This window comes from Macaca nemestrina, chromosome 3, assembly GCF_043159975.1.
Source record: "Macaca nemestrina isolate mMacNem1 chromosome 3, mMacNem.hap1, whole genome shotgun sequence".
Taxonomy (NCBI): Eukaryota; Metazoa; Chordata; class Mammalia; order Primates; family Cercopithecidae; genus Macaca; species Macaca nemestrina.
The window spans coordinates 118,787,158-118,909,053 of NC_092127.1; the positions used below are offsets into that span (position 1 = coordinate 118,787,158).

Consider the following 121,896-nt stretch of genomic DNA (forward strand, 5'->3'; position numbering starts at 1 on the left):
TTGAACCCCAGAGGCAGAGGTTGCAGTGAGCCAAGATGGTGCCACTGCATTCCAGCCTGGGCAACAGAGCAAGACTGTCTGAAACAAAAGAAAAAAAAAGAAAGAAAGAAAAGTAAAATACAGCTCCTGCCCTAAAGAAGTTTACAATTCAGTATTTCTTCATGCGTTCAACAGTTATGAAACACTATCTGTCAGGCACTGTGCTAGGAGCTGAGAATACAGTGATGTCTAAAGTATGATTCCTTTATTCAAAGAGATTACAGTCTGTACAGCGATAAGACAGCAGTGCAGATAACTAGGACAGGAGGCAGAGTGTACAATAGGGAGATGAAACTAATCAGTTAAAGAAACAGAGGACGTGCACTGAGTTGAGAGGGTCAGGAGAGGCTTTGTAGATCTGGAGTCATTTGAACTGACTATGGACAAAAACTTAATGAAGGAAAGACAAAGGGAGTAATTTAAAAAAAAACGAGCTTCCTGAAAGCTTAGAGGCCAGGCATGGTGGCTCATATGTGTAATCCTAGTGCTTTGCGAGGCTGAGGTGGGAGGATCACTTGAGGCCAGGAGTTCAAGATGAGCCTGGGCAATATTGCAAGACCCTTTCTCTATAATTTTTTTTTTAATTAGCCAGGCATGGTGGCATGTATCTTTGTAGTCCTAGCTATTCAGAAGGCTGAGGCAGGAGGATCACTTGAGCCCAGGAGTTTGAGGTTATGGTGGGCCAAGATTGTGCCACTGTATTCCAGCTTGGGCAACAGAGCAAGACTCTATCTAAAAAAAAAAAAAAAAAAAAAGTCCTGAAGTGGAGTGGAGTTACTGGAAATTAGAAAGAAGAAATGAATATAAGTGATACTAGATGAACAGTGCTCAAAAATCCATATGGGGCAATTATACTAACAAATGAGTTACTGTTGAGGATATAGTAATGGGTAAGGCAGATGTGGTCGGTTTTCAACAAGCTTTTGATTAGTTGACGCTACAAAAAAGTTTTAGTTTCCTTAGTATGGTCTGTTTTAAAATATAGTGTATTGATAGAAAATTTGAAGTTCCATAAGGCCAACAGATCGGGAGTCTATTGCCAGTGAAAAGATGGCTTCATTTTACTCACAAATCCCAGGAGGAAGGGGCACACCGTGTCACACAATGGAGTCAGGGGACACACAGGGAAGCACCAGGGTTGGTCAGGAGGTAGAGGGAGGGGGAAATTGTGAGCAACAGCTTTTATTATGGTTTCCACAGTTAGGAACAGATGACACAGGGTTACCAGGTTTAGGATTGGCTAGTTTGAATAATTTCAGCGGGCTCTGGAGCATAGAGACTGGCCTAATTGTCTAGCACTTGGCTCTGGGGTGATTGGGGCAGATGGCCAGGAGTATGAGATAAAGAAGGTGGAGGGGTATGGGATCTGGATTGGTTGGTTTGCAGCTGAAAGTTATACTCACAGGTGAGGTTTTTACTATCTCTAGAAATTAACTAACTCTGGGAGAGGACATCCCTTCAGGGTCAGCAAGGCCCCAGATATCAAAGCATCAGATTACAGAAAATAGATAGTTAACACAGCCTCCTTAAAATAGGGGAGCATATTCAACTTTGTATCCCTAGCATCCACCATAATACTTTGCACATGAGGAAAGTACACAGTGTTTGTTGGATAATCAGATTAATAACTCCCCTCCTTGACTCTTTAACTCTGTTAGAGCTTGACAACTCTGACCCATCCTTCAGTTCTCAGCCAGGTGGTCACTTTTTTAGGGAGACCCTTTCTAATTCCTTAGACAAAGCAAGTTATCACTGTGGTGGACACGTCAATGCACCCCCTTCAGTGAAGGAGGGCTGACAGATAGCTTTCAGTAGGTTACTCATGAAAGCTAAGGAAGCAATCCTTTTAAAAATTAAAGGTACTTTTAAAACAGAAAATGAAAGGTGAATAAGTGGTTATTTCCTTTGTGGCAAGGCTACTTTATATCATAATTAGTATTCTTTCAACTTCAAGAGACAGAAATCCAACTTAAACTTACTTAAGAAAAAGAAAAAGAATGTATTGGTTTATATGACTGGAGAGCTATCTTCAGGCATGGCTGGATCCAAGGAGTCAAATGATGACATCAGAATTCTCTCTATCCTCATTTATCTCACATCTATTTCTCTCTCTGTGCATGACCTCATCTTTTTCTTTTTTTAACTGAAAATAGCCTCCCTCTCTGTCACTGGGGACAATGGTATCAAGCAGCTTCTGTTTACCTTATACTTACAGCTCCCAATCCAGTAAGAAGATAAAGATCATCATTTTTTTCACAGAACCTGTATAAAATTTCAGAGGACATTTATATCAGTCAGGATCCATTCTGGACACAGAAACCACACTGGTTATCTGAACAGGAAAAATTTAACAAAACAAGTTTTAACCAGAGCAGTAGAAGGTGGTTCAGTAAAAGTTAACATTCCCTGCAACTTTTTAAAATAAATGACCAAAACAGCACACACACACAACGATGCTATTGAGTCCAGAAATAGCAGGTACAAAAGAGCAGCTACTAATTGTAGGCTCAGGATGAATTAACAATAAAGGAACCAACGACTAAAGGAGCCCTCTCCTGTTGAAGGATGAGGCTGAGACCTCTTTGAAAATGATGTGGCTAATGCAGGAACAAGAAGCCTGCTGGTGGTAAGTCAATTCGCCATAGGGCACAGACCACAGCCAGCCTAGAGAAGCAGCTTGCAATTGAAAGAGGGTGTGGATAGGCTGCAACTGGTCTGTTGAAGCAGCCCACTGCTGCCTGAGGGTGCGGCTGAGCATAGCTACTGAAAAGTAGCTGCAGATGGGGAGCACATTGCCTAAGGATACAACCAGAGCTCCCTGGTGCAGCCCCTGGGCTCCCACCCTAATTAATAAGAACAATAATGATAAGTTATGTATTTAATATGCAGCATATTGTATACATATATATAATAATAATGTAGGACCAGGACCTGGAAGGGAAGATTCTTCTGCTGCTATTGCCTTGCAGGGACACTCCATTGTTCTCGATTGGTGCAGTTTAACATTCCACTAACAAGCATACGAAAAATGTTTACAGGGCTCAGTTCCAAGATCCCAAAGCAAGGAAAAGAAGGATGGGTTTGAAGCTGGGAGACGGTAAGTTAGGCACAATCCTGCTTGGGTCATATGCACAGCCCTGAACCAATCACTGTGACTAGGGGAAGGAGGACTCTGAGTAACAAAATCGAGGCCAGATTCATGAGTAAGCAAGGGGCAGGAGGAACAGCTCCACCTCTACAAGTGGAATGGCTTCGTCATTGAAAAGATGGATTCTTGGCCAGGCGCGGTGGCTCACGCCTGTAATCCCAGCACTTTGGGGGGCCGAGGAGGGCAGATCACGAGGTCAGGAGTTCAAGACCAGCCTGGCCAATATGGTGAAACCCTGTCTCTACTAAAAATACAAAAATTAGCCAGGCATGGTGACATGCACCAGTAGTCCCAGTTACTTGGGAGGTTGAGGCAGAAGAATCACTTGAACCCAGGAGGCAGAGGTTGCAGTGAGCCAAGATCATACCATTGCACTCCAGCCTGGGCAACAAAGCAAGACTCTATGTCAAAAAGAAAAAAAGAAAAGAAAAGAAAATTGTACCTTTATTTAATGATTAAAATGTCCAGAGAAATATGTGTACAGTTTTTTTGGCAACCTTTTTTCTTTTCGTCAATGTTTAGGTTCAAGGGTACATGTGCAGGTTGTACAGGTTTGTTACATAGATAAACATGCATCATGGTGGTCTGCTGCACAGATCATCCCATCACCTAGGTAATAAGCCAAGCACCTATTAGTTATTCTTCCTGATGCGCCGCCCAACCCCCAACCTCCGAAAGGCCCCAGTGTGTGTTGTTTCCCTCCATGTGTCCATGTATTCTCATCATTCTGCTCCCACTTATAAGTGAGAACATGCAGTGTTTGATTTTCTGTTCCTGTGTTAGTTTGCTGAAGATAATGGCTTCCAGCTACATCCATGTCCCTGCAAAGAACATGATCTTGTTCCTTTTTATGGATGCATAGTATTCCATGGTGTATGTGTACCATATTTTCTTTATCCAGTCTATCATTGATGGGCATTTAGGTTGATTCCATGTCTTTACTACTGTGAATAGTGCTGCAGTGGACATACACGTGCATATATCTTTATAATAGAATGATTTATATCCTTCTGGGTATATACCCAGTAATGGAATTGCTGGGTCTAATGGTATTTCTCCCTCTAGGTCTTTGAGGAATCACCACACTGTCTTCCACAATGGTTGAACTAATTTACACTCCAACCAACAGTGTAAAAGCATTCCTTTTTCTCCACAACCTCACCACCATCTGTTGTTTTTTAACTTTTTACTAATAGCCATTCTGACTGGTGTGAGGTGGTATCTCATTGTGGTTTTGATTTGCATTTCTCTCATGATCAGTGATGTTGAACTTTTTCACATCTGTTGGCAGCATGTATGCCTTCTTTTGAGAAGTGTCTGCTCATGTCCTTTGCCCACTCTTTAATGGGGTTGTTTGTTTTTTTCTTGTAAATTTGTTTAAATTCCTTGTAGATTCTGCATATTTGACCTTATCAGATGAATAGATTACAAAAATTTTCTCCCATTCTGTAGGTTGTCTCTGATGACAGTTTCTTTTACTGTGCAGGAGCTCTTAAGTTTAATTAGATCCAGTTTGTCAGTTTTTGCTTATGTTGCAATTGCTCTTGGTGTTTTCATCATGAAATCTTTGCCCAACGTGTACAATTTTTTTGAGATGGAGTCTTGCTCTGTCGCTTAGGCTGGAATGCAGTGGCTCCACCTCTGCTCACTGCAAGCTCCACCTCCCGGGTTCATGCCATTCTTCTGCCTCAGCCTCCCCAGTAGCTGGGACTACAGGTGCCTGCCACCATGCCCCGCTAATTTTTTTTTTTTTTTTTTTTTTTTTTTAGTAGAGACGGGTTTCACCATGTTGGCCAGGATGGTCTCAATCTCCTGACCTCATGATCTACCCGCCTCAGCCTCCCAAAGTGCTGGGATTACAGGTGTGAGTCACTGCGCCCTGCCAATGTGTACAATTTTTTTAGCAAAGTTTTTAACTACTACTTATGGTCAAATTGGAACAAACCAGTAGATATAGTAGTAAAGAGCACAAACTATAGCACAACACTGCCTGCATTCAAATCAGCTCTACTAAAATGTGACATTGGACAAGATATAACTGGTAATTTGTGTCTAAGTTTCCTCATATGTAAAGTTTGAACAATAATACCTGTTTCATTGGACTGTTTAAAAGATTAAATAAAATAACATCTGTAAAGCTCTTAGAACAGTGGCAAGTAGTTAGCACTATATGACTGTAAGGATCATTATGAATTGGTTGTTATAGCTATTATTATTATGAATTGGTTATTATTAGTTGGATATCAAGTAATATAATTTTCACTCCATTTGCTAATTTGAAATCCCCTTATCTCCAAAATTAGGAAAAAACTTATTTTAAAAACATCTAACTGCTATATATGTGTTGGCACCCACAAAACAGGACTTTTTTAATATATCCTATAGGAATAATTTTATTCTTTTCATTACCTTATGATATTGAAGTAGCCTCTTCATAAACATAAATCATATTTCACATAACCAAAAAACAAAAAACTTGTTACTGGTATTATCCTGTAGAATACCGAGGAAAATACAAGTCTTTTCTTTATAAGCTTTATTTAAATATTCATAGACTTGTATGAAAAGACCATCTTCCTGAAAATCTATTTGTGTATATATTTTGTCAGAAGAATGTGGTGTTTTTTTTCGTGAAGTACTTTTAGGATTTCTTTTATTTTTCTCACTTAAAAGGAAACTGCCTCTGTAAAACCAATGTTTTAAAATCACACCAGAACATTCTGAGCAAGAGATGTACTCCAGCTCTGGCTGAGTCAGAGAAACCCCTAATGAGGACTCTGGCACTGACTATGAACCTCTGAGGCCTTCCTACTGTGACACATTCTGCAATATTAGTGATAAACTGATGTCTGAGGTATCAGGCATCTCAGCAAGTCCTCATCAGTGAATGTTACAACGTCAGGGAAGAGTGATCACAAAAAGAAGCAACTATATTTCTTTTCCTTTCAGAAATAGGATTGATTCTTTATTAACTCTTACAATAGAGTTGTGGGATTACAAACATCCATAACCAAATGGAAACAAGAGAAAACACCTCACAAAATATATCCACTTGAAACCCACCCTTGATCATCATAGTGTGCACAAACTGGCACACACATATACACATACTCACATCCATATACACACACTCACAAAATGTTCGTAAACTACAGTCACCAAAGAAGTATGAGATTAAGTAAAACTCAGATGATACAATAATAGAATTTTTGTATGTAATAGAAGATTAAATATTTGGATAACAACACTATCCTGATTCCTACAAATAAATTTAAGCAATACAATATAGAACTGGTATTTTCCAATCTGGTATATAATCACACATAAAAAGATATCAAGTTCAAGACTCTATTAATGAAGAAATTTTAGTTACAGCAATTTTTATTACTAAATATTGATTTAATAATAGTTAGCTTTAATTCCTGAGCTTGTGATTTCAATGTTACTTAAGACATTATTACCAAGGGTGGAAGCAACAAATGTGGATCAGAGATGTATTATTTTCCTTGTCAGGCTTTAAGGAGGGCTACCATGTTGCCATGGAAAGCTCTGTTTCCTCAAGACAACCCACAGAGTAGGAGAAAATCTTCACAATCTATACATCTGACAAAGGACTAATATCCAGAATCTACAAGGAATTCAAACAAATCAGCAAGAAAAAAAACAAACAATCCCATCAAAAAGTGGGCTAAGGACATAATTGGACAATTCTGAAAAGAAGATATACAAATGACCAACAAACGTATGAAAAAATGCTCAACATCACTAATGATCAGAGAAATGCAAATCAAAACCGCAATGTGATATCACCTTATTCCTGCAAGAATGACCGTAAGCAAAAAATCAAAAAATAATAGATATTGGTGTGGATGTGGTGAAAGGGTAACACACTGTTGGTGTGAGTGTAAACTAGTACAACCACTATGGAAAACAGTGTGAGATTTCTTAAAGAATTAAAAGTAGAACCGCCATTTCATCCAGCAATCCCACTCCTGGGTTTCTACCCAGAGGGAAAGAAGTCCTTATACGAAGAAGACTCTTGGCCATGCATGTTTACAGCAGCACAATTTGCAATTGCAAAAATATGGAACCAGCCTAAATGTTCATCAATCAATGAGTGGATAAAGAAATAATGGTATATATATACCATGGAATACTACTCAGCCATATAAAGGAATGAAATAATGTCATTCGCAGCAACCTAGATGGAATTGAAGACTGTTATTCTAAGTGAAGTGAATATTCTGAGTGAACTAAGGAATGAGAAACCAAACATCGTATCTTCTCCCTCATAAGTTGGAGCTAAGCTGTGATGATGCAAAGGCATAAAAATGAGACAATGGACTTCAGGGACTCAGGGAAATGGTGGGAGGGGAGTGAGGGATAAAAGACTACACATTGGGTACACTACAGTGTATACTGCTCAGGTGATGGGTGCATCAAAATTTCAAACATCATCACCAAAGAACTTATTCATGTAACCAAACACCACCTGTTCCTCAAAAACCTACTGAAACAAAATAATAGTAATAATAATTTAAAAAGAAAACTCTGTTTTCTCATAGATAAAATGAGGATGATGATATCTACCTCTTAGCTTTGTTGGAACATTAAATGGAACAATGTATATTTCAGAGGCCAACACACACAGCCTGTCATCGATTAGTGCTGGTAAATAGTATTTCTCCTCCTGTCCTAGAGGTCACTCAAGGACTTAGTGATGTGAGGCCATACATAACCGCCTAAGCCAAAAAGGCTTTAGAATGTGGGTCTAAAAGAAGACACGGAAGTTGGGGCCCAGCCCTTATTTGCATAGTATTTTCTATTACATACTTATGCACCCGAAGAGCAGCGCTGGGAAGAACTTAGGTTTAGCAAACTCCCAACAAGGCCAACTCTGTAATTCCAGAAGAGCAATTAACTACCTTAGCTATGAACTCTGTACGAACGTATCATTCGAGTACTTTGTGAATGTGCAAAGGGGATTCCTATTATCATTTGCTCACATGATGATCCTATTACTTATGTACAGGTAGGGGACTTCCAGATTTCTTAAGCAAATAAATAATTCTACGGTTGCAAAAAATGTGAAAATTTTAAAGACTAGTTTGGGAAATGATTAATGCAAGATTCCAAAACTGAAAATTAAAAGAAAAATTATTCTTTATCTCTGAAAACAAAATTAAGGATAAAATAGGTCTGGACTAATTTTAGACTTAAAAATGATAGTTGACTCCTTTAATTGTGGATATTTTAGAACCCAGGCTTCAGTTTCTCAACTAACTCGAAGTTTAATCTATAGATCTTATATGCAAGGAGGTTTTTTCTTCTAAGTAACTAACCTTCCTCTATACCATCAGGGCTACATCCACATAAACTGAGGCCTCCCCAGCCATGCTTCATCACTTAATCAGATGGTGAACTAGCTGAGCCTCACTAGTGCAACAATAGGTATTAAAAAGTCCTTTCTTATAGGAAATACACTTGGGGGACATTGGGGTTCTTAAAATGAGTCTTTCCAGAAACATACCATTTTGCCACCGTTTCCTCTTTATCACCACTGACAATTCTATGAATTTCAGAAAATAAATTTATAGACTAGAATAATCTTTAACTGTGAGGAAAAAATATTTTAATAGCTCTATTAAATATCTTACTGAACATTTTTTGGATATATTTGTCACTTTTCAATAACCTCTTGTCTTGAGGTTAGTTTTCAAAGATCTGATATTGTATTCCTCCTAATTAACAAAGAAATCAACGTCTCTAAAAATTTTCCTTATTTTCACTTCTGGTGAATTGTCTTTCGTACTCCTTTTAAAGTTGAATCCTTTGAATTATTTAACTTAGGTAATGTTTTGATAGATTGTAGAATTATTTAGAACCTTAAGAAAGACATTTATTAGCATTTTAACATGACTCTCTTACTTTTCCCTTTGACCCTTATGGTTTGGGTCTGTGCCTCCACCAAATCTCATGTAAAGTTGTAATCCCCATGTGTTGAAAGTGGGGCCTGGTGGGAGGTGATTGGATCATGGGGGTGGTTTCTAATGATTTAGCACTCTCTCCCTAGTGCTGTATCATGATAGAGTTCTCAAGATACCGGATTGTTTAAAAGTGTGTAGCACCTCCCACTTGTTGTACTCTCTCTCTCTCTCTTTCTCTCACCATGTAAGACGTGCCTTGCTTCCCCTTTGGCTTTCACCGTGATTGTAAGTTTTGTGAGGCCTCCCCAGCCACACAGAACTGTGGGTCAATTAAACCTCTCTTCTTTGTAAATTACCCTGTCTCAGATAGTTCTTTATAGCACTGTGAAAATGTACTAACACAACTGTCAAACAAATAGATATGAGAACATTCAAACCAATGGCATATAGTTTCTGAACACACTTACTTGATGGCACACATTTCATTTTGGAACAACAAAGTCACTAGGTCAGTTCCTGAACTTCTGATTTCAATGTTACTTAAGACAATACTGGAATACATACACATTCTTTTCTTAAGAACTTAAAGAGAAAGTTGCAGTAGTTTCTCCAGAAGTGCATCTGAGACTCACAACTAAAGACCATTTTCCCTCCATCTGTAAGGATATAGCACTACAAAATCGGCTATGCAAAGAATTTCTAAAAATTCATTACAAGATTTTTTGATTTACTTATTTGTTCTTTAGTAAACATTTACAAATAAATTAATAAATGAACACAAGAATGCCCATTATATGTAAGACACTACAGCCCACCTATCTTGGATATGTAGTAAGAGAAAAAGCATGGTTTCTGCTCTCATAAAACTTGTAGTCTAGGAGGTAACAAAACATGATACAAAGAATCATGAAAATAATTATCTAATTACAATTTCAATAACAATATTGTTGATGAGTTGCTGAGTCGTATGATTTTTTTTCTCCATATGAAGATGAAAACATATAAGACATACCTTTTTTGTTTGTTTCTCTGTCGCCCATGCTGGAGTGCAATGGTCCGATCTCAGCTCACTGCGACCTCCACCTCCCAAGTTCAAGCGATTCTCCTGCCTCAGCCTCCCAAGTAGCTGGGACTGCAGGCACGTGCCACCACACCCGGCTAATTTTTTGTATTTTTAGTAGAGACGAGTTTTCACTGTGTTAGCCAGGATGGCCTCGATCTCCTGACCTCATGATCTGCCCACCTCAGCCTCCCAAAGTGCTGGGATTACAGGCATTAGCCACTGTGCCAGGCTGGAAATACTTTTTTAAGTGTAAAATCTGAAAAATAATTTCTCCTCAAAAACCTATCTCCCATGACGGGAAGTCATTTACTCATTCCCTAGGTGGAAGTAGAAAGCAGTTGTGTCATATTGACTTCACTTTCCATCTTTCACATTCAACTTTGTGCTACTGCTTACTGATTTTATTATCAGATGTATCTCATATTCATCCTCCTTTCTCCATTTCCATATCCAAACATAGTACTAGTTGATATGGTTTAGATTTGTGTTCTGACCCAAATCACATGTTGAATTGTAATCCCTAATGAAGGAGGAGGGACCTGGTGGGAAGTGATTGGATCATGGGGGCGGATTTCACCCTTGCTGTTCTCACGATAGTGAGTTCTCATGAGATCTGGTTGTTTAAAAGTGTGTTGTACTTCCTCCTTCTCTCTCTTCCTCCTGCTCCGGTCATGTAAGACTGTGGATCCTTCCTCTTCGCTTTCTGCTATGATTGTAAGTTTCCTGAGGCCTCTCCAACCAAGCTTCCTGTGCAGCCTGTGTAACTGTGAATTGATTAAACCTCTTTTCTTTATAAATTACCCAGTCTCAGGTATTCCTTTACAGCAAGATGAGAATGGACTAATACACTAGTCCTTTGATCATCTTGCTCAAATTGTTTTCATAGAGTCCCAGAATCACAGACAAAATAGGAGGATATTAAAAGTTGGAAAAGATCCTAGAGAACTTTCTTCAGATGAGGAAATTGAGGCTCAGAAAGGCAAATATCTCACCCAGTACTTCACAATTCAGCCTAGCTACAGGCATGTCATTTTTTTCTTTAGAGCAGCCATGGTAGACACTGTTGGTTATCTGCTCATAGACATTCCCATCCCTTTCTTCTTTGTTAGAAAATCCCACCTCCCATAATAGCAGTCAAAAAAGACAAATACCATTATGCATTAATGATGGGTTTATCTTCTGAGAAATGCACCATTAGGCAATTTTATCACTGTGCCCACATAATAAAGAGTACTACACAAACCTAGACAGCACAGTCTACTACACACCTAGGTGGGCTATATGGTATAGCCTATGGCTTATAGGCTGCTACAAACCTGTGCAGCATGTACCATAGTGAATAGTGTGGGCAGTTGTAACACATGCTTAGTATTTGTGTAGCTAAACATATCTAAACATAGAAAAGGTATTGAGTTGACATCGTGGGGTCTATGACGTCACTGGATCACAGGAATTTTTCAGCTTCATTTGAGATGATGGGATCACCATCCTGTATGCAGTCTATTGTTGACTCAAATCTTGTTATGCAGCATAGGACTATACTAGCTTTCCTAGGGATGCCATGCGATCCATTTATGGCCACTGAAATGTAAAGGAAAGTGTGCGTGATGGTTTTTGAAAAAGATTTTGCTTCCTCATGAAAAGAAACAAAAAAGAGCCACCTCTCCTACTTTCTGTCTTTGGATCTGAACCACGCAGCCTCAGGACAAAAAAGCCAACATCTGAGGAAGGTAGATCGGAAGAATGGGAAGCATTTGGGATCCTTATCTATGAGCCCTGAGCTAACTCTTGGGACTACCTACCTGCAGACCTTCTATTACATGAGATTATTTATATCTTTATGTCATATATTCTGTTACTTGCAGCTGAGTGCACCCTGGATGTACTACTGCTTTATTTCTTCGTTTTCTATCTACTGCATTGAGCTCCATAGAGCAAGGAATTGGCCTATTTTTTCATTGCCATATCACCAGTTCTTAGAACAGAGCCTGGTACATAGTCGATTCTTAATAAATTTCTGTTGAATGAATAAATGAATGAAAGAATGCATGTCAATAACCTTAATTGGCCCTCTACTTCTATAGAATAAAGTCCAAAGGCTTAGCTGGTATTTAAGGCCCTTCATGATCTGGCCCCAATCTATCTTTGCAGGCTAATCTTTTACCTTCACATACCGTACAACTCAGGAAAGCTGGGCTACTTCCTGTCCTCCCAAATATCCTGTCTTAGTCCTTCTGTGCCGCTTTTACAAAATACCACAGACTGGGTCATTTATAAGAAACAGAAATGTATTTCTTACAGTTCTCCAGGCTGGCAAGTTCAAGATCAATGCACTGGCAAGTTCAGCAATCCGGTGAGGGCTGCCTCCTCCAGATGGGAAGAATGTTGTGTCTTCACATAGCAGAAGGCAGAAGCACAAGCCAGCCAAACCCATGTGAAGCCTCTTTTATAAGGGCCTTAGTCCCATTCAGGATGGAGTAGCCCTCATGGCCTACTCACTTTTTTTTAAGGGCCCCACCTCTCAATACTGTCACATTGACAACACCTGAGTTTTAGAGGGGACCCATTCAAGCCATAGCACAGCCCTCATGCTTTTTTGATGCAGGACTTTGACTCCCTGGACTGACATATGCTCCTCCTCCTCCACCTCTCCACTTTTCTCTCATTCTTCAAGCTCCAGATCTTCTCCCATAGCCCTTTCTCCAATACCTGCCAGGTATAAATGTCTTTTCTATTCTGTGTTTCCTTCTTCTTTGTGCCTTTATCACTCTTACACATTTATGATAACTGTTTGGTGTACTCATTTCTATTAGATTAGAAGTTCCTTGAGGCTAAGAAATTCACCCTTCTAAGAAAAATACAATGTTTTACCCTAGTAGGTGGCTAACACATTTTTGTGAGTGGAGGCATAAATAGTATTAAAGTGAACACATGAAAAATTTCCATTTTAAAAATAATTTAGACCCAGGAATTGGTGCAGACTGTCATGGAAGCAAAGATCAGGAGGGGAAGGAAGGGAGGGAAAGAGACTTGTTGGAAGTGTTAGGAGCAAGCACAAATGTCTTTTCTCTTGCCGATGATAGCAAAGTTCTTAATGGAAGATGATCCCAATCAATAGAGCCAGACAGTTGATTTATATAATGGCATCAAGCTGAAATCGTGGTCTTCGCATAGTGTTGTGAAAGGGGAAAAGGCTACCAAGACTGGAACAGCCAGGGGACTCCACAAGTAGATCTGTGAGTATCAGTCGGTGGTCATAAATATGTTTCCCCACCAGCAAGCCATGGAAGAGTTCAGAGAGCAGCCTGCTGGAGGCTGGTCGCGGAAGACTGACGGTGGGGCTAGTGAGGCTGCTGTATTTTGGCTGCCGCCGCCGCTGCTGCCACTGGGCAGATACCGCAGTGAGGGGTCTGACCGCGCTGAGTGCTCTCGGGAATCTGGGCTCTGGCTAGGAATGAGAAGTTAAGAGAGGGAGGGCTGGAAGGTGGGCAGGGCTCACCAAGGAGCTGCAAACCCAAACGAGAAATCTAGGGAGCAAAAGGAGAGGAAAGAGTGAGCTTGAGCCAAGACATCAGGCCAAGTGGAACTGGAGGAAATGTCATCATTGGTAAAGGAGGACTTGGAGAAGAAACTGTTTAAGCCACTCTCGCAGAATCTGTACGAGTTTATTGAAATAGAGTTCTCCGTCCAGGACAGGTATTACCTCTGTGTGTCAGGTAATCTGTTCCTTCTGTTATCATTTCAAAAAGCAAGTCACCCAAAGATGCTTGGATGATAGAGGGAATTTTTTTTTTGTATTTATTTTCCTATACAGCACTTGCACCTTCTTCTGATGAGAACTTAACTATGCCAGGTTTAAGAATTTGGGTTCTACAGAATTTTTTTAAAGTGTTAAAAATGAAAGAACAAAACATTGTATTAGAACATTTTGGTTAATTGTGGAGAAATGAAACTGATATGTACTTCTCCTGATTTGATTATTTTGTCTCCAATCGTTTGTTTAATTCATTTGCATGGCATGGAATTTTATCGTGTAAGAGCTCATTTTAAAAAATGCAACAGAGAGCTGTCCGTATACTTTTAAATACGTTGGAGAATAGAGTTATACAGCACCATTTGCAACCAGTCTGGACAACCGGCATTATCCCTTTTCATTCTAGGAAAAAAACAAAGCCTTAGATTTTCTTCTGAGGGCTTTAGACTTCCTGGTGGTTTATTTGAAGAGAGAAATTATATTTTAAAACTTCTTTATCTTATAGGAAGTGTGCTCACAAAAACAGTACCTTAATGGTGAAACTAGTTTATGAAAATGGAACTTTAAGGATTAGAGCATGTTCTCCAAACTATTTAACTAAAATAAAGATTTTACCCTCATGTTTCTAAAATTCATGAAAATTGTCCAAAGCTAGAAAAAGGATTTTACACTTAATTAAGATTTGCCTAAACTGTGATTTCTGTGCTGAATTTAGACAGGAATGCTCATGCCACTATTGAACAGAATATACAGCACTCCCTTTTCTTGGTCCATGCCTTTTAATACTTTTCAGGGGCTTAGGAGAAAAGAGCTTAGAAGCTTCGTGTTCATTGTGGACTTGCCTATCTAAGGCACACACCCATTTTCAGAAAACAACTTCTTATAATTCCCTTTCTGATAATTGACTTAGAAGGCCTTTTCAAAGTTGCCAGGAGGGAGTGCTGTAAGGGAAATAGAATGTCTTTAAAGAAAGTGCCAAGAATTTTTTTAAATTCTGTCATTTCTAATAAATATAGTAATATTTACCCAATAATGGCATTAGAAATATTTATCTGACACTTTAGCATATTTTGCTATATAACTACAAAGTATAGAGGGTATTCTAGTGACATAAAAAAATTAATTGACCCAGGAAAAAGAAATTAAATATTTTAAAAAGTCAATTTAAAACAATTTAAGAAACTATACTGTATCCTAGCCATCACATCACTGTATCTTAAAATATTTTTACTGAATATATTAGAGACGATGCTTATTCCAACATTAAAATGTAATAATTGTGTACTTGTTGTAATTTCCACTTTATAAAGTTGATTTCTCACTGGTAACATTAGTATACACATATTTTTAAAGAAAAACATGAAAAATTAAATAATCACAATAATTTATATATCTAACTTACCAAATACATCTTAGTTTCTCCCTCCAAATTATGTAATTAACTAGACTTGTTCTATCTGACATGAAAAAAAAGTCTCCTAGATTTAAATGTTTGGAAATAATTCAATAATTCTGTCATGTAAGAAGCAAGGAAAAAACAAGATCTTCTCAGAGATGAAGAAAAGAAGACCATATTGTGCTATTCTAGATACAAGTTAACTTTATAAGCCCTATCAGTTCACTAACTTCACTCTCTTCTACATCACATCCATCAATTTGAGAGCACTTTCTCTAAATGTAACACTTTTTTATGGCAATTAAAAATACATTTTGCTGGAACAGTAATTTAAAATAAGTCAGTGTGTTGCTTGAATAGTCTTGGCTTTGACCATGCTGGACTCAGACAATTTCCTTTGGTAACGAATCAAACAGATCACATCACAATTGTTGAGACGCGGAACTCCGTACTTTGAACGATGCCACCTTCATGGAGTAGAGTCATATTATGATTTCCTCTTCATTCCCTACAAGCTAGCACTTCTAAATTTGTGAGACTCACGAGTCCAGTGTAGTCAAATTCCATCATGTATTTTTTCAATTAATGAAAATATGTTTAAATATGGTTAAGCTTTCTATTTATCTGACCAGAGTCTCTATTGCAGGGGTCTCGCAGTCAAAGGATTGTGACTTACCATTAAATCTTGATGCTTACCTGGTTGATGTTAAAACTAGATGTCAAAAACTCAAATTTCCCTTTCTGGTTTGCTAGGATGTACATGGGGGATTTCCTGGGACCTCAGCCCACTCCCACCTTAGGGTTTGCATAGTCATTTCTCCCTGGGACTAGCTTCCCCTACCTAGAACATTATCACTGGAAGTTAAGAGCAGCATCTTCTTATAAAGGAGGAAGGAGCTCTGTTATGTGCTGGCACTAGAAAGGGATAAGTCACATGTGCAATGAAGAGAGTGCACGTGAATTAAAGAAACGCTGAAGGACTTGACACAGCGTATTAAAGCATTAGCCAAACCTGGATGGAAAGTAACAGGGCATAGTGGAACAGACCTTCACACACTTGGAATCAGGCAAACTTGGTGTGAAACCTGGTGCTGCTTTGCCACCCACCAGCTGTGAAATTTAGGGCAAGATAATTAGGCTCTCTGGCCTCAGTGGTGACATCTCTGAAACGGAAATAAAAACACTTATATCTGCCCACAGTGCTCCCCTGTTAAATTCTTACTAGGATAAAACCAAATGTGATACATTATATTCTAAATAAATAAAATTAAATTAAAGTTATAATTTTCAGATATACAGAAAAAATAATTTGCCATTAAAAATATGCTGAAATATATGTTTATATATGTATATATTATAAATACATATTTGTAGTAAAAACAAAATAGTAAACACGTATGTATATTTAATATAAAATGAAAAATTAATATATTTTATATTATATTAATTTAAAATTGTATGTATATTCAGATGTTGATTATTTTTCAGTATTCTCATACCTCTAGAAAAATATCTTCCATTCATAGATGTTAATCTGAAAATAAATGGCATTTTCTAGAATTATAAAAATAATATGCATAAATTCTCTATACATATTGTTTTTTAAGCCGTACCAGAACTTCTCTGTGAACCAAAAAATTTAATAATTTTGTCAAATCATTTACAATAAGAATGTTAATAAGATTGTTAAATAAGAACAAGTTAACGAGAAAAGGAGGTTGCTAAAAACAATTTTAAAGACTTCATTTGGTACCACTGCTGCTATATTTGCGAATTCCCAACATCTTAACAACAGAGCACAATCTAAAGAATTTCTTTCTTTAAGTTGTCATTTCAGGAGATAACAGTATTGTCTGGAAGAGGTTAGTTTAATTTTTCAACTGTGAATTGAGAACAAATTATCCTGATACATAGTGTTTTGAAGAATTAAACATGGACTAAGGCTTTAAAAAGTTTTCGTATAATTAACGATGTTGTTAGCAGTAGTAGAATAACAATTACGCAGGCCAAAATATATCCAAACAGCTATACGTATGTTCTGATTATAGAGCCAAACATAGTTTATGTGTATATTCTTTTTTATTTTTCAAGTTGCAGGTTTACTCAAGGCTGTTTTTTGTTTTGTTTTGTTTTGTTTTGTTTTGTTTTTTGAGACAGAGTCTTGCTCTGTCACCCAGGCTGGAGTGCAGTGGCGCGATCTCGGCTCACTGCTGTCTCCACCTCCTGGGTTCAAGCGATTCTCCTGTCAAGGTTGTTTTGCTACACAATAATTTAATATCTTCCCTTTCATGACCTATAATACCTCCTTTAATAAATATGAATAGATTTGGTTCTGTGACAAGACAGAAATCTCGTGCTCAAAAGGAGATCACACTTGAAGAAATTCTAATTTGACGGTGTTTATTATCCTCTATGTTAAAAAATTCTGAAAAGAAGAAAGGTAGGATTGATTTCCAAGAGATACATTTTATTAAAAAATAAAATACATATATCATAAAATTCACAAAACTTACTAATTGTTACTCATTGTAACAATTAGTTACAATCAGAATTGTCAAATGGGGAACAGGCCTTGAATAAAAAGGTAGGTTTTATACTTTAAAATTCTTGCTCTTTGTCTTCTAAAGGTAGAAAAAAAACACTTTATTATTCTTGTTCAAGACTCTATATATATTTTGTTCAGGTCTCTCTCTTTCTCTCTCTCACACACACACACATACACACACACACAAACACAAAATGCATTTGTGGAATATCACTAAATGTCTCTATGGAGGAATTTATTTTAATTTAATTTAATTTATTTTGTTTTTTTGAGACAGGGTCTCACTTTGACACCCAGGCTGGAGTGCAGTGACCTGATCTTGGCTCACTGCAGCCTCAACCTCCAGGGCTTAGGTGATTCTCCCACCTCAGCCTGCTGAGTAGCTGGGACTATAGTCATGTGCTACTATGCCTGGCTAATTTATTAGTCTTTTTTGTAGAGACGGGGTCTCACTATATTGCCCAGGCTGGTCTAGAACTCCTGGCCTCAAGTCATCCTGCTTCAGCCTCCCAAAGTGCTGGGATTACAAGCATGAGCCACTGCACCCAGCCCTGTGGAGGAATTTAAATAAAATATTCTGACTCTCCAAATCAGGGTAATTGTAGGTGAAGGTTACAGTATGGAAATGATGAAGCTCCCATTTGAGTCCTCTTGTTACCTTGCATTTATTGTGAGTTAGTGTTTGGTTCTAAAAGGGCCAGTGGCTTGGATTTTAGAGTGGGGATATTATCATTATCTCTAAAATGAACAACCCACATCACCATCATCAGTTAGTAACTTATGAGACAGATTCTCCCAGTGGCTAATCTATTACCTTGGAGATCTAAATATGGAAAGATCTAAATATGGCTAATCTATTACCTGGGAGATCTAAACTCCAAGCCATTTGCCTCATTTGTAGAGTGAATAGAAACTTGATTTCAGAGCTTTGAAGGGGAGAAATATTTAAAATATTTCATTATTAGTATGGCATTATTGATGATGCAATAAAAGGGATAGCCTATCATGTAAAGGCATGCCTGCTGAGTGCCAGGCACACATCCATTTAGTACCATTTATATTAATCTTCACAACCACCTTATGTGATAGACAAAATTCCTGTTTTACAGATGAGGAAACCATAGGTCACAAGAAGTTAAATACATAGTCCAAGGCCCACAGGTCATAAATCTAAATCTAAAACCCAAGTTTTTTCCACTTTACCACATTGCTTCTAACCAGTAAGAGTAGATGCTTTCCTTAACACATTTGCCAGGCACTATGGTAAGTCCTTCACATATTTTATCCTATTTGCCACATCTATGCATGATAAAACTGAAGTACACAGTAGCTAAATAACTTGCCCAAGATAATCAGCTCATAAGTGACTAATGGAGGCTTTAAATGCAGGTCCACTTGTGCCAAATTACTATGCAATATTACTTTTAGTAGGGGCACTGAGTAATGCTAGATTGGAGCTCATAAAGCCAAACCTTGCATATGCCACGTTGGATGTCCCTTTTCTCTTGGTGCTTCTATTCCCACAAAATCACTTTCCTTCTCTTTCATTCTATCTCCCATTCTGTAAAAATATCAGCAACTCATGTCCTTACTTGCTTATACCCCATCTTTTTCATTTTAAAGACACTCAGTGCAGCACAAAATTTGATTTTAAAAAATATTTCTAAAGAAAAATGTTACATGAAAACTACTCTTTTGGCCAGGCATGGTGGCTCACACTTCTAATCCCAGCACTTTGGGAGGCCAAGGTGGGCATCTGGATCACCTGAGGTCAGGAGTTTGAGACCAGCCTGGCCAATATGGTGAAACTCTGTCTCTACTAAAAATGCAAAAATTAGCTGGGTGTGGTGGTGGGTGCCTGTAATCCCAGCTACTCAGGAGGCTGAGGCAGGAGAATCGCTTGAACCCAGGAGGTAGAGGTTGCCATGAGTCGAGATTGTGCTGTTTCACTCCAGCCTGGGCGACAAGTGTGAAACTCCATCTCAAAAAACAAAAAAGAAAGAAAGAAAGAAAATTACTCTTTTGATGAAAGCAATGATAGCCTTCTCAGTGAACCCAGACAGCACCACATATAACATTTCACTATTGCTGCTTTTCTGCAATATCTCATAGTAATTTCTCTCCATCATTTAACTTAAATGATGAAAACAATTGTATAACAATACAACATAAAAGAAGAGTTGTTTCTTTAAAGCATTCTGTGCAACTTACTTGTGAGCTACTGTTTTCTTCTATTCTGCCAAATTATATTGGATCAATTGGGCAATGTTCCTTCCATTTAGCCTCATGAATAATAGTGACTATTTTATCATGGTAACAGAGGCATTTATTAATGACAAAGTTTATTTTAAAATTTAAAGTGAAAATAAAGTGATTGGCATGAAGTTAAAATTATAATTCTGAAAATGCTGATTAAAATTAAAACTAGAGCAGATTAACTCTGAAGTTCCCTTACTCTGTAGATATTATTCACTAAATCATAATTCAATAACGGAAACTCTGATGTAACCGAAAACAACTCTCTAACATTTTGATTATATAAACACATTTCTGTTTTAAGACAATGTGATAGGTTTCCACTTTGCCACTGCATTAATGTGGATACGGCCATTTAATTTTAGTTGGCAGCAAAGCTCAAGTGTGGAAATTAGGGATTGGGTTGACTCCAGGCTGAGTAGACTTCGTTGGCTTGTGGCTAAAGACAATTCTTGGAGCCTCCTTAGCTACAAAGGAAGCTGTTTTGTCAAAAGGTTAACTTTTAAAGAATGCTTTTTTATTTTCTTAGTTTGGTGTTAATGGGACACTGACCATTAATATAAGAAAATGTGATGACTTGTAGGACTCACCTTCACATCTCTTCTCTCCATTCCCCACCTCCAACCTATCCTTTATGGAAGATCCCAAAAGAAATTTCTGAAATTTAAAAGCTCAGTCTGTCCATTCACTTTAAATCCTTCAGTGACAACTTTTCTCTCTTACACAGATAAATGCATGGCTTTCAGAATAACCTTTGATGTTCTCAGCCTGATATTCTAGACTCCTCAGGGACTAGTCTTGCCTAACTTGCTCCCTTCCACCTGTCCACCCTCAAACCTCATGCCAGCAGTACCAGATGCTTTTAATGACTTTAAAATGTCAAGTATTTCATGCCTTTGTATGAATGCTTTTCTAGAACTACCTTTACCGCATCTTCATTCTGCTAACTTCTACTGCCCTTTACAACTCAGGTTACCTCTCTCAGGAAGCTCTCCCGGACCCCCACTTGGATGAAGACATCCTTCCTCCACGTTCCTTAATTACTTTGTCTATTTCTTCTTTGCAGAACTGTGAGCACGGGTTTTCTTTCTGAAGACTCCACTCCCTACAGTCTCAGCGACAGCAGGAATGATGCCTTATGAGAATTAATGTTTTCAATTCCTAACACAGTGCTTGGTATAAAAAGGGCACTCAAATATTTATCAATTTAATGAGATGAATGAGTGGCCTACAGATGACCATAACATGCTTATCATAACACGTAGACGAGGCAGTGGAATTTGCTCAGTGAAAATACGTTTTCCATACCTCCCCAACCCCATTCTCTCCCACCCGCTAAGCAGCATGTGAGACAGCGAGCTCGAGCAAGAACATAGTCCTTTGGTTATGGGGTACAGCTTCTTTCTGGGCATACAACTGCCTCCTGGTGGAGGAGAATGTCTCCAAGATCTTGTCCTTAGTAAGCATGATAGATTCAAGTGTGCCTCCACTTCACCACCTCTGCCTAATAGCTTTACTTTTAATCCTTTCATCTTCCCAAGGCTAGCATCTACATCAGTGGAGATAGAACCTTTTTAGTGCTAGAGAAGGATAGATGGACAGAAGCCCACCAACTTTGGCACACTGTCAGGGGGATCACAGACTCTAAACTAGCTCATTGACCCCAAGCTAAGATATTCTGCTTGAGGTCCTCTCCAGAAGGTGTGCCTTAGTCACTTCCTCTGCCTCCAAAATGTACAATCCCTCCTTTTCCAAACTCCTGGAATATGTGATCTCAATCATAGCCTTTAGTCTTCATTCCTATTATCTTTGTAAATCCTACCTAACCTTGAGGCTGGCACACAGTGTGCACTCAAATAGTGTTGGTGCATGAAGGAGTCCTCTGCAGAAGGAGTCTTCTGCCCTCAGCATTCTAGAGAAACTGCCCTCATGGAGGAAATTCATGATCTTCTTCCAAGTCAGATTCAGTGCTAGGGCTGAACTCTGCCTTACCTAGCAAAGGGACTTCATGGGATAGTCTCCAAACCTTTAAACTTCACTATTCTCTTGATTCCCATAGCATTACACACCTGGGCCTGTCTCTCAGACGTCTTTCTTGGCATCTATTCTTCTTCTCACTTTCTCTCACCTCTTTCCTCTGCTCTTTTCTCTACAAATTTGGTTTGGGAGCCAGGCATGGTGATTCTCACCTATAATCCCAACACTTTGAGAGGCTGAGGCAGGAGCATAGCTTGAGGCCAGGAGTTTGAGACCACTATCACTATCACTATACAGTGAGACCCATCTCTACAGAAAAAGATAAAAAATTAGCCAGGCATAGTGGTGCATTCCTGTAGTCCCAGCTACTCAGGAGACTGAGGTGGAAGTATGCTTGAGCCCAGGAGGTTGAGGCTGCGGTGAGCCATTATCATGCCACTATACTCCAGCTTGGGTAACAGAGTGAGACCCTCTCTCAAAATGAAAAACAAACAAACAACAACAACAACAAAAAACTGCCCTTGGAAACTTTTCCACACGCAAAAAAAAAACCCAAGTCTGTATCTCCATTCGTAAACTACAAAACTTCCATCTCATCCTCTTTTGAGATAATTTGTGGCTACTTCATCTGTGTGTCAAAAACAAAACTCATTTTTCCACCCAACCAACTCACCCTCTCTACTTTCCTATTTGGGTTTGTGTCTAGTGTTTGGTTTTCATCCAGTGTTATTTCCATCCAGTGTTATTTAAAATCTTACTTGGATTTTTCACTTCTATATCCATGACCCACATCCCATGCCCAGGTTACTACAACAGCCTCTTAAACAAAACAAAACATTTTTAACAGTTACTGTAAACCAGGCACTATCTTAAGTTCTTTATATATTTTGTCTACTTTAATCTTTACACCCTATTAATTTGTATCATTCTGATGTCTGTTTTACAACATAAGAAAACTGAGGTTTAAACTCTTTAGAGATTAAATCATTTACTCAGACCATGCTGTTCAGAGGTGGTGTCGTGATTTAACTCCAGAATGTCTAGTGCCAGAACTCACTAAGATGCACTGTATTTTCCAGGGTCCTCCAGTTCCTCTTTCATTTCTTCTCCCAGGTATTCTGTACATCACTGCTGCCAGAAAAAAATCCTCTTTAATAGGGCACCATTTTATTAGCCTTTTGCTACAGAAGGAGGGAGACTTAACAAACAGGTATTGCTACATGAGCTTTCACTGACCACCCAACACAGTGCCTTCTTCTGAGATTTGTCAGACTGCTCCCACTCCTTCTTCTGAGGACTGAGCTCCATCATCAACTCTCAGCTCAACTGGCTGCCTTGATTTCAGTATCACTAGCACCTTCAGGCAATGGATGCTCCCTTTGCTAGACCCAATTCTAGAGCCCTTACTATAATAGGTCAGCCTCACATCACTTCATCCAGAAAAGAGAATTCAGACACAGGTCCAAAGTGCTTTCTGTTGCATTTCAAATCCAGAGTCTTTCAAAACATTTTCACAACCTTCTGTAACTAGTGAATCCTATTGCCCACAGATCTTAACATCAACCAACCCATGCAGTGCACTTTCTTTAATTCTACCTGGTGACGTTAACTTCTGTTGCTGATGCATTTCCACATGCTGTCCTTCACCTAGAAATGTCTGCAGTATGACCCTTGTCTTTTCAAAATTTAAGCCTTATCTCAAATTCTATTTCATTTGTAATTCCTGCCTTAACTACTCCAATCCTTTCCCTTCTCAGAACTCATTGAACATTTGGTCTGCTCCACATTACTTATCTTTCACTACGATTATACTGTGATGTATTGTTTCATGTCTACAGAGCTGGGAGAGCATGTCAAAGTGATGCTTTCCAGAACCAAGACAGAGTCTTCCCCGCCCCCCAAGAAAAAATTCCAGAGTCACTCTTAGAAGACAGAACCAGCTTCCAACTCTCTAAGTAACATTACTCATCTTGAAGGGAAATCCTAGGCATTCAATCCCCACCTGCCACCTCTTTATAATATGCTATTGTATGTGACATGTGTGTTAGCCTTGTCTCACCAATGAAACCATAAATTTTTAGAGGGCAGGGACCATGTCTTTTACTTGTATCCCCTGTGGCATCTATTACAGTTCTATCACGTGAGTAGCAAATACTCAGTAAACACTCCTTTATTATAATAACTCATTGATAATTTTCAACTTAAGATCTCTATGCTCAAATATTGATTCTTCTGATGTGTATATATAAGACCAAATAATTTTAAAACCAAAAAAAGCATTTCCCTCATTTTGTTCCCACAAAATAAGCAAAAATATTCCCATATCTTTCAAAGTATAGTACTAAAACCTTTTGTGCAAGTGGCACATTTTGAATACTAGAATTTGAGAGACATACTTGAGAGGATTAAAATCTCAAGCAATACCAAGCAGGTTAACAGTAGCTGTGATGCAAGCATTTCTACATTGTAAGTCTCAGAGCGAATTTAAAGGCAAGTGTCCATAGTTACTGCAGTATTTGCTTGGTCACTCACTATTCAACACTGTGTTGCTGTAAAGCAGTACTGTTTACTTCCATGACCTCACTTTCTTACATTGTCATAAATTAAAATTCCAACCTGTTCTGATAAACACTTGGCACTGAATGTATGCTAAGGCTAAGCCTCTTATTTCCTGCCCCAAGGTGAACACTATTCTCTACCACAATGCTCAGAGCTCAAAGCACACAGCTCAATGTTCTATTTAACAGACATTACTGTGGCAGTATGTAACCACAACTGTAGCAAAAATAAAGTTAATACGTTGAGCAAATTTGGGTGCATACTGTGAGGATTCAGATACATCAGGGCTCACAATTGAGGTGCAGCTGTAATACAGGTTCAAGGTCATTTTATTAAAAGGGGATACATAAATACCAAAAAGTATAACTTGAATAATTTATTAGCTTCTAAGAATTTATGTAAACTAAGTATTTTTCTGTCCTACAGTGACCAAAAAGGAAGAAGTAAAAATAATCATGGTGAAACACTACAGGATAGGTTTAGATGAAAAATATGAAGTAACAAAAAAGTGGTCTTTGAATGATCTGAAGATGATTGATGGAAAAGAAGCAGATACTGTAAGTGTTACATTTTATAAGAGATGTGGAATCAATATGCTGGAGATCTTTATGTTCAATATCCTGCTTCATATATTCGTGGCATGTACTAAGTGTTACGGTGACATTATATTGTTCATAAGTGGAATGGTTTAATCTACTGGGATGATGTACCGGTTTTTTGGTTCTGTTTTTATGAGTTTCAAGTGGAATTTTGTCTATTAAATTTAAAAGCACCTTTCCCAAGGGCCTCTTAACAGGTTAAACACAATCTACCAGTCAATCCTGAAAATTTAAATGCCATTTTTCCAGATATATGATGCTTCTACCATCACTTTCTCCCCACCACAATTTCCTCTATAAATTTAGGGGATTTCTTCCCTCATCCTCACATTTTACCGTCAGCAAGCCCACTTCATCCTCTAGAAGGATGGAAATCCTGTAATCTTAGAGTTGAAAGGCGAGAAAGACTAGATACTCCAATCTCTCCACTTGAGCCCTGGCAAGTGATTTTCACAGTGTGTTCTTGAACTCTGATGTTGATGGGGAACCCTTCCCCTTTGAACCTTCTACATCCACAGTGCTTACGTACTGACTCCTGAGGCTTCAAATGTCCAATTACCTTTAACTGCTACCCAGATTTCCCATTGAGTAAAGTCCTATTGACTCTCCGCCCTCCACTCATTATGGCGTGGGTGGAAATGTATTATAACCGTAATCCTACAAGCTGCAATTGTCGGGTTACTCTGTATTCCCTCTAGATGGAAAGCTCCTTAAAAATTAGGACCATGGTTTTCATCCTTTATCGTAGCCTGATAGATGATAGGCATTCACTAAATCTTTGTGGTATTATTGTTGAATGAATTAGAACTTTAAGCTCATTTATTTTTAATCTTAATAAATGCCATATTCTTCACTTGGCCTGTTATTCCAACCTTTAAAATCTTCTAATATCATTATTTTTTAGTATTACTATAGTATGATTCAGATTTAATGAACACAACATTTAGGACTTCATCCAAGTCAATAATAAAATTGATGAGGCAGGCAGGGCCAAGTATGTACCTCTAAATCATTGATGGTTACTGTTACTGCTGCTAGTAGTACTGTTACTTGCTGCTACCAATATTCAGTAAACTTTTATAGGTGCCAGGAGCCAAGCTAAGCTCCTTTCATGTATATTTTTACATAATCATCATAAAACCTCATGATTTAGATTCCATTATTCCATTTTACAGATGAAGAAAATGAGACTTAAAGAGATTGACTTGCCCAAGGTGACACAGCTATTAAGTGGTAGAGCTAGACTTTACCCAGAAATCTATTAATTTGCCTTCTTCAGATTGGTTGCTGAAAGTCTATACAAATTTATATATTCATTTATTCCTTCATTAATTTATTGAGAATTTATTGTATACCAGGCATTGCTAGGCTCTGAGGATACAGTAGAGAATTAGCCAAAAGCACTTATTTCTGCCTTAATTATTCATCTAACCTGAATATCTAAAATTTGTCGTTTACTAAAATCAACATATACTATCTACTGTTACCTTGACTTACCACCTTACAAACCTTTTTTTAAAAATTGGTGTGTTTGACATGACTTCTTGGCAAAAGAATGCTGGATTTCATTGCTGTGTTTCCTAAATATTCATGTAACACTTTTCTGACAATATGTTCTACCTAAATGTTTGATGCTTAGGAAATGGTTAAATATATCATTACGTATTTATATGATAGAATGTTATACAACCGTTATAAAATAGGCTTCCAAAAGAATATCTCAGAACACAATTGTTCAGCCACTTAACAAGTTTTCTAAAAATCAGCTAAATATAAAACTTTTCTAAAATATTATCTCAATTTTGCATATTTAGTTTGTCATGTTATTGAAATATGAATCTTAATATTTTTACAAAAAATATATGTCAGTATATGTATATGTGTATATATGTATATGTAAAACAAACCAGTACTTTAATAAGTTATCTCAGTGATAAGATTACACATTTTTTAACTATGATTTTATTTTTTATATTTTTCTGTACTTGTCAAATTTCTATAATACTGCATTTAATTTGATCAGAAGTGCATGTCAAGTTCACTAAGCTGTAGTTTCAGGAACTATCTCCACAAATTAACTATCCTCACCAATCTTTGGCCCATTTTCCTTGTCTTTTTTCTTCAGCTCTCAAATATTACCGATGTTATCATTGGTTTTTACAAGTTTGTTCAACGCCCAAGATTGTATTCACCAGGACTGTCAATTTAGACTTATTTCAGATCACCTAACTGTGGTCTATTTTTTCCTCACTTTTCATGGCCTTTAATTCCATCCCAACATTGTTGATTCTTCCCTTTCCAATTTGAAGATCATTATCTTTCATAGTAAACAAGATACAAAAGATAAGCTGAGTATTTCTGGTTTTCTCGTCACTTTAGGACTTAAAATACTAAATTGCCAGAAGAAAAACCATAATATCCAAAGAATAGTTCTTTGCCAGATTTATTTTCTATGGATGAAGTAAAAATATTCTGACTGTTCTAGGAATTTCTATTTCTCTTTTTTGGAATCAAATCCTTGGGGGTCAGCACTTATTACATTTTTTACACTTACATGATTGCATTTAATTTATAATAAATTTACATTATTTACATTATTACATTATTTACATTATGACATTATTTACATTATTACATTTACATATCAATAGCAATGATACAGTTTTATAGAGAGCAATTTTGAGCCAAAAAGTTGTCAACTTTAAAATGGAATGGACTTGATATTGAAGTCAATTTATAAAGCAGAAATCAAAATGACTGGGGATTTGGAGACTGACTGGTGCAGCAGGAGACAGGATGATGTAGCAAAAACTGAGCTTGTGCTGATTGAGAGCTTGGGTTTTGTCCTGGCTCTGCCAATAACTAAATGTGTGACCTGGACTTCATATCTCTGGAAACTACTGTGTAATCCCAGCTAAAAACAGGAGATCAATAAATGATTCCTGAGATCCCTTTTAGTTCTAGCATTCTATCAAAAGAGAGAGAGACAGAGACAGGCAGATTTGTATCCTATGTGCATGCATACTCAGGCTCCAATTATTAGGCTAAAGGAAAATATTACTCTTCTGCAAGTATCTCAAAGGCATGAGGGGTATTTTCTATCTGATGAGGAGCAAATGTTTGCAAGAGAAAACTCCCTAAGGAGCTTGATTGGTATCTGGTGATGCAATGGATGTGATTTCTCTTTATGGACATTCTTGGCAGAATTGTCTTTCAAGCTGTAGTTATGAGCACCAGAAAAAAAAATTTTTTTTGAATGTGACTATAAAAGTGCTGCACTTAAAATCACACCACCTTTATACATTGTTTTTTAAGCATGATTATGGTTTTTTAATTTTTATTTTATTTATTTCTTTTTATTTCAATAGGTTTTTGAGAAGCAGGTGGTATCTGGTTACATGAATAAGTTCTTTAGTGGTGATTTCTGAGATTTTGATGCACCCATCACCCAAGCAGTGTAACTATATCCAGTGTGTAGTCTTTTATCCCTCACCACTCCTCCCACCCTTTTTCCCTGAGTCTCCAAAGTCCATTGTGTCATTCTTATGCTTTTGCATACTCATAACTTAGCTCCCACTTATGAGTGAGAATATACGATGTTTGGTTTTCCATTCCTGAGTTACTTCTCTTAGAATAATGGTCTCCAATTCCATCTAGGTTGCTGTAAATTACATTATTTCTTTCCTTTTATGGCTGAGTAGTATTCCACGGTATGTCTATGTATATATATAATATTAATTATATATATATATAATTATTTCTTTATCCACTGGTTGATTGATGGGCATTTGGGCTGGTTCCATATTTTTGCAATTGCAAATTGTGCTGCTATAAACATTCATGTGTAAGTATCTTTTTCATATAACGACTTCTTTCCATCTGGGTAGAAACCCAGGAGTGGGACTGCTAGATCAAATGGTAGTTCTACTTTTAGTTCTTTAAGGAATCGCCCCCTTCTTTTCCATAGTGGTTGTACTAGTTTACATTCCCACCAGCAGTGTAAAAGTGTTCCCTTTTCACCACATCCATGCCAACATCTATTATTTTTTGATTTTTTGATTATGGCCCTTTTAGCAGGAGTAAGGTGGTATCACATTGTGGTTTTTATTTGCATTCCTCTGATCATTAGTGATATTGAACATTTTTTCATGTTTATTGGCCATTTGTATATCTTCTTTTGAGAATTGCCTATTTATATCCTTTGCCCACTTTTTGATGGAATTGTTTGTTTTTTTCTTGATGATTTGTTTGAGTTCGTTGTAGATTCTGGATATTAGTCCTTCGTGGGATGTATACATTGCAAAGATTTTCTCCCGTGGGTTGTCTGTTTGTTCTGCTGATTATTTCTTTTGCTATGCAGAAGTAAAAGCATGATTATGTTTTGTTTTTAACTTTTTTAAATGGTAATATCACAATCTTTAGGAACTATCATTTATTAAGCTCCACACTCGTTTATATGATCATTCTCATGTAAATTTCACAACAGCACTATCTAAAATAAGGAGAAAAATGAGAGTCAGATCAAACAAGCATTTTGCCCATGGAACAGTCAAAATAGTTGTCTAACTTTAAAATTCATGCTCTATTTACTACCTCCTGCAAGAATTTTCCTATTTAAAAATCAAATTGCAAATATGTAAGTTGCTTGTATATGATGTTACATACTACATGACGGTGAATTATTAATACTCTGGTTTGGTTTAGTCCTTCTCTGCCTATTTGCTATTTGGGGCAATGTTTGCCTCCACTTCTCCTTTCTTAGGACTACTTCAGGTCAGTTCAACACATACTTGTTGAGAAATTAGTAGTCATCATGCATAAGTACTAAGAACATGATGATAAATAATGCAAAATCTCTGTCTTAAAGGAGAGTTAGGAATTAGGCAGATAATGAATGTGAAAGCATTTTGTAAACTTTATAAATGCAAGGCATCGTTGTTACTGCTATTAACAGTAGCAGTTATTATTTTAACATGTAGGACCTAGATCAGGTTTGGTTTCCACTTTTTCTTGAAATATTTCTGCTACAGATATAGCAAGAGCCCAGAGGCAGTCTTTAGTAAATTTGTCAGTTTCAGTCGAATGATTCAATGGTCCTTACTATTACCTTCAAAAGTAATTCCTTGCTGTAAAACTTCAAAGACAGAAAATTGGTGATCTATAACATGCCAATAGCTAGCTATTGTGTATTTCTTCCTTCTGCCTTTGAAATAGCACAAGGAACCAACCTCCTACTAAAAAGGGAGAGAAACCTTTTCTATTTTCCAGAAGTCTGTGAGTTTATTCTCTGCTTTATTTATTCCCTACTCATCCTCTCCAATTCATTACATTGAGAAGACTTAATAACCACACAGTCTGAGGCACATTTTATTTGTATACTTGAAAAAACATAGATGCTTCAAAAATAACCTTTCTTATTGTTGATTTTTAGAAGCAATTACTTTGAAGTAAGTAGCTTTGGAAAGCCCATTTGTAGATTTTAGAAATATGTTTGATACTGATACTTTACAATCAATAAACATATCCAAAAGAATGTGAGAGAATCCAGGAAACCTAGCTACTTTCTTGGCTACAAACTAAATCATGTCTCTCATTCTCTTCCAGGACAATCCATTTTTTGATCTGCACTTCAAGAAAGTGTACAGTTTGGAAGCATATAGCTGTGCTTCTAAATATGCCTTTGCTCGAACGGTAAATAAGCTGAATCATGCATATCTTAAGAAGGACTTACAGATTGTGAACTTTGATTCTACATACATTAACGATGATTCCATTTGGTCTTCCAACAATAAGGATTGTTTGGTCCTTATGAGAATATGCTTTTATGCTTTCAATCTTGTGTGCTTGTCCCTATGTCCCTTGCCACTCTGAAGCTGTGTACCACGTTCCTTCATCAGTGACCTATGAAAATGGTTTCCCAAGTAAATACTGATTGTCATAATTTTGTTTTTCCCTTCATCAGTGATTACTATAATTTAAATAAAAATAAAGTAATGCTTGTGAATTGCAGTGAAATATATTTTAATGTAATCATTCAACATTCAAGACTTCTTGCCAATGTGATCCTTGGTAACTTTGGAAGGAGCTGTGCGGTTTTGACTAAATTAGTATTCTCCTAAAGAGTGTGAAGAAAAACCCTAAAAGACCTAAGTATGTGGAAAAAGACCTTGCGTTCATGGATAAGAAGACTTAATATCATCAAGATGTCAATACTACTAAAAGTGATCTGCAGATTCAATGCAATTCCTATCAAATTTCCAATAGCCTTTGTTGCAGAAATGGAAAAGTTGATCCTCCAAATTCATATGGAATTTCATGGGGTCCCAAATAGATAAAGAAAAAGTACAAGAAAAAAAGTACAAAGTTGAAGAACTCACACTTCTTGATTTCAAAACTTATTATTAAAGCTATAGTAATCAAAACAGTGTGGTACCTATATAAGGACAAACCTATAAACCAATGAAATAGAATTGAGAGTTCAGAAATAAACTCATACATTTATGGTCAACTGATTTTTGACAAGGGTGCCAAGTCCATTCAAAAGAGAAAGAATAATCTTTTCAACAAATTGTCCTGGGATGACTGTATGTCTACATATAAAAGAATTAAGCTGGACCCCTACTTCACACCATATACAAAAATTAACTAAAAACATAAAACAAGAACAAAATATAGAGGTAAATCTATAGGACCTTGCATTTGGCAATGGGATTTTGTGACATCAAAAGCATGAGCCAAAAAAAAAAAAAAAAGATAAATTGGACTTTATTAAAATGAAAATCTTTTTGCATCAAAGGACGTTATCAAAAAAGTGAAAAACCTACAAAATGGGAGAAAATATTTACAAATCATGTATTTTATAAAGGTTTAATATCCAAACTATATAAATACATTCTACAACTCAATAAGAAAAAGACAAGCAATGCAACTTAAAAATGGGCAAGAGCTTGAATAGACATTTCTACAAAGAAGATAGACAAATGGCCAATAAGCACAGGAAAAGATGTTTAATATCATTAGTCAAGAGAAAAATGCAAATCAGAACTGCAAAGAGATACCATATCACTGACAATACCACTTAGATACCACTAAGGATGACTATTGTTTTTAAAATGGCAGGGGTGGGAGGGGATAAGTGTTGACAAGAGTGTGGAGAATTGGAACCATCATACATTTCTGATGGGAATGTAAAATGGTGCAGCCACTATGGAAAACAGTTTGGCAGTTTCTCAAAAAGCTAACAGAGAATTAATATATGACCCAGCAATTCCACTCCTAGGTATACATACACACAAAAAAATGGAAACAGGGATTTGAATAGCTATCTGTACACCAGTGTACACTGTGGCATTATTTACAACAGCCAAAAGCTGGAAACGACTCAAGTGTCCATCGAAAGATGAATGAATAGACAAAAAGTGGTCCAACCAAACAATGGAATATTATTCTGCCTCAAAAAGAAACGAACTTCTGATACTTACTACAGTACGGATGAACCTTGAACATGTTATTCTAGGTGAAATAAGCCAGACACAACAGGATATATATTGTATGACTCTCCTTATGTGAAATATCTAGAATATACAAATTCAGAGACAGAAGTAGATTAAAGATTTACAGGAACTGGGAGGACAGAAGAATGGAGAGTTATTGCTTATCAGTTACAGAGTTATTGTTTATCAGTTTCTGTTTGGGGTGATGAAACAGTTTTGAAAATGGTGATGGTTATACAACCTTGTGAATGTAATTAATCCCACTGAATTGTGCATTTAAAATGGTAAAATAGCGAATTTAATGTTATATATAACCACGAGTTTTAAAAAAAATGTAATAAGCCAAAAACCATTGAACTGTATACTTTACATGGGTAAATTTGTATGATATGTGAATTATATCAGTATCTACATAATTATATAACCTAGATCTATAATCTATAATTATATCTAAGCCTATTAAAAAGGGAAAAAGTGGTCTTTAAAAAGAAGAAAATGTTGTCATTTGTGACAATATGGATAACCCTGGGAGACGTTATATGAAGTGAAATAAGCCAGGTCCGGAAAGATAAATACCATATGATCTCATTTATACGTGGAATCCAAAAAATCAGATTTCATAGGTGAGTAGAGTAGTGGTTACCAGCAGCTAGAGGGTTGGGAGGGTTAGAGGGATTAGGGAGATACTGTTCAAAGGATATGAAATGTCAGTTAGACAGGTGAAACAAGTTCAAGAGATCTATTGTATTATATATTATGGTAACTACTGTTAATAATTACATATTGTTTACTTGAAATTTGCTTAAGAGAATGGATTTAGCTTGATTTACCCATTGTTCAATATATACATATTTCAAAATATCATGTTGTACACCATAAATATATACAATTTTGGCCAGTGCTTTGGAAAGCCGCAGTGGGAAGATTGCTTGAGACCCAGGAAATTCAAGACCAGCCTGGGCAACATGGCAAGACACTGACTCTAGAAAAAAATTAAAAATTAGACAGGCACAGTGACATGCTCCTGTAATCCCCATTACTCAGGAGGCTGAGGCAGGAGCCCAGGAAGTCAAGGGTGCAGTGAGCTATGATCGCACCACTGCACTCCAGCCTGGGCAACAGAGTGAGACTCTGTCTCTAAAATAAATAAATAAATAAATAAATAAACAAACATAGGAGTAATTGCTGCAGACATGACCAACAAATTAATGCTTAAACTAGTGGGTAAAAGTTTAGGTAGAGATGGGATATTTTAATAGCCTCAAAGTGTCCCCCCTAACATATTTGTTGACTAAAAATGAAAAAAATATAGTAAGTTTGCAATGTAGACACCTGCTAGACATCATCTTAACCAGGGATCAAGGATAGCATTCCAGTATGGGGACATATCTATATTGCATGCCACTGGATATGAGGCACTAAGAAAGGCACATCACCTCTGATATTCCTCCCAAATCCATAACCCTAGTTTAGCCATGAGACAATATCAGGCATACCCAAATTCAGGGACATTCTACAAGGTACCACTCTTCGAAAGTGTCAAGGTCAGGAAAGACAAAGAAGAACTGAGTGTATTTGTTTGCTAGGGCTGCCATAACCAACTATCACAAATCGAGTGACTTAAACAACAGAAATTTCTTGTCTCACAGTTCTGGAGTCCAGAAGCCCAAAATTAAGGGGCTGCAGGGCTCGTTCCTTGTGAGAACTGTGAGGGGAGGATCTGCTCCTGGCCTCTCTCCCTCGGGCTTGTAGATGGCCATCATCTCCTTGTCTTCACTTCATCTTCATTCATGTCTTTGTACAAATTTCCCCTTTTTATGAGGATACCAGTCATATTGGATTAGTATTGGATTACCACTCTATTGATATCGTTTTAACTTGATTACCTGTATAAAGATAGTATCTCCAATTAAGGTCACATTCTGAGGCACTGGAGGGTAGGACTTCCACATATGAATTGGATGTAAGTAAACACAATTCAATCCATAACCCTGATGAACAGATTGGAGGGAAGTTTAAGGAGACATGAAAATGATGTACAATGTAGATTGCTAGAATGGATCCTGGAGCTGAAAAAAAATATTGGTGAAGAAGCTGGCGAAATCTGATAAGGTCTATAATTTAGTTAGTGGTATTATGCTAAGGTTAATTTCTTAGTTTTGATCATTGTACCATGGTTATGTGAGATGTGTTAGCTGTGGGGGAAGCTGGGTGATGAGTGTGTAGGAATTCTCTGTACTATCTTTGCAATTGTTCTGTAAGGCTTTTTTTTTTTTTTCAAAATAAAAAAGTAAAGATCTATTCAAGTTTATTTCCCATGAAGGAGCTAAAATATAAAGGCCATCATTTTACAGACAGCATCAAAATGTGGAAAAATTAGTTAGTTTAATCTTATTCCCTGAAAACAAGCCATCTAGTATCTAGTTGTGTTGAGAATTGTCCATATTGTTGAGAGTTAACAAAGAGGGCAAGAGGTAAAAACAACTTTTGATCAAAGCAGAGAGTGAAAATGATGATGTGCTTAAAAAAACTCATATATCCTATGCCAAGTCTTGCATTGCCCTCTCCAATGAATAAAAACCCATCTATATAGTTCATGTGTTTGATTCTTGGGGGAAAAGTTCAGACTGTGGTTAACAAAAGTGACCACTTCCTATATTAGAGTGATGTCTTTCTAAAGAGAATAAAGAGAGTATCTCATTCACCTTTGGATTATATACAGGAGGCACTCAAGATATATGTATTTAATTTTTGACATATAATTTTTATAAAGGAAATATGACTTTTGAGGTATTTGTTGAAAACCTAATCACATTAGCACTACTTCCTCTTATGTTTCTTTTCTCTCCCCTTTGCATTCTCTGTCTTCTTTTCTCCCCCCACTCTTTCTGTTTAATTCCTCTGTAAGCCAAAATATCTTTATTTATCTACACTCTATCCTTATATATTTTTTCTTTTACTCCTTTTTTGCTGTAACCATTGCAAGCAGTTTGAAACCCCTAGAGCCTAGGCACCAAGAGTGACAGAGTCACCCATACTGGCATTCAGGTTGTACACCACACCTAAAGGAGAATCAGTCCTATCATAGATGTAAATTAACTCAGATGACAAAGTACAAGTGAGCTCTACAATTTTAGGCCACCCAGCTGAGTTCTGGAGCAGTGGACAAGAGCTGCCTCCTTCATAAACCCTCATCAGCACACACAGAGAATACCCATAAACGTCCTCACTGGCACACACTCCAGCAATTGTCTGCACTCTCTTTCTCCCTCTCTTTTTTTTTTTTTTTTTAAGAAACAGAGCCTTGCTAATGCCCAGGCTGGAGTGCAGTGGTGCAATCATAGCTCACTGCAGCCTCAAACTCCTGAGCTCAAGTGATTCTCTCACCGGTAGCTGGCACTATAGGCACATTCCACCACACCTGGCAAATTTTTTTTTTAAATTTTTTTTTAGATACTGGGTCTCACTGTGTTGCCCAGGCTGATCTTGAATTCCTGGCCTCAAGCAATTCTCCTGCCTTGGCCTGCTAAAGTGCTAAGGTTACAGGCATGAGCTATTGCACCTGGCCTGCATCCTCTCTCGGCCACATTCTGAGCATCTCTTTGTATTAGCTTGTAACTGAACCCAGGTTCAGCTGCTTGCCACTTGAAAGCCTAACACAAGAAGTGAGGTTTGGTGGGAGAAAAAGCAGATTTTCACTGGAAAGCCTGCAAACCGAGAAGATGGTGAACTAGCATTCTAAGGTACCGTCTGAAGTTTTAAAACTTACTATAGGATTTTTAAAGGGAAACTTGGTATGGGAGACATGGGAGTGGTGCAGGCTGCAGGGTCTGTATGTCTTGTTCCAATGGCTGCCTTGGGTAATTGCCCATCTGGAGGTCTGGTTGGTGTTATCTTGAGTTCAACCAGATGATGGCAGACTAATTGTTCACAACTCCCCCTAAGCAGGAGGATTCTGTAGGGGCTTCATGCCTGGGTTGTTTCAAAATTAGCCCCTGAAATTTTAAACAAGCATATAGTTAGAGAAGCATGCATGGTGCAAGGGAGAGAAACAGAGTTTCAAAGTACATTTCAAGGTCATATTTTAAGACCCAAGAAAAAAGTGTTAAAATGCATTCCAAAGCTGAGATGCTTGGTTACAATCTGGTTATTTTCCCAATAATGCTATGTGACAAACAGTCATAAACTGAGAGGCTTAAAAACAAGCAGTTAGCTCTTGTTCATGCATCTGTAGGTTGACTGCAATATGGTTGATCCAGGCTGGATTAGGCTGTACTGGACTGGACTGGACTGGGCTGGGCTCCAAGCTTCAGGTTAGGTTCAGGTTTGCTCCGCATCTCCTTTCCTCCTGCTACCGACAACTACCCGAAACATTTTTTTTTTTTTTTTTTTTTTGAGATGTAGTCTTGCTCTGTTGCCCAGGCTGGAGTGCAATGGTGCCATCTTGACTCACTCTAACCTCCACCTCCCGGGTTCAAGTGATTTTCCTGTCTCAGCCTCCCAAGTAGCTGGGACTACAGGCGCATGCCACCACGCCTGGCTAATTTTTTTTTTTTTTTTTTTGAGATGGAGTCTGCCACCCTGTCACCCAGGGTGGAGTGCAGTGGCGTGATCTCGGCTCACTGCAACTTCCGCCTCCCAGGTTCAAGTGATTCTTGTGTCTCAGCCTCCCAAGAAGCTGAGATTACAGGCGTGTGCCACCATGCCTGGCTATTTTTTTGTATTTTTAATAGAGACGGGGTTTCGCTGTTGGCCAGGCTGGTCTCAGACTCCTGATCTCAGATGATCCACCCACCTCGGCCTCCCAAAGTCCTGGGATTACAAGTGAGAGCCACCACGCCCGGCCAATTTTTGCATTATTTTTGTAGAGAAAGGGCTTCACTATGTTGGCCAGGCTGGACTCAAACTCCTGACCTCACGTGATCTGCCCCCCTCGGCCTCCCAAAGTGCTGGGATTACAGGCGTGAGCCACCATGCCCAGTGCAAAGCCTTTTTTTCTTATGGTCAAAGACAGAAACACAAAAGTCAAGTTCAAGTATACAAGCACATTTCAAGCTTTTACTTACATTATGTCTGCTAGTAATCCATTGTTCAAAGCAAGTCACTACACCAAGTCCAAAGTTAAAGAACAGGGAACTACCGTGAGGTCATATCAAGGATTTGAATGAATAGTAGGAACAAAGGGGGATAATAAGGACTAATAATTCAAACTACAGACCCCTCATGTTGCTTCTCTTGCTCACATGCTACTCTCAGAAGCCTGAGCCCTACCTGCTGTTGTCTCCTCACCTAGGTGGGGATTGGGAGGAAGGCTGGTTACACAGAAGGCATTCTGCCTGCCTAGGTTCTGGAAATCCCTTGCATAATTCAAGCTATTCAAGAACATACTGCTTACATTATTATTATTATTTTTACTTTTAAAAAGCATAACATATGCTTCACTAAATTCACACCAAGGTATTTCATGGGCAAGGAAGTGGTAGCCCTACAGAGTGAATATAGCCAAGGTCATCAGTTTTCCGTCCAAGATTCTTGAAGGCACATTGAAAACTGGTTCATCTTTGGGCTCTTTATGGCACATAATATACTGTCTGCCCCAATACATGTCTTATGTATTCATTGCTTGAAATAAGTGAGATTTGGAAAATCTGAATTTTTTTTTTTTTTTGTGACAAGGAGACCTAAATTTTAAAGGTATTTCGTTGATTGATATTTGCCATAGTTCCCATTTGCAACATATACACTTTTTATCCTTACTCAAGCAGCAAATGGGTCTATGATTCTGCAAATCCATTGACTATGTTTTTTTAACTACAAAAAAGTTCCCCTTGAAGTCTGGTTGTGGGAGAAGCTTGAAAACTTTCAGTTCTTGCCTAAAGTGAAGTCAAGCCCTGATAAAAGAGAACTGATGGATCTGTGACCATTTGCTTAGATAACCTCTAAGAATAGCTTATTCATGATGTGAGAACAGTCATTTGCCCCTTCGTGGGGAAGTTTCAGTCAAGAAATTATGAATTAACATAATTATTTCCCAGAGATTGTAGAAGTGCTTAAAGAGACAAATATTTGTTTATCTTACACAGTATTTTAAAATCATCTAATTCTCTACTAAAAAATTCTATTAAAAGAAAATAACACTAAATAGAACAGTGGTTAGCAGGGGTTGAGGGGAGGGGAAAGGGGACTTACTGCTTAATGGCTATAGAGTTTCAGTTTTCAAGATGAAAAGTGTTCCGGAAATGGATGGTTGTAAAGGTTAGACATTATGAATGTACTTAACACCATTGAACTGTACACTTAAAATGATTAAAATGGTAAACTTTATGTTATGTGTTTTAACACAATGAAAATTTTAAAAAGAAAATATCACTGAAAATATTAAGAAAATAAACAATTTCCTGTGCTTTCAAAAAATTTTCCCACCCTTAGGGAGAGCATTAGGTCAAATGTGACCTAATGCGTGAGGGGCTTAAAACCTAGATGACAGGTTGATAAGTGCAGCAAACTACCATAGTACATGTATACCTATGTAACAGCCCTGCATGTTCTGCACATGTATCCCAGAATTTAAAGTAAAAAATAATAACAATAAAAATCCCACCCTTACACACACACACACACACAAAAAAAAAGAAAAAAAATACCCTCTCCTAAAAGTTACCACTGGGACTAATAATTCAATCTACAGACGCTTCATGTTGCTTCTCTTGATTACACGCTATTCTCAGAAGCCTGAGCCCTGCCTGCTATTGTCTCCTCACCTAATAGGGATTGAAGGATGACTGGTCACACAGAAGGCATTCTGCCTGCCTAGGCTCTGGAAATCCCTCTCAGTTGGGATAGTTTCAGTGCATAGTTTAAGTGCTACTTATCAGAAAGTTACTACTATTTAAACACTTACTACTTAATACATGTGAAAATATATCTTCTTATTGAATTTAATCCATACAAATGCTGAGCAATTTAATAACTCTTTGGGATAAAGGAGGGGTATAAGTTTAAAGCAGAGTATTCAACATTGAATCTGATTTTTAATAAAAATGAATATGGTCAAGCCTGTGTAGTCAATTACGTTTATATTGGTTTGCTTACACTTTTAGAGTGCAGGTCTAGGCTTGCTAGTGGCAAAGCTCCTGAAGTGCCCAAGTACAGAAAAGAGAAATTCCTGTGTCCAGTGCTTAACCTAAGTGTATTAACAAAGTCACACTGAAAATCATTAACTTCCACTTAAAGCCAAAATATGCATATGATATCTATAGTGACCAATTCCTAGAAGAGATGCAGAATGAATTAGGTAAGAGATGATCTCTGCACTTCTGAGAGAATCTCCTGGAATGTGTGTAAGGAGTTCAGCACTGTGCATTTGTAATGACTGCTCTTTATTGTAATATCACTCTACAATATGTATATTAAATAAGGCAGCTGCGTAAGAAAAGCATTGAGACACATTGTGATTCTGCAAGCCAATCTTTGCCTTCCTTATATTTATTTGTATGTCACATTATATTACTTTATCATAATGATGTCAAATGTGCATCTACCATATAACTAATATTTATTTATAATATTTACTTAATTAGTATTGATACAGATAATTACCATCCTCATTTAGTGACTCCTTGACTTCCTCCCATAAAGCTATGAAGAAATGGAAAGTATCTTCGTAAATGGGGATATTTACATCTATTTCTAACAAAACCTAAAACAAACACCAATTGCTTTATGTATTTAACAGTAGAGACATTTCTTCTTTGCTGCAATTGTTAAAGATATTTAGAAAATAAAGAATCTGGTGAAAGGCCAAGGTGGGCAGATCACTTGAGCTCAGGAGTTCGAGACCAGCCTGGGCAGCAAAGCAAAACCCCATCTCTACTAAACCCTGTCTCTACTAAAAATACAAAAGATCAGCTGGGCAGAGTGGCACGTGCCTGTAGTCCTAGCTACTTAGGAGGCTGAGGCAGGAGAATCGCTTGAACCTGGGAGACAAAGGTTGCAGTGAGCTAACGCCATTGCACTCCAGCCTGGGTGACAGAGTGAGACTCTGTCCAAAAAAAAAAAAAAAAAGAAAAGAGTGAAAAAGAAGATAAAGAAATAAAGAATCTGGAGAGTGCAGCACTTTAACTCTCATTGTCCACCCCCCACCCCCACAAAGAGTTACTTGGTGTTCTTTGTGTTGATACTAATAGTCTTACATCTCTGAAAAAAAGTTCTTTCTTAAACAGGAACATGCATCATTAATTAAATTATAAGAAAACAGTGCTAAGTAATAGAGAAGAGAAAAATCAAAGTAAATGTCATAATAAATGTCAAATGTTTAAAATGTCAAATTTCAAAATGAAATTATATAAATCTACATTAAACATTTGAACATTTTAAACATTTGAAGATCCCTTAGCTTTATACCCAAATTAAAATTAATCAGACTGATATCAAAGGACAGTTTGGATGACAGTAAAAGAGGCATCCAAATATGAAATATGAAAGTCCACTTCCATAAAATCTATGAGTTTTCTCACTAAACAACGTCCTCAAAGCCAGTGGAGCTACCACCAATGGATGTGTCATCAGAGACAGCCCTAGAGGGAGTGGGGCGCCTTTGCCCTTCCTCCTTCAGGGGTTCAAGCTGAGGAAAAGGATTGTCTCCTTCCCGCTTCAAAAGGTGCAAAATGGATTCAGGTCTTGAGAAGAACATGAAGTCTTGACAGTCTTCAAGCCTCTGCTTTACCGGTGCACAGTAACAAAAGTGAGTTCTCTGAGGGAACAATTAACTTCTATAAATCATCAATATTTACTACTCTTCACCATTTAGAAGAGGCTTTTCCCTTGGAGCTTACTAACAATGGAAAAGTTATTTCATGCTATGTAAATATGAGATTCCCTCATATGTGATATATGGTAATATATGCATCCTTCTTTCTATGTAAAGGAAGCAGGACCTCCGAACCTCCTTGGGCAGAGAACTGGGTGACTATTATATGTTTTACAAGAAGGTAAATCTGCCCAATTTAGTCTACTAAACCAATCTGCATGTAATAACAGCTACCATTTATTGAATGCTTACACTTGTGCCAAGCAATGTGACAAGTGCTTTACAAGAAACATCTTAGCAAATCTTCCCAAGATGGGATTACTGTTTTTTATTTACAGATGAGAAAATTGAGGCTATGAAGAGTTAAGTAACTTGCCCTGTGGTCATTGACCCAGTAAAGGGTAAAGACCAGATTTGAACCCCTGGTCCGTGTGATTCTGAAACAGGAAAAGTTCCCTCATCCCCCTCGCAGGGCATGCGATGGGGGTGTCACTCAATTCCTCAGTGCCCCACTGCTCAAACCTCTAGGGGGAGCATGCAGAAGGGCAGGTTGTGGGGCTCTGACCCCACGGCAGCATATAGGGGTGAATGTTTCCAGCTCCTAAAGGCCCACTTGGCGTTGTTACAGGGTGATCTTTTAGTTTATGTACGGCTTGTGTTAGCTAGCTCAATTAGACCTCCTGCCTTATCGCAAGGAGAGGGCTTTCTGTATCCTGAGGTTTCTTGCCTTGGTGTACCAGAAGAATCGGATCCCACGTGGGCTTGGAGAATGAGTGCAAGGTTTTATTGAGTGGAAGTAGCTCTCAGCAGACGGGGACGCCAGAAGGGAGATGGAGTGGCAAGGTGGTTTTTCCCTGGAGTCCAGCTGCTTAGCAGCCCAGATCTCCCCTGACCACCTGGGGCCAAAATCTGCATCATTCCACTGGTGGATGGCCTGCTGGTTGATAGCCTGCCTGCATCTGTTGGTGTGCTCTTCCCCTGGCATACTTCTATGCGCATCCAGTTGCTTGTGTATTCCTCTCAACACCCGCCAACGTGTTCCTCTCAATGCCCAGCTGCTTGTGTCTCTGCCTGGTCTCAGGGTTTTTATAGGCACAAGACAGGGGTGTGGTGGGCCAGGGTGGTCTTGGAAAATGGAACATTTGGACCGGAAGGCAGGAGTGCCTATCCTCACCTAGGTCCGTGGGCACAGGCCCAGGGGTGGAGCACTAGCCAGGAACCACACCTTTCCCTTCCCAGCACTTCCCTGCCCCACTCCCATGTCAATTCCAGTAATGATATACTTTTCATTATTTCAGGTTGCTTCTTAAGTCTACTTTATGCAGTGGGCTGTGGTGACATAAAGATATTCATTGAGAGACTACCATGGTATACCATGTGTCCTAGGACTAGACAATTTGTTCCTCAGTTTTCTGATTTTAAAATGAGGATATAAAGATTCCTTCCTCACAGGGTAGTTGTGATTATTAAATTAATTAATACATGAAAAATGCTTAGAATAGTACATAGCACATAATAAATGCTATATAATTGTTAGATATTATTCTGAGTTCCAGGAATCAGAGATATATCAGTGAACAAAACAGATAAAAATCTTTGCTTTTATAAAACTTCATTCCAGAGAAACAGCAAATGAACAAACAAACAGCATATACAGTATGTCAAAATGTAGCAAGAACCATGAAGAACAAAAGCAAAAAAGGAAGATTAAAAAATGCCGGGAGGAGGGTGGTTGGGGAACTGTTTTACACAGGATTATCTTGGAAGGCCTCAGTGAGGTAATATTTGAGCAAAGACTTGGAAGCGACATGGTAGTAAGCCACGCAGATATTTAATGGCAAATCATTCCAGGTGGAGGGAATAGCAAGTGCAAAAGTCCTGAGGCAGTTTGCCTGGACTTTTGAAGAACCAACAATGGGTACAGCAGGGGGGCGTGGGTCAAAGGAACTGGAGTAGACCAATCAAAAGGGGGTAGTAGAAGATCAAGTCCCAGTGGCTGGGGAAAGAGGACTTGTAGTTCTCACAGGTAACTGTAAGGATTTTTGCTTTTACTCTGAAGCTATTGGAGGGTTCTGAGCAAAGAGTAACCATGATTTGACTCATGCTTTTAAAAAGATCATGCTGACAGTTGTGTTCAGACTAATCTGTAGACAGATAAGCATGTGGTACTTTATAGGCTCATGCCTATAATCCCAGCATTTTGGGAGGCCGAGGTGGGAGGATTGCTTAAGCCTGGGAGTGCAAGACCAGCTTGGGCAACATAGGGAGACCTTGTCTACACACACACACACAAACACACACACACGAATTTTTTAATTAGCTAGGTGTGGTAGTGTGCACCTTTAGTCCCAACTATTCTGGAGGAGAATTGCTTGAGCCAGCCTGGGCAACAGAGCAAAAGACAAAGAGAAAGAGAGTGTCCCTAAAAAGAGAAAGAGAGTGGGAGAGAGAGAGAGGGAGAGAGAGAGAGCACAAACAGTATAGGAGGCTTTGCAATAATTCAGGAGAGACATGATGTTGGCAATAATCCAGGAAAGAGAAGCAGTGAAGATAGTGAGAAGTGGTCTAGATATATTTTGAAGTCAGAATCTACAAGATTTTTTGAATGATTGGATATAAAGTATGAGAGAAAAATAGTAGTCGAAGCCAGGCATGGTGGTGCACACCTACAGCCTCAAGTGCTTGGGAGGCTGAGGTGAGAGAACCCCTTGAGCCCAAGAATTTGAGGCCAGCCTGGGCAAGGCAGCAAGACATCATCTCTTAAAAAAAGCAGAGGTGTCAAAGACTGGTCTGAGTATCTGTAAAGATGGAGATGACATTAACTGAAACAGAGAAAACTGGGGCATGAGCAGTATTTGAACATCTCCCATTTAGCATTTTAAATCCTCCTAGCCTCACTCCTTATTCTAGGTGTTGCTGCAGTGATGAATGCTGTGCAGGCATTAACTGCCCTCTGTCAAAGGCCATGTAACAGCACCTTGCCTGTCTCACCCCCATCCATGACATAGGATACTGCATCTCATGCCATAGTATGGAATACCTGCAGAAGTCAACCCTACATGTATATATGCAACTAGAAGAAGTATGTGGTGAAAACTTTGACCAATGACAGACAGGAGCCAATGGATAAACGTTTTCCTCTTTCTTCACTCCAGTGCAGAGTTCTGAGACACATTTCATAAGGCACACATTTCAGTAGGCACTACAGGATTTATCAACTAATTGCCCTTGGTGGGAGTCAATTCAATAATGTACCCTTGACTTGGCTTTTCCTTCTTTTCTGTTTTATTTCCTCTGAATTCCAATCTAGTCAATGAATTCATATTCTCAAGCAAACTACCAGCACATTAGCCTGTGTCTTAGGCTCTGCTTTCAGGTGAATCCAGGCACCAAAACTGACTGTAATAAGCAAATCTTCAGTGTGGAATTTTGGAATCTGACCCTACAAAACTGATCACAAGACAATAAGGAACCCTGCTGGTGGTAAGTGGTGAGTGGTAAACTGTAAGTGATGGCAACCTCTGGCATGCAATAGAGTCACAATTACTCAGACACTCAACAGTAGTAGAATGGAATGAGATACAAGCAGAAGATGAGGCATTCGATTATATGGTGGATATGGTACTTGACCATTATGGAAGCAACTATAACTATGAAGCAAGCTGACTTCTGTGAACCGCTTTGGAGATCTTAACAAAAGAAAATGACAGGCTCAGTCCACCCAACTATCTAATCAGGAAACACTATGAAAGCCTTGAAGGCAATGTAGCCACTGAGCAGATTGTACTGAAAATCATCTCCAGGATCTAATCATAAGGGTTATGCTTATACTCAATTCCAACCATAGCTGCAAATGCACAGCCTGTAAACATCATTCATGCTAAATCAGGTCCCTAATAGAAAAATAATAGACCTTTGAGATCTGGAATGGGGGCATTTGTGTGGGCCTTTAATCTTAAATTCCCAGATTTTCTTTTTTCCACTATACCAAGTCTTCTTAGAAAAAACAAAACAAAACAAAACAACAACAACAACAACAACAAAAACCAGCCTGCCTTCTGCCTTCTCTGGAAATGCTGCAATATGGCCTCATTTTCCACAATACCCCTTTTACCACCCCCTTGCCACATACACACAGTGTCTCAAGCCTATAACTGGTGTCAGATTTCAACACAACCTATGTGGGGAATTGCAATCTCTGATCAGGGAGAGCTAGAAAAGGGTTTCCAAATCTTGGTACTAGAGACATTTGGGCCAAATAACTCTTTGTGGTGGAAGGATATCTTATGTATTACAGAGTGTTTTGAAGTATCTCTGGTATCTACCCACTAGATGATAGTAGAACTCTCTCAGTAATGACAACCAAAAATGTCTCCATACATTGCCAAACACCCCCTGGGGGTAAAAAATCATCCCCATTTGAAATTTGCTGAATTAGATGAACTCAAAAGGAACTTCAAAATGGGCTAGCATATATTAGTAGGAACAAGGGAGACATGAGTGAGAATTAATACTTAGAATGTTAGAGCACAAGAATCAGATTGTAAGGCTGGACAAGGGACATTTTAGATGTGGCGCCATGCACCTATGATTATGGATTTAGTGTTTTAGTCCTAGTAGACAACTTTGGGGTCTCCTTAAATATTGGGCATAATGATGGCCTGTGCTAAATGAGGTTGAGATGCTAGAACAATCTTGAATGAGTATTGAGAAGGAATTCAGAAGACTCAAAGAATCAGGAATGTTAGAACGAATTTATTATGTGTGAGTGAAGAATCACCACCAGACAGTTTCCCAGGAGTAAAAATATTAGAATAAACTTAACTGTGAAACTAAAATACCCACCACTTGGATATATTGCCCAGAAGGGTTGAGATGCAAAGTTGTCCTAATGTTCAGGCCATTTGTTGCAGCAGATCTGATGGCGCTAGAAGGATCTGTTATGAATAAGAGTACTTTATGAAATTCCTGGAAAGCTCCAGCAAGAGCATTGCAGCACAGTTCCCTAGAGGTCTACAGGACCATGCCTTCCAAGGCAGAGAACTATTCTCCATTGGGAAAACTAGGGCTGGATATTAACAGTCAAACCAAATCATAAGTACAGAAACAGTCTACTGAAGTATGGAAATCATATAGATTCTAGTCTAAGTAGGTCCAGAAGACACAAGTAAATTACATGAATGTGTGACTCAGAATCCCCTGGCACGTACTTTTATAGCATTGACATCTCTTCCTCAATTCACTCCTATGGCCTCTCGGGAGTTCTTTATGAAAACCTCACACAGAATTAAACATTTGAGCCTGGTTCACAGACAGGTTGGCACATTATCTTGGTGGGTAGGTAAAAGTGAACTGCTACACTTTAGACCTACTCAGGAATGACTCTAAGAATGGTAGCCTGTGGCTAGGTGCAGTGGCTCAAGCCTGTAATCCCAGCACTTCGGGAGGCCAAGGTGGGTGGATCACGAGGTCAGGAGATTGAGACCATCCTGGATAACATGGTGAAACCCTGACTCTACTAAAAATACAAAAAATTAGCCAGGCATGATGGTGGGTGCCTGTAGTCCCAGCTACGCAGGAGGCTGAGGCAGGAGAATGGTGTGAACCCAGGAGGCAAAGCTTGCAGTGAGCTGAGATGGCGCCACTGCACTCCAGCCTGGGCAACAGAGCAAGACGCCATCTCAAAAAAAAAAAAAAGAAAAGAAAAAAATGAATGGTAGCCTGTAGGAATACTTTTCCAGTTGGCAAAGCTTAGAGCAGCACACTTTGTTGTTCACTTTATATAGAAGGATAAGTGGCCTGAAGCAAAAATATTTACAGACTTCTAGATTTTCCTTTCTTGCCTACAGTGATTCTGCCAACATCTATAATCACCAGAGCTACTTCATTCTTCATCAACATTACCTCAACCAAGGAATCCACTTTATAGTCCCCCAAAAGTAACAATGTACACATTGAATATACCATAGAATCCACGGATATTCACGTATCTTGCCATATCCCTCATCTCTCAGACTCAGCTAGCTTTAAGAAATGGTGGAATGGCCTGTTACAGGCTCAGCTAACATGTTTTCTTGGGATTGGGGTGTTGTCCTACAGGAGGTGGTAAATGCACTGAATTGACTAATAAAGTGTGCCCCTAACAGCTAAAGACATGGCTCCAGAAACCCAGGAATGGGAGAAGGATTAGTCCTTATTATCATTCCCAGTGACCCACTTACAGAATTTGTGTTTCTTGCCTCTCAAATTTAGGATTTGGGCTGGGCAACGTGGCTCACGTCTGTAATCCCAGCACTTTGAGAGGCCAAGGAAGTGGGCGAATCACCTGATGTCGGGAGTTCGAGACCAACCTGGCCAACATGATGAAACCACGTCTCTACTAAAAAAATACAAAAGTTAGCCGGGTGTGGTGGCACACGCCTGTAATTCTAGCTACTTGGGAGACTGAGGCACGAGAATTGCTTAAACCCAGGAGGTAGGAGGTTGCAGTGAGCTGAGATCATGTAAGTGCACTCCAGCCTGGGTGACAGAGCGAGACTCTGACTCAAAAAAAAAAAAAAAAAAAAATTAGAATTTGCTGGATTGCAATAATTGGTTCTTCAGGAGTTGAGTGGGGAATGCTGCCACCAGGATAAACACTATGGAATTCATTGCACTTAAAACTTTTACTTGATTACTTTGTGCTTCTTATGGAAGTGGACAAGCTGACAAAGAAAGGAATTACTATGCTTGTGGGAGTAATCAACTGTGATTAGCAAAAGGATGTGGGATTGTTGCTCCATGATAGCACTAGGGAGGAATTTGGAATCCAAAGAATTCGCTGGGGCTTATTTGGTGTTTCTGTACCCAGGGATAATTTGAACAGACAATTACAGCAATCATGGCTTAACCAGAGAAAGGAAAATAAAAGCTGAAGTGGGGGTCATCTCACCGGAAAAACAACCTAGACCAGCTGATGTGCTGGCCAATGGTGAGGGAAAATTAGAATGGGTAGTGGAAGAGGGAGTTAATATAAGTATGATCCTGACATCGGTGCAGCAGTAAAAACTGAAGCTTATTCTGTTAACTCTCTTATATCAAGGCTTTGCTGAGATTGTGGCTGGCCATCACCTTGAAGAGACCTCTGTGAAGGACTGAACATAACAGAGGGCACAAGCAGATCAGAGCGCTGCAAGGTATGGACACCTTCTACGTCCTTCTGTGCAACTTAGGCCACGACTTCAAATCCCTTCAGTCTATTATTCTAACCACTGCTGCAGCAACCTGCTCGGAGCAGGTTTGATGAACTTTGAACAAATGCGAAATAACAGCACCTCTCCTCTCACTTCCTGCCCCAGCGTGTCTCTGATGTGGGAGTCAGCTTGGCATTCATAGCTGTGCGATTTGGAAGTGTGGAGTAGTTAATGCCCTCTTCCATCAAAGAGGACAGGAGCCGACATAAAAATGCTTCCTCCATTCTTTCCTTTAATGAACAGTTCTGAGACTCATTTCATAAAGCTTCTTAGAAGGTCCTAAGGGACTGAGAAAACATTCAAATATGGTGATGACCAATTCAGTAACACATTCTTATACTGCATCTCCCTCTTCTTTGTTTTGTCTTCTTCCTCTTCCCTCATTTTGCTCCCTGGGATCAAACTTCCAAATAAACTATTGCACATAAGTGTCACTTTGCAGGGAATCCAAGAGGAGAGAGGATAATTTAATTTTTGGACACACAAGTTTGAGGTGTCTATAAGACATCCAAGTGGAAATGTCAGGCGATGGGCAGTATATACACAAATCTTGAGGTTCAAGAAAGAGATCTAGGCTTCTGAAAGGCTATAAACATACAGGTAAATAAAAGAAAGATAATAGGACTAAAAAACACATGCAATTGTCATAGAAAGAGTGTCCACAGTAAGCATTCTGGTGCCAAGCAGGAAAGGGTCTTTGTAAAGATATAACCAGATCCTGCTCATAGAAGGGAAGTCATGTGATGAAAGTGAAAAGTATTCTAACTACTGTTTGCTCCTTTACATTTCTAGCACACTTATCTGATCTACGCCTTTCTTTGGTCACTTATTTTGTGTCCTATTTTATATATATTTGTATTTACACCTTGTCTAGTCCTACCACACTGTGAACTCCTTTAGGGTAAGATTCATGCCTGAATCACCTCTGTAGCTGGAATCAAAGTGCCTAGCATTAAAAAAAGGTGCCAGGATTATGGAATAAATAAAACACCTACCTCGCAAAAAGCAACATTGGCATCATTTATTGATGTTTGGCATGGCCAAACTTAAACATGCATAAGCATCATCTTGCTAAGATGCAGATTCAGTAGATCTGAAGTGAGCCAGAGAGACTGCATTTCCTAAAAAGCCCCCAGACGATGCCCAAGCAGCTGATCCACGGACCACACTTTGAGTATCAAGGTCATGAGGACAATGGTTCTTGACGTTAGCTGCATATGAGAATCATCTGGGAAGATATTAAAAGTACTGATGTCTGGGTCCCACCCGCAGAGATTCTGATTTAACTCATTTAAGCTCTCCAAAGTTTAAGTAGCTAGAGTTAATAGAGCTTTACATATGAAAAAAGAAAACATTTAATCAAATTTCTTCTTAAATGAATTGCTGCAAACATCTGAATAAATAACTATTTTGGAGAAAGTAAATACCACACAGCATCTAATCCCCAACTCGCAAATCAGCTTCTGTGCCACAAAGGCCCCGCCCCTTCCCTTCCCTGACACGCCCCTCCAGTGAGGCCTAGCCCACGCCCATCGGTTGGCGCCGCGTCCCCCGTGTCTATTGGCCACGCCCTTTTTCCCTTATAGCTTCTTCTTCCTTTTCTACGGGGTCAACTTCCGGCGCGGAGTTTATCACGTGCCCGGAAATAGGAAGTGTTGGGGGAACGGCCGCTTCCGGTTCAACGCTTTATTGAGGGGCGCATCCAAGTGACCCCCATCCGGTCTCCGTTTTGGAAGACCCGCCTCGGCACAGCCGGGCCCAGTCCTTGCGGTAAGCCTTCGGCCGCGGCTGCCCGGTAGTCCTGGCGGGGGCGGACAGAAGAGCTGACAGACAGGCACCAGGGTCTAAGGCGGCTCCTCAATCCGGCTGCTGTCTCCACGCCTGGGGTCGGGCACCGCTCCCTCTGACCTTCCTTTCCCCGTTTGTCCTGGTAAGACGCAAAGGCTGGTCAGAGCATTCTCCAACCCCTCGTCCTCGGGTCTAGCAGAATGCGGAGCTGGGAGGGCAGCCCTCACGCGCCCCGTTACGGTTCCGCCCATCAGAACCAGATTTTATTTGTGCAAAATGACCCTGATCGTAAGCTCTTTGGTGTGAACCAGGAGAGGAGAGCGTGACAGTGCCTTCCTTCTTCTTCAAGTTCACATCCCGGCCCCCCACCCCCCGCCAAATCTCTTAAGTGTTTTTCTCTATTTCCGTGCACAGTTTTATCTTCTGGATGACAATGCTTCATGCACTAATATGTCTCAGCAGCATACAGGGCCCATCGCACACGGGCACTCACACTGACCAGCTATTTGTCACACAGTGTAGTGGTCCAACTGAGCTTAAGGAAATTCAACCAGTACAGAGTAAGCAGTGGCTGGCTGCCTTTGGTCAGACATGGGTTCTCAGACCTGGAAAACAATTTTAGAGGACCTCTAGGGATTTATTTACTGACTTTCAGAAAAGTACCGTAAAGACTGAAGAGTTAATCACTCGACTCTCAGGGTGTAAATGCCATAGAAGCACGCGGCTTCAGGTCTTCATAAACTTATCTGTCATGTTGACTGCTATAACCTAGAATAGCGTCTGGCACCTAATAAGCATCAGTATTTGCTGAATGAGTGAAGAGTCACATAGTGCTTTTCATTATGCCTAACTCCTTTATGATGTATGCCCAATCCTGCCTTGTTTGCCAACAACACTCAGTTGTTGCTTGTAGCCAGAGAGGGAGTATGTGGTAAATGTTGGTCCCTATTATTCGTTTGACCAGTTTTTACTATTCAGTTCTAATTACCTTAAGAGATATTTAAGTATCCACTAAACACAAAACTATGATGAATATCCCTCCCTTCTTTCTCTTTAAAAGAATTCTTGATATACAGAAGCTTATGATTTAATGAGCCCATTAGACGGCAGATGCTTGATTTGTTTAGCTAATGCGGCAAGAGCTGTAGAAATTTAGAGGAGAGATCACTTTGGATTAAGATCTTCATTGAATCAACTTCATGTAAATTATGAAGTGTAATTAGGGTTTGGATAGGGCGGAGATGATCTTCCTTACATGGAAAGTACCAAAGTAAAGATTTGACGTCAAAAATGAACAAGAGTGCTTGGAGTGCAATGTTTTGAGACCATTAGGAAAACGTTGAGTAAGAGTGTGATGTGATACAAACTGTCTTTTAAAATTATCTTGTTGTTCAGGGTTGTGGGACCTTGCGAAGAGATAACCAGATTTTGTAGAGTTAAGTAAAGTTGATGTGAACCTGGGTTAGTATATTTGCAGTGGGAAAAGAAAGGAATAAATTACATGTGGATGGGGTGAAATCGCAGAATGTGGTAGCAGATTTCATGTTGACAAGGGAATAGGGAAGCATATATGGTGGATTTTGAACCTGGACATTTGCTTATAGATATGAAAATTAGAAAAGGGGAATCTTGGAGGAGCTATACTGTCATGTTAGTTAATTTAGGCATTTATTAAATGCCTAGTTTGCCAAGTTCTAGAAATACAAAGATGATTAAGACATGGTCCTACTTTTAATAGGAGATAAAATACAGCTAGCTAGAAAATACAGTTCATAAATGCCATATTATCAGAATAGAAGGGAAATATTAGGGAGGTAGAAATTACTCTTTGCGCGGGGTGGCGGCAGGGAGGGGGCTGCTTTACAGAAGAGATGACATTTTAGCACAATCTTGAGGGATGAATTATAATTTCCTAGGGAGAAGAGAATTCTAGGAAAAGAAAATTGTTTAACAAAAGCCCAGAGATGGAAAAGTAAACTGGCCAGTGCCAATGTGGCTTGGGTTTAGGAAGAAATATAACGTAGTGTCTGGGCCCTACCACATATTAAGGGATTAGCAGCATGGACACTCTATAATAGGCAAAAAGGAGGATAGGTTGAGTGAAGGTGTGGAGAGATGGAGAAGCGAGCAATTGGGGAAAATTGCATTTCATCGCTTTTATATTCTCTGCAAGGTAGGTTGTTAAGTCATTTGCAGAGACGGAGAAGGCTAACCTCTAGAGCTGGGAACTGAAGGAGAGTAATAAGGATTTGCAACAACAGTCATGGGGAATGGAAAAAGGAATCATCAAATGAGGGATTAATTGCTGAGCAGCATTGAAAGTCTATCTTTCACTGGATGTAGATATTTGTAATGCATGCAATGAGCATGGATATGTGGCTTTTGAAAGCGGCATCTGGTAGTCCAAGAGAAGTGAAGAAAAGAATACAGTTTATGGAGATTGATAAAAACAAGATCAACTGGTCTACAAACAGGGTGAAATAATCGTAGGGGATAGTTTAGGTATAGGGAAATGAGCACTGTCTCCAGGCTAGGTTGGAAAAGAAGTAAACTTGGAGAGGCCAGATTAAGAGAACAGAAAGGAGGGCAGTGTCAGAAGACTAGAGGCTGAGATGAAGTGGAAGTGGGAAGATGTGAATTTTATGAGAAAAGCAATTTTTGAAATTGGAGCAGATATAGAAGTTTTACAGATTGAGTAAAATATTGGAAAGACCTGGTTTACAAAGTAGTCATTGTGCTATAAAAATGCACTGTAAATCATTTATTTAAAAATCATAATTTCTTCATTTTCCAATAGAAAGAAATAGTGTTTTAGAAGTTAGTGTCCTAGGCAAGCTCACATGTATGAAATACTACACATTTGCGTTGAAAAAATAGTAATATATATCCACACAAATATGTATATGAAAAATAAAATAGAGATTAAAAATTATTTTAACTTAAGTTGATGTTTGAAAAGATGCTGAGTTAGGTAAGATAAAGGAGATAAGTGGAAACCTATTTTTATAACAATTTTATTGAGATTACATATGATAAAGTTCACCCTTTTCAGTTATATAATATAGCGATTTTTGGCATATTCACAAGGTTGTACAACCATCATTACTATCTAGTTGAAAAGCATTGTCATCACCCCAAAAAAGAAACTCCATACCCATTAGCAGTCAATCCTCCTTTCCACCTTCCTCTCTAGCTCCTGAAAACCACTTATATTTCTGTATCTATGGATTTTCCTATTCTGGATATTTCATATAAATGGAATCATACAATACGTGGTCTTTTGTTTGCTTAGCATAATCTTATCAAGATTCATCAATACTGTAGCATGTTTCATTACTTCATTTCCTTTTTTTTTTTTTTTTTTTTGTAGCCGAATAATCCATTGTGTGGCTATTCCACATTTTACTTATATATCATTTGATGGACATTTCTGTTATTTCCATTTTTTGGCCATTGCAAATAGTGCTACCATGAACATTCATGTACAAATTTTTGTGTGGACTTATGTTTTCAGTTCTCCTGGGAGTGGAATTGTTGGATTGTAGGGTAGCCCATGTTTAACTTTATGAGGAGCCACTAAGCTGTTTTCCAAAGTGGCTGCACCATTTTACAATCCTGCCAGCAACGTACAAGAGTTCTGTTTCTTCTCATCTTCACCAACACTTATTATTTTCTATCATTTTTATTTTAACCACCCTTGTGAGTATAAAGTGGTTGACACCTCATTGTGGTTTTGATTTGCATTTCCTAGTGGCCAGTGATGTTAAGCATGTTTTCATGTGCTTATTGTCCATTTGTATATCTTTGGAAAAATGTCTATTCAGGTATTTTTTTCAATTTTTAATTGGGTTATTTGTCTTTTTATTGTTGAGTTGTAAGGGTTCTTTATGTAGAAAACTATTTAAAGATTGAGCAGGGAGTTGAAGATTTTTTTCTTAAATCTTGTGTGTGGGGGGGGTGTGTGTGTGTATACTCGGTGAGCATTTCCAAACATTTTAGATTTTGATAACACTGGTTCTCTAATTTTATTTCCAAACTTCCAGCTTTATATTTTTGTGATATAGGTGTATTCATATAGTAAATCGTTTTTCCTAGGCTTGTTAATCAAAAATCATTTTCAAATCATAAATTCAGAAGTATAAGGTGGAATGATGTTGAGAGTGAGCTTAATATCTATACTCCAAATTTTTCAGCTGAGAAAAGATGACAGCGATCAAGCATGCGTTACAAAGAGACATTTTTACACCAAATGATGAACGCCTGCTGAGCATTGTGAATGTCTGCAAAGCAGGAAAAAAGAAAAAGAACTGTTTTTTATGTGCCACAGGTGGGTATTTAGTAAGAAAGAGTACTTCTTTTGTATCCTTTTGTTATTTAGGAGATATTTCCTTTTGTTTTGAATATCCCAGTTGTCTCTATAATTGAACAAACTGTTGGGTCAACAAATTCCCACTTGGCTTTGACAGGCTGTTAATTGTTGCCAATCTGGTGGTAGTGAAATAGTATCTCATTGTGGTTTTAAATTGTATTTCCCTATAATGATGAGATTGAGCATCTTTTCATGAATTTCTTGGTCATTGCATTCTCTTGTCTATGAAATTTACCTGTTTAAGCCTTTTACTCACTTTTCTATTGTGTTGCTTGTCCTTTTACTGATTTGTACAAGTTCTTTCTATAATCTTTCTACAGTCTTTTGTTGGTTGTATGCATCCCAGGTAGTGGCTTGTCTTTTCACTTTTTATGATGCCTTTTAATGAAATTTATAATTTAAACTAAATGAAATTAATTAATCCTTTATGGCTTTCCCTTTTGGTGTCTTAAAGATCCTTCCCGGATATCTTTTGTACAGTCATAAAAATATTTTCCTAAATTCTAAAAGTTTTATAATTTTGTCTTTTACATTTTAGTCTTAGTTCACCTGTGTCGACATCTGTCGTGGTGTGTGTGAGCATTTCTGGTTATCATCTTATATCTTATTTTTATTTTGTTTTTGTTCTTTATTCCACCTAAATTTTAGAAACAACTTGTCAAGTTTCAGACTTTGTTGGGATTTTGATTGGAATTGTTTTGAACCTATAGTTCAATTTGGAGAGAACTTACATTTTTATTGTATTGAATCTTTTGTGTCGATGAACATGGTATACAGTTCTCTGTTTAGGCGTTTTATAACTTTTATGAGTTTCATCATTTTCTCTAAAGGTTTGGCATGTATATTGTTGGATTTATTCCTGGGTATTGATTTATTCTTAGATTTTATTTGATAGTCATGAAAGCTCTTTTTAACATTAATACATTTTAAAATCATATATTGTTAGAATTCTACAATGAATTGTTGGTGTTTTATATGGATATCTATCAATCTTGCCAAACTTTCTTATTAATTCCAATTATTTATAGACTCTTTGAAGGTAGTGATATTTTTCTTCCTTCCTTTATAGTCTTTATATCTTTTATTTATTTTTGTTGGTTTAGTTTCCTAGTTAGGACTATCCATCCAGGCTCCATCTCAAAGAGAATGACTTCATTTTTAAGCATGATATTTGGTAGAGGGTTTTTATAGCTATCCTTTACAGTATTAAGTAAGTTCCCTTCTATTCCTGATTTCTTCCAATTTTTTTAAAAAATCATGAATGGGTGTTGAATTTTATCAACTGCTTTTTATATCATTGATAGTATCATAAAATTTTCTCCCTTGTTAGTGTAGTGTATAATTGTACTTGGTTTTTCAAATGATAAATTGACTTTTTAGAATGACCTCACTCAATTATAATGTATCTGTATTAGGCCATTCTTGCATTGCTATAAAGAAATTATTAGGCCAGGAGTAGTGGCTCATTCCTGTAATTCCAGCACTGAGGGAAGCTGAGGTGGGCAGATGGCTGGAGCCCAGGAGTTTAAGACCAGCCTGGGCAACATAGTAAGACCTTTATATGTAAATATATTGTTGCTCTTTGAAATGCTATTTTGCTCTTTCAAGCCTCGCAGACTTTACATATGTCAATCATTCTTTAGATTTTTACCTCATACTTTTCTTTAAAACTGGTCTGAATTAATGTGTTATTAATATATCATTCCTTTATTTCTCAAGGAGTCTACTCTGATCCTCTAGTCTGACTGAGATGCTTCTATTAGGATTCTGTGCTTTCCTCAGTCAAAGCCCTTGTTGCAAAGTATTACACCTCTTTTAGTATCAGCTACTAGGCACCTGAAAGCTATACTTGCAAGGAGCAAAAGAAGAATGAGTGAAAGGAGTAATATTTCTAATAAAAGTGTGTGTTTTACTTAACAGTGACAACTGAACGCCCTGTGCAGGTTAAGGTGGTCAAAGTCAAGAAATCCGATAAGGGAGATTTCTACAAAAGGCAGATTGCATGGGCCCTTCGAGACCTTGCTGTGGTAGATGCCAAAGATGCTATCAAAGTAGGTTTTTCTCAGTTCTTTGACCTGTGTTCAGAAAGCATCTTGCATTTTATAACATGGTATTACGTATTCTAAGATGATCTAAAAACAAATTAATGTATATGTTTGTTTTCTTATTTTTTTGCTTTTTTTAAGCTATAATTATGTTTGTGCACAAGCTACATAAACTAGAGCAAAATAACCTTGACTGTATACATTTCTGTGTTTAGATTAAGTATAATTTGTATAAAATCTATACGTAGTATGGATTGTAAAGTGGTGTGTCATGAGTCTTTTTGCTTGTTTGTTTTTTTAGTCAAAATCATGTAACCAAAGTAATCCTTCCTTAGTCTTCATGAGTAAACATAGAATCACCAGCTGGGGCAGCCAGACTGGCCTTTCGAGGCCACCATGGCTTTGATGTTTGTGGATCAACAAAAAAACAGAAGTGATAGTGGGTTACATACCTTATTTTAAGGAATGTAAATAATAAGATCTATAAAGATATAAATCTTACACTTTATACATAAACCACACTCAAACTCCAAGAAAGTTGAATAATGTGATAATCACATTAAAGGACCACCTATATTCCTGACAGTTCAAGGCTTTTCACAGCAATACCCTTTTTTCAAAGCAATCAAGTAGGCCTCCTCTGATTAAATTAGGTGCTTCCTCCCCCCTCACCCTCTCTCACTCTGCCCTTCATCTTTCTCTGCAGCCCTAACACACCTACAGAGCACCAGGGAATACTTTGTACCACAACTGCTTGTACTGTCGGTGGGACTAATGTAATAGCAAGGCTTAACACTAGTGAAACTACAGGCGCTCTTTAGCTCTACAAATCTCATACATTTACTAAAAAGGCATAAAGTAAAAACAACAAAAACAAAAAAATTGCCTGTGTAAAGCAATCTGGTAAAATAAAATTCTGATTTTACCCTTACTTTGGTACAGACCTCCAAGGATCAAAACTCTGGACAAAATGACAGGTAGTTGAGTTGGGTGCAGAAAAATGAAGTAAGAACAATTTGAGGAGAGCCCTCTATATCTGTATAATTCAGATTTCTTCCAAATGTAAATCATGCCTTTTCTTTAAGTATTCTAGGCTTACTGGCCCTTTGCTTTATCCCTAAGGAGCACTCAGTGCTTACAAAAATGTGAAATGTATAAACAGGATTTGACAGAAATTTAGAAAGATGGAGATTGGAAGGAAAATTATAATGAGATGTTTAAAAAACAATTTAGTCCAGGCGTGGTGGCTCATGCCTGTAATCCTAACACTTTGGGAGGCTGAGGCTGGTGGATTGCCTGAGCTCAGGAGTTCAGGACCAGCCTGGGTAACACGTTGAAACCCTGTCTCTACTAAAATACAAAAAATTAGCCGGGCGTGGCAGCATGTGCCTGTAGTCCCAGCTACTTGGGAGGCTGAGGCAGGAGAATTGCTTGGACCTGGGAGGCAGAGGTTGCAGTGAGCCGAGATCGTGCCGCTGCACTCCAGCCTGGGCAACAGAGCGAGACTCCATCTCCACAAAAAAAAAAAAAAAAAAAAAAAAAAAAAGCACATTTTAATAAGTAATTTTTATTACCATGGGGAGGGATCAAGAGTGGAAACTTTTCTGGTTGGTTCTGTTTAAGACAAAACACCTTAAGGGCTTTTAAAAACTGCACCTTTATTAAGAACCATTTTTCCCTTCAGTAGTTTTGCACTTCATAACCCTGTTGACTTGCATAATTCAGTAACATTGCTGAATGCTTGTTTGAATGCATTTTCACAGCTGACGCCTCTTGCCAACTTGCTTAATGGATTTTTTTTTTTCATTTTATGTACGCACCTTGGTGTGTGTACACTATATATGGATATAAAACATAAAATTTTTATACATAACTTAACATTAGCCATTTTGTATCACACATTGATTTGTGTGAGTGTTGCCACTAGCGCACTCAGCTTCTTTTATGGTATTATGGGAAATATTCCCAGGGAAGAGATTATTTCCCATCAAGTTTCATATTAGTTGCCAATATTCCTATTGTATTTTTTTAAGTAATAATGCAATTACCTTTTCATTGTAAATGCAGGTTTTAAATTTTTGACGCTTTAATTCTGTTTATTAAACTATACGTTGAACTAATTAGTAGTTCCATGCTGCTGTAATATGATTGTTGTACCAAAGGTCAAGTCCTGATTCCTAAGAGATTCCAATTCTTCACAGTAAAAATCTGATTTAACTTCCCTTATTTTAATGTATTTATATTTCCCCCAAATAACACTTTAAATGAATCAAATATATTATTATTCTTTTATCCTGTAGAACATTAAGAATATTTTAGCCTATTTTTTAATTCCTTGGATGTGAAGTATACATCCATAAGTTTGTTTGTTTGTTTGCTTGTTTGTTTTGAGACAGGGTCTCACACTGCCACCCAGGCTGGAGTGCGGTGGCACAATCTTGGCTCACTGCAGCCTCCACCTTCCAGGCTCAAGCCATCCTCCCACCTCAGCCTCCCAAGTAGCTGGGACTACAGGTACATGCCACTACACCTGGCTAATTTTTGTGTTTTTTGTAGAGAAGGGCTTTGCCATGTTGCCCAGGTTGGTCTCAAATTCCTGGGTTCAAGCAATCTACCCACCTCGGCCTCCCAAAGTGCTAGGATTACAGGTGTGAGCCACCAAGCCCAACCTGGTTTTTTATATAATAGTCAAGTAGTTCTGTTCATTCAAGGGAGAAATATTAGCCTGGCGTGGATTATTGCTGTAACGTGGCTTAAGAGACTTGTAGAAAGTATAGTGTAATTCTCTCAGATTGGTTGAGCTTCTTTGTCGCATGAAAGAACTTTCAGCCAGGAACAGGGCTCATGCCTGTAATGCCAGCACTTTGGGAGGCCGAAGCAGGAGGATCAACTGGGTAACATGGGGATATCTTGTCTCTACACAAAAATTTTAAAAATTAGGCATGCTGGTATGTGTCTATGGGCCCAGCTACTCAGGAGGCTGAGGCGGGAGGTTTGCCTGAGCCCAGGAGGTCGAGGCTGCAGTGAACCATGACTGCACCACTGCATTGTAGCCTTGGCAACAAAATGAGACCCTGTCTCAAAAAAATAAACTTTAAGACCAGCAGCACTTTTAGCTTTTGAGATATCTTTGATCATTCCTTATTTTCTAAATAGTAAATAATTAGGAGCAATCTCTGCTTTTCACCTCACTTGTTCTTAGAAAGTACACCGTACACCAGGATATACACTGCATTTTTCTCAAGTTTTATGCTTAGAAAATATAGTCCTTATTAGGGAGTTAATGTCCAATTACGGTTTTGAATAGTAGTACATTATTAAAGAAAATTTATAACTAAAACTCAGTAGGCAATTTAAAAAGAAAAATTAGATCCATGTCAAAGCTAAAGACCATTGTAGTCTTACTGATGAGGAAGCTAAGCCACAAAGCCATCAATACATCATCCTATACTTCTGCTCATAGACCTAAAGGGCATAGGAAGAAAATGACCACAACAGTATGTTGTTTTTTCATCCAGCTTCTATGGGGTGGTCAACTTTTTGCTATAAATTGAATTCTCCAAACCCTTTTCTTCCAGTTGCTTAGCTGATTTTTAATACCCTTTATTTTCCAAAAACAGCAGAAATTCCTTTTTTTAATGTAGATTTTACATTAACAATGTAAAAGGATGTGATCAAAAATAATATCTTTTGTGTATTTTTATTTTAGGAAAATCCTGAATTTGATTTACACTTTGAAAAAATATATAAATGGGTTGCCAGCAGCACTGCTGAAAAGAATGCATTTATTTCATGCATTTGGAAGTTGAATCAGCGATATCTCCGGAAGAAAATTGATTTTGTCAATGTTAGCTCACAGCTTTTGGAAGGTAAAGTTAAATAAAAATGTATATGTAAAAATCAATTATATCTTTAAGTGAATATATAATTTGACATCATTCAAGTTAATTAAAATACTGAATTATCTTATTGTAAAAGAACTTTAAAATAATTTCTCTTATTGCAGAAATTATGCTTTATTGTAGAATCTTAATACATTATGATAAATAAATAAAAACCACTTATTCTTCAGCGATAACTACTATTAGCACTTTGTTAGATATTCGTCTAGTCTTTTTCCTGTGCATAAACACCTTTTTAAGATAAAGAAATTTACATTACATTTTTTAACATACTTTTCCACGTATGCATCATGAACATTTTTCATGTTACTGAATACTTACCCCAACATTATTTTCAGTGGCACCACAGTATCTTATTATATGGATATACCATGTTATTTAACTAATCATTTATTTTTAATTTTCCAATCGTTGCTTCTTTTAAACAGCTCTGGGACAAATATCCTTGTAGCAGTAATTTTTGTACAGAGGGTAGATGTAGTGGTTAAGAACATAGCTCTGGAGTCAGACTTCTTGGGTTCAAATCCTGGCTTTGCCATTAACTAGCTGTATGACTTTGCATTGATACTTACTCTCTATGTTTCGGTTTCCCTTATCTCAGAACTAGAGATAATAATAGTATCTACCTCATAGGCTTGTTATGAGGATTAAATTACTTAATATATGAACATAGTAAGAACAGTGCCAGGTACATAGTAAGTGCTCAGTAAATATTAGCTATTATTATGTTACCAGTATAAAATCCTTAGACATGAAGTTTATTAGAATATTTTTGATCAGTATATCTTCAGGAATGTTACTGTGCATCGTTTTGTGTTATAAGACAAAAACTCTGCCGTTAATTAGTGAAAATATACAATGAGATTTTCTCTACTTTTAAAATTTCTTTCCTAAAGATATAAACATTGTAAGATAGCACTTAGTAATTAGTGAGTCTGCTGCTGATTTTAGGCTTAATGCTTGGCACTGGCAGAGACAAGTCACATCTGTCAGGCACCAGTAGTGCTGGTCTTATGTAGGAATCCCCAGGGTTGCCATCTGACCTGCACTAGTCCCCAACATCTTGGTAATTGAGTGTGTTGAGGGAATGACCTTCAAGAAATTTATGGTAACTTTTCATGCCTTGAATTGTGGTTTAATTTGCTTTGAATGGCTTTTATTTTTTTTTTTACCATTTCAGGGTTGAACATTCTGATGAGTCAGTGATTCAGTGATTCACAAGCTTGCTGTTCTGTCTTCAAATATTATGCATTTCCAGATGTTATTTATTGTGTAAGATGATTTGAAACCAGTTTATTTTAGGACAATCATATAGAAAAATACATAACCTACCTGGATCTGTCTCATTAAGAAATATTACCAAAATCAGTGAGAAGAGTAGTACTGTTTTTGAAAATGAAGTGTCTAACATAAAAAAAAAAAGGTATTTAATTTTTTAGGCCCTAAAACAAGAGTATAGACATGTTCGTGTTTGCAAACATTAACCATAATTGAGATTGATTTTAAGAATACTGAGAAGATCCTTAAGGATCTCATTTTGAAAATCACTTGCTATCCATCAATAACTCTTGCTTTGGTTTAGTGGAGTTCAGGGAATAGCTTTATTAATGTCTACAAACTTGTTTTATGAGCCTTGAAATCACAGCCTTTAATTCCCATTAAAAAAAAAATGTCTCTAAGTTTTGGGTAATGTTAGAAAAGAAATAAAAAATTATTACCATCCCCATTTAAGAGCTCAATAGTTAAGTAAGACTGTTTTGATTATAAATGCTAGCAGTGGCAACTTGGTAGTTTTTATTGTTGACAATTGAATATGTAAGTTAAATAATGGGGCTCCTCAGCAGAATAAGGTTTGTAAAAGAGGACTTTTCAGCAGTTGAAGTAGAGTGAAGCTTTTATTTGGCTGCCTTTTTCATTCTTTTACTTGCAACCAGCTTTAAAAAAAAAAAATCTTTGACTTGAATCCTTAAATGCCAGCTTGAACTGTTATTTTGTGTGATTTTTTACTTGCCTCAATCTTGTCCTTTCTTACCGTGTTTTGTGACTAATCCTTTGTGAGGGAGTGTCTGGGTGAAGCTTTCAGGCCTTGAGTAATATAACTAGACTAAATGCATGAGTCACAACTGACCTAAATATAATCCCCAGGAAATGATTAGTTTCCCAGGTTTCTCCTCTAAGGATTAGTTAGTACTGTTTCTTAAAAGACTAAGAGAAAATAGAAAGATAAATATATTTGTAGTCACTATCAGAAAGTGAGTAAGAAGAATGAACACTGCAAATTTAACTTCTTATGAATCTTTCCACTTTGTAGTTGATTTGGCTGTCTTTTGAACTTTAATTTAACATGAAGTTCAAATGAGATACGGGTAGTATTTTAAAATTTAAGCCTGTTTACTTTTCTACCCAGCTAATATTCTTTGCTTACTTTCCTCTGCTTTTTTCATACCTTTTTACTCTCCAGAACTGCCTAAAGTTACAGAAGGTGCGTAACACCTTTTCTTCTTCTATTCCATATGTTTTTATTAGTTGCCATTGTTGTACACCGTTGGTTGTATATTTTATGAAATTATGTACTGGGACAAATTTATTTTAAAAATCTACATAGTAATAAAATTAATGATAGTGTTTATTATTGGTTTTCAAAGGACATATCATTAGAAAATACTTCTGAAGCAGTTAATTATAATCATGTAAAGTATTTGTTTAAGTCTACTTGTTTAAGGACCTGTACAGAATGATTTGGGCAGTCCCTGCCCCCTAGTTGCTAATAAGCGGTCACACGTGACAGTGGAACTTTTTCCGCAGTGAACTAAATGGACTCATTGAAAGTACAAGGAGTTCGGTAATATCTCTCTAAGAAACTTATATACTGAAATCTGTAATTGCCTGTACCAAAAGTTTTAGTCTTCTTTTTTTTATGGGATGTTATCTAAATCTGCCTAATTTATTACCATTCTTAAGAGTAAATCTTGTGTTACTTCAAATTAGCTGGTTTTTGTTCTGGGACAAATTAACGTGTTTCAGGTTATGCTGAATGTAAATATTCATTTTCCTATAAAATAATGAATACTAAAAGCATCCAGAGTTTGTAATTTAAATCATGCCCCATTAAGTCTATGAAATTGCCAACTTTATTTAGAGTGGTAAAATAACATCTTAGGAGTTAAAAATTATTTCTTTCATTTTACCTCTCTTAACCTCAAGCTTTATATACAGGGTTCACATGCTAGTGTATTTCCTCCAAAAAAAAAATGAACCGAAACATCTAGAAAGCATTTCAAATTTGACCTCTTGGTCTTTTGTTATAAAGCTTGAAGCCTGTTTAACTTTTTATAATTTCAAACAGCCATGTTGTTGTTGCTCTTACATTAGAGTTATTGAGAAAGCTTCTGTAACTTATCTTTAGAAATGTTATCAATGCCTGTGAAATTTTTTTAAACAAAGAAATGGAAAATTCAGTTAATATTCTAGTGACCAAAATAAATTATAGATTATAGATGCATTTTTCATTTTAATTAAAAATTATTTGGCAAAAATATACATACCGAAGATGAAAGTAACAAAAGTAACAAAAGAAAAATTTCACCTGGGAATAAAAGGAAAGAAAATTGTTTTTGTGTGTACTGAATTCATAGTCATTGTTTTGTTAGAGCAACAGCCACATCAGGTACGAAAAAATGTTTAGGTTTGTTTCCACCGGTTTTTGTGTTTTGTTTTTACATTTTAGCTTAATTGTATTTTGGGAAATTGTGGTGAAAGCCTGTTGTAACACTTGTAAGTTAGTGCATTACACTGCATGCTTTTTATTTATTTTTTAAGACTTTATTTCATTAACATATGAAATTTATAAAAATAAAGTTTGATTTTTTCATATGGTTTGAATCATTCTTTCCTCTTTTTCAGCTGCTAAATGTGACCTGTGTTTATAACTATACCTAGCTATATGTATTATGTTACAGTCTTTTCTACTTTTTTGACTATTTTACTTTGAATTTTTACGCTCTTTAAGAATCTGTTCCAAGTGGAGAAAATCAGAGTGTGACAGGAGGTGATGAAGAAGTAGTAGATGAATACCAAGAGTTAAATGCAAGAGAAGAACAGGATATTGAAATAATGATGGAAGGCTGTGAATATGCAATCTCGAATGCAGAAGCCTTTGCAGAAAAATTGTCCAGAGAGCTGCAGGTGCTAGATGGGGTAAGACTTTCTTGAAATCTATGAATAAGTGATGTATAGTGGATTGAGAAGGCTAATGATGTTCATACTGTGCTACCTCAGCATTTAAGCCTTTATAGTGTGTTATTGCCATCTTTATCTATAAGCACGTTACCAGCTACCATCAGTCTTTTACTGTTCTTGTTCAAAAGATGAACTATTCCTATTAAGCCAATGAAGACAGTTGGCTGAGATGCTGGATTTGGAGAGGTTCTTGATATGAGGTGATGAAGTAAAACGTAGGCCAGAGAACATCTTGGAAGTTGATTCACTCAGCCTCTGAAACATGTCGGAATAGTTCAGTGCCAAAGAATAGCATTTGTGTGTGTGTGTGTGTGTGTGTGTGGTTTGAAAAAAATAGGGATGAAGTATGAAAAGAGAAATGTGGCTAAAATATGTGAAACATTTACCAAAGAAGAGTGGAGGGAGTGTGGTGAAAACAGGAGAGCCAGAGAAAGAGATCTGTGACTTCTCTGCTAAAATGTTTTAGAATAGAGCTTTTTGTTTTGTATGCAGTTTTTGAGTGTAATTCAAATGCACAGCACCTGCTGGGTGCAGTGATTCACAGCTGTAATCTCAACACTTTGGGAGTCTGAGGTGAGCAGATCACCTGAGGTCAGGAATTTGAGACGAGCCTGGCCAACATGGCAAAACCCCATCTCTACTTAAAAAAAAAAAAAAAAAAATTAGCCAGACATGGTGGCATGTTGCTGTGGTCCCAGCTACTCGGGAGGCTGAGGCACAAGAATCGCTTGAACCTGGAAGACCGAGGTTGCCGTGAACTGAGATCGTGCCACTGCACTCCAGCCTGGGTGACAGAGTGACACTGTCTCAAAACAAAACAAAACAGAACAAAACAAAAAAATCAAATGCACAGCATCTCTTATGCTAGAATAGTCTAAAATCATTTGGGTTTGTTCTGGTTTTAAGAAAAGGTAAGCATTTAAGAAATCCCTCAGAGGATAAGGAACATTTTAAAGACTTAAATTTTAGTGTTATATACGTGAAAGGTACAGAAGTTATGGGGTCTGACTCAGGCCCAGAGAGATTATATAAATAGTCCAAGCTTACAAGTTTACAGAGCTCACTGAAAGCAAAGCCTAGAAATGATTTTAAGATGTTAAGAAAGAAATTATCCTGGGCAGATTCAAACGCCAGCTCTGTTAAGAGATGTCAGTGTGTCAGTGGCTTCTGAGCCCTGCTGACTCTTAAAGTTGTATTGCACTTATATTTTATTTACTGTGAATAGTGTATAAATAACGTGTGAAACCACAGCATCAGCTGTACAATGATATTCTTTAAATTTCTGGTCCAGGTTTTTCATCATACCATGTTACTTGCCTTTTTAATATGGCTTAGTGATTTATATTTTTTGTTCTAATTAATATTGTATATATGTTCCAAGTCAGCATATTGCTTTGCAGTTTAATTTTGGATTTGGCAGTTTCCTTATTTCAGGGAATTCAGAATCAATAGTTAGAATCATTTAGAAAATAGTGATGAGGGGATGATGGTTTGTTACTGCTTTGCCTGGGGAAGAAGAAAAACAGAGTTGCAAATGAAAGAGAAAAGAAAAAAGATGATAGAAGGAGCTATCTATCAGCCATATGCTCTTCTACGTCCTGTTACTAGTTCCCTTCATACTACAGTTATAAATTAGTTTCATGTGTCCTTCGGAGTCTGGTATACCACCGCTGCTTTCTCAACTAAGATATCACATAGGTGATTATGCTCTTATTTAGTGTTTCACATAGATGTTAAGAAAATTTCTAACTGGTAGAATTGGAGGAAATGTTAGAGATAACATGGCCTAATGCCTCCTAAATGTATAGAAATGAGAATGTGCCATTACTGATGATACATTCTGGCACTGTACTTGTGCATTCTGGAACCTTACTTGTGCAGTCTGTGGAAGTATAAAATCCTAAGGCATGTGTATCAATTTAACATTGATAGGCCGGGCGCGGTGGCTCAAGCCTGTAATCCCAGCACTTTGGGAGGCCGAGACGGGTGGATCACGAGGTCAGGAGATCAAGACCATCCTGGCTGACACGGTGAAACCCCGTCTCTACTTTAAAAATACAAAAAACTAGCCGGGCGTGGTGGCGGGCGCCTGTAGTCCCAGCTGCTCGGGAGGCTGAGGCAGGAGAATGGCGTGAACCCGGGAGGCGGAGCTTGCAGTGAGCTGAGATCCGGCCACTGCACTCCAGCCTGGGCGGCAGAGCGAGGCTCCGTCTCAAAAAAAAAAAAAAAAAAATTGATAAAGAGGCAAGTGTACCTGCATGAAATACTGTGTAAAACATGGAAGACCATAAAGTGATAAACTAAAGTAGATGTGTAGGTATATATCAATTTTTGTTACTCTACTTTAAAGGAAATTTAGCAACATTTCACCTTTAATCTTTTACACACTTAAGTAACATGAAATGTGTTTTTTGTTTGCTTGTTTTGGTCTTTAACTTTGTAGGCTAACATCCAGTCAATCATGGCATCTGAAAAACAAGTCAACATCTTGATGAAATTGCTAGATGAGGCTCTAAAGGAGGTAGATCAGATTGAATTGAAGCTGAGCAGTTATGAGGAAATGCTCCAAAGTGTAAAAGAACAAATGGATCAGATCTCTGAAAGCAACCACCTAATTCATCTTAGTAACACTAATAATGTAAAACTCCTATCTGAGATAGAGTTCCTTGTGGTAAGTATGATCATAAATTACCACCAACAACAACAAAAAAAACTAGTGATGATATATAAAACCCATTTGTAAACATTTTCTAATTTCCTTATGAGAACAGGATTTAAATTAATTCCAAAGACCTAATGATAGGATTGAGTAGCATCTTGCCTGTAAATTTCCCAGAATTACACATGCAAATGGTATGTTTGCATATATTCTAGAACCACATGGACTTGGCCAAAGGTCATATAAAGGCCCTTCAGGAAGGAGATCTTGCTTCTTCCAGAGGCATTGAGGCCTGCACCAATGCTGCTGATGCCCTTCTGCAGTGCATGAATGTAGCTCTTCGACCAGGTATGTTCATTAGAAATGACAAAAATGTGACCAAGAATCTGAGACTAAGCCTGTAACTTGTTATAAAGATTTTGACAAGAAATACGTGAGACAAGTGGTTTAGGGTTACATTATTAGCTATTCAAGTTTCACTGATTTCCTGCTTATTTCTATTGATACTATGAACTTTTTTACTTCAGTTCCTCCTTCTAGTTGACCTCAATGACTATAGTCAACACCAGGATCTTTATTTAGTACTATCCGCAGAACCCAGCAGAAAGTAGGTGCTTTGGTTAGACCAGAGAGCGTAAGGTTTTTCTAGGCAGGGATTTCAAAACTTGAGTGTCCATCAGAATCCCTAGAGGTCTTGTTAAAAACATAGATTGCCTGGCCCCAGCCCCAGATTCAGCAGATCTGGGCTGAGGCTTTAGAATCCACATTTCTAACAGTTCCCAGGCGATGGTGAGGCAAGACCACACTTTGAGAACCACTGTGCAGTCCCATTTTTCTCCTGCTTAACTTTTATCAGGTAAATGAATACACCCATACAACTTAGGGGTTATTCAAAACTTTAGATATGTTTAATGTTCCATTAAACATCAAGGAAATCTTTTTACCCATTAAACTGGTCACAAAATGTCATTCTGTATCAGGCCATGACATGCTTCTGGCAGTCAAACAGCAACAGCAGCGATTCAGTGATTTGCGAGAGCTTTTTGCCCGGAGACTGGCGAGTCACCTCAACAATGTTTTTGTTCAACAGGTAATTTTATTTTATTATTAAGACGAGCATGTTCCTATAGCTTATTTATGTATTATCTTAACCTTACATTTCCACAAAAAGGTTAATAATGTTTAATTGGGGTTGCAATCAATTCCTTCACATATTTGATTTTAATATTTTGAAATAGGTGCCTCTTTGCTCATACATGTATTTTGGGCCTCAGCTGCCTCTTTCAGTAGACAGTCTAGTTCCCTTCAGCTGATGCTCTCTGATTCTAGAAATCAAATAACTGTGCATATTAATTGCATATACTACTTAGATATTTTTACTTATAAAAGTAAGTCCAAACTTGTTAGATGTTTACTATTGGACTTGTTTTATTTTTCAATATTTTGAGGTGAGACTTAGGACTTGATTCAGTGTCTTAAATGTTTTGTAAGTTCTGTGTACTTAGAACATAGTATGCTTGTTAAGAAAATGACTATAGCTCAACCATAAATTTCAGTTGATCTAATCTTCATATAAATGCTTTGCCTATATTTTTATATGGAGAAGGATGTTATAATTAAGAGTTTGGTAATAATATTGTTATTAAAAATATTAAGAGTACCTTTGGGAGATTTGAATAAAAGCCATTTTAATATCTAATGTAATAAATTAGGTTTCTTATTTTTTCATCTCTTTTAAAAGTCCCTTTTATTTTATTAGAGTTACTGAATGAAAAAAAATTGGGGGGATATCTTGTTCATCAAGAAATACTGCCTGAAAACAGTGGATTTTTACTTTATTTTCACTTTGCAATATTCTAAAACAATTGTATTTACTATATTTTATTTCCAATTAGTTTACTCAGGCCCTCCTTCAACTCTATAACAGGTCCTACTTTCTTTCGGTTCCTGTGAGTACATCAAATTTGGCTCAAGCTTCTCTGATTCTGTTTTGTTTTTTTTTTTTTCTATAGAGTTTGCTAAACTTAACAGCAGCAGAATCTTTACAGATTATAACTTACTGATTTAAGCTACTTGTTAACCACATTCGTAGCTGGTTTTTAATGTCCCATAGTAGAGACTATTTGGGCCAAAAAGGCATTTAATCTCATTCTGCTTGCTTTTCTTTCTGTCATTTTTTCAACTCACTTCATTTATTTAGTAATAAATAGTAGTATTATTCTTCATTTAGTAATAATAGTAATATTACTCCTTCATTTATTTAGTATTGCCAGGTGGTTGAGGTACATACCAGACATTGACTTGGGATAAATGAGAGACCAGTCCTGTCCTCAGGTAGTTCACAGTCTAGGGAAGGGAGACAAACAAATAATATACTCAAGGGGGATAAATGTTACGGTGGTGAGACTGTGGGAGCATAAAGGAAGACCACCTAACTAAAAGCACAGTAAGGGGAAATCAGAGAAATTCCCTTAACATTCCACTTGACCTGAAAAGTGTCAAGAAAAAAGTAAGCTTAGATGTCACATAGGAACTACTAATTCGTGTTTTTCTTAGGTAATTACTACAATAACATCTATTCCTATACAGTTCCTTAGTTTGTAAAAATGACACTGTTGATAATTATGTTATCCACATTTGTAGATAGTATTGAAAATATCAGCCAATAAACAATAGTCTTTTCTGTACCCTTAACTGTTTGTTGTAACCTGCAGTTATTTATGATTTTGCTTCTTGCCTTGTAAACTAATGGCTTCGTTTAAAATGAATGCTTCCCGTTTCTGAAAAGCTAATATGTGTTATTACATGTGAATGATGCATGTTAAATACCAGAATGCTGTGACAACCTAGGATGTGCCAAAAAAGGTGGAAGAAGATATCCCACGCATAAGAAAGAGATTTTCTTAGTGTTGCATTCAGTGCATCAGGTCACCTAGCAAAATTGTTGAGAAACATGGGTATGTCTATTCCTGGTAGGGGCACAAGCTGGGAAAGTTGATTAAAATAATATGGTACACCTCTTTGGCAATCACAAAATTTTCATTGTATGCTTATTATGTACTCACTGTCTACCATATGTGAGAATAAGAAATAGTTCGTACCCTCAAGATGCTTGTAAGAAGAAGTTAAAACTAATGTACTTACTCTTTGTAAGGAGTTAAGACTAATATACGTTAGCAATGTGTGTAATATATTGCTAATTGTAGAACTGTGGACTGTAAGTGCTAAAAAGGTTTAATCAAAAGTGAGTTTATTGAGAATTTAAGGAGTCAGATATGGAAGGAATCGCAGATAAGGTAGGACTTGAACTGAGTCCATGCAATACAGTTTATAGCAAATGTATAGTTACAATATTTACAAATATTATACTGAAGAATCCAGTGAAAAAAATCTGTTCACAATATAACAGTAATTTCAAAGCACTGATTCTCAGTCTTTTTAAAATTCACAAATTAGTAAAACTAAAAGAAAATTTGGAGACTGACCAAATCACCAATTTTTTTATTTTTACCAAATAAAGACCTTGAAAAAGAAATACTATTATCCACTTTCATTATCTTTTCGTTTTAAAATGACATTTTGGCACTAAAAGAATAAGAATTTCCTTTCAGATTTTAAAAATTAATACGTTTACCTTTATGAAGGACTCACTTATTTCATTGTACTTTTTCTTATTGCTATAGGCCAGGAAAAACATCTTGCATTTGGGAATCACTGATTCAGAGCATGCTATCTGTGATGCAGCTTTCCTATTAATACTTCTGTGTTATCTATACTTTAGTGAAACTTGAAGTGTATTTTAATATAAAACTCACTGTAATATAGTATGAGAGTAATGTTACATAAAGATTAGTTAGCTTCTTTTAGATCTTTCAGATCTTACACACTCAACTTCCATTGAAATTATAGGCTCTTGCCCATAATTTTTACATTTACTGGGAATTTGTGTATCTAGAAAGATCAGGTATGAAAATTTGGCCAGTTACACTAATTAGGATTATGATATTGAAAACAGACAGTCAAATTAAGGTTAATGAAATTCAGGAAATATTTGCATAAAGAATATGTCATTTTAAAAATGGTTTTGGTTGTTTCTTGAAAGATTTATTTTGATAACTACTCTCTTTGCCTTTTGTTTCCCCCTTTGGTTCTACAGAGACCTCATGATTTTATCTACTTTTGCCTTTAGCAACATGATGAGACTGATTATGCACGTAAATTAGAGAAAATGAAAATGAACTGAAATGCACTGAACTAAAAGTACAACCAGGAAAAAACCAAAGTTTTTAAAAAAGTGGAACTTTTTACCATATGCTTAAGTTTAGAAATTTTTCTTTCAACATACATATACAGAAACAAGCTATAATAAAATAAAACGTATTGTAGACAACCAATATTCAATTTCTTTTACAAAATTGTTTCCTTAAGCATATGTCACATTTTTGTAAACATGGATTGATGATCTCTGGTTAAAAGCTTAGAAAGAATTGTGATTAAGATTCATTTTTGTGAGGTTTGTTCAAACTTTGCTCAGATTTTTAAGAAAACAAGAATAAGTATGTCATAACGGAAAGAAAGAATTCCAAATCTTGAAAATTTATTCAAACTTTGACCCCAATGTATCATTTCTTTTAAAAAGTCACTATAGCAAAGTGCTTAAGAGTACAGACACTAGAGCCAAACTTCCTGGGTTCCAAATCCTGACTCTCCTACCTCCTCGCTGGGTTACCTTGAACAAGTTAATTGACATTTGTGCCTGAGTAAACAGCAGTAGAAGAACATAGACAATAATTTTGAGTCTTGAATCATTGAGAAAAAATAATGAGGAAGATTGTTTTGGATAATGATACATTGTTACTAATAAAAACTATTTGCTAAACATTTGTATGATACAAGTCTGTCAAATATTCTTCCCTTTAATCAGCGTGACCAATTAAGGCACACGGTTTAGACCAGGCGCAGGGGCTCACACCTGGAATTCAGCACTTCGGGAGGCTGAGGTGGGCGGATAACTTGAGCTCAAGAGTTTGAGGGCAACCTGGGCAACACAGTGAGACCCCATCTCTATTAATAAAAATAAAAATAAATTTTTAAAAAAATAAAACAATTTGGAGACATTTGTAGACCTAAAACTATAATATCTATATCCGCCTAGTATCTAATACATGTGATGCTGTAGAATCCTGATTATCCTTCTGACATGTTGGTTAAAAAACATTTCTGTAATAGAATGTTTATATTGACCTTCGGCAACATAGAAATAGATAATAGTCCAATGGTAATACCTGTGTATTTTACTTAATATTATTAATTTTGTTCATCTTTATTGTTAGCCTTTGCAGAAAAGATGTGGTGGCCCAGGCATTCTAAATACATAGAATTGTTTCATTCTTCAACACTTTAGCTCTTAGTCCTCCTTGATTCTTTTGAAAGATGTGATTGTTTTATATTCAGGTAGCCACCCATAAAAAACATTCACATAGGTTCACGCTTTGTTATCCAGAATTCTTGGGGTCAGGTGGGTTTTTAGAATTTTTCAGATTTTAGAAAAGCAATACAGTATATATACTGTATATTATATAATCACTCTAAGCACATGTTTTTGCAACAAAAAATATGAATAGTCACTCTAAACACTATAAATAGGCCCATGTCAGTTCAGGTCACGTTTTACCATGAAAATTGTTCTGGTGCCAAGCTTAGTCTGAGTTTTCAGAGCTTTTTGGATGTCAGAATTACAGAAAGGGATTATGGACCTATTAATACACCTCGTGTATAACATCTGTGGTAGCTGTGAACTTCTGTTGCCCCGTGTTTTAGTTCTTGTTATTTTGAACTGGTCAGTCTCGTTTTGTGATATTTTTCTGCCATCTCTAGTTCAGTTTCCCAAGTTAACCTAAGTAGATATCAGTAAGATGAATCTGAGAAGTATATTGGTTGTTTTCTACCATTTTATATATAATTTCTGTATAATGGGTCCTTCCTTTTTTCTTTTTAATTTCCATTTTAAATTGGGGATGTATTCTCACATGAAGAAAATTTTCCAACAGACTGATTTGAAAATGTTTATGAAGAAGGAACATGGATAGTGATGTGGGTTTTTGTACTTGGCATGTCTTACACTTCCGTCTTTCTTTCTCAGTTACCAGGGAACTGCTCATTCCTCTAGGCCAGAAATGATTCTTTCTGAATACTCTGTATTTAAAAGAAATTTTTTAAAAATTCATAATCACTAGGTTATTTTGTGTATATAGTAAAGTATATAAATTAGGTGAAAGAAATTCCTTTCAACTTAAAAGAATTTAAATTCTTTAAATTCAGGATGCTTATTAAGCTAATGTATACCAATGAGTATAATACACATTCATAATTTGCTTTAGGTAACCTTACCAGGAAATGAGTTAACTAGTTCCAAAACTCCAGCAGTCTGTGTAATTTTAATAAAATTTTCACAAAATGCTGACAAATAACTTCTGACTATTTAGGCAAATTAGGTTGAGTGAAAATTACATCAAATAAATCTGTCTTGTTTTGCCTTTTGCTTGTTGTAGGGAAATTGTATTTTCAATTTGAATCTGCTCCAAGACAGAAGTAAGACTCAGATGACCAAGGTTCCAATTCCAAGCTCTAAGACTTTATAGTCTACGTTTTTTTATCTGTTGTTTTAAATATTATAAACTCTAATGGGAATACCATAAGTATAGACTGTTTTGAATGATTTTTCTATTTGTGTTTCTTAATTCAAGCTATATCAAGAAGGTCATTTGCTTGGTAAATTGTGAAATATGGTATGAGAGAGAGAAGCTTCATTAAAACGTTCCATCTTCATTCCTTTAGAAGACGGAATGAGTAGTTGATTTATCAGAGTGCCATTCTTGCGTGTTTATGATTATCTTGTGGTAATGTTCATTTGATAGACACAGGATATAAAAGTTGTCTAAGTATTTGGTTTTTATTTTTCTGTATTCTTAATTATTTTTATTTTTCTATGTCTTATTGGTTTGGCTTGGCCACATTTTGGTCATTGTTTAGACTTTTTATTGTAACAATATGTCTTTGTACTGTCGATTATATTTATTTACTTATTTACTCACTTTAGGGTCATGATCAGAGTTCGACTCTTGCTCAACACTCTGTTGAACTGACTTTACCCAACCATCATCCATTTCATAGAGATTTGCTCCGATATGCCAAGCTGATGGAGTGGCTAAAGAGTACAGATTATGGAAAATATGAAGGACTAACAAAGGTATGGATTTGCCATCATTTACTCACTGAGAATAGAGCATTATCTTTTAGAATCAAGAGGTCATGTGTTCAGTTCCCCAAATTTAAAATACTGCAGTACGTTCTTAGCAGAGCAGAAAATTAGTCAGTGCTGTCTACCAGTGATAACATTCATTTTATTTACTTGGATAAAGGAGAGCTAAATTTTAAACTTCAGTATGGAAAAATATTAAGCCATACTGTAGCCTGAAGCATCAGTCGATTTAGTTAAATGTTATGCTTATTTCCTGAGTTTCTTTATGTACAGTATAGAAACAAGGAAGTATGAGGATTATAAGTGAGATATTTGCCCTCTGTGGATTTATAATCTGTTCTGTTAAGGAAATACAAAGTGTCTCTTTATTAAGCAAGCATTCCACTATTCCAGGCACCTGGGGCCTACCTAATAAGCATCTACCCTAATGAGCTTTAAATCTGACTGGGAAGAATCATGCATAAAACAATCAGCAAAAAATTAAACACTAAACTGGAAATGAATTTTCAGTGTGTGGCAGTATAGACAAGGAAAATCCCTGTCTTGAGGCCGTGGGGGAAACTTCATGGACGATATTGAACTTCAGTTGAGTTTAAATAATGAGTGCAATTAAATAAACCAGAAATAAGAGGAAGGGCATTCCAGGGATGGGGAGAGAGATGTGCAGACAAAGGTGGGAAAAATATACGCTTGTCCTAGGACAATGAGGTTAAGTGTGACCGAAGCAGAAATTTCCTATTCTAGGGCAGTGAGAAATTACGTTGAAAAAGATGACCTATAGGGACCTCCAGCATTCCTCAAGCATGGGAAAAGATTAGATGAAGGAAATTTAATTAAGAACCTAAAGTAATAATTCAGATGAAATCAAGTGTTGAGCCAGGAAGATAGTGTTGGGAATAGAGAATATAAACCAAAAGAGAGACTCCAACAACAGAAGGAACAGATTGATGCCGAACTTGCTGGGTTTGGAGTTTAGAACAATATTACTGACTAAAATTCTGCACTTGGGGAAGAGCAAAGTCATTTATTCATATATTCAATCGGTAAATGAATTGAGCACCTATTACGTGCTAACACTTGTAAGCACTGAGAGAGACAGCATTGAAGGAAACAGGCAAATACTTGCCTTCTCAGAGTACGTATTCTAGAGGAGACAGACAGACAAAAATGTTAATTATATAGTATGTTAAAAGGTACTGCTGAGTGCTCCAGAGAAAATAAAGCAGGGAATGCCAGGACTGGGAGAAGGGTATTGGATAAGGATTTCCAGAGGAGAGTTTTCCAGGCACAGTGCAAGTGCCCTAAGGCAGAGCATTCCTGGTGTGCTTGCAGAGCAGGGAGGCCAGTGTGGTAGGAGCACTGTGAGCCAGGAACAAACCTTGGTGGGGGCAGGGTGGATCTGGAAGGGGTTGTGGACCATGTAAGGATTTGTCTTCTACTGTGCATGATATTGCACGGTAGGCAGGGGAGATGGTGGACTTTGAGCCATGGAATGACACGGCCTGACTTAGATTTAATAGCCATTGTAGCAGGAAGCCATAGGGACAGTACTTTTCTGGCATTTATGCTGTTGACCTTTAGTTTAGAAATTGGACATCATGTCCCTTTTTTAAAAAAACAGAGCTAAAGAATTTCCACCTATGTAGTCAACTACATAAATAGCTAATAGTATTCTAGATAGTCCTGGCTGAAGATCCATTTTATTAAAATTCTGAAATACTCTGAAATAATCTAAATACTTTAGATTTTAGAGAAACATCTAAAATCTTTTATCTGTAAATTTTTGTGAATTTGAAGTTTAAAAATAAGAAATCTAATGCATAAACTGTGTTAATAATTAATCATAATTATATGGACAATGTGGCCTTAAAAGATGTTCTAGAATTGGAAGGAATGATATGTTTTGTCTCTGTGGAATGAGAATATTGGAATTGCTAGTGTAAAAGCAACTTCTATCTGGTATCTTAGATTCGTGCTTCAGAAGAAAGCAGAAGGGTTAAGTAGAGATTTATGAGAAGTGTGATAGTAAGAAGGAGGCAAATTATATATTCCTATCCATGCATTTGTGTTGACATATTTGACAGTAGGACATTTTTATGTATCAGTTTTCATGTATTTTCTCTTGAAGTGCCTTTGCTCATTTAAAGTAAAGTCTGGCTCTTGCACTTCTAAACAGAGATCATAAGCAAATCTCTTATTTATTTTACTAAGGATATAAACCTTAGTAAAATACATAATATCTTTAAATTTTAATTTTTAAAATGCTTTTCAAAAAAAAAGAGTCTCCTGAGGTGCTTATTATCTGGCTGGCTATTTTAAGTGAGATTATTTTAGTTCCTCAGAATTAGTATATTAAGCATTATACATCTCCACTGTTGTGTTATATTTTGTTTTGTCTTGTTTTCATTCAACAGAATTCTGATTTGGAGCTATCTTAAGGAAAAAATTTACATTACTGGAATTCTTTGCCTTTTGAAGTTTTAGGAGGATTAATATTCTGAATAATTAAACATAAATTATATTTCCTTAAGAGTTTTGTGCCAACAAGTGCTTTGTCCCCTAGTGAATATTCAAATAAGTAATCAATAAGCTTTTTGCCTAATTGTGTTCCCAGTGAGTATTATTGCCCTATCTTTATATATAATGCAGTATTCATGAATGTAATTTAAAGTGAAGAAACAAGATTATAGCCAACCTAGTAATGATTTGTGGAATCATTCTCTGCTCAGAGTTTATTTTTGATTGACAGTATTAATGAGCTTTTTAAATGAAATTGACTTTTTCTCAGGAATGTTGTATCATCCTGTGATTTGAGCTTTTGACAGATTATGTATTTTTACCTCATCATCTAATTTGGTTGCTGAAGAGTTGTCAAAAACAGGAGTTTTACTTAAAAAGGAAGAAGGAAGGAAGGAATGAAAGAAAAAAGAAGGAAACAGACAAATCAGTGTTTCTTTAGTAAGAAATCATAATTAAATTCAGAAAGCTATTTGCACTTGGTTAGGTTTACACAGCTCACTTTTTGGCAGGAACAGAAAAAACTTGTTCAAAATTCTTTGGGAATAAGAATCGTTAGCCACTGCCTCTAGCTGTACTGAGGCTGAATCTAAGCAAAGCCCCATTTTTTGGTATACAGAAAATAGACGTAGCTTGGACTGCCCAGATTTCCTCCTCCCGGGACTGCTACCCCTATCTGCAACTCTGGGTCATACATGTAGGGCAGTTAGTAGAGATGGTCCATCCATGCTTGGGTAGGAAAGGAGTTTTCCTCTGCTAATAGCCTCCTGAGATTGGCAGTCGTACTTGAAGATGACTCACATGTCTTCTCTCCCCTTCAGTTTTACATTTGTAGAATTTGTCTTATTATTGCAAACCCCAGTCTGAGACAGATCTCAGTCAATTTAGGAAGTTTATTTTGCCAAAGTTAAGGACGCGCGCCCGTGACACAGCCTCAGGAGGTCCTGACGACATGTGCCCAAGGTGGTCCGAGCACAGCTTGGTTTTATACATTTTAGGGAGACATGAGACATCGATCAGTATATGTAAGATGAACATTGGTTTGGTCTGGAAAGGCCAAACAACTCAAAGCAAAGGTGGGACGACAAAGTGCGGAGGGGGCTTCTAGGTCATAGGTAGATAAGCAACAAATGGTTACATTCCTTTGAGTTTCTGATTAGCCTCTCCAAAGGAGCCAATCAGATATGCATTTATCTCAGTGAGCAGAAGAATGACTTTGAATAGAAAGGGAGGCAGGTTTGCCCAAGCAGTTCCCAGCTTGACTTTTCCCTTTAGCTTAGTGATTTTGGGGCCCCAAGATTTATTTTCCTTTCACATTGTATAAAGAAAAGTAAACCATGGAGGTCTCTGAAAGACCCTACAGTGGGCCCAGGTTCCACTGCTTACTACTCAAAAGCCAAACACTAGAGGCAAGGGTTGCTGGGAGGAAAGGCAGATTTAATCAGACAGCTAGAGAAGCTGAGGCGAGTGAAAGGAAAAAAAAATCAGAGCCGGTAGAGAAGATGGCGAGCTAGCGTTCCAAAGTACCATCTTAAAATTTAAAACTTACTTTAGGATTTTGTTTTGTTTGTTGTGTTGTATTTTGTTTTTGTTTTCACTTTTGTTTTTTTAGACAGGGTCTCCCTCTGTCACCCAGGCTGGAATGCAGTGATGTCATCACAGCTCACTGCAGTCTCAACTTCCTAGGCTCAAGCAGTCCTCCTACCTCAGCCTCCTGAGTTGCTGGGACTACAGGCATGTGACCACTCCCGGCTAATTTTGTACTTTCTGTAGATACAGGGTTTCGCCATGTTGCCCAGGCTAACATCGTAGAGTTTGCGGGAGACACTGATATAGTAAAACCTTCCTGTGGTCTTTCCTATCAGTGAGTTCTGTTGAGTGCCAGGAAAAAAGGTATCTAAGTCATTTGAGTCCCACTGAAAAAGTAATACATCCCAATGAAATAGGAATTCTAATTTATATTTGCTTTTAAAGTTATACAAAGATCATGGGAAAGAATTGCCCAATTGACTAAATGCTCTTACAGAGATTATATGAAAAATGTGTATGGCCTACAAATTGAAAAAGGACAGGATCTATATTATGTTTGGTCCAAATGCTATTTTGTAAGGATACATCTATGAAATATTTTAAGACAATCAATGGTAAACTGTGAATCAATATACAAATATTTACACAACATGTACCTTTTGGAAGGTATACCTGATCTTTAAAGCAGGTAAACATGTTCTAAAAATGGACATATTAATTTGAAATAATATAGGAAGTTGAAGCTTAGATTTTATGATAAACTTAAAAGAATAGCTAGGTACAACTTTTCTGCTATGGCTTTATTTAAATTTAGTCAAATTCTATGTGTGGCATTTAACTTCATACTTGGAAAAATATACAGTCTCCCACTGTTGAGGAACTCTTCTTGAGAGTATATTTTTCTGTGATAATAAGTAGAAATGATGAAGAAATGATTTTTGTATGCCAAAGGATAGATGTTTTTATTTAAGCGAGAATTACATCTGTTTTAAGAAAATTGATTACTTAATTTTGAAAACTGTAAGATATACTAATTAAATTCTTATGGAAAATACCTATTTTGGAGTAATACCCCAAGCTGACAGAGGATCAGTGAAACTAAATATTCTTAAGTGCCATTGACACCATTTATTATTGGTCTGTTGTTAAAACAACATGGCAATACGGAAGAAGAGCAATCAAGATTCCCATACTTTTTGACCCTGTGATTCCATCCTTAAGAAATTATTTCAAAGAAATAGTTCGTTAGAGGTGAAAAGTTTATCATAACATTGTCTATCATAGCAAAACAAGGAAACCACTTCATTGTCCTGTGTTAGGGCAGTCACTGATGTGACAAGATTTTTGCCTTGAAGCTTGGTAGGGATAATGTCAGTTGACACATCCTTTTGCTGTTTTAAAGATATTTTTACGTTTTAGTTTTATTTAATTTAAGTTTTAGTTTTACTTAATGGTGCTACGCCAACAAAACTGAATACTGTGCTGTCATTAAAATGTGAGACTGGAGAAACATGATTGTTCTTATTTAGATATTCTGTATAGTATGATTGCAGTGATATTTAAAATATGCAAAATGTAATATAGAAAAATGAAAATATAAATATAGTTATGTTTGACTTCATATTTTTGTAAATTGTTAATGTTATAATGCCTATTCAGTTGTTTTTTTAAGACAGAAAATAACCTATTTTTATATCCTGTGAAATACGTCAAAGTTTTGGACCATGAAATTTAAAACAAGCATGAAGGACTTGGGGAATTGAAAAACTGAAATTGTTATATGTGTTTTATTAATAAGAAGTACATATTACTTTTATTTTAAGAATTACATGGATTATTTATCCCGACTATATGAAAGAGAAATCAAAGATTTCTTTGAAGTTGCAAAGATCAAGATGACTGGCACAACTAAAGAAAGCAAGAAGTTTGGTAAGCTTAGGCATGTCAGTTCATTATCTTCCTATTAAAAATGGTTTTATTTATAACAAATAATTCTAGGACTTCTTAAGTGAGGTGGAGGTAGATCCAGTAGAATTTATGAAAAAAGAAGTCTAAAACACTGGCTTGATTTATAGCTGTTTCATAGAACAAAAATGTATATCTGTAAATTTTCTTTACTAATTAAAATTCTGCAGTGTGTGACTCTGACAGCATTTGTGTATTCATGCTATAATCAAATATATATATTCATAGGAACATGAGTTGGTGAGAAAATGAAGTGCAGTCAAGTAGAGAAAGTACTAGACCGAGAGATAGATGTTGGGAGTTCAATTTAACTGATTCCCTAAAAGACTTTTTGTAACAGTTGGGGGCAAGTCACTAATCTCTTAAGTCATTGCTCTCCACATAGAAATGAAACCGGTTCCTGGCTTCTTACTTCTCACTGGCTATTTTGAATCAAAAAGAAAGTTTAAATATTTTCTCCCCTGCCAAAGAGCTATAAAACTGTCACCAAACATTCTCATGTTATTTTACCTTATTTTTCTAAAGAGATACTTTGAAGCATGTTAATTTTTGTTGTTTCTAAGTATTTTAAATGGACAGAAACATTATTTGAAAGAATAGCCAGTGACAGTATCAAGTTATGAGGAAGGTGATTTGCCGAGGCCACATTCTGCTCTTGCATGTATCCATCTCTGGAGTTCCTTTTGGATGGAGTTTTGTGCCTATTCAAGTCAAAACCTGGCCTTAAATGGCCACATTGTGTACTCCTCAGTGTGTCTGCATAGCTCCCCTTTAGAATAATGAGTTTAGCATTTGCCTGTTGAAAGGAGCCTATGCCCTAAGCAACTTCAGTAATCAAGAAACAGGATTGAAAACTGATAGTACATGTTTCCATTCTTTACTGTAGGACAGAGAAGACTGTCATTAGTGGGTAATTATTCTGTAACTCACTGTTTTTAAAAAATGCAACACTAATATATTGATTATTACTAGTCCAGACATTTCAAATGGTTTGAATTTGTCTGTAAATATGCTACACTTTACAGATACTGATAAGAATCTTGGGACAGTAGGCTTTCGGAAACAGAAATGCTAACTCATCCTAAAGGTTAATTGTTCTTAAACAGCAGTGTGTTTATATCCTTGTTAATGTTTCACTGTGGATATGTTATGCTTTTTTTTTTGAGTAAACAGCATATTATTAATGCAGTTACATGTTTAATGTTTTCATTAAGTATATTTGTCACCACTTGTTAGTGAACCATTTTATTTTGAGAGAACTCCTTCAGTATATGAAAACTGGAGTAAAAAAGAAATATTTCTAAAATTATCTCCTGAGTAGGTCATTAATCCCAGTATCGTAATAGTTTATCAAGTCTAAGATTCACATTAAGATAAATGAAATAATAAAAATATAACTTAAATCAAGTATAATAGTATCTTACTGTTATCATTGCATTAACCTGAAACCTAAATTGTTTCCTCCTTGAGAAATTCTTGTTAAAAACATTTTTAACTAACATAATACAGGTTAAAAGGTACTTTTGTAGTTTTATAAGTGTTAAAATCACATATCTTCTATTAAATGTGTCTATTAAATAGCAAGGAATAGGAGAGTTATTTGTGACAATTGAGGGCGTAGAAAATAGCACTTACTTTAGCAGCACATGTACTAAAATTGGAACAATACAGAGATGAGCATTGCCCCTGCGCAAGGATACACACTAATTTGTGAAACGTTCTATAAAACAAATGAAAATCACAGTATCAGTTATTTTGATAACAGCTACAGGAGAAGAAAAACTAAATAAACAATTCGGAGAATAAAAATGGTTTGGTTCATGTTTGAAAATCCAACTTTTAGCCAGTATTTTAAAAATTAATTTCAAGTTAAATGCAAATGACTTGAGAAGTTCTAAATAAGGTATAGTGTACATTTTTTTCAAAGATGTCTTTTCAGTGATTCAAGTTGTGTTTAAATGAATTTTTAATACTATAGACTGTCCTGGCTTATAATTGTTCGACTTAGGATTTTTTTATTTTACAGTGGTTTGAAAGCACTCTGCAGTCAGTACAAACCATACTTCAAGTACCCATACAGCCATTCTGTTTTTTACTTTCAGTATGGTATTCAGTAAATTACATGAAATATTCAGTGCTTTATTATAAAATAAACATTGTGTTAGATGATTTTGCCCAACTCTAGGATAATGTGTCTTCACCATGTTTAAGGTAGGCTAGGCCTCTGGTGTTCAGTAAGTTGGGTGTGTTAAATGCATTTTCTCTTTACAATATTTTCAACTTGTAATGGGTTTATCAAAATGTAACTCCAGCCTGGTGCAGTTTATAGGCTCACACCTATAAACCCGGCACTTGGGGAGGCTGAACCCGGAGGATGACTTGAGCCCGGGAGTTCGAGACAAGCCTTGGTAACATGGCAAAACCCCATATATAGAAAAAAATAAAAAATTAGCCAGGCATGGTGGCGTGCACCTGTGGTCCCAGCTACTCAGGAGGCTGAGGGGCATGGATCGCTTGAGCCTTGAGAGGTCAAGGCTGCAGTGAGCCATGATTGTGCCACTGTACTCCAGCTTGGACAACAGAGCAAGACCCTGTCTCAAAAAAAAAAAAAAAAAAAAAGAAGTGTAACCCCATTGTAAGTCGAGGAACATCTGTAATTATAATTAAAATAGAAATCTCACATTTTGGAAAGATGACTTTTCAGTGAATCAAAATTAAGTAATTATAAATGAAATTTAAATTAAGTTTGCTTTTTGCTTGCTTGTTTGCTCTGAAAATTCTGGGTCACAAATGCTAGTAAGAATACATGCTGGTAAGAATAGTCAGAATGAATGTGTCTTACAAAAAGAAACTGTAGAGTCAATATAGTGATAGAGAATCAGGGAAATAGAGAATCCTTTCTTTTTCAGCCACTCTTGAGTCAAGTCTTTAACATCTACTTAGCTGAAATAATTCAAAAATACATTAAAGTACCAGGGAAGTAGCTTTTCTTTGTGATAAGGCCTTTGTGTAGGTTTTTTTGATTAATAGATTATTTTGATATTTTCAAAGGCATGGAATTTTTTCCCACAGGATTGATATTTCAGTGTATTTTTTTTTTCTTTGTATGCTACAAATTTAATGAAATGACAGGGAAAGGAAATTTAGTAATTTTTTTTAGTCACCATTTTTACTTTCTGCAGTTGAGATGTATGTATATCACTTCTCATTTGTATGAAATTTTAGTCCCTTAATGCATACATTTACATAATTATTGCCCTCCTTCCAATTTAAGATTCCAAATCTTTAAAATAGCCAAAATTATTATATTATTGTTTCTCCACTAAACTAAGAAATCTTGTTGATTCCAAAGAGTCTTGAATACAATGCTAAATTCAGGGATGGCTGGAAGATTAACTCAATAAATATTTATAAATTACCTATTATCTAAAACTCACTGTTGTAAGTACTGGGAATGCAGCAGTAAACAAAGACCCTACCTTTATGAAGTTTACATTCTAGTGGGGATTATTTAAAGATATTTAACATTTTACCTGAGTATTATCACTTGCTGATAACTGATATGTTTTATGAACCCCAAATTATAATTAATAGGCACTACTAGTAAGTCTGTATTCCTTATTGACTACTAAAGAAAAAAATTAGCCAGGCATGGTGGTCCACATCTATAATCTCAGCTATATGGGAGGCTGAGGTAGGAGGATCACCTGAGCCCAGGAGTTCAGGTCTAGCCTTGGCAGCCTAATGAGATCCTGTCTCAAAAAATAAAAAAAAGAGATAAACCATAAAAAAAATTAGATTTTGCTCTGGCACTGCTGAACATAGTATAGTGACACCTTAAGGCACCAGAAAGTACTGTTCAGATTGACTAGCTAGTAGCTCCAGCATGATCCCTGTTTGCCGCTTTAATGTCCAGCCTTGTTTTTTCATATTCCCTTGAGCTTCAGGTAGCCAGGGCTAGAAAGATATACCTGTCGTTGATGAAGATATACCAGTCACTGATAGAAAGATATACCTGTCACTGATAAAGATATACCAGTCACTTATGTGACAAGATTTTTGCCTTGAAGCTTGATAGGGATAATGTCAGTTGACACATCTTTTTGCTGTTTTAAAGATATTTTTAAGTTTTAGTTTTATTCTTTAATACTCTGTTTCATCCTATGATCTTTCTTCACCTTTCACATCAACTTCTAATTTGAGTGTAGACTGTTTCACAAAATTAGCTCTAATATTGATCTAATAGGTATTATAGAGAGAGAAGTTGTGGATAAAAGAAATGCCTAATGACCCTAAAAAGAGTTCAGATTCTTATATTACATCTATTCCCTAAACTTTACCCTTTTATTCATACATCTGATTGTTAGTATTATGATATATACCTTTCATTCTGGGCACTCACAAAGCCAGTGACTAAGTAATTCAGCTTGATAATTAGTTTTAACTTTTCAATGGTTTTAAAGCCCCACTCATATAATTTTTTGTTAGATATAGTATAAAATTATTTAGTACAGTGGAGAATCCTTTCAGGAGCTTTCAGGGAACACAAGATTGTTGATATCTAAATCTACAGCTGCATTTTAATAAACTGCAACTTTATTTACTTGAATTATATTTTCTCAGGAAACCAAAACTTGCGAATTTAGTCTTTTAAATTTAAGTGTACCAGCTTCATAAACTTAAAAAAATAGAACATTTTAAAGTGTAGGTGTGTTACGCATAGATACTTCTACCTGAATATTTGAGTAAAAACAATACATTAAAAGTAAAGTTTTTTTCTCTCATATAATTTCTCAAACAGTAGGTGACCAACTAAACATGTGTTTGCACTTCTTGTTACTTGATGCTCATGGTTCTTTGCATGTGTCTTTTAAACTAGAGCTTTTACTTCCTCTTGTGCATGGTTTGTGCAAATTGCAGTTTATTAACTTGTCTTTGTCTTTGATGCTTGCAACCTAATCCATCACAGCTACACTGCCTCGAAAAGAAAGTGCTGTCAAACAGGAAACAGAGAGTGAGTATGCCTAGTGTATTAGTAGGTATTCTCAATGCATGTTTGTTTAATGTCTAGAAATTAGTTGTCTGGGAAAAAGGTAACACCAAAAATTTTGATTGCTCTGAATTGCCAGGTATTAGTGAAAGAAAGCCCACATGACAGTAGTGATATCCAAGAAATTTATGATATAGTTAAAATTACTTGACGAGTAGTAGAACCTTGTGTCAGAAATTTATGAAAAGACTTAACCATTCTACTTCTGTTTTCAGGCTGTTTAGAAACTATAAAAATTCTTATACAGATATGGTCAGATTTTACATAATGAAGCCAGAGTTTATCTTTAATTATTCCTATTATGTCTTCCTTTGTCTTTTCTGACCATTAGCAAATAGTACAAGTTAACTGAAAGATATTCAGGAAAGATGTTTTTAAAATATATTAGTTATTGTTTATGTTTAATTCTGAATAAAAATTTCACATTTTCTTCTAAAAATCAAATCCTTTCATTCCTTGGTGTATGTGAGTTATTGCCAGCTGTATGTTCTCAGTTTTCCTCATGGCTATGACGGATACCAAAATTTTACCTAAACACAGATGTCCTATATTAATATGGTTAGTGATATATGTATTACATGTCAGTTGTATTTTAAATATAACAAGTTTTCAGGGTGTTTTTTCTATTCATTTTATTTCATTTTTAAAGGACTATAATCAGTTCACTTACTGGAAAAGCAGTTTCAGAGTTTGGAATATACTCAGTTGCATCATATTCAGTTGACTTTTTTTGGTAGGGCAAAATGATCAAGTATGGGCAGTTTCATGTGGTTCAACCTAATATATTGATATATTGTGGAGGTAACATTGAGATGCAGCAATTTTCTTCTGAAGTATAACAAGGTCATACTGGCTAATATGCTAACATGGTCCTCAGTGACCTTCATCCTTATTCCTGTCTTTTTGAATGGAAAAGAAACCCTCATCTACTTTAGTCTAGTGATTTCACCAGGCAACTTTATGAAATGGGCAGGTTATAGACAATATGCTCTTTAAGGTCCCTTTCAGTCCTGTTCTATGGATCTGTGTAGTTTCGCTTCTCTTTTCAATATGCTCAGGATTAGGACACAAATGTTAATGGAAGATAAGGAAACTATACCACCTATTCCGTATAGAAGCTTTGTGCACTAATACGAGCCCTGGAAGACCAAGCCAGTAGAAGATAGAAGATCTATCCCTGCTTTATACTTTGGATCATTTATTTGTGAAGGTCACAACTTTCAAAGTTTTATTATTTCTTAGGTCTTCATGGAAGTTCGGGAAAATTGACTGGATCTACTTCTAGTCTAAATAAGCTCAGTGTTCAGAGTTCAGGGAATCGCAGATCTCAGTCATCTTCCCTGCTGGATATGGGAAACATGTCTGCCTCTGATCTCGATGTTGCCGACAGAACCAAATTTGATAAGGTAAACTAAAATAACAACTACTTCTTAAACATTAACATTAGTTTTCTTTTCTAACAGCAGTTTGTGGTTGCTGTAAGTGTGTTCAAAGATTTGGGTTCTTCTGGCTGTCTTAAGCATTAACCATGTCTTACTTTCCAACTGAATCGAATCTGGAAAAAAAAAAAAAAAACTAGTCAAAGGACAAGTAAAATGTGAATTATCAATGAAATGACATAAAAGTTTTATTAAAATTTGTTATAAATCATAAAATGCTACAGTACCTCAAATCTAAGTTGTTTGAGCACCCGGAAAGTAAGAGGAAATAAAAGCTTTTGTGATGCTAACCTTTCTCTGTACTACATTAAATCAGTTTTTTTGTTTGTTTGTTTTTGAGATGGAGTCTTGCTCTGTCACCCAGGCTGGAGTGCAGTGGCACAATCTCAGCTCACTGCAACCTCCACCTTCTGGGTTCAAGCAATTCTCCTGCATCAGCCTCCCGAGTAGCTGGGATTACAGGTGCCTGCCACCACACCTGGCTAATTTTTGTATTTTTAGTGGAGAAGGGGTTTCACCATGTTGGCCAGGCTGGTTTCAAACTCCTGAGCTCAAGTGATCTGCCCAATTTGGCCTCCCAAAGTTCTGGGATTACAGGCGTGAGCCGTCATGCCTGGCCATAAATAAGTTTTAAAAGTTGATCTTTGTGCTCCTCTTTCCAGATGTGAAGTGAATAATTGTGAGTTTTATTTTAGGTATGTTGTGTGGCCTTGTTATACCTGCTAATACCATTGTCCTGTTGATCTTGGAAGAGTTTGTTTTTGGGATTCCATTGAGGTTATAAATTCCTAGAGATTAGTGAGATTATGGATCCATGGTCTGTGCAGAAAAGAAAATTAAATGTGATGCGTTATTTTATTTGGTGTAGTTCTTTCATTATGGGATCACTTTGGTTTTCTTCAGATCTTTGAACAGGTACTAAGTGAACTGGAGCCTCTATGTCTGGCAGAACAGGACTTCATAAGTAAATTTTTCAAACTACAGCAACATCAAAGTATACCTGGAACTATGGTATGGCTCATAGTGTATTTTGGCTAGTATTTATGATCTGTAACATAATTAACTTAATTAATATGTGGTCACAATTTTATTATCGGAAGAGAAAAGGAAAGAATTTATGATGTAAGAATTTTTTTTATGATGTAAGAATTTAGGATGTAAGGAATTTTTGTAATACCACAAGGTAATAAAAACAGTGACAGATGAAGTTTGGTTATCTAATTTAATATTTCAGAATATCATAAGCCTAAATAGTCTCTAAATTGGGGGATGAATTTCTGAGTTTACTTTGCAAAGAACGTTATTTAAGAGGCTATTTTAACCTTTCAGTAGTCATCAAGACAAATATAATTTTTAAAAAATGATGTTTGAGTATATACACTATGGTATAACAAATAATAATAATGATAAATAGGCCGGGCACGGTGGCTCATGCCTGTAATCCCAGCACTTTGGGAGGCCGAGGTGGGTGGATCATGAGGTCAGGAGATCAAGACCCTCCTGGCTAACAGAGTGAAACCCCGTATCTACTAAAAATACAAAAAAAAAAAAAAAAAATTAGCCGGGCGTGGTGGCGGCGCCTGGAGTCCCAGCTACTTGGGAGGCTGAGGCAGGAGAATGGCGTGAACCCAGGAGGCGGAGCTTGCAGTGAGCGGAGACTGCACCACTGCACTCCAGCCTGGGCAACAGAGCGAGACTCCGTCTCAAAGAAAATGATAATAATAATAATGATAAATAAAAGAAAATGAGGCCTCAGATCTGTCTTCCTTGTGGCTTTGTTACTAACTAGCCATGAGACCTTAAGCCAGTTATTCGATCCCCAGCTTTCCCCTTCTGTAAAGTGGACATCATAGTGCCTATTCAGCATGCCTTTCTGGTAGCATACATGTAAGAGAGTAAGATGAGAGAGTTTCTTGAATATTATGAAGAACTTAAAAATAGTGCAAATAAAGTGTTTTTTAAATTATCATCTTAAAGTTGTATGCCTCAGACAACCAACTTATAAAAGCAGTCATAAAATAAACGAGAAATTATTATAAATGGTTTAGAGCGTTCATTGCTATGGTAGTAATGGTGGCAAATTTATTTGTTGGCTTCTGTGAGAATTTTTTCTAGCATTTTTTTAATGCTGAAGTTTTATTAGAATAATTGATGAGATTTCCTGAATTTTTTAAATTCTCTTTTGAAAGTTGTGTTTGGACATTTTCTATTTTTGTGGTTGTTGTTGTCGAGCTGCCCCCTTCCCACACCTTGCATTCAGCTTCCTGCACCTCCCCACTTCCCCTCAGGTGCACACACAAATACAACTTCTCACCCCACAAAAGTTCTTGGATAAAACCTAAGAACAGAGTATCTCATGAACATTCTTAAATAGCATACTAAATTATATAGCTAGCTTTAGCATAATGCTACCTTTAAAAATCACTATTTTTCATAATGTATTCTTTCCTAGGAATTTTAAGACTGAGCAGGCTTTCGCTATATAAATACTAGTTAAATTGTTGGTCTTCTATTATGTAAAGTGCCTGAATAATTTTTGCAGGCTGAAGCAGAGGACCTGGATGGAGGAACATTATCACGGCAACATAATTGTGGCACACCACTGCCTGTTTCATCTGAGTATGTCTTTGTTACTATCATTTATTTTGGAAAAAATAAACTTTAAAACGTGGAATGGGCCGGGCGCGGTGGCTCACGCCTGTAATCCCAGCACTTTGGGAGGCCGAGGCGGGCGGATCACAAGGTCAGGAGATCGAGACCACGGTGAAACCCCGTCTCTACTAAAAATACAAAAAATTAGCCGGGCGCGGTTGTGGGCGCCTGTAGTCCCAGCTACTCGGGAGGCTGAGGCAGGAGAATGGCGTGAACCCGGGAGGCGGAGCTTGCAGTGAGCCGAGATTGCGCCACTGCACTCCAGCCTGGGCGACAGAGCCAGACTCCGTCTCAAAAAAAAACAAAAAAACAAAAAAAAAAACGTGGAATGCTGCTCATGGCGGGGTCTAGATGTTTCTCAGTAGCCTGACGGTACTCTGAGCACCAGCGTGTGTGTGCATTGTCTTATCAGACATTTTACTGATTTAAAATTCATCCTATTTTATGGCTCTTCAGCTCTTCCTTGCTCCAGGACTCACAGAAGATGAAGTCAATCTGTTGTTTGCTGGTATGGGGAAGCCTTTGAATTGTAGTGTATTTCTTAGAAATCACAAAGCACATTTCATGACCCAGCGTTACAAATTAAAGCTAATTCAAATGATAAAGCTCAACGTTAGTAAAATATTTTTATATCAAAAACTGCTATAATCATATTTAGACATTTTTATTTGTTTTTTGTTGTTGTTATTGTTGTTGCTGTTTTCTGAGACCGAGTCTCCCTCTGTTGCCCAGGCTGGAATGCAATGGCACCATCTCAGCTCACTGCAGCTTCCACCTCCCGGGTTCGAATGATTCTCCTGACTCAGCCTCCCAAGTAGCTGGGATTACAGACATGCACCACCACGTCTGGCTAATTTTTGTAATTTTGGTAGAGACAGGGTTTCACCATGTTGGCCAGGCTAGTTTCGAACTCCTGACCTCAGGTGACCTGCGCGCCTTGGCCTCCCAAAGTGCTGGGATTACAGGCATGAGCCACCGTGCCCGGCTATCTAGACATTTTTAATTGAAATTTAATTATGGTATTTTTGTCCTTTTGTATATACCCAGTGGATTAAAGTTAAAGGTGAATTCACCTGAAGCTTGTTATAACTTTATATATCTTGTCTGTTTTCTGAACAGGAAAGATATGATCCGCCAAATGATGATTAAAATATTTCGCTGCATTGAGCCAGAGCTGAACAACCTAATTGCATTAGGAGACAAAATTGACAGCTTTAACTCTCTTTATATGCTAGTCAAAATGAGTCATCATGTGTGGACTGCACAAAATGTGGACCCTGCTTCTTTCCTAAGTACTACATTGGGAAATGTTTTGGTGACTGTCAAAAGGAACTTTGACAAATGCATTGTGAGTTTGCTTTTTTAAAAAAATACCTTAGCATCCTAGTCATTGCAAAATATAGGTAAATGTATTTAAATCGAGGGATTTCCAGCTTTCTGTTGGGGAATCTGTTGTTCATGTCCCTCAAAGCAGGGCATGGCAACAATCTGCATGAACAGAGTTAGTTGGGTGGCACTATGCCAGCTAGTTTCCCTTCCACACTGTGAATCTTGGCAAGTTCTGGAGGACGTGGCACAGCGGCGGCAGTTGCTTAAGAGATCCACTCGAGGCCAGACGTAGTGGCTCACATCTGTAATGCCAGCACTTTGGGAGGCTGAGGTGGGCAGATCACCTGAGGTCAGGAGTTCGAGACCAGCCTGGTCAACATGGCGAAACCCCGTCTCTACTAAAAATACAAAAATTAGCCAGGCGTGGTAGCACACACCTATAATCCCAGCTACTCGGGAGGCTGAGGCAGGAGAATTGCTTGAACCTGTGAGGCGGAGGTTGCAGTGAGCCAAGATTGCAACAGTGCTCTCCAGCCTGGGTGACAAGAATGAAGACTGTCTCAAAAAAAAAGAAAAATTCACTGAATAACTGACATCTCAGTTTATTAGTCAGTGACCATTGATTTAATGAAACAATTGAAACTATCACTTGGGTTTATTATTGTTCTTTTAATACTTTCTAATAAGAAAACTAATTTGATTATTTTAATTGTTTAATTTATTTTAATAGTTTAGTAGCTTTAATAATTGTATTTTATTTTAAGAATAAATTGTTATAACTGAGCAATTATCATTTTCTTCCTAATAGAAAAAAATTTAACAACTTTCTTACTATCTGTTACTTTTTTTTTTTTTTTTTGAGATGGAGTCTCATTCTCATTGCCCAGGCTGGAGTGCAACAGTGCAATCTCGGCTCACCTCAACCTCCGCCTCCTGGGTTCAAGCAATTCTCCAGCCTCAGCCTCCTGAGTAGCTGGGATTACAGGCATGAGCCACCATGCCCGGCTAGTTTTATATTTTTAGTAGAGATGGGATTTCTCCATGTTGGTCAGGCTGGTCTCAAACTCCCAACCTCAGGTGATCCGCCCACCTTGGCCTCCCAAAGTGCTGGGATTACAGGCATGAGACACTGCACCCAGCTGTCTGTCTATTACATTTTTTGCACTTGTATGTATGAATTGGGCTGGGCCAGGTTAAAAAATGCTTCATGAACACTTCTCAAGGTGTGGCACTAGAGAAAGTAATCGAGACAAAGATATAAATTCACATATTCTCATAAGTTGCATATATATATAAAGGACATAGGTTTGCCACTAAAGGGTGGTTTCTTCTACCTATCATCCTTCTCTATATCTTATTTTAATTCTTATTTTAATAATATCTTATTTTTGATAAGATCTTATCTCTCATTTATGAATGCTGGTCAATAAGATCAATAGACCAGCATTTATAAATGAGTGCTTACTGTGTACCAGGCACAAGTCTGAGCACTTTGCACATACTATGTCATCTAATCTTAAACCCAGCCCCTCAATAGGGTAGATTGTTTGAAAGGTGAAGTTACTTTCTCCAGATCCACAGTTTAAAAATATGGGTCTTGTATTCAAGACAGTCTGGTTCTAGTACCTGCGATCTTACCACTACCTTTTCTACTGCATCCATTTTTCACCTCACAGTTGCCAATACTGATGAAGTGGAACATGAGTACACATAATATGAAATAATTGACTATGCTCATAGGGTTTTTTTATACTGATGTCAGAAGCCTAGAGATAATTATTTTGCTAATCCATATGTCATATGGTTTTCGAGTTATACTCCCCAAATCTCAATACAATGAAATTTGAGGTAAAAACTGAAATAATACAAAAGTATTTGGCAGTGTAATCATTCCTACTGAGTAGATTTAGATCCCTTCAGAACCATAGAACCATAATTGAATCCGTGGATCGTTTTGAACCTAGGATTCTGTCTGCATGAAACATGTCTTTCACATTTTGTCATATCATGCACAAGCAGTTTGTGGAACTAAGAATAAGTGACTAATAAATATATGGAAAACTAAATAATGCAAATCCATATGGAAATGCCTGTCCTCCTTCTTTGTTTCTATACTCTGAAAATAGAGAATTTGTCTCTCCAGACAGAAATTTTAGACTGATGAAAATTGGAAATGACTGTGGTTCTCAAACTTGACCATGTGGCCACCAACCAGAAGTTACCTGGAGGGATCCTATAGGTGCTCTAGAATCTGCTCTCCTGTAACCTAAAATCAGTAATTGCCTTGTACTCATCTTTCATAAATGGTAGAAATGTGTGTTGACTGTTTTTACTTTGTACAGAGACTTGAAGTTCACAGCCTTGATTGTATTTTGTTTTGTTTCATTTTATTTTATTTTTTGAGACAGAGTCTTGCTCTATCGCCCAGGCTGGAGTGTAGTGGTGCAATCCTGGCTCACTTTAACCTCTGCCTCCCAGGTTCAAGAAATTCTCATTCCTCAGCCTCCCAAGTAGCTGGGATTACAGGCATGTGCCACCCCGCCCAGCTAATTTTTTTGTGTGTTTTTTGTAGAGATGAGGTTTCACTGTATTGGCCAGGCTGGTCTTGAACTCTTGGCCTCTAACGATCCACCCACCTTGGCCACCCAAAGTGCTGGGATTACAGGCATGAGCCACCGTCCCCAGCTTATAGTTGATTTTAAATAATCTGTATTACTTTGATTTTCTTAAACTTACTGTAAAATGGTTTTATTATCTATAGAATTAGTTTTTCTTAATTAGTAAGCATCCAAAGTGTTCTAGCTACCACGTGATATCCTGCCTCTATGATATCTGTGCATATATCTATATCTCCATCTATATATTTTGTTGTGATTATATGTAGTTTTAAAGTTGCTTGGTTATTTATCTCCCTTGCTCTCTGCCTAACTATAGAGTAACCAAATAAGGCAAATGGAAGAAGTAAAGATCTCAAAGAAGAGTAAAGTCGGAATTCTTCCATTTGTTGCTGAATTTGAAGAATTTGCTGGACTTGCAGAATCAATCTTTAAAAATGCTGAGCGTCGTGGAGACCTAGATAAAGCATACACCAAACTTATCAGAGGAGTGTTTGTTAATGGTAAGCTTTTGTTATGTTCTAAAGAATTGTTGTAGCTATTGTTTTTATTTCTGGTAACTAAGAAGTCGGGAACAGATAGGTTCATTATTTTGTGTATCTTACAGTCTTTTTTAGGTTTTCTAACATTAAAGATTTCTTGAATTTGAAAAATAAAACCTATTCATAATCATTAGGAACCACTTACATTTTAGGGTTCATATGGGCTTATGACTATGCAAAATTGAAAATCTTTTTTTTTTTTTTTTTTAAGATGGGCCTCACTCTGTCACCCAGGCTGGAGTGCAGTGGCATTATGTTGGCTCACTGCAACCTCCACCTCCCAGGCTCAAATGATCCTCCCACCTCACCTTCCCAAGTAGCTGGGACTACAGGTGCACCCCACCACACCCTGCTAATTTTTTGTAGAAAATCATTTTTTAAACACAAAAACATGACCTTCCAGATTACATTTGCATTTCAACAAGTGGTCTTCTAGAGATGATGGGCTGTGATGTGTGTGTGACCTTAAGCAAATCAATTCATTTATTTAGGCCTCAGTTTTCCATATCTATTATACAAGGAAATTAGTACTAAAATACAGGAGAAATTAGTGCTGAAATACTCGCTTTCTTCCTGTGTCAGATCCCACAATTAAGTTACAGAAAAGTCTGGGCATGTCATTTCATGTGAAATAAATGATCTGATTGCATATATTCAGGAATTGTAGAAGCTAAAGAATTGGCAGGAAATGGAATCATTTCACCAATTATTGCCCAGGCTGGAGTACTGTGGCATAATCTCGGCTCACTGCAACCTTCACCTCCTGAGTTTGAGCAATTCTCCTGCCTCAGCCTCCTAAGTAGCTGGAATTATAGGCAGGTGTCATCACACCCAGCTAATTTTTGTATCTTTAGTAGAGACGGGGTTTCACCATGTTGGCCAGACTTGTCTCAAACTCTTGACCTCAAGTGATCTGCCTGCCTTGGCCTCCCAAAGTGCTGGGATTACAGGCATGAACCACTGTGCCCGCCCTTGATTTTTCCTTTTAAAATTCAAAGTAGCTTTGCTTTATCTGATTCTAAAGTAATGTGGCTAGGCACACTGGCCCACACCTGTAATCGCCGTACTTTGGAAGGACCAGTTTGGGGATTGCTTGAGCCCAGGAGTTGAAGACCAGCCTGGGCATCATAGTGAGGCCTTGTCTCTATAAAAAAAATCAAAAAAATTAGCCAGGTGTGGTGGTGTGTCCCTGAGTTTCAGCTACACAGGAGGCTGAGGCAGGAGAATCATTTGAGCTCAGGAGGTCAAGGCTGCAGTGAGCCTTGTTCATGCCACTGCACTCTAGCCTGGATGACAACGCCAGACCATGTGTTAAAAATAAATAATAAATGAATTAATTCATTCATTATTCTTTGTAAATGAATTAATTCATTTATAAAGAAACTAAAATGTATAAAACTTAAGAACAGACAGATATTCCTTTAATTGGATAAAAAATCTATCTCAGGCCTAAAGCTTACATGACACTTAACTGCAATAGTAGAGACATTCCCTCTGAAATCAGTTTAAAGCAGAAATATTGTTAGATCCTTTATTATTTAGCATTGTTATTGAAGTGCTAGCCAGTACAAGACCTGAAACATAACTATTTATCCACAAAAATCAGCAAATAGAATTTTCAAATCAGGAAGAAAGATCATTTTTAATCTTATTGTACAGAGATAATGTTAAATTTTTATTCTTCCAAACTTTTCAATTCCCTGTCCCTCTCTTCTATATATGTGCATATTGTGTGTGTGTGTTTTCTTTAATATAAAAATGTTATCATATCTGACACACTATTTTTGAAGCTGCTGGACTCTATGTAATCTTAGTACCTTTCCTTGTTAGTTAATATAGATAAACAAAATCATTTTTAACGATTACATAGTCATCCATATGTCATTATCCATTTACCAAATCTTCTATTAATAAACATTTAGGGTTTTTTTAACCTGTATCATTTTCCTACTAAAAGTTACCAGTCTTTCCCTACTGTCACAGGGAGTTTTGATTTATGTCGCTCACTGTGAGGATTCAGTGAATAAGTTGTGTACACATATAATAGTTCGTCTGGTACTGTCATTTCCCTTTTACATGACATTCCAAAATGACAAAAACCATTGGCGATCATACACACACACACACGCGCGCGCGCGCGCGCACGATCAAGACATATTGATCTACATCAGAAAGAATAAAATGTAAAAATCTAATGCAGTATAAAGAGTCAATGATCAAATTATGCTTAATGAATCTTATAATTCATTTAATTTCCCCTGCCCACAATTCTCCTAAATTGTACTTTTGTTGTAATTAGTTTAGAACATGGAAATTTGCAATGTATTTTTATTTTGAACATATTGTCTAAGTTGGAACTTTCCAAAATTTGTCAAGAATCAAAATAAAGAGAAACATCTTGTGAGTTTCAAATATCTCTTCTAATAATACATGCTCAAAAAATAGATAATGAGATTACTTAACTACATATGCACACACACATCACTCACTATGAAGATTCAGTAAATAAGTTAATGCATGTTCTTCTATACTCTCTGGTACATACAATAAAAAGTTTTCAACACAGAAAAAAATAAAATAAAATAAACATTTAGGGTTTTTTTAGTTTATATATCTTTGTATACTTGTCAAATAATTTCTTTAGGGTAAATTACTAGAAATGGAATTACTGGGTCAAAGGGTTTATGTATCTCAAGTCTTTTCCCAAATTGTGATACAGAAAGCTTATGTCAGTTTAGTGCTATGAGCAGTTGCATTACAACTGTACAAATGCTGGATATTACTAGGTATTACCAATCTTTTTATTCTGTGTCAACCTGATAGGCTATAAATTATCTCACTATTTTATTTTGCATTTCATTGATTTTGTGTATGGTGTGTTTACATGAATTTTCAAATTTTATGTCCAATTTATTCATCTTTCCCCTTAATAGTCTTCTGAATTTTGGGCCATTCTCAGCAAGGTCACCCCATCACAAAATTATTATTTTTCAATTAGCTATATTTTCTTTAGTACTTATGATTATATTAATTTATTTGTTTGCTTTTTACATTTTAAATAATTTAGCAATTCAGAATTTGGCTGCAAGATGTAAAATAGGGACCTAAATTTCATATATTAAAATGGTCCAGCTGGTTGTCCTAACACACTTTGAATAATTCATCATTTCTCCATTGATTTGAAACGCTACTTTTATTATATACTGAATTTCCATGTACACATGGGACTGTTTTAGGATAACTTTTTATGATGATTAGGTAGATCTGAAAACTCCCATTACAATATATTTTATTAAGTCCAGAAATGTGCTTAATTCTTAAACTTACAAATGAAAAAATAATTAATCATATAAATGTTTGTGGCTAAATACGGTCATACTCAGAGATGTTATTTTATTTTTTCTGTTTTGGTTTTAGTGGAGAAAGTAGCAAATGAAAGCCAGAAGACCCCCAGGGATGTGGTTATGATGGAAAACTTTCACCATATTTTTGCAACTCTTTCTCGATTGAAAATCTCATGTCTAGAAGCAGAAAAAAAAGACGCCAAACAAAAATACACAGATCACCTTCAGTCTTATGTCATTTACTCTTTAGGACAACCTCTTGAAAAACTAAATGTAAATATATTTTCATTCAGTATTTTTCCTACTTTTGAACCTATACACATAAGTTTGCATATGAATAACCTGCAGACATTTATCTTAAATTTTCTCATGTGTTGGTGCAAAGGGGAGTCAGTTATTGAAGCTGCCAGTGAGCCAGACACTGCTAGATGCTATATATTTTATTTCTTCTTTCTGTACATTATTTTTATACATTATTTATCTATTATATTTTAATGATAATTTTGCTAATATTATTCTATTACATATGCATTATTTCTTTTAATTCTTATAAACAATGATGTGTAAGCTAAGATAATATTATCCCCATTTCACAAATGAAGAAACTGAAAGTAAAAAAAACTTGCCCAACATTATAATAGCTTATAAATTACAAGCTGGGGGATGAACCTAGATTAGGCTTTGCCATTATTCTTTCCCATTTCTTACTTTATAAATGACCAAGTTAGCAATGTCTAGGTGGAAATTTCAGAAATATTATCAAGATAAAAGAAAAACCAAAAATTGCTTTCTACATTGCCTTTTACTTTTCTTTCCCTTCTTTTTCTTTCCTTACTTGAGTCATTTCCCAGAGCAAGTCTGTTAATTAAAGTTAAGAAATGATGATTTTAGGGAACTTTACGACATAGTGAAAGCTTAAATGAACCTTTTTAACTAACTTTGTCTACAATATAATTAGTTATCTTTTATAAGTTCTTAACTTGAAGTTAGAGTAAAATAGCACAGTGACTCACACCTGTAATCCCAGCACTTTGGGAGGCCAAGGCAGGTAGATCACGAGGTCAGAAGATCGAGACCATCCTGGCTAACACAGTGAAACCCCGTCTCTACTAAAAATATTTTTAAAAAAGTAACCGGGCGTGGTGGCGTGCACCTGTAGTCCCAGCTACTCAGGAGGCTGAGGCAGGAGAATCACTTGAACCTGGGAGGCAGTGAGTACAGTAAGCCGAGATCACGCCGCTGCACTGCAGCCTGGGCTACAGAGCAAGACTCAGTCTCAAAAAAAAAAGAATATGTATCTACTATCAGCAATTCAGAGAAATACTTGAAAGGCATTTAATCAAATGCAGAACTAATTCCTTATAAAACTTAAGAACAGACAAATATTCCTTTAATTGGATAAAAGATCTGTCTCAGGCCTAAAGCTTACATGATACTTAACTGCAACGTTAGAGACATTCCCTCTGAAATCAATGTAAAGCAGAAATATTGTTAGATCATTTATTATTTAGCATTGTTGTTGAAGTGCTAGGCAGTTCAACAAGACCTGAAACATAAACAGGAGATATGGAGAAGAGAGACAAGATTATCACTGCCTGTATATGATATGTTGAAATTACTGGTGTTGATTAAGTGACAGGATTCAAGGCAAATATACCGAAAAACAATGTATTTCCTGTCTACCAATTAAGAGCTTATGTAACAACAAAAGTTTTAAAGCACTAAGAATAACTTGTCAAAGAATGATAATTTAATGAATAAATAATCACTAAGAAAATTTTAGAAAAAAGTAATGAGAGGGAATGGGGTTTGTCAGTATTAATTCTTTGTATCGTGCTCAAATACAGGCATGCCAGTCAATAAAAGTATATATATATATATAAAAGAAGACCTGGGAATAATATTTATAACAATATAACAGAGTCAGTATATTTAATATAAAAGATTTATTAAAATCAATAAGAAAAGCACTAAGACCTCAATTTATAAATGGGGCAAGGGGCCTGAATCACTACTAAATATATGAAAGCAGGTTAGCCTTATTTATAGGCAAAGAATTATAAAATAAAATGACAAACTTTTTTCACTCTGACAACCATTGTTTTAAATTGTCATAATGCTTATGGTAGTATAGTGAAGTAGCAACCTCATACACTGTTGACAGAAATATAAATTGATTGAGCTTTCCTGGCAAGGAGTTTGTATATATACTGAAGAATCTTTCAAATACTTAAAGTTACGCTCTTCAATAGAGTAATTATAGTTCTGGAAATTTAATCAGTAAGGTGGGTAAATACTTATATACAAAAAAAAATTATGACAAATATAGTAAATTTTCTAAAGTCCCACTAGATCTGGCAAGTCCAAAAAAAGACGGGGGAGTGGGATAAGTATCTAGTACTAGAGGAATGAATAATAATTGTGGTTTAGTCATAGTATGAAATATTATGCAGCCATTAAAATTTATATTCAGCAAAAAACAATATTAAATGTAGAATGTGACGTATGAAATATAATCTCATGTATGTATTCACACATCAAAAGATTAGAAGGAACTCTACAGTGTTACCAATGCTCGTCTCAGAAGTATGTGAATAAGGTGATTGTTATTTTATTGTTTATACTTTCACACACTGATTTTTGCATGGTGATTATACACTACTTTGTAAACAGATTTTTTAAAATGTAAGTAATAATAAAAACAGGTCTTAGCCATTGTTTCTTTTCATTTCCTTGAAGCATTTCTTTGACGGTGTTGAAGCTCGTGTGGCACAGGGCATAAGGGAGGAGGAAGTAAGTTACCAACTTGCATTTAACAAGCAAGAACTTCGTAAAGTCATTAAGGAGTACCCTGGAAAGGAAGTAAAAAAAGGTCTAGATAACCTCTACAAGAAGGTTGATAAACATTTATGTGAAGAAGAGAACTTACTTCAGGTATGCTGAGTTCTTTTGACCGTCTGGCTTGAGGATCCTTATATATATTGCTTTTCTTTAAATATTTTTCTAGAAATGCTATAGATCTAGAGCAGGACGTGAGTTCCATTAAAGTACAGACCAGATTAATGAATTGTGAGGAAGAAAGGAATACTACTTATATAAGAATATATGGCTATTTCTGCTTATTTCATATTTCTACTTTATTATGGTGAAGCATTAAGTTTGTTTTTCTTTGGTTGGTTGGTTGGTTGGTTGGTTGGTTGGTTGGTTGAGTGCTTGGAATTAGAAATGGGTTCATAATCTGGCTCCAGATTAAGCTGCGTGACTTTGGGAAGTTACTTAACCTCTGTGAGCCTTAGTTCCCTTATTTCGAAAAGTGGAAGTGATACCTCTCTTGTATAGTAGCCACTGTATTGGGCAACATAGCAAGACCTTGTCTCTACTAAAAATTAAAACAATTAGCTGGGCATGGTGTCATGTGCCTGTAGTCCCAACTACTTGGGAAGCTGAGGCAGGAGGATCACTTGAGCCCAGGAGATTGAGGCTCCAGTGAACTATGATCATATCACTGCACTCCAGCCTAGGCAACAGAGTGAGGCCATGTCTCAAAAAAAAAAAAAAAAACAAGAAAGAAAATGAGCTTAGAGGCTTAGAGAGTTGGAGTAATAGGACCAAGCTCCCATAACTAATGGGTAGTAGAGCTAAATTTAAAGACCAAATTAGGCCATTATTCTTTGTAAACCATATTGAAAGGCCCAGATATGAGTGAGAGTAATTCTGATTTCACCATCATGGAAGACTTCCTAAGGGATATTGCATTGTTTGTTTTAACCTCTGAAAGTCAGATGTATTTTAACAGGCAAAATGGGGATACAGGGAGTAGCATTCTAGAAAGAAATAATATGAGCTAAACGACGAAAAATAAAAAGCATAATACTGCTTAGGGAATAGTGATTGGTCTCAAGTTGACAGGAATTTAGGATTTATGAGATTTAGGGTTTACATGAAAAAACCTTGGAAGAATACATTCCCTCAGCTGTCAAATAGGGAAGATGATCATAATACCCACCCTCACCAGGTCATCGTGAGACTTAGTACTCTAATATATTCATAAAGTGCTTTGTACTGTGCTGATAAAGAGTGAGCTTCAGTTAAGCCATTATGTCAATATGTGTATCACATTGTGTCTTGATAGTTGTCTACATATTAATCTCCACTGTTACACTGTAAATCACATGATTGCAGATAATGGGTCTGACTCATTTTGCTGTCCTCCAAGGCATCAAGCAATGTTTTGCATCAACAATTTTAGATAAAGAAAATTTTAAATTTTATAGGAAATGAAATTAAAGCATTATATTTTATATAATCACTAGTCTTAGTTCTATACATAATTGTGCATATCCATATCTGTGTTGCATATTGGAGTGTATGAGATAATAGCTAAAATGTCATGAGTGCTTACTTGTGTCAAACACAGTTCTAAGCACTTTATGTACATTTCTTATTTAATTCTCACAGCATTATGAGGAAGGTCTTATTATTATCTTGGTTTATAGATGAGGAACTTGAGGCGTAGAGCAGTGATGTCATATACTGAAGGTCACAAATCTTGTTGGTAAAAGTAACTAGGATTCTGGTTCCAGAATGCATGTTCTTAGCTACTATACTACCCAGATTCTTAGAATATGCCTTGGCATTATTTCCGCATACTAGATTACATATTATTTCCATTCATAGCCTAATGAATTTTTTTTTAATAATAGGTTGTGTGGCACTCCATGCAAGATGAATTTATACGCCAGTATAAGCACTTTGAAGGTTTGATAGCTCGCTGTTATCCTGGATCTGGTGTTACAATGGAATTCACTATTCAGGACATTCTGGATTATTGTTCCAGCATTGCACAGTCCCACTAAACCTTGGGAAAGAAGAAAAGATAAATGAATGAAGCATTTGAGTATACCAGACACTATACCAAAATACCAAGCAACTGTTTTGAGAACCCAGACTTAAAATTTTATGTATTATTAAATGTTAGATAAATGGGTAGTACCATACTACAAATGTTTAAATGTAAAATTACCAACCTATATAGCAGTTTTATTTGCCCTACAGGTTGCATACTGACTTAAGCATTTATGTCATCCTAAAATGCCTTTAGCATTTCTCAATGACTGGATGGGAAATTTTCCTTTATTGCCTAGCTGCTTGTGTTTCAGTGGTTGTCCTGTGTGCAGCGCATTTGGAGTTCTTCAGCTTTCACTGCTTCTCTGTTGCTTGCTAATCATGTAACTACTAAAATACTGTACAAAATTGTTTTTTTCACACTAACAAATGTGTATATGGAGAAGAGGGCTCATGTGATCATTTGTAAAGTTAGATTTTTGAGGATTATGTGACTGTAGTAATAAATGTGAAATAAATTTTCAAAATTGACATTTGATAATATTTTTAGGTCTATTATATGCTATCTTCTGTATTAAAGCAAGTTCTTACAAAATCCACATACAAAAATTAATTGTAAGTTTATATACCACAAAACACTTAAAAGTTTAATAATAAGTAAAGTAAGCTGGGTGCAGTGGCTTATGCCTGTAATTCCAGCACTCTAGGAGGCCAAGGAGGGAGGACTGATTGAAGCCAGGAATTTGAGACTAGCCTGGGCAACACAGTGAGACCCTGACTCCATAGAAAAACAATTTTTTTGTGGTGGCACATGTGTATAATCTAAGCCACTTGAGAAGCTGAGGCAGGAGGATTGCTGCAGCCCAAGAGTTTGAGTGAGTTGTGATTGTGCCACTGTACTCCATCCTGGGCAACATAGCAAGACACTGTCACTTAAAAAAATAATAAGAAAAATAATAATATTGAACCTGTTTAGTATTTGGGACTATAACAAAAGATGTGCTATGTCCTGAATTGTGTCCCCACTAAAATTTTATATTGATGCCCTAACCCCCCATGTGGCTATATTAGAGATAGGGTCTTTAAGGAGACCATTAAGTTTAAATGAGGTCAGAAGGGTAGAAACCTTGATCCAATAGACTCAAAGACCTTGTAAGAAGAGGAAGAGACACCAGACCTCACTCTCCCTCTGCCGTGGGAGGGCACAATGAGAAGACAACTGTCTGCAAACCAGGAAGAGAGCCCTCACCAGAACCTGACCATGCTGGCACTGTGATCTCAGACTTCTAGCCTCCAAATCAGAAAATAAATTGTTTGGCAGCCCAAGCTAATACAAGATGTATAAGACCTTTACGGAGAAATTGTAACTACTGAAAGATATTAAAGAAGACCAAAATAAGTGAAGTATTTAATGTTTCCAGATGAGGACACACATACTGAAGTAGAAATGGCAGTTCTTTTTGGTTTTTTTTGTTTTTTTTGTCTTTTTTTAATTGAGAGAGGATCTCAGCTCTGTTACCCAGGCTGGAGTGCAGTGGTGTGATGATAGCGTACGGCAGCCTCTATCTCCTGGGCTCAAGTGATCCTCCCACCTCAGCCTCCCAAGTAGCTGAGACTACAGATGCGCACCACCACATCTGGCTAATTTTTGTAGAAATGGGTGTCTCACTATGTTGCTCAGGCTGATCTCAAACTCCTGGGTTCAAGTGATCCTTCTGCCTCAGCCTCCCAAGTAGCTGAGACTACAGATGCACACCACCACATCTGGCTAATTTTATTTTTTGTAGAAATGGGGTCTCACTGTGTTGCTCAGGCTGATCTCAAACTCCTGGGTTAAAGTGATCCTTCTGCCTCAGCCTCCCAAAGCTCTAGTATTACAGGTGTGAGACACTGTGCCAGCTGGCAGTTATTTTCAAGTTTAAAGATTCAGCACAGTTCCAGTCAAAATCACAACTGTCTTGGTTTGGTTTTGTTTCTGTAGGACTTGACAAGCTGATTCTAACATTTATATGAAAGATCAAAAGACCAATAGCCAATACTCCCCTTGGAAGGTGGAAGGAGTTTCCTTATCAAGAATTATAATTAAAGCAGCATTTTATTGGTACGAAGATAAATAAATAGACCAGTGGAACAAAACTGAGAGCCCAGAAACAGAACCATAAAAATATGGACTCTCTATTACCCATGTGGCGTGGCAAGTCAGTGAGGAAATGATAGACTTGGAATAAATGGTACTGAGACATTTGGTAGTCCGTAAGAGAAAAGGTGAAAATGGAACACCTTTCTCACACCACACACAAAATGAATTCCATGTGGACTGAATGCCTCATGCGTCTGTGTGAAGAGACCACCAGACAGGCTTTGTGTGAGCAACAAGGTTGGTGCAGGTGGGCTGAGTCTGAAAAAGGGTCAGCAAAGGGTGGTGGGATTATCATTAGTTCTTATAGGTTTGGGGATAGGCAGTGGAGTTAAGAGCAATATTTTGCGGGCAGTGGGTGGATCTCGCAAAGTACATTCTCAAAGGTGGGGAGAATTACAAAGAACCTTCTGAAGGGTGGGGGAGATTACAAAGTACATTGATCAGTTAAGGTGGGGCAGAAACAAATCACAATGGTGGAATGTCATCAGTTAAGGCTATTTTCACTTCTGTGGATCTTCAGTTGCTTCAGGCCATCTGGATGTATACGTGCAGGTCACAGGGGATATGATGGCTTAGCTTGGGCTCAGAGGCCTGACACTGAATACCCAAATGTGAAAGGCAAAAACTATAGAACTTTTCAAAGACAGTGTAAGAAAATATCTTTTTTGCCTCAGGACAGAGAAGGAGTTTGTTTAAAAAGACACAAAATCACAAATTGGAAAAAAATTAATAGATTTGACTATATTAAAAATAAGAACTTACACTATTTTGATGAAAGTGAAATAACAATCCACAAATTGAGAGAATAGAACTGCAACACATCACAAAACAATCAGCATCCAAAGCCTATTTTTAAGCTCCCAAAAATCAGTTTTAAAAAAAAACCGTAGAACAAAAAAAACCCAAAAAACTTACAAAGGCATTTCACAGAAGAAGGAAGCAGAATGGCTAACAAGCGTATGAAGTGTTCACCTTTATTTGTTATCAAGGAAATGTGAATTCAGAAGGATGTGAAGCCATCAAAACACAAATGCTTCTACAATCACTTAAACCATTTGACATTATCTAGTAAAGATGTGTGTCACCTATGACTCAGTAATTCCAGTCTTAGGTGTGTGCCCCAAAGGACAGATCTTAAAATCCCTTATGTCCCTGCCAGATATGTCCCTTACTTTCCTGCTTTACACATTAGAATAACCTATGTGCTTACAAATACAGGTGCCTGGGCCCCACCTCCAGACATTACATTTCAATTGGTCCAGAGTGGGGCCCAAGCATCCACGGTTTTTAAAAGCTTCCCATTAATTCTGTTACTCTAAGGATTGAGAACCACTGCCACAAAGAAACTCATGTATTATGAATTAATAATACATAGGTTGGTCCAAAAGTCATTGCTATTAAAAGTAATGGCAAAAACTGCGATAACTTTTGCACCAAACTAATACAAAGTCTAATGAAAGTTCCCATCAGTACTTTTGTTTGTAATAACAAAAAACTGCAAACAACCCATATGTCCATAATAGTAGAGTGGATAGATTGAGGTATATAGTCATTCAATAGAATACCAATACAGTAACAAAAATGAGAGTACATTTTTGCTATACAAAGAATGTAGATTAATGACAGGAAAATAATGTCAGATGAAAAAAGTAAATCACAAAAGAATACATGCAGTATGATCCTATTAATATAAAAGTTCAAAAACCTTTAAGATTAAATAATATGTGGCTTGGGATTACAAATGTAAAACCAAAGAAAAGAGAATGATAAAATTCTGGAGTGATTGGAGGAGCAGGAAAGGAAGGGGATGGTGTCTGGCAGGGACATAAAGGATTTTAAAGGGATATTAGAATATTCTTAAACTGGACAGTGCATATACAGATTTTATTGTATCCTGATACTTTATATCCTACATATACTTTATTTTATTTTATTTTTTTTTGAGACAGGGTCTTGCTCTGTCACCCAAGCTGGAGTACAGGGGCACGATCACAGCTTGCTGCAGCCTCAACCTCCTGGGCCCAAACAATCCTCCCACCTCAGCCTCCCAAGTAGCTGTGACTACAGATGCATGCCACCATGCCCTGCTAATTTTTTTTTTTTTTTTTTTTGTAAAGAAGGGGTTTTGCTATGTTGCCCAAGCTGGTCTCAGACTCCTGGCCTCAAGCTATCTGCCCACTTCAGCCTCCCAAAGTGCTGGGATTACAGGCGTGAGCCATCATGCCCAGTCATAAATTTTATTTTATATCAATTCAATACTTGATTTAAATATTTAAAATCAAATTCATATATGTGGATATGCATATATCTTTACTGATAGATAATAAAACCTAGACATTTATAGATAAGATCTGGGGCCAAAGGAGATTTTAGTGCCTTGATCAAGGTCCAAGCCAGGCATTAACAGAGCTGATATTCCACACAACGCCATACTCCCTCTCAAAGTGCCAAACACTTCCTTTTCTCTGCTGATATCAGGGATGGCACAGATATAAATATATATCACCTCTAAGGACAAAACACTGGTATCCTCGTTAGCAGGCAATGGTTAATTTTAATGAGGTGATATGGCTCTCACTTAAAAGCTGGTGAATAACTCCCATTAGTTATAGTTTTATAAACCTTAAAGTTCTATATTATTATTTGCTAGATGTGATAACGAGAGGAGCATAGAACTTTTAAACAAACTATTGAAAATCATAACTTAGAGAATACTTGTAGATGAGAAAGCACTAAGTAAAAATAGCTTTTCTAGGAAAGTTAAATGTGTAATATCAATGGTGTCAAAGAAAGATTATTAATTCTCATGGCTATCTGCTTTGGGATCCTCTACCTCAATGTTTCTCATTGTATTTATTAAACAACTGGGGATCTTGTTGAAATGCATATTCTGATTCAATAGGTTTTGTGTGGCTCAAGATTCTACATTTCTCACAAGCTCCCAAGTAGCATCAATGCTGCTGTTCCATAGCCCCTGCAGTTTGAGTTGCAAAGCTTTAAAGTGTAAAGTTACATCATTTGTGCCTCTGAACAGGTAAGGATTATTAGTTTTTTCTCCCTTGAGAGACAGTTGATAAGCTTGTGTTTTAAAAAGGGGTTCCCGGTTGTTACATTTGGTGGTACTGTGTTATAATGCTCACTTATCTAAATACCTGAGTGAATATACTCCTAAGCACATTAAGGAGTAATTCCTATTATCAAGAGAGGATGGGGAGAACTAAAAGTAGAACTACCATTTGATCCAGCAATCCCACTACTGGTATCTGCACAGAGGAAAACAAGTCATTATTCAAAAAAGATACTTGCATACGCATGTGCATAGCAGTACAATTCACAACTGCAAAACTGTGGAACCAACCTAAATCAATGACTGGATAAAGAAACTGTGATACATGTATATACCAAGGAATATTAGTCAACCATAAGAAGGAATGAATTAACAGCATTTGCAGTGACCTAGATGAGATTGGAGACTATTATTCTAAGTGAAGTAACTCAGGAATGGAAAAGAAAACATTGTATGTTCTCACTGACACGTGGGAGCTAAGCTATGAGGATGCAAAGGCATAAGAATGATACAATGGACTTTGGGGACTTGGGGGGAAGAGTGGAAGGGGGGTGAGGGATAAAAGACTACAAATACAGTGCAGCGTATACTGCTCGGGTGATGGGTGCACCAAAATCTCACAAATCACCACTAAAGAACTTACTCATGTAATCAGACACCACCTCTACCCCAATAACTTATGGAAAATTTTTTAAAAAGAGAAAGAGGGTGGGGGAAGAAAGTCAAAAGGCAGTGGGATAGATGGAACGGGGAAGAGGAATATATGAATACAGATGGAGAAAGTGTTATAGGATCAATAGGCTCATATGCCTGCTGCAGTAACAGACCAATTAACAGAGATAGCAGAGATGCCACACACAGTGTCTGGGCACAGCGGCTCATGCCTATAATTTCCACATTTTGGGAGGGCAAGGTGGGAGGATTCCTTGAGCCCAGGAATTTGAAACCAGTTTGGACACCATGGTGAGGCTCCGTCTCTACAAATTTTTTTTAAATAAGCTGTGCATGGTGGTAGGCACCTATAGTCCCAGCTACTAGGGAGGCTGAGACAGGAGGATCACTTGAGCCCAGGAGTTTGAGGCTGCAGTGAACTGTGATTGCACCACTGCATTCCAGCCTGGGTGACAGAGCAAGAAAGACCCTGTCTCTATTTTTTTTTTTAATTAATTAATTATTGCAGGTGCCGAGCAAGAAGATGTGAGGAGACCCTCAAATCCATCTCCCAGAGAAGTTCTAGGCTGGAATTTTTAAGGAGATCATGGAGAGCGAAGGGTTGGAAAATTGGGGTCAGACAAGGGGGCTGGATCCATCAGGACGTGAAAACTACATTCTTTGGTGAGTCAATTCCTCATGGGGGGCCTTCAGACCAGCTGAGTCAGTAGTGTGATCCGTGTGCAGGACCTGAAGGACTATTTCCAAGGGAAAACTGACATTTCACAATGTGTAAGTTGTTATCTATAGAGCAATTAAGGAAAATGGTAATCTAGGGTCTACGTGATTCTAGGACACTAGGCACCAAACAACCATGAAGAAGCAAGCCAGAGAGCAAGCTGACCTCATGGTTAATGCTGAAAATGCTGCAAGCTTGGTTTATTTTCCTTTCTCCCCTCTCTCCTTCCCCGGTTAATTTTATAAAGTTTACAGGGCAGTTTCAAAAGGGAGTTCTAGGAGGCAATGAAGAATACAATAAGCAAGACAAAGCAACGGCAGCCTGTGAGCATATTGCTTGCCCAATGGTCTTGTGAGAATGGCGTCTCCACGTTCAGCATCTCAGTCAAAACCTCACTTGCATATCTGGATCTCACATACAAGATGATGGGTCTTTCTAAAAGTTACATATTTTGTTTAATTGGCTAGAAGAGAGGGTAGTGAAGAAGTTAAATTGAAGAATCTCTTCTGATCTGAATTTTATACTTGTCTCCATTGAATTTTAAACAGCTTTTCCTGTCATCCTTTAATTTAAATTATGTTGCCCCGTAATTCCCACATAAGAGCCTATTCTTTTCCTTCGTAGCACTTACCAGAATTTGAAATATATTTATTTGTCTCTTTATTTCTTCAGTATCTTGCCTCCCACACTTAGACTACAAGGTTTATAATTTGGATCAAGACTCTTCTGTTTACTAGTATCTATCTAGCACTTGTAAGTACTTAATAAATGTTACACTTTGGGGACTTGGGGGATTTTGTTTTGAGGCAAGTTCTCGCTGTGTTTCCCAGGCTGGAGTGCAGTAGCACAATCATGGCTCACTGCAGCCTCAACCTCCTGGTCTCAAGCGATCCTCCCACCTCAGCCTCCTGAGTAGCTAGGACTACAGATGCACCACCACCACACGTGGCAATTTTTAACAATTTTTTGTAGAGACGAGGTCTCACCATGTTGCCCAGGCTAGTCTTGGACTCCTGGTCACAAGAGATCCTTCCACCTCAGCCTCCCAAAGTGCTGGGATGACAGGCAAAAGCCACAGAACCCAGCCTACTGACAGGCATAAGCTACAGCACCTAGCCTAAACATTAAGCTTAAAAAGACAAAAAGTGAGCTGGGTGCCGTGGCTCATGCCTGTAAGCCCAACACTTTGGGAGGCTGAGGCAGGTGGATCACTTTGAGCTCAGGAGTTTAAGACCAACCCGGGCAACATGGCAAAACCCCGTATCTACAAAAAATACAAAAATTATGGCTCACGCCTGTAGTCACAACTACTCAGGAGGCTGAGGTGAGAGGATCACTTGAGCTTGGGAGGTGGAGGTTGCAGTGAGCTGAGATGGCACCACTGTACTCCAGCCTGGGCGACAGAGCAGGACCCTGTCTCAGGGAAAAAAAAAAAAAAAAAGACAAAAAGTGAACAGGTCATTGTTAATTCACGGAAAGATGAAACGGTAACTCCTATTTCTTTATACTGCCTTCAGTGTCTAAAGCACAGCCATACTCTCCAATGTCAGTTCCAATTGTGTGGAGGCTCTGCTCACTTTGTTCCCTGCTTGAGCCCAGTACCTTGCTGCAAGAGCTCAGTAACTATATGTTGAAGACATACTCACGCTAGGGTCTGAGTGAATGAGTTGTTACCAGGAAGTTGGCCCACAAAGTAAAGAAAATTGTGCTCTGCCTCTAATTCTTACTTCATACAGCATTTAATACAGGATCCTGCACACACTGTAGTATCAATTCAAGCTCTGCCTGTGGATTGAATTAAGTTCATGAAGGGAACTAAGAGAACGTTATCTCCTATAGAATTTAGACATGCTCTTTTTGGGAAGAGGATTTTCTAGATCTACTTCTGTAAGGCCCTCTGCTAGACACTGTGGGCTGTGGGGACTGCCTGCTCTTCCTTGCTAATAGAACGCTGCTTTTTTTTCACTCTTGCTCTGTTACCCAGGCTGGAGTGCAGTGGCGCTATCTCGGCTCACTGCAAACTCCACCTTCTGGAGAACTCTGCTTTTTATAAGGTAGGAACATGCCCAGACTAAGGTGAAGAATCAAAATTAGCACAAAGCATTGGATTCCAATCTGCTGCATATTAAAAACCACTGGGGAAATGTTAAAAAATACTGATATCTGCAACCCACTTCAGCCAAATAAGAATCTCTGACTGAGAGCAGTGGCTCGCCCTGTAATCCCAACACTTTAGGAGGCTAAGGCAGGAAGATATTTGAGCCCAAGAGTTCAAGACCAGCCTAGGCAACATACTGGAAACTTGTCTCTACAAAAAATAAAAAAGAATTAGCCGGGTGTGGTGGTGCACACCTATAATCCCAGCTACTCAAGAGGCTGAGGTGGAGGATCGCTTGAGCCCAGGACATGGAGGCTGCAGTGAGCTGTGATCACGCCACTGCACTCCAGCCTGGGTGACAGAGTGAGACCCTGTCTCAATCCATACATACATACATACATACTACCTCAGGATTTTCCTAAGCATAGTAATCATACTTTAAAATCTTGTTATTCAAAAATTACACTTTAGAATCTCCACATACAACTCAAAGTATGAGACCTATAACTGCATAGTGATTTGGTTTTTTGGTTTTTTTTTCCCTAGAGGCATTCTATGAAATGCAAAAGAATATTCAACAGTAGCCTCGCTCTAGCCATTTGCAATTAAAATGAGAAGGTGAAATGTGGTATCAGACACTATTGTAGATTAGAACAGTATTTTGTTTCATTAATGGTTTTATAAGCCTGATTTTACTACTCATGAGTAGTAATGAGTTGTTTCTGTGTTGAATGAACCAGCACATTATTTTAAAGTGATGTGCCATTCGTGCTTTAGGGCTAATAGAGAACAGAAGCTATGTCCTTGTTTGGGAAGAAAAGATGAACTAAAAACCTTACTGGATGAACGTACAAATCCTCTGGTGAGCATTCTGAAATGTGAGGTATTAGTTTGGTTTCTTGTGCCAATGAGGGGAAGGGTAGGAGGTTTTATACTGAGGGATCAAAGAAAAATGTAGACCGCTGAATGATATGTGTGCATTCACAGCAAATATGTAAAAATAGTGTGTATATAAATAGTAGAGTGTGGGCGCTGTCATTTAAAATGTTAGAACACCAGGCTAAAATTTCTTTAAGCGTTATCTAGATGTTGCTTTTAAGCATTAGGGGGTCCTATATAAGTTTCATTGAGTAATGGATTATATATGATAAGTAAATTCTTGCCCAAACTTTTACACTCATTTACTGGGTGACATTAGGCAAGTTATTTAACATCTTTTGGTCTTGAGAAGCACAATCACGATACCTTTGTGTCTTGTACATGACACATCGTTATAGGCGCAGAAAAGTTCGAGGGTTATTTGGGAGAGATTTTATGTTGTTTCATTTGAATTTAACATACCTGGCATTTGCTATATTTTAAGAGAGACATTTAGCCCTTGGATAGTTTGTGTGGGCCAACAGTTCTTTTTAGTTTATCCCCCAGGCTTTGCCAAGTGGCAACCAAACCAATGTCTATTGCTCTTCAACATCTTCAAGGTCAGCATTGACCAGTCAATATTATAGCATGTAGGCCAGGAGAACTTACTAAAAGGATTTTAAAGTGCTGGAAGAATACATTTAATCCAAAATACCGCATACTTTCCTAAGAGAGCTTGGAAGCCTTAAATTTAATATGAATAAAACTAATCTTAAAATAGTATTAAAATTTACTTATAATAACTGTCCTTGAAATTTATAAACCAAATTTTCTTTAAATTAATGATAGCTATAAATGTACTACATCTATCCTGTGCTCATAAAAATTCATGTCCATATTTATTTATTCAGGAGGAGTAATCTGCTGTAAGATTGATCAAACCATGAAATGTATCACAGTGAACAGGACTCCAAGTAGAAGAGAGGAGGAGGCTCTGACTTTTATTGATGAAGCCTGAACGATGTGCCTCTCCCTAGGGCACCATTCTAAGCATTCTGATTTTTCTGCTTCTTCTCAGAATTCCTTGTCTTTTAAATAATTTCTTGCTGTCTAGTCTTTGGACATATACACATAGTTTATTTTTCTGTCTGAAAAATTATATTGATTTTCAACAGAAAGTTAAAAATCTATCAATTTATTCTATAAATAAGTCAAACTGTCTCTCATTCTATATCACCGTAGAATCATGCTGGATCCTGGTGGGAATATCCACCACCGTTCCACTTGCAACAAGGATTGGGCATATGACTAAACTAACTGGACCAGGCGGACACTCTGCTTCTCTACCAGGAATCGGGATCTTGAGCAATGTGACACTGGGTGGAATGAAAGCAGTTGGAGTTAAATCCTTCCTGTGGTCATACTAAGAGAGACTGCCCATAAGTTTATTCTATAAAGACCCCCAAGAGTTCTCCTGGTTTCTATCCCACCTCAAGGTCAGGTGGTTCTGTTTTCCTTTATTCTGTGAATTACCCAAAGTTCTTCCATGCTAGGGTGCACGAGTGGTAGGAAGCACTTAAGTTAGCTGAAGCCAATTTCTGTAGCTTGCAACCAAAGATCTCCAGTTGATACAAGCATAAAGCATGTATGTACACAAAATAAATAAACTATGTAAGACAATACAGTAAATCACAGATGCCAAACAAACGGCACAGATAGCAGGTGTTGCAATAGCTCAAAGGAGCTAGATATATCTATGGTCTGATAAAGTCAAGGAAGATTTTATAAAGGAAAAGGGTTATGTGTCTTTGAGTTACTGTTGCCCATCCACTGGGCAGCATCTATGAAAGATCAATAGCAGTATAGCATCGAGTTAAGGGCTCAGGCTCTAAGTCAGAGAGAACTTGGGCTTAAATCCTGGCTCTGTCTGGCTATATAATTTTATTCAGGTAAGTTAACCGTTAACCTCTTTGTGCCTCTGTCTCTTTATTTGTAAAACGTAAGGATTAATACTCATATGATAGGTTCACTGTAAGCATTAAATCAGATGATGCTTGTAAATGCTTAGCACGTACTAATATATAATCAATTTTAAAAAGAAATGAATCAGGCACTGTGGCTCATGCCTGTAATCCCAGCACTTTGGGAAGCCAAGGCAGGAGGATTACTTGAGCCCAGGAGTTTGAGACCAGCCTAGGCAACATAGTGAGACCCCTGTCTCTACAAAAAAATTTAAAAATTAGCTGGGCATTGTGGTGCATGCCTGTAGCCCCAGCTACTTGGGAGATTGAGGTGGGAGGATCACTTGAGCCCAAGAGGTTGAAGCTGCAGGAAGCCATGTCTGTGCCACTGCACTCCAGCCGGGGCAACACAGCAAGACCCTATCTCAAAAATAAATAAGTAAATAATTTAAATTTTAAAAATGAAAATAAATGAATCAATGGTGTGTTTCTTGGCAATGATTGGGAACTCAAGCTCAAATATCCAGGGTGAATGGATGAAATTGTACAACATCCTTGGTCCAAGAAAAGGATAACACTAGAAAGGAATTCATTTCTCTTGCTGCCTCCTATCCAACCCCCAACCCACCCCTACACCGTCACACACACAAACATTTTCTGAGGATAGAGGGAATCTCATCAAGGTCTTTGTGAAGCTTTAATTATTCACAAAGTCTTTAACAGTGTGCCAAAGTTATTTCATTAGCCTTGTAATAACCCATTTGGTAAGCCTTCTTAGCACTTTTACACACAGAGGGTACAATGTCTTCACCCAGGCCACAGTATCACCTGACAATTAAGAAGTGGATTTTTATTAGTTTGCTGCCTTTCTGAAATCATAAAGCCTCTGTTCCTTTTATATTTGGCCAAACATGACTAAGAAGGCAACTATTTTAACAACTTTTTTTGTTTTTGTTTTTTGGAGACAGAGTTTTGCTCTTATTGCCCAGGCTGGACTGCAATGGCGTGACCTTGGCTCACTGCAACCGCTGCCTCCTGGGTTCAAGCAATCCTCCTGCTTCAGCCTCCGGAGTAGCTGGGATTACAGTCGCCCGCCACCAAGCCCAGCTAATTTTTTTATTTTTAGTAGAGACAGGGTTTCACCATGTTGGTCATCTGGTCTCAAACTCCTGACCTCAAGTGATCGGCCCCCGCCTCAGCCTCCCAAAGTGCTGGGATTACAGGCATGAGCCACCGCGCCCAGCCAATTTCTTTTCATAAGGAAGCCTTTCAGGATTTTTCAAACAAGATCTACTTTAGCTTTCCTAGAGAGAAAAAAATATCCTCTAAAGTTTAAGATTCTGAGAGAGGTGTAGGCCCATAAGTATAATCCATTTAAAGGTGATATTCTAGAAGTATGCACAATAAGTTGGAGGAATGGATTCTAGCTGGGAGATTTTAGGGAGCCTTGATACTTTTTTTTCTGCTACTCCATATAATCCATTCTTCTCATAGGAGTCAAAATGGCATTTTAAAATATTAACAGATCATACAAATTTCCTTGTTTATACCCTTTTGTTCACAGTTATTATAGCTGTGTAACAAATTACCCCAAACTGCAATGGGGGGAAACAGCCATTTTGTTTTGCTCATGGATTCTGTGGACGAGGATTCAGGCCCAGCAGAGATGGCTTTGTCTTTGCTCCATGATGTCTGAAAGCTCAGCTGATGCAACTCAGGTTGGGACTGAAATCATCTGAACACTCCTCTTGCAGGACTGGCTGTTGGCTGGAAGCTTCAGGCCCCTCCAGATGGTTTCTCTATGAAGACTTTGTGCTTTCTTACGGCATGGTGGCTAGGTTCCAAGGGAAGGTATTAGAGGAGAGAGAAACACACACACACACTCATACACACACATACACACACAGAGATTATGACCTACCTGCAAAAGTCACATCGCCTCACTTCTGCCATATTTGATTGGTCAGAGAAGTGATATGCCACTTGCCTACCCTCGAATTCAGGGAACACAGACTCTACCTCTCAATGAAGAGTGTCAGTCACTTTGTAAAAAGAGCATGTGGATGGGATATACACTGCGGCAGCTAGCTTTGGAAAATTCCACCTACCACACCTTTCAATAGTTTCCTAGAACAACGAGGCCTGGCTCAGAGTAGGTGTGCAGCACATACTTGCTCAGGGAGAAACTGAGTGAACAAGAAGGGATGGTGTTTATTCTGAGCCTTAAAAGACAAGCTACTGAGTTGTTTTTTCTTTTTTTTGACAGGGTCTCCCTCTGTTGCCAAAGCTGAGTATAGTGGCATGATCTTGGCTTACTGCAGCTTCAACCTCCTGGGCTTAAGTGATCCTCCTGCCTCAGTCTCCTGAGCAGCTGGGACTACAGATGCACACCACCATGCCTGGCTTTTTTTTCCTTTTTTTTTTTCTAGAGATGGGCTGGTCTCAAACTTCTGGGCTCAAGTGATTGTCTCATTTCAGCTTCCCAAAGTATTGGGATTACAGGCATGAGCCATTGTACCCAGCTGAGATTTTTTAAAAACAACTTTGCTGAGCTATATAATTCACATATCATACAACTTAAATACCAAATGTAACCTTTACAATCAATGGCTTTTAATGTATTTGCAGAGTTGTGCAACCATCACTACTAACTCTAGAACATATTTTATCACCCCAGAAAGAAACCCCATACCCACTAGCAGTCACCCTCCATTTCCCTCCAACCCCTAGCAACCACAAACCTACTTTCTTTGTAAATAGATTCACCTATTTTAGATATTTTGTATGAACAACTGGAATCATACAATAGGTAGTCTTTTCTGATTGACTTCTTTCACTTAACATTATATTTTCAAGGTTCATCCATGTTGTGGCATGTATCAAGAGCTTCACTCCATTTTATTGCCAAGTAATATTTCATTTGATGGACATATACTTTATTCATCCCACCAGTTGATAGAAATTTGGATTGTTTTTGCCTTTTAGCTATTGTGAATTATGCTGCTGTAAACATTTGAGTACATTTTTGTGTGGAAGCACTCTTTTATTTCTCCTGAGTATATATCTGGGAGAAGAATTGGTGGGTCATATGGTAAGTCTATGTTTAACTTTTTGTGGAACTGTCAAACTGTTTTCCAAAGTGGCTATACTATTTTACATTTCCAGCAGCCATGTGTGAGAGTTTCGATTTCTCCACATCCTTGCCAATACTTGTTATTACCTGTCTTTTGGATTATAGCCATTTTAGTAGGTGTGCAGTAGCTTTTCATTATGATTTATCCATATGGATGATTTATCCATTTCTGATGAATAATGATGATGAGTATCTTTTGATGTGCTTTTTGGCCATTTGTATATCTTCTTTAGAGAAATGTGTATTTAAATCGTTTGCCCATTTTAAAATTGGATTATTTCTTTATTATCAAGTTGTCAGCATTCTTCTTCAGCATATCCTGAATTTAAGTCCCTCTTCAGATATATAATTTGCAGAAAATTTTTCCTATTCTGCAGAAAAGGTTTTCACTTTTTTGATGTTACTGTTTGTAGCATAAAATATTTTAGTTTTGACGGAGCCCAATTCATCTATTTTTTCTTTTGTCAGCTTATGCTCTTGGCGTTGTATCTAAGAAAACACTGTCTAACAAGCAAGTGTTTTTATAGTTAAGGAAAATTTGGGTGTGAGGGAGAAATAACAAGGGAGAAAGAGCCATGTAAGTTAAGGCATGGGAGAATGAAAGCACCTGGCAAGACGTTTTCAAAATTCGACATATTTGGAGGCAGAGGGGTAGAGAGGAGAGAGTCTACAGTGCCCAGAGCATGAAGGATTTGTATACAGCAGAGGGGTAGAGATTTGAGAGCCATTGCCATAGCGACAGTAGCAGAATTCACAGAAGTCTATTGGATTGCTCAGAGTATTATACTCAGAAGACAAGAGCTCTGAAGCTGGAACTCTGGGGAGTGCCAAAATTTAGAGAGGATAAGGAGCTCACAATGGAGGTTGAACAAGAGTGGCCAAAGATGTAAGAGGTAGTCGGGAGAGATTGTGTTACAGGGACCAAGAGAAGAGCATGTTCCAGAAAGAAAGGTGTGATCCACAGTGTCTAATAGTGGTTAAATAAGACAAGGATGGAAAGAATCCACTAAAATTGGCATTTGGTTGGTCATTGCTGACCTTGGTCAAGGCATATCAGTGCTTCAGTAGCAGAGAGAAAGCCTGATAGTGGTAGAATTAAGTGCAAAGGTGCTTAGGAAGCTTTAGGTATTAAGGAACCACTCTTCCCAGAAGCTTGATCGTGAAGAAAAGAACAGTTTTGCCAGCACTTTGGGAGGCTGAGGTGGGTGGCTCATGAGGTCAGGAGATGGAGACCATCCTGGCCAACATGGTGAACCCCATGGCTACTAAAAATACAAAAATTAGCTGGGCGTGGTGACACGTGCCTGTAATCCCAGCTACTCAGGAGGCTGAGGCAAGAGAATCGCTTGAACCAGGGAGTCAGAGGTTGCAGTGAGCCGAGATCACACCACTTCTCTCCAGCCTGGTGACATAATAAGACTCTGTCTCAAAAAAAAAAAAAAAGAAACAAAAAACAAAGAAAAGAACAGTAGTAACCCAGATTGGTACCCAGGGTCAAAGCCAGGATTTTATTTAAATGACCTTGAGCACGTGTGTCTGTCAGAGTTCAGTGAAGATCAAAAGCATTCTAGGTATTTGAAGAATTTATGCTGGGCAAGGTGGCTCACACCTGTAATCCCAGCACTTTGGGAGGCTGAGGCAGGCAGATTGCTTAAGCACAGGAGTTTGAGACCAGCCTGGGCAACATGGCAAAACTCCATCTCTACTAAAAATACAAAAAAAAAAAAAAAAAAAAACAATGACGGGTGTGGTGGTGCCCGTCTGTAATACCAGCTACTCAGGAGGCTGAGATGGGAGGATTGCTTGAGCCCAGGAAGTCAGGGTTGCAGTGAGCTGTGATCATGCTGCTCCACTCCAGCCTGGCTGACAGAGAAAGACTCTGTCTCAATAATAATAATAATAAATAATAATAATAATAATAAATTCATGAAATTATGTGCTTACAAAATCAGTGGAAGTGCTGGAGGGCCAGAAGTCAAAGGGCCTTCACTGAACTTTTGGCTTCAAGATGACATCACTACTGCTGCAATCCACGGCTTCCACCACTGCTACCACTGTAGCTGCCACACCATAGCCTCCCTGCTCCACCTCCGAGATAGCGAAGGGGAAAAGGACGACAGTTGGTTTAGATTTTTTGAGCTGGTTTAGATGACCGTGGATGTGGAAGCAGGAAGTGAAGATTTGCTCCTTCCCATATGTAGCAACCCAAACATATACTGGTTAGAAACAGAGCCTTGTTTCCAAATGGATAGTCATTTGTGATTATCCCAGAGCACTGTGTACCAAGCACTGCAGTCAGAATGTATTGTCTGGTTTAATTTTCACAACAAGCACACTAAGGGAGGTCAGCTGCCCATGTAAGCAGTTTTCCAAGTCACATGGCTAACAAGTAATGCAGCCACAATTCCAACCCTGGCTTGTCTGACTTGAGCTGTGCTTCCCTGGCCCGGTCACCAAGCAAAGACATTTGCTACCTGCCCGCTTGAGACACAGCAGAGAAGAAGGGCTTTTATCTTCAACCAACCCTCCAAGAAATTGGTTTAGAACACTCCAAAACGACCTTGGAAAGAGCCCTGCTCACCAATCCTGGAAACTAGACATAAACTGGGTCCTGTTTCTTATGTCTATGCCAACAATCGGTTCACTGGATTGGCCTGTCTCATCACCATTTTAATCAGCTTGTCAATCAGTTATGTCTTCTTTAATTTAAAAAAGAATCATAGTACTACTCTTTAAGACACTGACAAATCCAATTGATCAATCACCACTGCATTCCATGTTACTCTATCACATTAGAGAGCAGAGCTGTATTGGCTATGCCTTATGACACATCAAAAATAAAATAAGACATGAAAGCTTTGAACATTCCTGCTATGGTATCAGTCACACGAAAACAGGAAAGTCATGATAAAATGCCTTGTCATCATCTATCTTCATTCTATTACTCAGTGTAAGGTCACTTATATATGAAGCACTTTTATAGGAAGCAATTAAAAGGAACCTGTAAATAAAGCCTCATTAGACCAGGCACAGTGGCTCACACCTGTAATCCTAGCACTTTAGGAGGCTGAGGCAGGAGGATTGCTTGAGCCCAGGAGTTCAAGATCAGCCTGGGCAGCACAATAAGACCTCATTTCTACCAAAAAAAAAAATTGTTTAATTAGCCAGGCTTGGCGGCAGGCGCCTGTGGTCCCAGCTACTCAAGAAGCTAAGGTGGGAGGAACACTTGAGCTGGAGAAATCAAGGCTGCAATGAGCTGTGATTGTGCCACTGCACGCCAGCCTGGGTGACAGAGCAAGACCCTATCCCCTAAAATAAATAAATAAATAAAATTAAAAATAAACCCTCACAATTTAATCTCTGTTCTATTTAAACAATTTTAATCAGATATAATCCTATCAAGAAAGCTAAAAAAATAACTAGGCATCCCAGCAAGTTTATATAACAGCATTTTTTTTTAAAGATACTTAATTTACTCTGTATTACTTGATAATTGTGTCCAGTAACTATTCAATAATTTATTCATTCATCAAACATTTATTGATGGCTTATGGAACTACCGCTTTAGGTTACTTACTTCAAAAACTCATAGCATAATGGAGGAGATGGATGAGTGAAAAAATTCAACCAAAATATTTAGTCTTCATCTTTAAGGAAAAGAGTAAAATGGGGGCCAGAAAAGGGAAAATGTTCAAAGTTAAGTGAGGGGCCAAGCATGGTGGCTCACACCTGTAATCCTAGCACTTTGGGAGGCTGAGGCAGGCTGATCACTTGAGGTCAGGAGTTCAAGACCAGCCTGGCCAACATGGCGAAACCCCATCTCTACTAACAATGCAAAAATTAGCGAGGTGTGGTGGTGCACGCCTGTAATCCCAGCTACTCGGGAGGCTGAGGCATAAAAATCGCTTGAGCCTAGGAGGCAGAGGTTGCAGCAAGCCGAGATCCCACCACTGCACTTCAGCCTGGGCAACAGAGCGAGACTCTATCTCAAAAAATAAAAATCACAAAGTTAAGCAAGGACTTTTACTTTGCAATCACAACACTTGTATATTGTTTGAATTTCTCTCCTAGCATATATGAGTTGATAATTTTGAAATATGGTAAAATGTAAATATTAATGAGGTTGATATCTCAGAAATTATTAATATGATTTTTCTCTTTTGCTTTTGCTGGAACATATTTTTCTTAGTGGGCCCAAGACACTAACCAGCCTCAGAAGGAGATTAACTAATTTGTTATACAGTAACAACATTTGTCACTTACTGTGTCCCCGTCACTCTTTTAAGCAATTTACATGCAATGCAAAGAGACAGAATTAATATTCAATTTCTGATCTTCAAAATAAAATTGTGCAACCAAAC

At 37.4% G+C, this 121,896-nt stretch overlaps 2 protein-coding genes and 1 pseudogene across 12 annotated transcripts; all 3 read left to right on the forward strand.

Moving 5' to 3' along the window:
• The first annotated feature begins 13,535 nt into the window (after window positions 1-13,535).
• On the forward strand, window positions 13,536-31,272 carry LOC105463541 (exocyst complex component 1 like). Its single transcript, XM_011710705.2, has 3 exons — window positions 13,536-13,893; window positions 25,091-25,221; window positions 30,868-31,272. The coding sequence occupies exons 1-3, from the start codon at window positions 13,773-13,775 to the stop codon at window positions 31,132-31,134; spliced, it is 519 nt and encodes a 172-aa protein (XP_011709007.2). The 5' UTR covers window positions 13,536-13,772; the 3' UTR covers window positions 31,135-31,272.
• Window positions 31,273-50,418: 19,146 nt separating this feature from the next.
• Window positions 50,419-103,419, forward strand: LOC105463632 (exocyst complex component 1). Of its 11 annotated transcripts, none has more exons than XM_071093384.1 (21): window positions 50,419-50,567; window positions 54,779-54,912; window positions 56,875-57,005; window positions 60,709-60,868; window positions 63,363-63,383; window positions 64,911-65,098; window positions 67,584-67,811; window positions 68,015-68,147; window positions 68,780-68,889; window positions 69,695-69,748; window positions 74,899-75,048; window positions 80,931-81,036; window positions 86,042-86,086; window positions 87,365-87,528; window positions 88,465-88,572; window positions 90,104-90,180; window positions 91,333-91,561; window positions 94,477-94,660; window positions 98,117-98,316; window positions 100,783-100,977; window positions 102,747-103,419. In XM_071093384.1, exons 2-21 carry the CDS (start codon window positions 54,789-54,791, stop codon window positions 102,897-102,899), a joined length of 2,760 nt encoding a protein of 919 aa, XP_070949485.1. In that variant the 5' UTR covers window positions 50,419-50,567; window positions 54,779-54,788; the 3' UTR covers window positions 102,900-103,419. The 11 variants fall into 11 exon arrangements, with proteins under 11 accessions (XP_070949485.1, XP_070949487.1, XP_070949491.1 ...); XM_071093383.1 differs by having other exon boundaries at window positions 50,431-50,727; XM_071093386.1 differs by lacking the exon at window positions 63,363-63,383.
• LOC112423452 (U6 spliceosomal RNA) lies at window positions 82,704-82,802 on the forward strand (annotated as a pseudogene).
• Window positions 103,420-121,896: the final 18,477 nt, after the last annotated feature.

Excerpts from the sequence above, each read along its gene's own strand:
- LOC105463632 (XM_071093384.1), top strand. The coding sequence starts at position 54,789 with ATGACAGCGATCAAGCATGCGTTACAAAGAGACATTTTTACACCAAAT. Across the intron at positions 63,384-64,910 it reads ACTGCCTAAAGTTACAGAAG|AATCTGTTCCAAGTGGAGAA; the intron begins GTGCGTAACACC and ends ACGCTCTTTAAG. Across the intron at positions 81,037-86,041 it reads TAAAGAAAGCAAGAAGTTTG|CTACACTGCCTCGAAAAGAA; the intron begins GTAAGCTTAGGC and ends AATCCATCACAG.
- LOC105463541 (XM_011710705.2), top strand. The coding sequence starts at position 13,773 with ATGTCATCATTGGTAAAGGAGGACTTGGAGAAGAAACTGTTTAAGCCA. Across the intron at positions 13,894-25,090 it reads GTATTACCTCTGTGTGTCAG|TGACCAAAAAGGAAGAAGTA; the intron begins GTAATCTGTTCC and ends TCTGTCCTACAG. Across the intron at positions 25,222-30,867 it reads ATGGAAAAGAAGCAGATACT|GACAATCCATTTTTTGATCT; the intron begins GTAAGTGTTACA and ends ATTCTCTTCCAG.